General features: G+C 40.5%; 4 protein-coding genes across 11 annotated transcripts; 3 read left to right on the top strand and 1 right to left on the bottom strand.

The window, feature by feature from the left end:
- The first annotated feature begins 7,085 nt into the window (after positions 1-7,085).
- Positions 7,086-16,551, top strand: LOC306665937 (tripartite motif-containing protein 26-like). Its single transcript, XM_079147595.1, has 7 exons — positions 7,086-7,562; positions 10,487-10,582; positions 10,771-11,001; positions 11,731-11,753; positions 13,611-13,726; positions 15,168-15,200; positions 15,642-16,551. The coding sequence occupies exons 1-7, from the start codon at positions 7,122-7,124 to the stop codon at positions 16,331-16,333; spliced, it is 1,632 nt and encodes a 543-aa protein (XP_079003721.1). The 5' UTR covers positions 7,086-7,121; the 3' UTR covers positions 16,334-16,551.
- An 18,756-nt stretch (positions 16,552-35,307) lies between these two features.
- LOC306666656 (patr class I histocompatibility antigen, A-126 alpha chain-like) lies at positions 35,308-121,696 on the top strand. Of its 8 annotated transcripts, none has more exons than XM_079148877.1 (8): positions 35,308-35,461; positions 35,737-36,006; positions 36,219-36,494; positions 37,083-37,358; positions 37,485-37,598; positions 45,903-45,932; positions 46,069-46,116; positions 121,258-121,696. In XM_079148877.1, the coding sequence occupies exons 1-7, from the start codon at positions 35,389-35,391 to the stop codon at positions 46,110-46,112; spliced, it is 1,083 nt and encodes a 360-aa protein (XP_079005003.1). In that variant the 5' UTR covers positions 35,308-35,388; the 3' UTR covers positions 46,113-46,116; positions 121,258-121,696. The 8 variants fall into 8 exon arrangements, with proteins under 8 accessions (XP_079005003.1, XP_079005001.1, XP_079005002.1 ...); XM_079148875.1 differs by having other exon boundaries at positions 45,900-45,932; XM_079148876.1 differs by lacking the exon at positions 121,258-121,696 and adding an exon at positions 46,284-46,613.
- Positions 100,225-101,187, bottom strand: LOC306666711 (FUN14 domain-containing protein 2). The gene has a single exon (XM_079148941.1). It carries the CDS (start codon positions 101,096-101,098, stop codon positions 100,643-100,645), a length of 456 nt encoding a protein of 151 aa, XP_079005067.1. The 5' UTR covers positions 101,099-101,187; the 3' UTR covers positions 100,225-100,642.
- LOC306666967 (HLA class I histocompatibility antigen, alpha chain E-like) lies at positions 117,925-119,971 on the top strand (the record flags this gene model as incomplete). The annotated part of the gene is given in 5 exon segments (XM_079149221.1): positions 117,925-117,969; positions 118,462-118,543; positions 118,546-118,795; positions 119,305-119,624; positions 119,751-119,971. Coding segments are annotated over 5 exon segments (903 nt in total). The 3' UTR covers positions 119,957-119,971.
- Positions 121,697-144,179: the final 22,483 nt, after the last annotated feature.

Genomic DNA, 144,179 nt, shown 5'->3' with positions numbered 1-144,179 from the left:
CATGCCACGAGGAGGTGGGCCACTTGGGTTGTTCCTAGAAGGGTTCATCCCATCCCATTGGTCCTCTAGGGAAAATGTGGGGCAAGAATTTTAGGATTAGCTGGATGTGGTTGCTCATGCCTGTAATACCGGGGGCTCAGGAGGCTGAGGCAGGAGGATCGTGAGTTCAAAGAGAGCCTTAGCATTTAGTGAGACCCTAAGCAACTTAACGAGAGATCCTGTATTAAAAAAAAAAAAAAAAAAAAAGTTTCTAGGATACCAATGTGTATAGTTGTCTTTGAGCCAGACAACTAAGCTTTTGTGTCCTAGTAGGTCTCCAGGCTCTCCAGATTCGTGTCTGCTTGAAAATGAGGCTCGTTTCCAGATATCTACCTCATTCTATTATATGACAGCTGGAGCACAGGTCCTAGTTTTCCAGCTGTCCTCACTGCATTTCCCTGTAGCCCTCCCTTCTTTGTGTTAGGTTTGGGCAGTCCCACCAATCTGGGGTCTGACTCCAATGTCTCATGGCATATCCAAAAGTTGGGTAGATATGGCGCGAAGGGGAGCAGGAGAGAAACACGGGATTTTCAAAAGGGCAGAAGCGAATAACGATTGAGAATGGCAGGAACACTTAATAGCAGAGGCTGAACAAAACTTCTGCCACAGAATCTAACCCCACACCCTGGGTCCGGGAAGCCAGGCCCTGCCGGGGGAGGGGGGGGCGCGCAGGCGTCCCGCGTTGCCGGGCAACCGCGGGGCTCCCCTGGACCGCCCGCAGAGGCCCCTGGAGCTCCGCCATCTTGGCTTGTTGGTGTTGGCCGCGTTACTGGCCTGGTCCTCTACTGATCTGTAAAATGGGACTGCTAGCGCCTTTGCGTCCCGCCTCACAGGACCGTTGAGCATCACAACACGGTACAAGCAGCGATGACTGTAAACGCATATTAACCCGCTCATTCCCTCGGCGCTGCCAGCGTGCCTTTTCCCGAGGCGATCCGCGCGCGCCGGGCCAGAAAGCCGCTGCGCGGGGCCCAGAGCAACGGCTGCTGTTCGTGGCCTGCCGGGCGGCGGCTTCACAGAGCGGCCACACGGTGGAACCGCGGAGGCGCGGGCAGGGTTGGAGCTGTCCAGGAGGACTCTGGAGTTATCGCAGAGGCCCCCGCAGCGTGAGTGCCCGAGGTCTGTTGCTGATCGCCGGGCGCCGAGCGCGCGGGCCAAGGAGCCTGGGGGCCCGAGTGAGGGCGTGAGGTGGGCCAGGCCTGAGCGGGCGGTGGGGCGTCCCGGACAATGGGGAATGGAAGGGGCAAGACAGGGATCCCTGTGAAGCTCAGGATGTCAGCTCAAAACAAAACCTTTTCCCTGAGTTGTTGGCGAGGAAGTAAAAAAAACCAACATTCTGTAGGGCATTTTACCTTGCAAAATGATCTTCATTTACCTGATCTCATTTAATCTTTTCTGCACTCCCTCTTAGAACACAGGGATTATTAATATTATCCCCTTTAGTTGGGGTGATGTGGAGGGGGAGGGATGCTTGAGGACTGGATTAAGGCCAACTGATGTCCTAAGAACAGTCCTACTAGGGTACCTCCAGGGCCTTTCGGTGGTTTAAACATAAAGAGCCGAGGGGTCCTTTGCAGAAATCAGGTGTTGACTTCAATGCCAGTGTACAGCTCACTCCAGAAGGCCAAGACAAAAGTATAAAAGTCTATCCGAAGACACCTTCAAATCAGACACTCACCATGAGAAGTAAAACTACCAATTACAACCCCCCCCACAAAAAAAAAAAAAAAAAAAAAAAAGATCTACTAAAGTTTATTGTGGCAATGATAGAATTAGGGAAAAGGATAGCCCAGGAAACAACACCTTGAAGACCCCTTTCCTTGGTCCCCCAAACTCACGCTCATTTTGTTAGTGGTTAATCCAGAGCTGAGAGGCATATTGTGGAAAGGAACAGACTGGAGACCCAATTCTGGCTTCTACCTTGTGGCTGTTTGAATTCTCAGAATTCTGCAATCTAACTTTATTATATCTTGTAATAAATAGAGATGATGCTTATCTCTCAGGGATGTTGGAGGATGACAGTATACAAAAGGAATACATTACCAATCACAAAGATAAAAACTTTTTTCATCCCTTTATAAGTAAGGAACGTGGGGGTTATGTATCTCCCGAAAGTAATTCAGGACAGTTTTGCAAACATCTATAGACCCGGAGTGGGGAAGAAAAAAAAGGACATTCTTATTCTTAAGAACTTCAATTGAGACATATTAATACTTTTATTTTTAAAATTTTCATTAATTTGTTTCTACATATTTTATAAAATTTGTATCTATTTCCTGTTTTATGCTGTTGTACATGATACTGTTTTTTAAAATTACAATATCTAACTTTCACTTATTTTGTATATAAAAGTACAATTTTTACAATGTTGGCTCTGTGTTTAGTGGCTTTGTTGAACTTGTTTATTCTTTTTGTAGAATATTTGGAATTTTTAATATATACAGTTTATATCATTTGTAAATGAAGATTATTTCCAATCTGTATGCCTTTTATTTTTCTTGCTTTAGCAGGTTGAAAAGGAAAGGTAAGGACAGACAGACATTCTTGTCTTTTTCTTTTTCATATTCTTTCGTTGTACATGGACACAATGCCTTTATTTAATTAATTAATTAATTTAAAAAATTTTTTTAGTTGTCAATGGATTTTTATTTTATTTATATGTGGTACTGAGAATTAAACCCAATGTGTCATGCATGGTAGGCAAGTGCTCTACCACTGAGCTACAACCCCAGCCCACATATTTATTTATTTTTTATGTGGTGCTAAGGATCAAACCCAGTGTCTCACACATGCTCAGCAAGCTGAGCCACACTTTCTAACATCTGTTAATGATTTTCTCTTCAACTCAGGACTTATTTAGAACTGTCTTGTTTTAATTTCCAAATGTTTGGGGACTTTCCAAATATTTTTCTGTTATTTATTTCTAGTTTAATTCCATTATGGTATGAGAACATACCTTAATTCTTGTAAGATTGTTTAAGGTTTATTTTATGGTGCAGAATATGGTCCTTTCCTGTGACTATTCGAGTGCTTTTGAAAAGAAAGTGTATTCTGCTTTTGTTGGGCACAATATTTTGTAAATGTCACTAGGTTAAGTTAGTTGATAGTTATTGTTCAAGTCTTCATAAATTTATATTGATTTTCTATCTGATTTTTCTCAATTTTTGAGGGAAAAGAATTGAAGTCTCTGACATAATTTTGGGTTTGTCTATTTTGGATTAAATTAGCAGTTCTATCTTTTTTTTTTTTTTTTCTCCCAGTGTTGGGGATTGAACATCTGGTCTGGACTTGTGCATATTAGGCAAGCACTTTGCACTTTGTCACTGGGCTACATTCCAGTTCTATCAATTTTTTCTACATGAGTTTTGCTGCTCTGTTGTTAGTTGCATACACATTTGAAATAATGTTTTATGGGAAATTGGTCACTTTATAATATAATAGACCTTTTTATCCTTTATAAGATTTATTGCTCTGAAGATTATTTTATTAAAATAGCTACTTCAGCTTTCTTTTAGATGTACAACTTACAAGGATAAATATAAATTCTAACATCATTTTCCAATATTTTAATTGTTAGTTTATAGTATCATTATGTTTAATATGGATTCTTTGGAGATAGAATATAGTGTGGTCTTTTTTTTAAAAAAGCAATCTAACAACCTCTGTTTTCTAATAGGTGTGTTCTAATAGTTGACATTTATAATGATAATAATTAGTGCTGGCTATTAAGCCCGTAGTCTTGCGCATGCTAAGCATGTTCTTTTATCACTGAGCTACACCTCTAGTCCAAATGTAATTATTGATATTGTTGAATTTAGGCCCACCATTTTATTATTTAATCTTTATCCTCTGGTTTTTACTTTCTGTTCCCCTTTTCATGCCTTCTATTGGTTTACTTGAAAATTTTTTAGTATTTCAAGTTAATTTACCTATTGGCATTTATATTATTTTTTAATAGATGATCTCTGTGTTACAATATACATACCTAACTATTCATAGTATACTTTCAGACTTTATGATTTTAAGTAAAATGTAGAAACCCTATATCTATGTTAAATCTCATATTATACATATGAACATCATCTCAGTGATGTTATGTTGTATTTTTTTGCTTCCAACAATCCTTCATGTTAGTACAAAAAGACCTGGCAGGACACAAACCTCATGAATCATTTCAGCTGTTTATTCAGGAACAAAGTTTCACACTGGAACAGGGGATGCAGGGATGAAATGGTACCGTGGACCCACTTTCCTGGTGGAAAATGAGACACTGAACAGAAAGGGACTAGGTTTATTTATATGTTATTATTACGAAGGGTGGCCTAGTGAACATATCAGTTTCCTTGGGCACTCAGGAATTTGAACTTTTTTGGGTTGGGGGGTCTATGAGCAAGGTCTGGAGAGGATTTACTTTGGAGGAGATTAACACCTCCTAAAGACTGTTGCTTTAGGGGTGATAAAATACCTCCTCCCCATCTGCAGCCTGCAGCCACACTTGGAAAACATTTGTCTTGTGAGATGAAGGCTGTCAGTTCATGGCCTTCTTTTTCACTCTCTTTTCCCAGGCCACATTATCTTGGGGATTTTTTTTTTTTTTTTTCCTTATCTTTTACTTCATATTTTAAAGAACTTCTGAGGTATAAATAGATAATTTATGCAAAATTTTACCACTCTTGTTGTTGTTCCTTCATTCCTCAAGTTCCAGATTTCCCTTTGTTGTCTGGTTGACAGCCTGAAGAACTTCCATTAGCAGTTCTTTTATGTCAGGTTTGCTGGTGACACATTGTCTTAGTTTTTCTTCACCCGAAAATGCTTTTAGTTTACTTTTATTCCTGAAGAATATTTCTGCTGGTACACAAATCTGAATTTACATTTCTTTTTTTCTCTCCCAGCAGTTAACAGTTTTCCCATGTTTTCTGACCTCTGTGGTTTCTGATGAGAAATATGATTGAATAGAGAATAACACTTGAATAGTTTCCCCCTTGATGTAATGTTATTTTTTCCTGTCTCTTTTCAAGATTTTTTTCTTTGTTTTTGGTTTGTAGCAGCTTGGTTTTGATGTATCTCAGGTGATTTTCCTAGAAATTGTCACCTCTTTGGCATTTGCTGAGCATCTTGACATAAATCTAGGTCTTACCATGTTTGGGACAATTTCAGCCATTCTTCTTTAAATATTGTTTTCTTCACAAATTTCTTTCTCCTCTTCTGTGGTTCTAATGACATGATTTTAGACCTTTGATACAATTTCACAGGTCACTAAGTTTCTGGGTTTTCTTAATTTTATTTTATTTTTAGAAATGGGGTTTTCTGGTGCTGGGGAGATAGCTCAGTTGGTAGAGTGCTTGCCTTGCAAGCATGTGGCCCTGGGTTTGATCCCCAGTACCGCAAAAAAAAAAAAAAAAAAAAAAAAAAATGGGGTTTTCTGGTTCATTAGAATTATATGTAATAGTGGGATTTGTTGTTACATATCTGTACATGCAGGCAATATAACAATATAATTCTGCCAGTTTTGTTCCCCAGTACCTCCCCTCCCCTTTTCCCCTTCCTGTATTCTGCTCATCCCCTTTCTATTTTCATGAGATCCACTCCCGCTTCTTACCATTTTTTTCTCTGTAGCTTTTACATATAAGAAAAAAAATATGATCATTGACTTTTTTTAGTTTGGCTTATTTTGCCTAACAATGCTCTCAGATTCCCTGCAAATGCATAATTTCATTCTTCTTTTTTTTTTTATAAACTAAGAAAACTCCATTGTGTATATATAACACATTTTTTATCTACTCATTCATTGATAGACATCTAGGCTGATTACATAATTTGGTTATTGTGAATTCTCCCTCTATAATAATGGGTATGCATGTATTGCTAAAGTATGCTGACTTCATTTGTTTGGGATAAATACCAAGAAGTGGTATAATTAGGTTAGAACTTTTATTTTTTTATTGCTATTTTAAATTATTTTTCTTTCTGCTATTAAGATTGGATATTTTTTATTGCTGGTCTTCCAGTCCATTGACTCTTTCTTTCTTATCTTCATTCTACTTTTTAGGCCAGGCAATGAAATTTTTATTTCAGATACTGTATTATTTAATTCAGTGACCAGATGTAGGAGGTGGCAGTAAGAGAATGAAGTGTCTAAAATCACTTCTAGGTTTTTGGCTTGGGTAATGGGGTGGGGTTAAGTACCTACTCCTAGATAATGTGTTTGGATATGTAAATTTTAGGTGCTGTTAGTACATTCCAACAGTGATACAGTTGACCTTTGTAGTTCCCTAAAATTTGCATCCGTAGGTAGAGGTAAGAGTCAGTGATAGAGCTGTGGTGGTTTAAACCAGTGTTTTTCAAAGTGTAGGTTCCTTGTATCATGACATCCTTTTTGTGGGTTATAACATTTTTTAAAAAATAGGTTGTAATAAAAATATGAATGTATAATAAAAAGTAATATGCTATTTAGTGAAAAAAGCATTAGTATGTGTGTGCATATATGTGTGTATGTGCATATATGTGTGTATGCTAGGATGTGAATGCATTTGGTACTGTGGTGTTTAAAAAAATGAGATGGTGAGATTTCCCAGGCAGAACATGAAGAGCAGACCAATTATTGAACCTAGTGGTTTCTAATATCTAACTTTCATGTTCTCAGTTCAGTGTTTAAATACAGCCCTAAATTATGTAATTCTTATTTTTTACTATTATTTGCAGCAAATATATTTTTACTGAGCTGATCAAAGAGCTATGCACAAATTCTTTAAACTCTTTTGGAAATTTATTTTCCCCAAATCTTCTAGAATACCCCCATACAATTACATCTCTGAGCACCCTTTGTAATGTTACACCAGAGCAAGCTGCCTGATATTCACACGCATTTAATTTTGCAGGCCAGAACTTGTCCTAACTAGTGTTCTGGAAGGAGCTTTGGATTTTGAGAAAAAAGGTGGGGAACAATCTGAACATAAAAATATTTTCTCACAGTTCCTTTTTGATGTTTATTAAACCCACAGTTTCCATTTTATCTTCATGTTTTCTTAGAAAGTGATTCCCTACCTCAAGAGAGAATTCTGCAGGTCCTGAGCATAGTGATCATGGCCACCTCTTCCCCTCTGAGAAACCTGGAGGATGAGGTGCTGTGCTCCATCTGCCTTGACTACTTGAGAGAGCCAGTGACCATTGACTGTGGTCATGTCTTTTGCTATCACTGCATCATTAAGGTCTGTGAATCTTCTAGGCAGCCATTATATTGTTCTCTCTGCAAGACAGCTTTTAAGAAAGAGAATATCCGCCATGTATGGCAGATGGCCAGTTTGGTGGAGAATATCTGGAGGATGAAAGTAGATGAGGAGAGGCAACCCACAGAGGAAAGATCACCTGAGCAAAGAGCAGAGAAGCTGTGTGGGCGACATATGGAGAAGCTACATTACTACTGCAAAGATGACCAGCAGATACTGTGTGTGATGTGTCGAGAGTCCCGGGAGCACAGACACCATGCTGCTGTTCTCCTGGAGAAGGCTGCACAGCCTTATCGGGTAAGAATCTAGTTAAACACAGGCCTGTTCTTGTAGCCAAAAAAGTTCCACCATTCCTTCAAGATAAGGTCCAATTTTTAAACCACTTTATTGAGGTATGATTGACATGTGGAAAGCTGTATATATTTAACGTGTACAAATCAATGAGTTTGGGGATAAGTGTACATCGGAGAAATCATCACCAACATCAAGGCCATAGACATATTCATCGCTTCCCAAATGTTACATTCATTCCCTTTATTATTATTATTATTATTGTTTGTGTGTGTGTGCGAGTGTGTTTGGTAAGGTGACTTATCATGTGACTTGCCCATTTTGTAAATTTTAAGTATACAACACAATTTTGTTAGTTTTAGACATTATGGTATATAACAAATCTCCAGAAGTTATTTATCTTGTTATAAAACTTTGTTCCCTCTGACTTCCATTCTTCCTCCACCTGCTTCTGGCAACTACCATTCTGTTCTCTGCTTATGAGTTTGACTATTTTGGATTCCATGTACAAGTAGGACCTTGTCATATTTGTCTCTCTGTATCTGGCTTATTTTACTGGGTGTAATGTCCTCCAGGTCCATCCATGTCATCACAAATGGCAGGATTTTCTTCTTTATTAAGAATAAGTAATATTCCACTATATGTATATGGTACATTTTCTTTATCCATTCATCCATCAGATGATACTTAGGTTGATTCCATATCTTGGCTCTTATGAATAATGCCACAGAGAACATAAGAATGAAGCTATCTTGTGGAGATTATGAATATATTTCCATTGGATAAATATGCAGAAGTGGGGTAGCCAGATAATATAGTAATTTTTATTTTTATTTTTTGAGAAACATTTATACTTTTAAGAAATAATGGCTGTACCAATTTATATTCTGACCAACAAATGTATCAATATTCCCTTTCCTCCACATTCTTGCCAATACTTGTTATCTTTCTTCTTCTTTTTTAATAACAGCCTTTATAATGGGCATGATGGTCCAAATACTTTAGTATAGAAAGTTCTCAGGCCAGACAGGGTGACACACACCTCTAATCCCAGCAGCTCGGGAGGTTAAGGCAGGAGGATTGTGAGTTCAAAGCTAGCCTCAGCAATTTAGCAAGGCCCTAAGCAACTCAGTGAGACCCTGTCTCTAAATAAAATACAAAAAAGGGCTGGGGATGTAGATCAGTGGCTGAGTGCCCCTGGGTTTAATGCCTAGTACCAAAAAAAAAAAAAAAAAAAAAGTTCTTGGGGATTGAACCAAAGAGTGCTTAACCACTAAGGTACATTCCCAACCCTTTTTATTTTATTGTTTTTGAGACAGGGTCTTGCTAAGTTACTTAGGGCCTCACTAAATTGCTGAGGCTGGCTTTGAACTTGTGATCCTCCTGCCTCAGGATCCTGAGTCACTGGGATTACAGGCATGTGCCACCTGGTGGTGACTCCATTCTTGAATTTGTATCATAAAACTGGTTGTTTCTGTCTTGGTCTGCTCTGTTGTGCTATAACAAAATACTATAGACTAGGTAATTTATAATGAGCAGAAGTTTATTGGCTATTGGTTTGAAAGCTGGGAAGTTCAAGATAAAGGTACCAGCGTATAGTGTGGGCCTTCTTGCTGCATTAAAACACCATGAAGGCATCAGCATCACAAAGGGGAGCGGGGGTGGGCAGATCAAACTCACCTTTTTATGAGGAACTTATTCCAGTGATAGCAAACCCATTTACATAAAAAAATGGCATCAATTCATTCACGAGGGAAGAACCCTTAAAACCAATCACCTCTTGGTGTGATGGTACTATCTCTTGGCATGAAGTACCTCTTGGCATGAAGTACTATCTCTCCACACTGTTACAGGATTAAGTTTCCAACACATGAACTTTGGGGAAACATTCACACATACCAGTTTACACAGCTTTTATAATAATAAGTCTATCCCAATGCCTGAATGTATTGGTTTTTGAGCCATTTGTTTCAGGTCTCAATCAACAATATAGATTATCAGCATGTAATCATCTTCAGCATGTAATCATCTTAAAAATATTTTTGAAGATAGTGTTTTTTAGTGTAAATATCCTGTATAAGTTTTTGCTCAGAATTTAATCTCAGGGAAAATATTTTTACTGACAGACTAGCATGTTTTCTCTTGCCTGTTAAAGAAAAATGAAGCAACTCATTGTTTTCCTTTTCTCCTTGGCTCACAGGAGAACCAATTTAATCATTAAAAACAATTTAATCATTCTTTACATAATTTGGACTTAGGATATGATATAGTTTCAATATGGTTTAAGTTTTCCCCCCAAGGGTTCATGTGTTGGGAGCTTGGACCTCAAGTGTGGCAATGTTGGGAGGTGGTAGACTTTTAAGATGTCTGGTGGTTTGATCTCTCACACATGTGCTGCTGCCATTGTGATACTATCACCATGAGGTCCTTATCAGAGCTGGGCTAATGCCAGTGCTATGCAATTGAACCTTCAGAATTGTGAGCTAAATAAATCTCTTTTTTAAATAAAGAAATCCAGCCTTTCATATTTGTTATGGTAATAGAAAATGGGCTAAAACAGCATATATACTTTCCTTTACTTTTTGTATTTATTTTCCTCTTTTTTCATATTATTAATGGATTTTTATTTGAATCATCTGCATTTTGGTGGGAAAGAACCTTCTAAATATGAATAAAAACTGTAATATAAGTCTTGATAGTTATTGTAATGATAATATATTATTCCTTTATTTCACTTTTAAGAAACTGCTTATGATTGTAGTATATAAGGTCAAATGCAGTCTGATTTTACTATGGAATCACTTTGCATCTCCCTTTTATTTTTAGGTCATTTTCATTTTTTTTTTTTGAGGTACTGGGGATTGAACCCAGGGCCTTGCAAGATGTCATTTCCATCTTCATCTTGAGATTATTCATGTTTATTTCCATAGGGTAAAATTCTAAATCATCTGAAGATTCTGAAGGGAGACAGGGATAGAATTCAGAATTTTCAGTCTACGGGACAAGATGAGATTCAGGACCTGCTTGTAAGAGAATACACAGAAGAAGAATGTTCAGTGGGAGAGGGGTGTTTGTGATTTGGGAGGGGATGAATGGGGGTGGGTAATTGAAGGGATTTCTGTTCTGAATTCATCCCCAGAAAATCTCACACATGGTTCTAGTGTTCTCTGACCTCCCAGAAGAAATCATCACTCTCTTTCTGCATTTACTGTAGACAAAATTCCAGGGCCACAGGCAAGATATTATAACAGTGTTTGAACAGGGCCATCAGTTCTTGAGAGAAAGGGAGCAGTTCCTGTTGGACTTGCTGGTGGGGCTAGAGCAAGAGCTCACAGAAGGGAGGAGCAGCCATATCACTAAAGGCTCTGAGGAGATGGTCCGGCTTGGGACTCTGATTTCTGAGTTAGAGAAGAAGGTTCGGCAGCCAGCACTGGAACTTTTGCAGGTGAGAGACCAACTAAATTGCAGATAAATCCTTTTGACACAAACTGCAGTGTGGCCACTGTGTTAGCAAGAGATTTGGAGCAGGAGTAAGGAGAGCCAAGGGTTTATTCTAATTTACCGAGTCTTTAATAAGTCAACCAGCCAGACAATAGGTTTAAAACCCAAAATTGCAGGAGACTGTACTGTTCCCTTTTCTTGTAAGGGGTGGGGATGGATTGGTTGGCTATAGAGAAATGAATGTGATAACAAACATGGTGTATGTGTGGGAGGTTGGTGCAGGTGCTGAGGAAGATATGAATAGGGAGATAGATAAGAAAACATAAGGGGACAGAATGAGGGAGCTACCTTTCTGGAGGAGTCAGTTTAAGTGAAAAAGAAGTTGAAGGGAAGAAGAGGCAGGTAAGATGGGACCAAATGAACAGAGGTCTTCCAAGGCAGGCTGAGATTTCAGTTTTAACCTGATAGATAATAGTATTCTTATTATCTCTCTGTAAATCGAAAAAAGTTTCCTGGTGGGAAGAATGTAGAACTTAAAAGGGAGGAAAGGATGGACAAGTATGTATCCCTATGAACTGCTTCTGCAATGGAGAGCAGAACAGTTTCAAGCCCATCAGATTTACTCCCTATGTGGTCCTGCTGTGAACATGCTCCCCAGGGATCCCACAGGGACTGTTGATGGCACCTGAGAACATTCTTTCCGTGACAGTGTCTGTGTTCTTTTCCTTTCCAGGACACAAGTGATATAATAAGCAGGTAAGTGCTTCTTATTTTAAAACCACTTTGTTTTCTCTTCTTTTAATTTATGAAGATTTTACAAGGGCTAGAGGAGGATCTTTCAGAAGGAAGAGAAATTCTGGTAGCAAAAGTTGAAATGTATTGCTTGAGACCGGGGAGGCAGTTCTAGAAAAATTATTGTCATGGAACATGTTAAGATGGTAATGGGCTGAGGGAGATATAAAATGGGAGGAGATTATAGAAGAATATTAGAGTATATTTAGAATCCACCTCTGTTTCTAAAACTTAGTTTCCTTTTTTTCTTTAATTCTTCCCTGGTTCTCAGTTGCAACTTCTGGCTGCAGTTTTCTCCATATTCTGTAGAGCACATTTCACCATCAGATCATCCTCCATGCTTGGTTGTGATGGTTTCCTGTGCTCTGACTGACTGTAGGAAGAGGACACTCCTATGGGTCACAGGGATGATGACTCTCTGGCATTAGGTCTGCAGAAATGTCTGTTAAAAACAACATTAGGGCTGGGGATGTAGCTCGGTGGTAGAATGTTTGCCTGGTAAGTTTGAAGCCCTGAGTTCAATCCCTGCCAAAATCAAAACAACAAGGACAACAAAGAAAATTTTGACAACTTTCACAGTTACCCATGATACACAGAAGCCTTGGACAGAGATTAAAAGTCATGCATTTTGATAATGTGCAGCTCATCTCCAGAGTCATCCTGGACAATTTGCATATACTGAGCATGTACTGTGGGCCAGCCATTAAGTAGAAAGGAGGGTAATGAGACAGGTTACAAGATCCTGGTGGGGAAACTAAACAGACATATTAAAGAAAAATAATTATGAAAGAAAGCAGGGTGACAAAAAGTAGGTGTACTTCTTGCCTTAAAGTGTGCTGTTTGCTATTAGTAAACTTTCCTACTTTCTGTATTTTTTATGTGCAGTGTAAAATTTGGTTTTGTTTCTTTTCTTTCTTCTTTTTGTTGCTGTACTGGGAACTGATCCCAGGGGGCACTGTACTACTGAGCTACTTTTAGTTTTTAACTTTTTTTTTTAATTTTAAGAAAGAGTATGACTAAGTTCCCCATGCTGGCCTCAAACTTGTGACCTCCTTCCTCAGCCTCCTGAAGTATTGGGATTGGGTATGCATCACCATACCCAACTTCATTTTACATTTTGATGTTTTTTTCTGTATGATCTTTAAGGAGAGTTATGTTTTAATTGTGGATTATAATCCTTAGGTAATGTAAATTATCTTTTGTTGTCTTATTTAATATTTTTCTGCCTTGAATTCAATCCTATCTAATAATAAGATCAAAACCTCAGATTTCTTTTATTTTGTAGTTAATATATATCTTTTTCCAGCTTTATCTTAATTTTAATGGTTGAGGGTTTTTGATTGTTTGTTTGTTTGTTTGTTTTGGTTTTGGCCATTCTGAGGATCTAACCCAGGGCCTTGTGCATGAGATGCAGGCACTTAACCACTGAGCTACATCTCCAGCCACTTTTTTTTTCAATTAGAAACTTTAAAATTTTTTAAAATTCAAATCTGAACCTTAATTTTCTTTATCAGGTGTATATCCTCAAGTAATTTCTTTAGAAGTGTAATGTTGGTAGCATGTTTTAAAGAGTTCCAATGTAGAAAATGGCTCTTTCCTTTTTTAACAAAACCCATAAATGATATATTGATGGGTAGAGAATGCTTGGGCTGTGGCCCTATCTTCAGAACTCTCTAAATTTTATCCTTTGGCTCGCAAGTTGGGACTGACCCCTTGGAGTGTTCACTAATTGTACTGTTACTGGTATGCCTTTTTATGTGGTGACAGGGGCCATATGTGTCTTTCTTCCAGTGGTTTCCACTGTGATTTTACTTTCTCCAGGTACCCCAGGAAGAAGTTCTGGATTGAAAAACCCATAAGTCCTGCAATCAAAAAGCGGGCAGAAGAATTTTCTGATAAAATTCTTTCCTTAGAGAAAGGACTGAGAGGATTCCATGGTAAAGGAATGGGTGAAGGAAGGGGCTCTGTGCCTAGAAACCTTTTTCTTGATATGTTTCCTTGGGTTTTGATTCTGGCCTTAGCTTGTTAGCATTCCTTGCTCTTGTAGAGGTCACTCATACCAGACAGGGGTATTGGAGTGGGAATTTAGTCCAAACCAGGGAGTCTTTGTTCATGACAGTCAAAAAATGTTACCTAGGCTAAGGTAGAATGATCATAAATGGGTCCTGGAGTTGATTAAAAATAATGACATCTAAAAAAGGCGAAATATTGAGAGGCAAGGAAAATGGTGTGACGGTTCCTTAAAAAAAAAAAAAAAAAAAAAGAAAAGAAAAGAAAAAAGAATTGCCATATGATCCATTAATCCCACTTTTGGATAAATATCCAAGAAGTGAAAGCAGGTTCACAAATAGATATTTGCATATCCATGTTCATATTCATAATAACAAAGAAGTGGAGTGACCCAAGTGTTAATCAGTGGAGGAGTAGATGAGGAAAATGTGTGTATACATACTTTGGAATATTATTAAACCACATGGGAAGAGATTCAGACACATGGATGAAACTTGAGGTCATTTTGTTAATTGGAAAAATCAGTCACATAAAGGACAAATACTGTATAATTACACTTATATGAGGTATCTAACACAGTCAAATTCATAGAAACAAAGTGGAATGGTTGTTGCCAGGAGGTGGTGGGGAGAGGACAATGAAAAGTTGTTATTTAATAGGTATAGACAGAGTTTCAGTTTTGCAAGATGGGAAAGTTCTAGAAAGTGGTTGCATGACAATGTAAATATACTTAACACTACTGAACCATACATTTACAAATGATAAAGATGATACATTTTACATCATATGTCTTTTACCACAATTAGAAATTTAAAAAAATTAAAAACAGATTGGCCTTTGTATATAGCCACAAGGCATTTTAAAAATAAAAACTGTAAATAAGTAGAACACTAGACTTGAGGGAAGGGAACAGGAAAAGACAGGAGGGAAGGGAAAGGGGACGTCCTGGGGACTGAACTAGAGCAACTTATATTCCATGCTTGCATAATTATACCAAAATTAACCCTGATATTACGTGTAACTAAAGAGAACTAATAAAGAAATTAACATTGGGAGAATGAATCTCACAGTTACATTTGATAGTAGAGAAAAGAGTGATTAAGGTCTCAGAGTTGAGGACCTTGTTAAACAGTAGAAAATATGGCCCAAGCACATTTTAGTGAAGCACCAGGTACTATAGGCAGATGTTGGGATGGGCACTTGAAAGAGCCACTTTTGAGGAGACGACTCTGGGTAAGTTCTCCCCATTTTAATTTAAGTTCTTATGGTTCCCTGTCACCTTTTAAAGTGGTATTAGCTAACAATAATAGAATTTGACCTAGAAAGAGGTGATGTCAGAATCGCTTACTATCTTTTCGTTCATTCCAGGAAAATTGTTGCGAGATCTGGAATATAAAACAAGTGAGTAGTTGGAAAGGATGATTTTTAAATTTTTGCTTCAAACAAAGTGAACTTTCTGACCCAAAATTGCAGTTTCCCTGTGAAGTTCTATTCCTTGTGGTTCACCTCTTTAAATACAAAGGTCTTTATGGTGGCTGATCTACCTAAATTCTTTACCTGACTTCCCAAATTTCAGACCCACACACTTTTGAAGAAAGATAATGATCCCTCTCCTCTTCTCCTCTCAGGTCTAATCACACTGCCTGTGTGCCCTTGGCTTTTCTCTTCACATTCCCTGCACCATCTAGATAGGGGAGCTAATGGTAGTAAGAGCACAAAGTCTGAGGCATTCTCTGCCCTGATCCCCAAAGGAGGCCATGTCAGAAGGGATCCAGAGCATGTGGGAAAGATCTCCTTCAATATCTTTCATGATGCCATACCCGTCTCCCCTTGTTCCCACAGTGAGGATCATCCTGAATTCTCAGACAGCCAATGGCTACCTCTCAGTGTCTCCAAATGGGAAAAGTATGATATTCACTGGCTTGTGGATGAACAAATATCAACATGGTCAGCGATTTGATCCTGAACCTGGTGTGCTGGGCAGTAAGGGCTTCACATGGGGTAAAGTGTACTGGGAAGTGAAAGTAGATAGGATCTGGTGGGGAGCAGAGGAGGAAGAAGAAGCAATGAAATACAGAGGTGGAGCCAGAGAGGTGTCTGGGAGCAGCTATCTTGGTGGGTTCATAGGTATCACTGATGGATACAGTTCTCCTGGATATAGAAATGAGAGTGAAGAGGTGGAGGAAGAATGGTCTCAGGAAAATGGAATATGGCCCAAATTCTGCCTAGTGGGGGTGGCAAGAGAGTCAGTGGTGAGAAGAGGGTTTCTGGCCTTCACCCCTGAAGAGGGATTTTGGACTCTACAGCTGTCTTCAGCAGGGGTCTACATATGTACTAGCTCTGAGCCTTTCCAGATATTGTCCTACTGTCCAAGGCAGATTGGCATTGCCTTGGATTATGATGGAGGGAAAGTCATCTTTACCAATGCTAGAACCCAAGAGTTTATCTATGAATTCTCATTTTCCTTCACTGGGAGGATTTTTCCTTTCCTGTGGCTTAACTGCATGAGATCTAGACTCACACTGAGACCCTGAGAGGAAACCTCCAGGGCATAGTCCTTGGTGTTTTCATTTATCCCTTTTCCTCCACATCATTGCCAACTTCCTACCTTGGCTAGACTGACCTGGATTTCTGAATCCTTTAGCTGACTGAAGCAGTATGGTAACATCAGGAGTCTCCTGCCCTCTCTGCTTTTTTTCTAAAAAGGATTGTATTTACTTAAAAGTATTTATTAAAGTGTATGCTATTATTAATCATTTTCTTTCATTGTCTTTGATTTAATCCTTATCATTGTCTGCCACTGAGGAAATGTATGTAACAAATGCCTGTGTCATGGGATTGCAACCTTTGCCATTAATGATAATTGATTACAATGTCCATATGGGTTTCTAAAGGACCTTTCCTATCTCATTATTTTTTCTGCCAGTTTTCTAAGCAGCTGGGAAAACTGTAAATATTTTGATGCAAATCATACCCGATTGGGCATTTCATCTTTGTACATTGTGAGGTGTATGTACTAGTGGAAATTTGTTAATGTATGTGTAGTCTTTTTCAATTTTTACAAAAAAAGGAGGAGGGAACCATGTGAAGTTCAATATACCTGAGTTTCTGGAAATCACTGTCTTGGAGTATGTCTTATGTTAGCTGGGTTTTGAGATGGTAGAAATAAGTATTTATCTTAATGATAAATTAATAGTTTTAGCTGAAAGCAGAAAACAAATCTGTATAATTTTAGCAGAAAAAAAATCAATTAAACCATATTGTGGCAAGTAGAGTGCAAAGAGGTGGGGATACCTGTGTCTACCCATTTACAAATTCTGGATTTGCTATTGTGTTTCCACAAAAGCCTGCATACTAGTCAGTGACAGAGCTGCAGTGAGAGGAAGGAGGAGGTGAATGAGTCATCAGAACTTGTGCAAGGTTCTTGGGATGGTCACAATGTAAATAGAACACAGCACACATGAGTACCATCTAATATTCATCTATGGAAGAAATGGGGGGTGTCTTAGTCTGTTTTATGTTTCTATAACAAAAGAGCTGAGACCAGATGATTAATAAACAATAGAAGTTCACTTGGCTCATGGTTCTGGAGGCTTGGAAGTCTAAGAGCATGGTGCTGGCATCTGCTCAACATCTGGGAAGGGCCTCCTTGCTGCATTATCACAAGGCTGAGGATATATCACATGGCAAGACAGAGCAACCATGCTAGTTTGTGTCTCTCTTTCTCTTCTTATAAAGCCATTAATACTAAGATAGGGAAATTAGCTCTGATAATCAAGCTGTATAGGAATGTTTCATTGAAAAATAAGACCAAAAAATACAAAATTTCTGTATGCTATGGCTACATTCATAAATATAAGAAAGTAGAAGTGGATTGTTGACACTGTATGCTCAAACTCTTGATGTAGCAGAGTCAAAGCAATTTACAATTAGGGTTTTTTCATTTTAACAGATAGCCAAAAATTTTCACTAGTATATTCTCTTACACCTCAGTTCAATGTTTAACTTGCAGGGCCCAAGGAAACAGATTTTATGAGTTAAAGATGCAAAATATGTTCCAAAGATTTTGGTTAGAGATAAATGTGAAACAAAATGTGAGTAAGTAGTTACAAAAGAACAGGGTTGGAATTTAGCAAGATGTGGAAACAGACAATGGAAGTAGAGAGCAGCAATAACCAGACACCAGTGTTGGCATTTTGATCTTGTACTTTCCAGCCTCCAGAACTGTAAGAAATAAATTACATAATCTGGCTTTTTAAATGCTGCTTAAATAGACTAAGACATGGTTAAGAAAATAAAAATGTAAGACATAGAAAGAAAAAAAAGTATACGAATAGGGAAAAGCCCAGTATATATAAGGAATGCTTACAACTAAATAATGAGACAGACAGTGCGGTATAAAAGATTTGAAAAACAGTTAACAAATGAAGATATGCATCACTGATAAGTGTTCACTAGGAGTAGTCATCAAAGAAATGCAAATTAAAACCACAGTGACCTAGCACCACACATCAACTAGAATGGATAACATTAAAAACATGTAAGATAATACCACATCTTAACAGGATGTGGAGCAATTGGAAATGTCATGAACTGCTGCTAGAAAGGAAAAAAAAAAAAAAAAAAAACCATGTCACAACTCATGTGTAAAACAGTATCTCAATTGCTGACATAAACTACCTTATGGCCTAATAATCCCACACTCAGGCATTTGTCCAAAGGGTGGGAAAACATGTCTAGACAGACAGACTTACACTTAAATGTTCATAGTGGTTTTATTTATAATTGACCCAAATTGGAAAAAGCCCACATATTAATCATTTTTTCAGTAGGTAAACCAATGGGTAAAGTAGGATTTCAGCAATACTCAGCAACAAAAAATGAATGAAATATTAATACATACAACACATAGGATGAGCTTTGAAATCAGTATGCTATACAAGACTGCATACTATGGGATTGCACGTATGTGAAGTTCTAGAACATTCAAAATTACAGGAGACAAGTGGTCACCTAGGGCTAGGAATAGAGGAGAAAATCAAATACAAATAAGCTTGAGGAAACTTTTGAAGAAAAGGGTCAGAGAAGAGCCCATCTGGCTTGTGCTGGTGGCTGTGATTCCAAACAATTACCAGTATTTAATTTTACACCTAAAATTAGCAAATTTATGTGAATAAATAAAAGGGGGAAGAAGGCAAAATGAATGCATATTTACATAAAAACAATAGAATTCAATGCTAGCAGTTGTGCATTACAGGTAATTTGAAGCAAAGTTCTTCAGAACATAGTTTCCTGTATTTTACTGGATATAGATCAGTGTTACCTTAAGATCTGTGGAAACTTAAAATTGCAGGTTTTAATTATTTTGACAAAAATAAGAAACAAATGCAAGGAAGTATGCCTAAAAAGCCAGGAGAGGAATAATTAAAAATAAAAAAGTTTACTTGAAACAAAGGAGGGTAGGAAGGGAAAAGCAAGAATGAAGAAAAGATGAAATACTTTAAAAATAAATAGTATAATAGTAAACTAAAAACTATATAAGTAAACAGATTAGCTACAAATGGATAAAAATTCCAATCAAAGGACTGGAATTATCAGTTGGACAAAAATCAAGACAGATCACATGAGACTGATAATAGAAACACTTTAAATACAAAAATAAAACTTCAACTCAAAAGTTTGAAGATGGATAAAAATGTCATATAAGTAGAAAGCATAAAAAACTAAATGTGTGTATTACCATGAAGCAAAATAGACTTCAAGACAAGGAGTATTGTTATAGGCAAAGTGGAACCTTACGTAATGAAAATAAGTATCACAAAAGACATAAGTAATAAATATAGAAATAACTAATTACAGAACTCCAAAGTAGATGAAGTATAAATTAGGAGATTGGAAAAAGAAATGGACACCAAAAATCACAATATTTGATGATCAATACTTGCTTCCCATTAATAGAATAAGTACAAGAAAATAAAGATATAGAACTCTTATGCACTTTGTGAACAAATTTGATCCAACTAACATTCATTGAATACCATATTCAACAAGGACAAAATAGACATCTTTTTCCTAAGTGCAGATGAAACATTCATGAAGACCAGCCATCTCCTAGCCCTAAGACGTCTTAATAAGTTGAAAAGATTGAACTCATTGACTATATTCTCTGTCTACATGACATTGAATTAGAAATTCATAACATTAAAATACCTGGAAAACCTCCAAACATCAGGAAATTAATCAAGGTACTTAAAAATTCATGGGATGAAGAAGAAGAAGGGAAATAATTAGGGACATTAAAATTTTTAACTTAATAAAATATAATCAAAGTATGAAGCATGCTACAAACTTTCTTTATAATGTTTAATGAATAAAACTTTTATAAACAACTTCTGCCAACAAATCAGTTTGATAACTGCTATAGTTTGGCTTAACTGTCCCACAGATTTCCATGTGTTAAATTCTTAGTTCCTGCTGGGCACTATAGAGAGGTAGTGGAATCTTTAGAGTTGGGACCTAGTGGGAGGTCTTGAAGTCATCTAGGAATGCTTGGAAGGAGACAGTTGAACTCTGGCCCATTTGTCCTATTTTTTGCTTCCTGGCTATGAGGTAAGCAGCTGTTCTCCACCACATATTTCCCACGATGTGCTGCCACAGACCCGAAGCCACAGGCCAACAGATCATGGACTAAAACTTCCAAACTATGAGCCAAAATAAAACTTACCTCTAATCGATTATCTTAGACATTTTGTTATAGTAACGGAAAGCTAACTAAACCAATGAATGATATGACATAGATAAATTCCTTAAAAACAGAAATCCTTGAAATGAAGGAAATAATAAACCAAGTTAAAAACTCCATAGAAAGCATAACCAATAGGATAGAACACCTGGAAGACAGAACCTCAGATATTGAAGACAAAATATTTAATCTTGAAAACAAAGTTGACCAAACAGAGAAGATGGTAAGAAATCATGAACAGAATCTACACGAATAATGGGATATCACGAAAAGGCCAAATTTAAGAATTATTGGGATTGAGGAAGGCTTCGAGAAACAAACCAAAGGAATGAACAATCCATTCAATGAAATAATATCAGAAAATTTCCCAAATCTGAAGAATGAAATGGAAAACCAAGTACAAGAGGCTTATAGGACTCCAAATATACAAAATTACAACAGACCCACACCAAGGCACACTATTATGAAAATACCTAACATACGAAATAAAGACAGAATTTTAAAGGCCGTGAGAGGAAAGAATCAAATTACATTCAGGGGAAACCAATAAGAATATCAGCAGATTTTTCAATCCAGACCCTAAAAGCTAGAAGGGCCTGGAACAACATTTACCAAGCCCTGAAAGAAAACGGATGCTCACCAAGAATCTTATACCCAGCAAAACTTACTTTCAGATTTGATGATGAAATAAGATCCTTCCATGATAAATAAAAGCTAAAGGAATTTACAAAAAGAAAGCCGGCATTACAGAACATTCTCAGCAAAATATTCCATGAGGAAGAGATGAAAAACAATGATGCAAATCAACAACGGGAGGAACTAGCCTAAAGGAATAGCCAAATAAAGGAAAAACCAAATCATGTCAAAAAACAAAAATGAGTCAAATGACTGGGAATATAAATCATATCACAATAATAACCCTGAATGTTAATGGCCTGAACTCATCAATCAAAAGACATAGACTGGCAGATTGGATTAAAAAGAAAAATCCAACAATATGCTACCTGCAAGAGACTCATCTCAGAGAAAGAGATACCCATAGACTAAAGGCGAAAGGATGGGAAAAAACATACCATGCACACGGACACAGCAAAAAAGCTGGAGTATCCATCCTCATTTCAGATAATGTGGACTTCAAGCCAAAACTAGTCAGAAGGGATAAAGAAGGACATTACATACTGCTTAAGGGAAGCATAAATCAGCAAGACATAACAATCATAAATATCTATGCCCCAAACATTGGCTCATCCATGTACATCAAACAAATCCTTCTCAATTCCAGAAATCAAATAGACCACAACACAATAATACTAGGCGATTTTAACACACCTCTCTCACCACTGGATAGATCTTCCAAACAAAAATTGAATAAAGAAACCATAGATCTCAATAACACAATCAACAATTTAGACTTAACTGACATATATAGAATATACCATCCAACAAAGAATGAATACACTTTCTTCTCAGCAGCACATGGATCCTTCTCTAAAATAGACCATATTTTATGCCACAAAGCTACTGTTAGCAAAATCAAGAAGATAGAGATACTACCTTGTACTCTATCAGATCATAATGGATTGAAATTAGAAATAAATGACAGAATAAAAAACAGAAACTTCTCCAATACCTGGAGATTAAATAATACACTATTATATGATGAATGGATAACAGAAGACTTCAGGAGGGAAATTTAAAAATTCTTAGAAGTAAACGAGAACAAAGACACATCATATCAAAATCTCTGGGACACTATGAAAGCAGTACTTAGAGGAAGATTTATTTCATGGGGCGCATCCAACAAAAGAAGTAGAAATCAACAAATAAACGACTTAACACTACAGCTCAAAGCCCTAGAAAAAGAAGAGCAGACCAACACCAAAAGTAGTAGAAGATAGGAAATAGTTAAAATCAGAGCCAAAATCAACGAAATTGAAACAAAAGAAACAATCGGAAAAATTAACAAAATAAATAGCTGGTTCTTTGAAAAAATAAACAAAATTGATAAACCCTTAGCCACACTAACAAAGAGAAAGAGGGAGAAAACTCAAATTACTAAAATTCGGAATGAACAAGGAAATATCACAACAGACACGAGTGAAATACAAAACATAATTAGAAGCTATTTTGAAAATCTATACTCCAACAAAACAGAAAACCTCGAAGACATCAACAAGTTTCTAGAGACATATGAACTACCTAAACTGAACAAGGAGGACATACACAACTTAAATAAATCAATTTCAAGCAATGAAATAGAAGAGGTCATCACAAGCCTACCAACAAAGAAAAGTCTGGGACCAGATGGGTTCTCAGCTGAGTTCTACAAAACCTTTAAAGAAGAGCTCATTCCAATACTCCTCAAAATATTCCATGAAATAGAAGAGGAGGGAACCCTCCCAAATTCATTCTATGAAGCCAATATCACCCTGATACCTAAACCAGAGAGAGACATATCGAGGAAAGAAAATTTCAGACCAATATCCTTAATGAACATCGACTCAAGAATTCTCAACAAAAATTTTAGCAAATCGCATACAAAAATATATTAAAAAGATAGTGCACCACGATCAAGTGAGTTTTATCCCAGGGATGCAAGGTTGGTTCAACATCAGGAAATCAATAAACGTAATTCACCATATTAATAGACTTAAAGTCAAGAATCACATGATTATTTCAATAGATGCAGAAAAAGCATTTGATAAAATACAGCATCCCTTCATGCTCAAAACACTAGAAAAAATTGGGGTAGTGGGAACATTCCTTAATATTGTAAAGGCCATCTACGCTAAGCCCATGGCCAATATCATTCTAAATGGTGAAAAACTGAAAGCATTCTCCCTAAAAACTGGAACAAGGCAGGGATGCCCTCTTTCACCACTTCTATTCAACATCGTTCTTGAGACTCTGGCCAGAGCAATTAGACAAACCAAAGAAATTAAAGGGATACAAATTGGATAAGAAGAACTCAAACTATCCCTGTTCGCTGATGACATGATTATATATTTAGAGGAACCTGGAAATTCCACCAGAAAACTCTTAGAACTCATAAGTGAATTCAGTAAAGTAGCAGGTTACAAGATCAATGCTCATAAATCCAATGCATTTTTATACATAAGTGATGAATCTTCAGAAAGAGAAATTAGGAAAACAACCCCATTCACAATAGCATTGAAAAAAATAAAATAATTGGGAATCAATCTAACAAAAGAAGTGAAAGACCTCTACAATGAGAACTACAGAACACTAAAGGAAGAAATTAAAGAAAACCTTAGAAGATGGAAAGATCTCCCATGTTCTTGAATAGGCAGAATTAATATTGTCAAAATGGCCATACTACCGAAAGTGCTATACAGATTCAATGCAATTCCAATTAAAATCCCAATGATGTACCTTATAGAAATAGAGCAAGCAATTATGAAATTCATCTGGAAGAATAAAAAACCCAGAATACTAAAGCAATCCTCAGTAGAAAGAGCGAAGCAGGGGGTATCGCAATACCAGATCTTCAACTCTATTACAAAGCAATAGTAACAAAAACAGCATGGTATTGGTACCAAAATAGGTGGATCAATGGTACAGAATAGAGGACACGGACACAAACCCAAATAAATACAATTTTCTCATACTAGACAAAGGGGCCAAAAATGTGCAATGGAGAAAAGATAGCCTCTTCAACAAATGGTGCTGGGAAAACTGGAAAACCATATGCAACAGAATGAAATTAAGCCCCTATCTCTCACCCTGCACAAAACTCAACTCAAAATGGATCAAGGACCTTGGAATCAGACCAGAGACCCTGCAGATTATAGAAGAAAAAGTAGGTCCAAACCTTTAACTTGTTGGCTTAGGATCAGACTTCCTTAACAGGACTCCCATAGCACAAGAAATAAAAGCAAGAATCAACAACTGGGATAGATTCAAACTAAAAAGCTTTCTCTCAGCAAAGGAAACTATCAGTAATGTGAAGAGAGAGCCTACAGAGTGGGAGAATCTTTGCCACTCATACTTCAGATAGAGCGCTAATTTCCAGAATCTATAAAGAACTCAAAAACTCTACACCAAGAATACAAATAATCCAATCAACAAATGGGCTAAGGAAATGAACAGACACTTCACCGAAGAAGATCTACAAGCAATCAACAGATATATGAAAAAATGTTCAAGAACTCTAGTAATAAGAGAAATGCAAATCAAAACTACCCTAAGATTCCATCTCACCCCAATTAGAATGGCGATTATCAAGAACACAAGCAACAACAGGTGTTGGCGAGGATGTGGGGAGAAAGGTACACTCATACATTGCTGGTGGGGTTGCAAATTAGTGCAGCCACTCTGGAAGGCAGTATGGAGATTCCTCAGAAAGCTTGGAATGGAACCACCGTTTGACCCAGCTATCCCACTCCTTGGCCTATACCCAAAGGACTTAAAATCTGCATACTACAGAGATACAGCCACATCAATGTTCATAGCTGCTCAATTCACCATAACCAGATTGTGGAACCAACCTAGATGCCCTTCAGTTGATGAATGGATAAAGAAACTGTGGCATATATATACAATGGAATATTACTCCACCATGAAGAATGATAAATAATGGCATTTGCAGGCAAATGGATGAAATTGGAGAATATCATGCTAAGTGAGATAAGCCAATCTCAAAAAACTTAAGGACTGATGATCTCACTGATAAGCGGATGAGGACATATAATGGGGAGTAGGAGGGGTTAGCGTTAAGGTTAGGGTTAGGTTTAGGGTTAGGGATAAGGAGGGTGGTAAGAATGGAGGAAGGAAGGACTGTATAGAGGGAAAAGAGGAGTGGGAGAGGTGGGGGGATGGGAAAAAATAGCAGAATGAATCAAACAACATTGCCCTATGTAAATTTATGATTACACAAATGGTATGCCTTGACTCCATGTACAAATAAGAAACAACATATATCTCATTTGTTTACAAAAAAAAAAAAAAAAAAGCCAATCTGAGGGAAAGAAAATACTGAACTCCAATCTGTTATAACCTTCCACATAGGAAAAGGGAATACTCTACTCTAGCCCTTTTAGCAACCTTCTGCCACCTAAAGGAATAGATTGAAAAAAAAAATAATGACTGTGGCTTTCACAAGGACTTTTCACTTTAAAAATTTTTTTTTGATCTATCCCTTTATGTGGAAGCAATATTTGAAGCAATAGTTTCTGAGAATGACCCCAAATTAATGTCAAACACTAAACCAGAAAACTCATAGAACACCTAGCAGAATAAATACAGGGAAAAATCTATTGCTATGTAAATTATATTCAAACTCTGGAAAATCAAAGATAAAGGAAACCTACTGAAAGAAACCAGTACATATAGAGGAGCAAACAGACTTATGAATGACTTCTTTTCAGAAAACATGTAGGCAAGAAAATAGTGAAATAAAATATTTATGCATTGAAAGAAAAATACCACCTAGACTTCTGTACTCTGACATTGTCCCCAAAAATTCAAGGAAAAAACACACTTTTGCTGATAAATAAAAATTGAGGGAATTGTTGCCAGTAGAGCTCCTATAAGAAAGGTTTAAAAAATTCTTTAGAGAATAGGGAATTTGTACAGATCAGAAAGCCAGATGTATATGAAGAAAGGAAGAGCATTAAAAGAAAAGTAAGTCAAAGTAAAAATTATTTGGGGGGGTGGTTCAGGAGATTGAACACAGAGCCTCCTTACACATTCTAAGTATGTGCTCTATCACTGAGCTGCACCCTGTGATGGGTGGACATATTTGACTCCTTGGAAATGTTATAGGCCAGGCTATGGAGACAATGACTAAACAGACTCCATTTTACCCTAAGACTCCACGTAATGTATGAAATGCTTCTCCCGAGGGAACACCCCACCTCTGTACCCATCAACATTTGCTTAGCATAGCATGTTTGGCAACACAAAATGGCAATTCTTATATAATGTAAAATTGTTTTGGCTTTGATTCCTATTTTTCTTAGACAATGTACCATGTCAACAGTGATTGTCTAAATGTTAGTAACCATCCTTTAACTTGTATCCACACAAGGTCATTTTGACCCACTTTCCCTTCTGCTTATGATTTTAGATCTCATGTTAGTTTGTAGTTTCGAATCATAGCAACTGACACTTATGATTGATGTACTGACTTATGGTATAAAAACCGCTGCAACCCTATGACTGGAGCTGTTCTCCCAATAGCATTTTGGGCATTGTGTGAGACAGTCAGCTGGTCGGCTAATAAAGACTCAAATTTGGACTTCTCAGTGGTATCGGTCCATTCTTAAGTTGCGCCCTATAACACACCCCCAGTCCTTAATTTACTGCTACATGATCTAGCAAAAAAGAGTCCGTTCAGGGCTGGGGTTGTAGCTCACTGGTAGACCACTTCCTAGCACATGGGAGGCACTGGGTTCAATCCTCAGCACCACGCAAAAAAATAAATAAATAAGAAATAAAGGTATAAAAACATTCCAGTTCATTCAAATTACAATTCGCTATAGTAATGACTGTAAAACATGACCTGCCAGAATTTCACAAGAAGAAGTAGACAATTTGAATAGAATGGTATTTCTAAAAAATGAATCAATACTTGATCCAAAACAGAAAACGTCAGGCCCAGTTGAATTCACTTATGAACTTTGCAAACATTTAGGTCCTCCTTATCATTTATAGTAAAATGTGAGAGGGCTGGTGGTCTTATTTTTTTTCCAGAAAGAAAAACTTTATTGGGATGGCCTAGAGCCATGGCTAGGATATTATAAAGATGCACAACTAGAACTGCATATCCAAGCTGATGGAAAGGAACTCAAGGTATCAAATGGGAGAGGATCATCTTTTCAACAAATGGAGGTGAACAAAGAGACATAGAGAAGAACAAACACCATGTACAAAAACACTTGGAAATGAATCACAGACCTGAACATGAAAGATATATTGTTAAGCTTCTAAAATAGTGCTAGCCAATAAAAGTATAATTTGTACAACAAAATGTGAGCCAGAGATGCAATCTTAAGTTTCCTGGCTCATGTTTTAAAAATGAAAAGTAATGCATGAAATTAGTACCTAATGAAACTTAGTACCTTCAAAATATAATATTGCATGAAACCAATAAAAAGAGTGTTGACAAGATGTTGTGTGTTGTTTTCATTGTTACCCTTTCTCATTATTTCTGTTTGGAGAGTCTGAGGCCAGAAAGATCTCTATTTCAGGTCCTACCAGGTGGTGACTTCCCTCCAGCTTCAAGGACTCTGGCATTTTCTAGACATGGCAGGTTCACTTACACCTCAAACCCTGGAGACACAAGAAGAGCACAAAGGTGGACGTGGAGTGGGACCCCACCTCAGCTTGCTCCCTCCGCTCCCAACCTTCCTCCAAATATCAGTACTTCAGTCTCCACAAACATCAAGACTTCAGGAAGCCTTCAGGAAGCACAATGGAGAAGCCATCCTGCAATGACTAATCTTCAGCCCAGAATTACGTATGGGAAGTCCTTCCTGAAGTCTGCCCACTCCATTCCTGCTGTAATCTCTTGTTCCCTAGTACAGTCCAGAATGTTCGGGCAGTGATCAAATGTCACCTCTTGGTAAATCCCACTCTAAGGATAATAATTAAAATAATTAAAAATTATAAAATATCCCTTATCTTTACTTGGTTCCTTTTGTCTAAATCACTCTACTTTCTGACATTCCTATCCCTTACTGCAGTCACCTCATTATTTATTAAGTCCCCCATCTGAACGTAAGGTCCCTGAGGACAATGGATTTTGCCTGGCTTTGGTTTGATGTATTCCAAGTGCCACACATGTAACAGAAAAACACTTGTTAAGGAGTCAATAAATCCAAGGACCAGATCTCCTTAAAGTTCACTCCAGGACAGGAAACGCAGGTGGTTTTCTTGTATGTGACTGGGGATCCTCTTTGTGCATGTGTGTATGGCAGGGGCTACTTATGGCTTTATTCCCACCTGGAAGCCCTCATTCAGCAAGACCTACAGCATCCTCCACACTCCAAACAGCACCAAACTCTGGACTAGGAAAGAATTCTGTCCTCTAACTGAGTTCACAACCTCCTGGAGTAATGAGGGGGGACCTGCAGGGTGCTCCCAGTAGCCTAAGCTCCTGAATTCACTGCTGAATTGTAGCCCAGTATCAACCAGGTCTTCAGCTACTGCCACATCTATTCTTTTTTTTTCTTTTATTCATTGTACACAAATGGAGTACAACTATCATTTCTCTGGTTGTATAGGAAGCAGAGTCATACTATTTGTGTATTCATACATGTACACACGGTAATGCCGTTTGTCTCATTCTATTATCTTTCCTTCCCCTGCCCCCTCCCTGCCCTTCATTTTCGTCTACACAATCCATCCTTCTTCCATTCTTCCCTAACCTCCCCCCTCCCCTGTTGCGTATCATCAACCACTTATCAGAGAAATCATTGGCCTTTGGTTTTTGTGCATCCATTCTTGATCCTCTAAGAACTTTGTCTCCCTGGCTGCCGGCTGTGTAGCTCACTGGACCCTGTCAGGAACTGGTCTCACACATCTTTCCTTCTGGAGTTATTTTTTAAATGACATCCTTTGTTTCCCCTGCGTATTCTCTGGGTTAGTACACTTGATGTTATTGCTGTTGTTGTTTTTCTATGAATTACTCATTTATTTATTAAGTTGTTTTGTTTTAGTTACCAGGGATTAAACCAGGGTTATTTAACCATTGAGCCATATCCCCAGCCCATTTATTTTATTTTATTTTTTTTTTAATTTTGAACCAAGTTCTCACTAAGTTGCTTAGGGTCTCCATAAATTGCTGAAGTTGACTTTGAACCTGCTATCTTCTTAGGACTGCCTCCCAGAGTTGCTGGAATTACAGTCGTGTACCACCACACCCGCTGTTCATTAGAATTAAAAACAATTTATAGAAAACCACGTGACCCTGCTCCCTTGTTGCTTTGCATTCCATTGCTGATGACTAATTACCACCTACCACTAGGTTTGGAAAAATTGGGCCTAGTAAAGGCGTCCCTTGATCCTGGGAGCAGCAGCAAGAACAAGTCTCAGGGATTTGGTGGCACATGGTCCATCCAGGAAATTGAGGGTATGCGTTGTATTTGTAGGGTTCATCCGTGACCTGGCTACTTGCCTTTAAGCATGGAGACCTGGATACTCCCTGGGACGAGTCCACTCTCGATCGACTGGGAGAAAACATATTTCATCTTGTTTTTTCAGTAAGAGTCGGAAATCCCGAATCTGACATGGGATGAAAGCGCCAACTTGTGCGCAGAGTCCTGTACATTTCTTGCAAGCCTAGGGAGACTCCCAAGTGAGCACAGGAAATAGTTCAGGTCTTCTGTGCTCAGCCACGTGGCCACACGAGGGCGCCCGCCCTCTGAGGCTGCCAGGGAAACTCTGGAGAGAACCAGGCTGTGGAAGGACTAGGGCAGAGATGGCTGATCTAGAGAGAGTGCGTCGATTGGGGTGAAGATGCTTCTGAGTTGTCTTTAAGGGCACAGGAGTTAGAGGACGCTCCTACAGGGAATCCTGACGACTTTCAAATCTCTCCAAAAGCCCTTTCTCCAGTTTCTGGATAGTAACCTGGAAAACCAAAAGAAGAGTGTCTGTTTATCTATCTATCTATCTATCTATCTATCTATCTATCTATCTATCTATCTATCTATCTATCTATCTATCTATTTTGACACGTATGGGCACTGAATTTTGTTGAAGGATTTTTCTTCACATACTGAGATGATTATGTGATGTTTGTTTTTAATTTTACTTACGTGATATATAGATTTTCATATACTGAGCCAAACTTGAATCTCTGGATGGAACCCACTTGGTGGATAATCTTCTTAATCTGTGTTTTTTATTTCATATCTTTAATAATGCAGTTGTCTATCTTCTGATGTAGACATTAAACCAAAAAATTACAAAATAATTTTTAAAACTATTAGTTATATCATTACAAAAACCTTCAAGTGTATTAATTTTTCATTGTAGGCACAGAGGAAGGAAAAATGGATGGAAACACTGCAAAAACCTTAATTTTTGATTTCAGTTTAATGTGTTTTTCAAAGTCGATTGCTAATATTTTATTAAGGATTTTTACATCTGTGTTCATCATCCTTGATCTGTTTTATCTTCTTTGGTAGCAGGGTGATACTGGCTTCATAGAATGAGAATTTCTTGCCATTAGGTGATGCACGAATCTAATGTATATTTGACATAGAAAAATTATAAAGTGCTTCCAAGGATAAATAACAAGTTTAAAATAATCCGTACACCCAGACCAGAAAAATCTGCCACATTTCCTTCTAGTCTCTTATCCTCCTCCTCCTCCACCTCCTCCTCCAGCCTGAATGCTGCTCGTCTCTCTTTCTCTCCCTCTCTTTCCCTCAGATGATGAACACAGGCTTCAGTGGCCCCAGCACTGCCCTCTCCAAATGCCATTTCCCAGGTCAGCTGGCCCTCTGGCCTCCTGAGGGGACAACTTCTCACTTTCTCCTCCTTTCTCACACCCCAGTATTACTTCCCCACTCCTCACTCCTAGAAGACAAAAGCCTTTCTCTTTTCACTTGGAAAAAATAGTAGGACTCAGGTAAGAACTGCATCACAATCCCATCACAGTCCCCACACCTGACCCTGTTGTCTCCTCTATCTTCCCACCAGTGATGATGGATGGGCTGTTGCTGTCTGAGGCCACCTCTGCACTTGGGAACAGGACTGACCCCTCCCTCCCCTGCATCACCACCTTCCACTCTGCACTCACTCACTCCTCACTAATCATACTGCAGTATCTCCCACTAAAACAAACCTAACTAACCTCAGTATATAAAACAAAATCCATCCTTAAAAATTGACCACCTGATCCTGTATGTCCCTCCATTACTGCCCCGTTTCTCTGATACACCTTACAGACTGAATCTGAGTCCTTTCTCTCATGTCCTTTTACTCATTGAATTCTCGTGTTTCTCGTGGAATCACAGCAGCATTTGAAAGAACAGTTACTTCCACAAGACGTGGTAAAAAGACAAATGACCCTAATCTTCCATTCAGTCCCGTTTCCTGATTTCCAGGGGTAGACTGCTTTACTTCTTTTGTCTGATGCTTTTACTGTTACCTCTGTGCCCCTGAGTAGAACACTAATAGGGCACCTTATTCATTTTTAGTGGACAGCTTCCATTCACACAGCCCTGTCCTCTCAACAGTCATTTTTTAATTTCGATAAATGTAGTTTACATTATACTGACTTTGCAAATGTTCTTCACAACTAGACTTGCAACTTTCATTACTGTTTCCTTGAACTAATTTTTAACTTCCCTACGGTTAATAAAATGTTGTTCCTTCATTTGTTTAGTTTCCACTGTACTCATTTTGGAACTTTCCCCAATTCTCCCCCAGGGTCTCTGTTATGGTTTGAATGTGTGCCTCAAAGTTCACGTAATATAAACTTGATCTTCAATGTGGTGGTGTGGGGAATGGGGCCTAATGGGAGGTGGGTGAGTCTTGAGGGTCCTGCTCTCATAAATTGATCAGTACTGTTATCTTGGGAATGGGTTGGACCTTCCTGGCTCTCTTGCCCTTACACCTTCTACTACTTGAGGAAACAGTAGGAGGGCCCTAGCCAGATGCCAGTTCCCTGATCTTGGACTTCCCAACCTTAATAAAGGTGAGAAAATACATATATGTTCTTCATAATTTACTCAACATGTGGTGTTAGAGCAGCCAAACAGACTAAGCCAGTCTCCACAGTATATTCAAGCGTAGCCAGGTCCCACCAACTTGGTCTTTGTAAAGACCCCTTGTCCTAGAGCTCCCAGTCCTGCCAGACCTGGACTGGGTGCCCTCACACCTGGAGTGAGGCTGACTCCCTCCTCTCCTTCACCTCCTGGGGCAACGCTTGGCCTCCTGTTTTGTGCTGGCTCCCCTCTTACCTACATCCCATGTGTCCCCTTTTCTTGGTTTTCTCCATTTTTGTTTCTCACTTCATTTAGCCATATCCTATAGGAACACAGAACAGAAAATATTGAAAAGCTAAACATCTGAAAGGTCTTTAGAACACCCTAGCTCTGAGTCCAACTTTAACTTTGTACAGAATTCTGTGTTGAAAATATTTTCTCTTGGAATGCAGGTGATATTGCTTCAACATTTTCTAGCTTCCAGAGCTGTTCTTCCTGCCTCTTGAAAGTTTAGGGTCTCTTCTATCTACTTTCTGAAATTTCATTCCATTGTATCTTGGCATAGATGTTTTCATTTGTTTTGGAGCAATGCAAATGTAATTTTGGGGAGTGACTGTAAATGCTGAGAATACTTCTTGAGATTTTAAAATCATTCCTTACTCTCAATTATTCTGAAATTCATTTTGTTCAGTTGTTGGAGACCCTGTATTGATAGCCTTGTGCTCTTACAGTTCTTCGGTCTTCCTTACCATTTCTTTTACACTTACACTACTTCTTTTCTGGTTCTATTTTAATTGCCCAAATCATCTATAGGATTGTTCATTTCTGTGACCAGTTCTTAATTTCTAAGAACTTCTTTTTGTTTTCTTTCTGCGTATAATTGTGCATGATTCCACTACGTGTTCACGAATGCCATGACTTTCAACGTGTTTCAGCAGTTATTGAGAGTAGTGGCAGTGAATCAAGCCAAGAAGTGGGGACCAGTTGGGTCTCTCCACAGTTTACTCAGAAGTGCAGCTCTCCAGGCGAGATCTGTGGAACCCTTGGAGGTGTTCCGACTGCTGCACCAGATCTGTATGACCAAAAATATTTTTATGATATTATTAAAACATTATTACCCTAAATTAAAGCTTTCAAAGTGGAAACTATGTTACCAAACAGCAATAGTAATCATTATATCCTTGAGCACCTTTTAACTGCTGAAAGGAAAACATTCAAGTTCACTTAAACATGTTCTGGGTTGCAGTGTTAAAAGTCATTAACTTTATTAAATGGCCGTTTCATAATCCACATTATAAAAACACTTATTTGATAGAATGGGAAGACACATAAGCACTGCCGTTACATTGGAAGGTAGGGTGTCTGTGTCAACAAAAGCCATGTGGTGAGTTGTACCAGTCCCATTTTTTGGAATACCATTCCTGCTTTAAAGAATGAAGGACAGAGAAACTATTCTTTAGATTTCGATATTTGGACAGCATTCTAAAAAATGAACTGAGTCTGTCCCTTTGAGATAATCCACAGACAGCAATATTTTCAATGATAAAATGTATGCTCTTAAGAGAGTATCAGATTCTGGGAGAACCTGCATCCACCACTATCAACCTGACAGACCCCCAAGTACCTACCACACTTCCTGGTGAAATCTGTGAAAATGTGAACATACGACCTGCTGATTAAATATGTTAACAATAGAAGGTCTATATAACTTGGGCAAACAGTGCATGGCTTTAAAAAATATCATGCATTAGCACAAGATTCATTCAATATGCAAGACACATCCACAGATTTAATACAACAGAATATGAACTATTCAATGATAATATTTCAGAGTCCACATGGCAAAGAACCTTTCTAAGAAGCTAACACTCTGTCAACTTAGTGTAGTATCAAAGATGAATAGCCACAGCTGTTGAAAGTGCTATAAAAACATTCTTATTAGATCTTTCCCTGAGGTTGCATTTTTTTGTTCTAACCAAAGTCACAGGTTAAATGCAGAAGATATGAATAGCTTGCATTCTCCAATGACAAATGAAAAGGACTTTCAAAATTGTAAAAAGTAAAATGATCCAATCTACCAATTAAATCTTTTGATTTTGGAAAAGAGTTATTTCTCTTTGAAACTACTGTTTCTGTCAACATGTAATTAGTTATTAATACTCAGAAGGAATAAAATATCTTTAAAATGGAATTAATTTTTAATATAGCAAATATTGATAGACATAATCCACATAAACATGATTACCTCTGGAGTGCACCCTACTTTCTTAGAGACTATAAAGATCCTGAAGCAAACTAGATGCCCTTCAACAGACAAATGGATTTTAAAAATGTGGTATATGTATAGGATGGAATATTACTCAGCTTTGAAAAAGAATGAAACTACAGGATGGAATATTACTCAGCCTTAAAAAATGAAGTTGTGGCACTTGCGGGTAAATGGATGGAGCTGGAGGATAACATGCTAAGCTAAATAAGCCAATCCCAAAAAACCGAAAGTCAAATGTTTTCTCTGATATGCGATGCTAATTCACAATGGGGGAGGGGCTAGGGAAGAATAGAGTTACTGTAGATTAGGCTGAGGTGATGAGGAAGGGGAGGAGGTATAGGGGGAGCAAGGAGATAGAATGAATCACACATTATTACCTTATTACCTAGGTACCTATACGACTGGTGGGATTCTATATCATGGATACCCAGAAGAATGAGAAATTATACTGCATTATATATGGCGTATGAGTGTGCATTCTACTGTCATGTTAACGAATCACAACAAATAAAAGTTTAATTACAAAAAAAAAGATCCTTCAACAAAAACGTTTCAAACTGCTGATTCGCACCCTGAGGCAGGAATCAAGGGACAGTGGTACAAAGAAGGATCAGTACACAGGAGGGTTCAGGGCAAAGTCCCAGCCTGGGCGTGGCTCTCAGGGTCCGGCGCGGTGTCCCGGGTGTGGACGCAGAGCGCTGGGGATTCCCGATCTCGCTGCAGTTTCACTTCTCCTTCTCCCAACCTGGCGCAGGTCCTTCTGCCTGGACACTCCTGACGCCGCCCCGGGTCTCACTCCCATTGCGTGTCCTGCTCCCAGAGCAGCCAATCAGCGTCGCCGCGGCTCGGGTTTAAAGTCCCCGCCCCGCGGCCGGGACGCAGAATCTCCGGAGCTGCAGGATGGGGGTGATGGCGCCCCGAACGCTGCTCCTGCTGCTCTCGGGGGCCCTGGCGCTGACCGAGACCTGGGCGGGTGAGTGCGGGGTGGGAGGGAAGCGCCTCTGCGCGGGAGGAGCGCGGGGACCGTCCCCTGAGCCTCAGGACCCGGGAAGCCGCGTCCCGCCGCCCCCGGGACAGACCCTCCCAGCGAGGCGCGGCCGGTCCTGAGCCTCCGCTCCCCCCGAGTCCTGCCGCCCGCGTCCCGCCGCCCCTCAGCGTGCTGAGCCCCCTCCTCTCCTCCTGCGTCCTCACCCCGGGACCTGGTCGGGGTCGGAGGAGGGTCGCGGTCTCAGCGGCTCCCGCCCCCAGGCTCCCACTCCATGTGGTATTTCGACACCTCCGTGTCGCGGCCGGGCCGCGGGGAGCCCCGCCACATCGAAGTGGGCTACGTGGACGACACGCAGTTCGTGCGCTTCGACAGCGACGCCGCGACGCCCAGGATGGAGCCGCGGGCGCCCTGGATCGAGCAGCAGGGGCCCGAGTATTGGGAATGGAACACACAGAATGCCAAGGGCAACGCGCAGAATGACCGAGTGAGCTTCAACAACCTGCGCGGCTACTACAACCAGAGCGAGGGCGGTGAGTGACCCGGCCTGTCGGAGGTCGCGACCCCCGTGTCCCTCAGGGACGGTCGTCAGGGACCCCGGCCGAGCTTCACCCGAGGCTGAGGGGCCCGCGGGGACCCTCGACCCAGAAAGCGCCTGCGGGGACGGTGACCGGTTTCGTTTTCAGTTTAGGGACAAACCCGGGGCGGGCGGGGCGGGGACGCGGCTGACCGCGGGCGGGGACAGGCTCTCACACCATCCAGAGGATGTATGGCTGCGACGTGGGGCCGGACGGACGCCTCCTCCGCGGGTACATGCAGTACGCCTACGATGGCGCGGATTACATCGCCCTGAACGAGGACCTGCGCTCCTGGACCGCGGCGGACTTGGCGGCTCAGATCACCCAGCGCAAGTGGGAGGCGGCCGGTGCCGCGGAGGGTCACAGGGCCTACCTGGAGGGCACCTGTGTGGAGTGGCTCGCCAGATACCTGGAGAACGGGAAGGAGACGCTGCAGCGCGCGGGTATGAGCCGCTGCGACACCCTCTGACCTCCTGTAGATCTTTCTGTCAGCTTCCCACAGTGAGGGGAGGAGAGTGGCACCCACGCTGGACACCGCCCTGCTCCTCTCCAGAGGGAGGCGGGTGGGCCTGGATTCCCAGGTGTGTCCTAGAGGAACTGAAGGCCGCTTTCTCTCAGGACAAGTGAGGGATGCATTCTCTCTCCCTGGCTGGTGGGAAAGAGTAATAACTGACCACAGTTCCCTGGCGGCAGTCTTGGCATCAAGGACAGACTATCAGGTCCACTCCAGCCTAGTGTCTCTGGAGGTCTGACTCCAGCTTTTCCACGTGTCTCAGCCTCTACCCAAAGGGAATCTGAAGTCCCTCTCAGGGACCTGAAACCTCTTCCACTAGCTTGTCTCAACCTGATTCTAGTATTTTCCAATAAATAGATGATGCCGGAAGCCTCGGTCCCAGCTTGTGTCTAGGTTTTGTGCTTCCTCCCGAACCCCGATCACGTTGTCCATTCTCAGAATGGTCATGTGACGGCTACTTCAGTGGCTCATGAGAGGTAATGCCAAAATGTCTGAATTTCTGTGTTCTTTCTCTCAGACCCCCCAAAGACACAGGTGACTCACCACACTAGCCCTGAAGGACACGTCACTCTGAGGTGCTGGGCCCTGGGCTTCTACCCTAAGGAGATCACCCTGATATGGCAACGAGATGGGGAGGACCTGACCCAGGACATGGAACTTGTGGAGACCAGGCCTGCAGGGGATGGAAACTTCCAGAAATGGGCAGCTGTGGAGGTGCCTGCTGGAGACGAGCAGAGATACACGTGCCATGTGCATCATGAGGGGCTGCCTGAGCCCCTGGCCCTGAGATGGGGTAAGGAGGGGTGAGGGCACAGAGCCTGTTGTCAGGAGAGCAGGAGGCTTTCTGGAGACCCTCAGCAGGGTATGGACTGAGAGCTGGGGGTCAGGGCTCCTCACCTCACTCCCCTTCCCTTCTCAGAGCCACCCCCTCAGCCCACCATCCCCATTGTGGGCATTGTTGCTGGAGTGGTTCTCCTTGCTGTCACTGGAGCTGTGGTCGCTTTTGTCTTGTGGAAGAAGAAGAAAAACACAGGTAGGAAAAGTGCAGGGTCTGAATTTTTGTCCCACTGGTGGTTTCAGGTACCTGGTAGAAGTGAGCCCTGCCTAGTTAATGGGAAGTGACATCTACACTGTTTGTAAATCACATAGACATTAAAGGACAAATAAAACCTCTTGATTTTGTGGTTATGGGGACCTATTTCCCAGCATTTAGAGGCCAGAGGGGAATTTCCCTGCTGAAGACAAATGACCAGGAGAACAATTTCTCCATTCCTTCTGGTCTACTTTCTTCTTCTTCTTCTTTTTTTTTTTAAAATTTATTTTTATTGTAAACAAATGGGATACATGTTGTATCAGTTTGTATATAGAGTAACAGCATACCATTTGCATATTCATACGTTTACATAGAGTAATGATGTTTGATTAATTCCATTATTTTTCCCTTCCCCCCACCCTTCCCACCCCTATTTTCCCTCTATACAGTCCTTCCTTCCTTCATTCTTGCCCCCCTCCCTAACCCTAACTCTAACCCTAACACTAACCCTTCCCTCCCCCCATTATGTGTCGTCATACACTTATTAGCGATATCATTCGTCTTTTGGCTTTTTGAGATTGGCTTATCTCACTTAGCATGATATTCTCCAGTTTCATCCATTTGCCTGCAAATGCCATAATTTTATCATTCTTTATGGCTGAGTAATATTCCATTGTATATATATACCACAGTTTCTTTATCCACTCATCAATTGAAGGACATCTAGGTTGGTTCCAGAGTCTGGCTATTGTGAATTGAGCAGCTATGAACATTGATGTGGCTGTATCTCTGTAGTATGCTGATTTTAAGTCCTTTGGGTATAGGCCAAGGAGTGGGATAGCTGGGTCAAATGGAGGGTCCATTCCAAGTTTTCTAAGGAATCTCTACACTGCTTTCCTAGTGGCAGCACTAATTTGCAGCCCCACCAGCAATGTATGAGTGTACCTTTCTCCCCACATCCTCGCCAACACCTGTTGTTGCTTGTATTCTTGATAATCACCATTCTAATTGGGGTGAGATGGAATCTTAGTGTAGTTTTGATTAGCATTTCTCTTATTACTAAAGTTGGTGAACATTTTTTCATATGTTTGTTGATTGCGTGTAGATCTTCTTCTGTGAAGTGTCTGTTCATATCCTTAGCCCATTTGTTGATTGGGTTATTTGTACTCTTGGTGTAGAGTTTTTTGAGTTCTTTATATATTCTGGAAATTAGTGCTCTATCTGAAATATGAGTGGCAAAGATATTCTCCCACTCTGTAGGCTCTCTCTTCACATTGCTGATAGTTTCCTTTGCTGAGAGAAAGCTTTATAGTTTGAATCTATCCCAGTTGTTGATTCTTGCTTTTATTTCTTGTGCTCTGGGAGTCCTGTTAAGGAAGTCTGATCCTAAGCCAACAAGGTGAAGATTTGGACCTACTTTTTCTTCTATAAGATGCAGGGTCTCTGGTCTGATTTCAAGGTCCTTGATCTATTGTGAGGTGAGTTTTGTGCAGGGTGAGAGATAGGGGTTTAGTTTCATTCTGTTGCATATGATTTTCCAGTTTTCCAGCACCATTTGTTGAAAAGGCTATCTTTTCTCCATTGCATATTTTTGGCCCCTTTGTCTAGTATGAGAAAATTGTATTTTTTTTATATTATTTTTTAATTTTATTGTAAACAAATGGGATACATGTTGTTTCTCTGTACATGGCGTAAAGGCATACCATTTGTGTAATCATAAATTTACATAGAGCAATGTTGTTTGATTCATTCTGTTATTTTTTCCCTTCCCCCCACCCCTCCCACCCCTCTTTTCCCTCTATACAGTGCTTCCTTCCTCCATACTTGCCCCCCTCCCTAACCCTAACACTAACCCTTCTCTCCCCCCCATTATGTGTCATCATCCACTTATTAGCGATATCATTCGTCCTTTGGCTTTTTGAGATTGGCTTATTTCACTTAACATGATATTCTCCAATTTCATCCATTTGCCTGCAAATGCCATAATTTTATCATGCTTTATGGCTGAGTAATATTCCATTGTATATATATACCACAGTTTCTTTATCCACTCATCAATTGAAGGGCATCTAGGTTGGTTCCAGAGTCTGGCTATTGTGAATTGAGCAGCTATGAACATAGATGTGGCTGTATCTCTGTAGTATGCTGATTTTAAGTCCTTTGGGTATAGGCCAAGGAGTGGGATAGCTGGGTCAAATGGAGGGTCCATTCCAAGTTTTCTAAGGAATCTCCACACTGCTTTCCAGAGTGGCTGCACTAATTTGCAGCCCCACCAGCAATGTATGAGTGTACCTTTCTCCCCACATCCTCGCCAACACCTGTTGTTGCTTGTGTTCTTGATAATCGCCATTCTAATTGGGGTGAGATGGAATCTTAGGGTAGTTTTGATTTGCCTTTCTCTTATTACTAGAGATGTTGAACATTTTTCCATATGTTTGTTGATTGCTTGTAGATCTTCTTCGGTGAAGTGTCTATTCATTTTCTTAGCCCATTTGTCGACTGGATTATTTGAATTCTTGGAGTAGAGTTTTTTGTGTTCTTTATAGATTCTGGAGATTAGTGCTCTATCTGAAGTATGAGTGGCAAAGATATTCTCCCACTCTGTAGGTTCTTTCTTCACATTACTGATAGTTTCCTTTGCTGAGAGAAAGCTTTTTAGTTTGAATCTATCCCAGTTGTTGATTCTTGCTTTTATTTCTTGTGCTATGGGAGTCCTGTTAAGGAAGTCTGGTCCTAAGCTGACATGTTGAAGATCTGGACCTACTTTTTCTTCTATAATCTGCAGGGTCTCTGGTCTGATTCCGAGGTCCTTAATCCATTTTGAGTTTAGTTTCGTGCATGGTGAGAGATATGGGTTTAGTTTCATTCTGTTGCATATGGATTTCCAATTCTCCCAGCACCATTTGTCGAAGAGACTATCTTTTCTCCATTGCATATTTTTGGCCCCTTTGTCTAGTATGAGAAAATTGTATTTATTTGGGTTTGTGTCCATGTCCTCTATTCTGTACCATTGATCTACCTGTCTATTTTGGTGCCAATACCATGCTGTTTTTGTTACTATTGCTTTGTAGTATAGTTGACGTTCTGGTATTGCGATACCCCTGTTTTATTCTTCCTCCTAAGGATTGCTTTAGTTATTCTGGATTTCTTATTCTTCCAGATGAATTTCATAATTGCTTGCTCTATTTCTGTAAGATACGTCATTGGGATTTTAATTGGAATTGCATTGAATCTGTATAGCACTTTTGGTAGTATGGCCATTTTGACAATATTAATTCTGCCTATTCAAGAACATGGGAGATCTTTCCATTTTCTAAGGTCTTCCTTAATTTCTTTCTTCAATGTTTTGTAGTTTTCATTGTAGAGATTTTTACCTCTTTGGTTGGATTGATGCCCAAGTATTTTTTTTTTTTTTTGAGGCTATTGTAAATGGAGTTGTTTTCCTCATTTCCCTTTGAGCTGTTTCGTCACTTGCATATAAAAATGCTTTAAATTTATGCGTGTTGATTGTATAGCCTGCTATTTTGCTGAATTCATTGATGAGGTCTAGAAGTTTTCTGGAGGAGGTTTTTGGATCCCTCGAATATAGAATCATGTCATCCGCCAATAGTGACAGCTTAAGTTCCTCTTTTCCTATTTGTATCCCTTTAATTTCCTTAGTCTGCCTAATTGCTCTGGCTAGAGGACAATGTTGAATAGAAGTGTGAAAGAGGACATCCCTGTCTTGTTCCCGTTTTTAAAGGGAATGGTTTCAGTTTTTCTCCATTAAGAATGATGTTGGCCATGGGCTTAGCATAAATAGCCTTTACAATGTTCAGGTATGTTCCTACTATCCCTATTTTTTCTAGTGTTTTGAGCATGAAGGGGTGTTGTATTTTGTCAAACGCTTTTTCTGCGTCAATTGAAATAACCGTATGATTCTTATCCTTAAGTCTGTTGACATGATGGATTACGTTTATTGATTTACGCATGTTGAACCATCCTTGCATTCCAGGAATGAACCCCACTTGATAGTGGTGCACAATTTTCTTAATATGTTTTTGGATACCGTTTGCCAATATTTTGTTAAGGATCTTTGCATCTATATTCATCAAGGATATTGGTCTATAATTTTCTTTCCTTCATGTGTCTTTTCCTGGTTTGTGTATGAGGGTGATATTAGCTTCATAGAATGAATTCGGTAGGGTACCCTCCTTTTCTATTTCCTGGAATACTTTGAGAAGTATTGGAATGAGTTCTTCTTTGAAGGTCTTGTAGAACTCGGCTGAGAATCCGTCTGGTCCTGGGCTTTTCTTGGATGGTAGATTTTTAATAGTTTCTTCTATTTCATTGCTTGATATTGATCTGTTTAAATCGTGTATGTCCTCCTGGTTCAGTTTGGGAGGAGCATATGTCTCTAGAAATTTGTCAATGTCTTCGGTAGTTTCTATTTTGTTGGAATACAGATTTTCAAAGTAGCTTCTCATTATGTTCTGTATCTCAGTGGTGTCTATTGTGATATTTCCTTTTGCATCATGTATTTTAGTAATTTGAGTGTTCTCTCTCCTCTTTGTTAGTGTGGCTAAGGGTTTGTCTATTTTGTTTGCTTTTTCAAATAACCAACTTTTTGTTTTGTCAATTTTTTGAATTGTTTCTTTTGTTTCAATTTCATTGATTTCAGCTCTGATTTTAATTATTTCCTGTCTTCTACTACTTTTGCTGTTATTCTGTTCTTCTTTTTCTAGGGCTTTGAGCTGTAATGTTAGGTCATTTAGTTGTTGACTTTTCATTCTTCTCTGGAATGCGCTCCATACAATGAATTTTCCTCTTAGTATTGCTTTCATAGTGTCCCATAGATTTTGATATGTTGTATCATCGTTCTCATTGACCTCTAAGAATTTTTTAATCTCCTCCCTGAAGTTTTTTGTTATCCATGTTTCATTCAATAGCATATTATTTAGTCTCCAGGTGTTTGAGTAATTTCCCTTTTTTATTTTGTCATTGATTTCTACTCTCAGTCCATTATGATCTGATAGAACACAAGGCAGTATCTCTATTTTTTTTTTTGCATTTCCTAAGGGCTGCTTTGTGGCATAACACATGGTCTATTTTCGAGAAGGTTCCATGTGTTGCTGAGAAGAAAGTGTATCCGCTCGTTGATGGATGGAATATTCTATATATGTCTATTAAGTCTAGGTCATTGTGTTATTGAGTTCAATGATTTCTTTGGTTGAATTTTGTTTGGAAGATCTATCTAGTGGTGACAGCGGTGCATTAAAGTCACCCAGAATTATTGTGTTGTGGTCTATGTGATTCTTGAAATTGAGAAGGATTCGTTTGATGTACAGGGATGCACCATTGTTTGGGGCACAAATATTTACTATCGTTATGTCTTCCTGATTTATGGTTCCCTTAAGCAGTATGAAATGTCCTTCTTTATCCCTTCTGACTAACTTTGGCTTGAAGTCCACTTTATCTGATATAAGGGTGAAAACCCCCGCTTTTTTATTGAGTCCATGTGCATGGTAGGTTTTTTCCCATCCTTTCACCTTTAGTCTGTGGATGTCTTTTTCTATAAGATGAGTCTCTTGCACCAGCATATTGTTGGGTCTTTCTTTTTAATCCATTCTGCCAGTCTATGTCTTTTGATTGATGAGGATAGGCCATTAACGTTCAGTGTTATTATTGAGGAATGATTTGTATTCCCAGTCATTTGGCTTATTTTTGGTTTTTAACTTGGCTTGGTTTCTCCTTTGAGTGGTTTTTCTCTAAGGTAGTTCCTCCATTTGCTGACCTCCATGTTGTTTTTCATTTCCTCCTCATGGAATATTTTGTTGAGAACATTCTGTAGTGCAGGCTTTCTATTTGTAAATTCTTTTAACTTTTGTTTATCATGGAAGGATTTTATTTCATCTTCAAATCTGAAGGTTAATTTTGCTGGGTATAGGATTCTTGGTTGGCAACCATGTTCTTTCAGAGCTTGAAATATGTTGTTCCAGGCCCTTCTAGCTTTTAGAGTCTGGGTTGAGAAGTCGGCTGCTATCCGTATTGGTCTCCCCCTATATGTAATCTGAATGCTTTACTCTTGTGGACTTCAAAATCCTACCTTTATTTTGAATTTTCATTATAGGCATTTTCATTATAATGTGTCTTGGTGTGGATCTGTTGTGATTCTGTGCATTTGGTGTTCTGTAAGCCTCTTGCATTTTTTTTTCCATTTCATTCTTCAGGTTTGGGAAATTTTCTGATATTATCATTGAATAGGTTGTTCATTCCTCTGGTTTGTATCTCTATGCCTTCCTCAATCCCAATAATTCTTAAATTTGGTCTTTTCATGATGTCCCATAGTTCGTGGAGATTCTGTTCATGATTTCTTACCATCTTCTCTGTTTGGGTGACTTTATTTTCAAGATTAAATATTTTGTCTTCATTGTCTGAGGTTCTGTCTTCCAAGTGGTCTAGTCTTTTGGTGATGCTTTCCATTGAGTTTTTTATTTGGTTTATTGTGTCCTTCATTTTAAGGATTTCCGTTTTTTGAGAATCTCTATCTCTTTGTTGAAATGATCTTTTGCTTCCTGCAGGTGCTCTGTCAGCTTATTGGTATCATCATTCATTGCCTGCATTTGCTCTCTTATCTCATCCTTTGCTTCGCGAATCATCTTAATCACGTATAATCTGAAGTCCTTTCTGACATTTCTTCTAACATACTGTCATTGGATTCTATTACTATAGAATCTAGATTTGTTTGGATCATTTTCTTCCCTTGTTTTTTCATGTTGTTCATGTATCTTCCCCTCTAGCAGTGCAGATCTGGGGTATTGCAGATTTCCCCCTATAGGCTTATAGTGGCCCTATGGGTTTCCAAAACCCTTTCTTTAAGGGGAGATCAATATTAGCAGTGCCCAAATCAGACACTATGCAATCGTAGACCAAATAGTCCCTATGGGGACAATAACAAAATTGTCTTAATAAACAAAATGAGTTCAAATGAGTTCTTTGGTAAAACAAACAGGTTTGCATTAAGGTCTGCAGTTTCTAATGGAGGACAAAAGGATGCAGAGTGATGTAGAATGTGGCTGTTAATGGGATAAGAAAAGAATATACAGAAGTTCTAGAAAATAAAAAGGGTGAGAGTGTAATCAAAAGAAGTAGGATGTTAGCATGCAAAAAAGGGAGAAAGAGATTCTGAGGGAACAGGTAAAGAAAAGGAAAAGAGAGCCATAAAAGTAAAGAAATAAAAACTTAAATTTTTTTAAAAAGGAGAAAAAAGAAAATCTACAGTATAACAGTCATATAGTAATGAAACCTCCCAGTGTTCAGTAGCCTTATGCATGAGAGGTACCTGACAATGAGCTTCAAGCCTCCAGCAGGCAACGCAGGATGGGATTTGCCCCACCCAAAGATCGGAGCTAAGGCTTCCAGGATTATCCAAGATGGCCACTCTGGCTTCGAAATGTGTTGGCAAACGGGGAACTGCAGCTCAGGGGTGGACATGGTCAATTGGAGGTCCTGGAGATGGGATGCAGGTGGTCCGGCAGGGGTCCTGGAGGTCCGGTGTGTTTGGTATGGTTGTGGGATCCTGGAGGCCAGGTGCAATCAGTCAGTCTGGAGTCCCGGTGATAGGGCGCAGTCAGTTGGTCTGGGGGTCCTGGCGGCAGGGAGCAGTCAGTAGATGTGTGGGTCCTAGAGGCAGGGAGTGATCGGTTGGGCTGAGGAATCCTGGAGACGGGGCTCAGTCAGTCCGGCCAGAGGTCCTACGGGACCTGGCTGATGTCTCAAAATGGCAGCAGCCACGTGTAATCAAACTGGAGGTACTGTAACAGTGAACTTCCAAGCAGCAGCAGTCAGCTGATGCTCCACTGGGGGTTGGCGATCGTTTGCTGACTGTTGTCGGACGATCGGGAGGTGAACCTGGAGCGTTGGGTGATGGATAGGAGTAAGGCAGGTGATGGACAGGTGAGAGGCAGGCAAATGGCGGATGATAGGTGCCTGACAGTGAGCAATGTGCTCTCAAAAAAGGCGTCAATATGCTGGCAGACTGCAGGTCATCACAGCAGACAAATGGGTAGACATCAGGGGATCCATAAGCAGCAAAAACTGCCTCACTGAGAAACAGATATCCTCTGCTTGAAACTGGTGTTATGACAAGGAACGCAGCCTCCCTCTAGTCCACCATCTTGGATCTCATACTTTCTTCTTGTCTCCTGACCCTTCCCTACATCTGCAGCACAGTTGTGGATACTTTCCCAGTGTCCAGCACTAGGAGGTAGCTCTAAGACCCATTTCCAACCTGTTCCCTCACAGGATTCTTTCTTCCCACAGGAGTAAAAAAAGGGACCTATGCACCAGCTGCCTGTAAGTATGAAGAACAGTGATCCCTGAAGCCCAGGAGATCGTGTGGTGGGGAGCCATGGGGAGCTGACCCATCCCATGATTCTCCATTGCCCACATCTCCTGTGGACTCTGACCAGGTTCTGTTTGTTCTGCTCAGGTAATGACAGTGCCCAGGGCTCTGATGTGTCTCTGACTGCTTAAAAAGGTGAGACCCTGGAGGGTCTGAAGAGGGAGAGGGGCTGGGGTAGGGGGAGACTCCTGGGTTACAGGGACTCTCAGGGATTTTTGACATTTTGAGTGTTCAATGGGTTGTTCATGGTGTCTCCATTACAATGAGTGATCTGAATTTGTTCATAACACTTTCATTTACAGTTGAGACAGCTGCCTTCTGTGGGGCTGAGCACCACAGAAATGATTCAGTTCTCTTCCTGCTCCCCACTGTGACTTCAAGAGATCCTGACTTCTCTGTGCAGCTGGTATCTAACTGTGTCTATGTGCCTGTGTTCCTGTCACCATCAAGTGAGGAAAGGGAGAGAGGAGCACATCCCTGACCACCAAGACCCCTCCCCACACTGTCTGCTGTCTTCCTCAATCAGCTTTCCTCTGTAGCAGATGTGAGGCTGGATGTCTTCAGTCCTGATTTAGCTTTATGTTGCCCTGGGCTGTAGCTTCTTTCTTCCCTATTGAAAAACAGAATCTGGATATTGATTTGTATTTCAAATTTGTGCCATAAAGTGTGGTTGATGGTTAATTAAATGAAAAGAGGACTCCTAAAATTTCTGAGAGAAAATAAAACCTGAAACCTTCCAGGATCTGTGTGTTTGCTGTGCTGTGTCTGCTGCGGGTGGAGACTGGAGAAGGATGAAAAGAGCTGAGGGTGGACAAGGTGGTACCCAGTCTGTGCTCAGTGCATCCTGGGCCTTGATGTGGTCACTCCTCAGCTGCATTTCTTCCCTGCTCCTTAGTCCTTGCCCTTCAGTTGAACATCATCCCACCAGAACCTGTGATGACGGTGACTCGAGCATCACCAGGCTGGTCCTGCCTCCAGCACCACGGGCAGGGAGGGCATCATGCCAGTGGGCAGCATAGCTGAGACCTGAGTCTGATCTTCTGCTCCATCTCTTTTTGTTTCTCAGTTTCTATAGAGAATTATCCCTTTTCTGGTTATTAAGAAAGAGTCCTCATCCTCCTCTGGGTGTCTCTCAACTTTGACAGCAGCAGGAGTCCTTTTACCTGTCATTGTCCCACAAAACCAAGGGCAGTTTCCTGGATTGTATTTTATATTATTCCTGCAATATTTTTAAGTGAACCAGATTATGGGAATAGCAGAGAGGAAGGATCTCATGATTTCTCATCTTAGATTAAATCCTCTTGGTGTTCCCTATTCTCTATTCCACAACTTCACTGTCCTTAACAACAATAATCCTAGAACTTGCTCCATTACAGATTCTTGGATAGAGAAAACAGAGTCTAAGAAAGTTTTTTGTTTAGTTGGAAAATATGACCTATCAGTCAAGGACCATCTTTTCTGAAGATTGAAATGTGCTTGGGTGCTGGGGAGCACAGGGGGGCTGGTGTGCAGGGAGGGAGGGCAGCACTGGTGAGAAAAGCCCAGATGACTCTGACCTCAGTGTGAGAAGCGCTCGTGCTGCAGATGCCACAGCAGCAGTTGATCTGAGGCTCCTTTAATAAAGTCAGTGTCTCTAGAAGAGGGAGGAGCTGACACATGCTTTCCACTCTCATTTCTTGAGAACTGAATAGGTGACACACAGTTTGCACCTAGGATACATCAGGGAACTGAAAACAAACCAAGAGTGCCACACTTGTGGAGCCTGTGTTCTGTAGGAAAGAGAGAAGACACACTGTAAGCTCAGTAAATAAGGACAGTGCTCACATCAGGTGGTAAGTATTGGAGGGCAGGTGTCAGAGTGGGTGTGTGGGGACAGGGAAGATAGCTGTTTACTAGGGTGGTCGGCATAGAACTTATTAGCAAGGTGACCTTTAAGGATGGATTTGAAGGTCATGAAGGAATTTATCAGGATGTGTGGAGGAAGAACTTTTTAAATTATTTATTTATTTATTTTGATTTATTATACACAAATGGGGTACAACTCTTGTTTCTCTGGTTGTACACAAAATAGAGTCACACCATTTGTGTGATCATACGTGTACATAGGGTAATGATGTTCATCTCATTCTGTTATTTTTCCTTCCCCCACCCCTCTTTTTCTTCTATACAATCCATCCTTCTTCCATTCTTGCCTCCTTCCTATCCCCCATTATGTATCAATATCTGTTTTTCAGACAGATCATTTGGTCTTTGTTTTTTTGGCTTATCTCACTTAGCATGATATTCTCCAACTGCATCTATTTGCTTGCAAATGTCATAATTTTATTCTTCTTTATGGCTGAGTAATATTCCATTGTGTATGTTGCTGCCTGCAGCAACAACCCGGAGACTGAAAATCGGAGACAGACTGGGAATGAGCAGTATCTTTATTTTCCGAAGTTACTTCCTCTCCTTCACCAGGAAGGAGGGTCCTATCTACCATCAAATAGCCAATCATCCTAGAATATCCCACTCGGTGATCAGAGCATGAGCACAGGCACTGTATAAGAAAGAATAGGGAGCCTGAGTTGTCCAAGAGTAGGGAAGGAAACCTGACCAATCAGAGTAGAGATTACGTATAAACCCACACTACTAAGGCCATACCTGCACGACCTCTTGGCTTTTTGCCAGCCGTCATCTTAGAACTACTCCTCATATGACTCTCTCACATGTGTATATATACCACAGTCTTTTTATCCATTCATTAATTGAAGGGCATCTAGGTTGGTTCCACAATCTGGCTATTGTGAATTGAGCAGCTATGAACATTGATGTGGCTGTATCTCTGTAGTACACTGATTTTAAGTCCTTTGGGTATAGGCCAAGGAGTGGGATAGCTGGGTCCAATGGTGGTTCCATGAGGAAGATATTTCTACTTAGGAAGAAGCTGCCCTGCAATGCACCAGGGCAGGATCCTGTGTGTGTTCTGCTGAGCTAAGAACAGAATTGAGATTGGAGGACTAGCAAGACAGTCCTGCAGGGACGAGTCTCTCCTTTGGTGGAGAGATTGGTCGCTTCACCTGGAGTATGAGAAAGAGGAAGAAATAGAGGACCAAAAATTTGTGACACTGTAATCAGAAAGACAAGTGATGCACCAAAGAAGAAGGGAAGATTGTCAGGGGCAGGTGTGAGGACAGGACTTTGCAGGCGCTCAGTGGAGATGCTAAGCTGAGTTGTTCAAACTGCTATACTAAAAGCTAATGATAAAACTGCTCTCAGAAGACCCAAGGGTTTGATGCTTGACTGGTGTTAGTCTGGGCAAGGTGTGGCAGAGGTATCCTTGCTCACTCTCACTTCCTGTATGTGTCTTGTTATGGGTTGGAAACAAACATTTCACACTCCAGTGCTAGTGCACTTAGCATCATTTGAGTAGCCTTGCTCTAGACAGAACAGTGTTCCAGCCTCTGCCCGGTGTCAGATTAACAGCAGGCAAAAAATCAGGTAATGGTGATTCCATTTTTACTAACATGAGTTTAAGGTTGTCTCTTCCCTTAAAATCAGCTAGAAGGAAGACATAAAATGGAAGAAGCATTCAAAAGTAGAGAAGTACAGTAACAATTCTTTAGTTCAAACTATAAATGTGGGCAAAAATTCATGGAGAAATATTACTCTTATTCCAAGGCATTTCCCCAAACTGGGAAAATATTAGCTTTGACTTTTTAGACTCAAGGTATATTACTGTGTTAGATTCTTGTCAGAATAACCAAATACCTGAGATAATTCACTTATAAAGAGGAAAGGTTTATGATGGCTCATGGCTTTGGAGGGTGAAGTCCATGAAGTCCTGCCACTTCACACCTGTAGTGAGACAGCACATCGTGTTGGGAGCACTGGACAGACCAAAACCACTCACCTCCTCACCAGGAGCAATGGAGAAGAAGAAGGGAGTGGTGTCCAGCAATGTCCTTCAAGGGCACACCTCCTAATGTTCTAAGGACTTCCTACCAGGTCACAACTCTCAAATATTTCACCACTTCCCCGTAGCACCACCCAGGGACCACGCCTCTAGCACATGGTCTTTGGGAACACTGAGTGTTCAATCACAACAAGCACGTAGGTGATGATAGGAAGTATCATAAAAGACATCCTGGCTTTCTGTTAAATCTGGAAAACAAAATATGTTTATCCTCTGAGCAAGAAGTGAAAATCTTTTTTTTTCCCCATGCCAAATTGGTCTAAGATACTTATGGTGAAGAAAATAATAAAAACAAAAAAAAAATATCAAGAAACACAACTGTTTTTGAGAAATTTCTAATCCCTACCCTGTACTCCTAGAGGTTTGTTGCCTGAGTTGTCTTTACCACTTTGGGCCAAGCTATGATCCTTTATTTTGTTTTATAAATGTCCTGGGTTGGTAGTGACTCAAAATTTGAAGGAGGGAACAACAATTTCTATAGGAATCCATAGTTATCCAATGTGTGAGATAATTTACACAGTTTATTTCAAAAGGAAATGAGAAGCTAGGAGCACATGTGTGTAAGTACAAGTGGAAAACGACAACAGGGTTGAAAATCAGTAGAAATGAAATGATAACAGAAGGAGGTTCATAAGTGTTAAGAAAGAAAATGTTATATACCCTCACCAGTGTTATCTACAAAGAAATACATGACAACCTTCAAGATGCCTGTGGAAGTACAAAACTAACCACAACCTAGCTGTTTTTCAAAGACCCCTTATTTAGTTATGAGAGAGTAAAATCATAATAGTTATTTTAATAATTCAGTTCACTGACTTCTGCTTTGAGCCATAATGGAGTCAGAAACATTAGAAATTCATAAAAACATATGAAAAGACAGAAAGACATTCAGACATTGGCCAAGTATGACAGAGACTGCAATCACTACGAGAAAAGGAATGAAAGAGGTGAGACCTGCAGTTGTTCATCTTCCTTCCTGGATGCAGTTCTCAGAAAACAGTGCAGGGAGGAGGAGCCCTACACAGCCCAGAAGCCTCAAGGAGTTGAGGGCACAGAGATACGTATTTGGAGAGGCCACAACAGCAGAGTATGCAAGATGACGGCAGATAGAGAAGGCTGCAGAAAATAACAGCACTGCAGGTCTGGAGGGCACCTCTTACGCCCTCAGTTCATCAGCACACATGTAAGAACACCACGCAAGGACAGGAAAAGATAGTCCAAAAACACCAGAGGGAACAATGGTACCTAGGGATACACAGAGTGAGAGAAAGTGTGTTCCCACTGGAAACAGAAAGCTGGAAAAACTAATAGTTTGCTGGATATTGGAGACAGTATGCAGAAGGCTCTGTGACATTATCAGTGCATAACGTGTGGCATCAAACAAAAATTACCCAGTATGCAATGAAAACAAGAAAATGCAGCACACGAAGAGCAGAGAAAAACAATCCAGGGAACTTAACATTAAGACAGTTATTGTAAATGAATTTCTCATGCTCAGAAGGTTACATAAGAGGCAAAAGATAGACTAAAAACATCAGTCATGGTAATCCAAACTTGTAATTTTTGCTACTCAGGAGGCTGAGACAGGAGGATTCCAAGTTCAAGTGCAGCCTGGGAAACTTAGCAAGACCCCGTCTCCAAATAAAATAAGAAGATCTAGGTGTATAGTGTTTACCTAGCACACACAGAACCCTGAATTTGATCCCTAGTATCAAAAAAATAGATAAATAGATCAGTGAGGGTACATAAAAGATCACAATAATATTTGGAAAGATGAAAGTGTCCGAGATGTGAAGTGAGATTAATGGTAGACCCTGCATTGGAGAATAGAAACCAGTGAGTTTGAAAACAAAGAAAGAAAACCTTTTCAAAATTACACAAAGCAACACTTAGCAATTTATTGTTGGGTTTATGACATATTCTGATATGTACTTATAGATAACAACACACAAAACACACACAAACCAGGAAATTCAACTATAAAGAATTTCCATATCTTGGTGAAATTAAGTTAATATAAATCTGAAGTAGTTTCTTATAAACTTCTAGGAGCTAATGAAATAGCTCATTTTGGATAGTGCTTGCCTAGCATGCCTGAAGGCCACAGTTCGAATTTCCTGCCTCTCAGGGAGGAAAAAAACAAAAACAAAAACAAAAAACAAAAAACAGAAACAAAACTTTTTGGGCTAGGGATATAATTCAGTTGGTAGAGCGCTTAGCGGGCATGCGCAAGGCCCTGGGTTCAATCCCCAGCACCAAAAAAAAAAAAAAGAAAGAAAGAAAGAAAAAAAATTCTAGAGTAAACACTAATAAAAATGTAGTGAAAAATTTTTAGAACATTAACTGAGGTAATTTCTATTACAGTAGAAAATCAGGGCTGCCACTCCCATCACAGGCCACCACTCCATCAGAGTGCACAGACCTGAGGACAAGCCCGCCTCCACTAGGACTCAGAGTGGGGCACCCCACTGTGGTTTATGTAGGCCAGGCTGTTGCTGCCTGGAGCCTGGGGTCAGGGCTGCCCAGCTGAGCCCTCCTGGTGTCTGGTTTCACAGGATCACAGCTGAGAGACATTTGCTTCAAGAGGAATTGTACCATGTGTCTGTCTGACCCATATCTAATTTAAATAACATGTAGAGGAGACTATGGACAAAACACATTAGAAATGATGCTGGATTGGGTTGAGATTGGGAGGGTATTGGGTAGATGAATGTTCTGCATGCAGCAAGGGTCTGGGGGAGGACAGAGTGCTTGTACAACCTCACCCCCACCCATAGGAAAATGCTTCTGTTGAAGTTCTAGTTGCAATGTAACTGTGTTTGGAGTTAGGGTGTTTAAGAGATAATTGGGGAAAAACTTTTGAGTTTGAGTCCATCCCATTTATTGATTCTTGCTTTGATTTCTTGTGCTTTGGGAGACTTATTGAGGAAGTCTGATCCTAAATCAACATGATGAAGATTTGGGCCTACTTTGTCTTCTATTTAGTGCAGGGTCTCTGGTCTAATTCCTATGTCTTTGATCCATTTTGAGTTGAGTTTTGTGCAGGGTGAGAGGTAGAGGTTTAATTTCATTCTACTGCATATGGATTTCCAGTTTTGCCAGCACCATTTGTTGAACAGGCTATCTTTTCTCCAATGTTTTTGGCTCCTTTGTCTAGTATGAGGTGACAGTATTTATGTATATTGTCTCTGTGTCTTCTATTCTGTACCATTGGTCTGCCTGTCTATTTTGGTGCCAATACCATGCTGTTTTTGTTACTATTGTTCTGTAATATAGTTTAATGTCTGGTATTGTGATACCTCCTGTTTCACTTTTTTAATTCAGGATTGTTTTGGCTATTTGAGGTCTCTTGTTCTTCCAAATGAAGTTCATGATTGCTTTCTATATTTCTATGAGGAATGTCATTGGGATTTTAATTGGAATTGCATTGAATCTGTATAGTGCCTTTGGTAGAATGGCCATTTTGACAATGTTAATTCTGCCTATCCAAGAACATGGGAGATCTTTCCATCTTCTAAGGTTTTCTTCAATTTCTTTCTTTAATGTTCTGTAGTTTTCATTGTAGAGGTCTTTCACCTCTTTGTTAGATTAATTCCCAAGTATTTTATTAGTTTTGAGGCTACTGTGAATGGAGTGGTTTTCCTAATTTCTCTTTCTGAGGATTCATTGCAATCAAGAATGTGAAGACAGAGCCTACAGTGTGAGAAAATCTTTTCCACACGCACTTCAGAAAGAGCACTTATGTCCGAAATTTATAACGAACTTATAAAACTTTACACCAAAAATACAAAGAACCCAATCAATAAATGGGCCAAGGAACTGGACAGACATTTTACAGAAGAAGACACACAGACAATTAATAAATATATGAAAAAGTGTTCAACATCTCTAGTAGAGAAATGCAAATTAAAACAACTCTAAGATTTCATCTCGCTCCAATTAGAATGGCTTTTATCAAGAACACAAACAATAATAGATGTTGGCGTGGATGTGGGGAAAAAGGCACACTTTTTACATTGCTGGTGAAGTTGCAAATTGGTGTAGCCACTCTGGAAAGCAGTATGGAGTATCCTAAGAAAACTTGGAATGGACCCACCTTTTGACCCAGTCATCCCACTCCTCGTTTTATACCCAAAGGACCTAAAATCAGCAGACTACGGTAACACAGCACATCAATGTTTATAGCAGCTCAGTTCACAATAGCTAGATTGTGAAATCAACCTAGATGCCCTTCAACAGATGAATGGATAAAGAAACTCTGGTATATATACACAATGGAATACTATTCAGCCATAAAGAAGAATAATATTATGGCATTTGCAAATAAATGGATGAACTTGGAGAATATCATGCTAAGTGAACGAAGCCAATCCCCAAAAACAGGCCAAATGTTTATCAGGCCAAATGTTTTCCCTGATAATTGGAGGATGATATATAATGGGGGTGGGGGTGGGGAATGAGAGAATAATGAGGGGACTTTAGAATATGTAGAAGAAAATGAGAGGGAGGAGGGTATGAAAAATGGTGTAATGAGACAGACATCATTACCCTATGTTCATGTATGATTACACAAATGGTATGAATCTACCTTGTGTACAACCATAGAAACGAAATGATGTACCCCATTTGTGTACAATGAATCAAAATGCAGTCTGTAAAAAATCAAAAGCTAAATAAAAAAAGAGATAATTGGGGCTAAATATGATTATTAGAGTGAGGACAAGGGAAAGAAAGAAGGAAAGAAGGAAGGAAGGAAGGAAGGAAGGAAGGAAGGAAGGAAGGAAGGAAGGAAGAAGGAAGGAAGGAAGGAAGGAAGGAAGGAAGGAAGGAAGGAAGGAAGGAAACAGTGCAGCCCCAAACCAATAAAACTGTTGCCCCAAAAGACAAAAAACAGAGATCTTACTCCTCCTTCTCCTTCTTTCTTCCTTCTCTTTCTCACTCTCTCCATTAACCCATGCAAAAATGGCCAGGATGTTACCAAGCAGCACAGTATCCCACTCTGGGAAGAGGAGGTTAGTACTCAGTTGTTATTGGGCAGCTGTAACATTGCCTGGGAGGAAGGAAGCCAGGCCATAGGCTCTCTGCTCCAGGAAGCTTTGAAATCGAATTGGTAGGAAAATGGGTTTTATTTAAAGCCAACTTTGAAGAAAGATGGAAGAAACTTAATTGTTTCAAATGTTCCATCTCCAAAATAACTGAAGATTTACAGTATATGTAAAGAAGAGACAGAAAAGTGACATGTGCAGGAAATGTCCTTATGCAGACTTGGTGATCCTGCAGATAGACAGGCCTGAGTGGGCATCTCTGCTCCATCTGCTGTGGAGATTGCCAGGGTGGGGGATCTGGGCTTCAGCCTCCTTCTCTCAGCAGAAGAAATGTATTCCCAATTCCGGGAGGGAGTGTCCTCCAAACTTATTCTGACTCAAAATTGAAGGTGTTTTAGGCAGCTTTGAATCTCAGTGACCAAAAGGAGTCTGACAAGAACAACATGAAGGAAGAGAAGTTTATTTGTGTTTTGGGTTTTCAGAGGTATCAGTGCCTAGACAGACACCTCCATGGTCTGGGCCTGAGGTGAGACAGAACATCAGGGCAGAAGGGTGTGGAGGAAGAGCAGCTCAGGACATGGCAATACAGAAGGAGAGAGAGAGAGAGAGACAGAGAGAGAGAGAGAGAGAGAGAGAGAGAGAGAGAGAGAGAGAGAGAGAGAGAGAGAGAAAGGAGGGCACGCATTCCACTCACCAGGAACAGAACAGAACTATACCCCCTAAATACAGGCACCCCCAGTGACCTACCTCCTGCAGTCACACTGAACTTGCCTACAATCCCCACCCAGTGAACCCCTCTCAGTGGATCAATCCACTTATTAGGTTACACCTCTCCTGATCTCATCATTTCACCCACTGATGTTCTTGCATTGCCTCACACAGAACTTTTGGGGGACACCTCATATCTAAACCATAGCAGTAGGAAAATAGGTTTTACTCAGTGCTAGCTTTGAAGAAACTTTGATGAAAATAATTGTTTCAATAGTTCCACATCAGAAAAGCCCTGGGACAAGGAAAGCTTTGAAAAGTGGGAGGGGTACACCAGGAAGAAGGGCAGAAATTTCACAGGATTTCCCTCGTTAGGAGACATTGTGGCCCAAAGAAAGTTCACAGGTTTTGCATATTTCTGAGCCCTTGGAGCCTTCTCCTCATACAAAGGAGCCAGGACTTCCTGGGGCCGGCATGTACGCCTCACCACTGTATATTAGACTTGTCAGGGTTCAGCTAGCTCTTCTCTTCAGTTCACAGGGTGACATGTCGTGAACTGAATATGGAGAACTGCACTTACATCAGTTCATTCAAGGAGACTCCTCAGTACCTGGACCTGATTCAGATGATGACACTCTGGAGTTACACCAGTTAGGTGATGAAAACGAGTCTTTTGGAAGTGTTGAATAGAAAGCAATTTATGGTGCACGTGAAAGGAATATGAATAATTTGAGGTCAGAAGGATGTCTGTGGTGGTTTTGAACTGATCACAAGTTCCTTGATACTCAAGAAGAGAAACTAGTTTCCCTTCCCCATGAACATGCTGGGCTTACAAAATTCACGTCTGGTGAAGAGACAAACCAGAATCAATAGTGTGCAGCCCCAGAGAGAAAGGCACTGGGGTCTCCTGCTTGCTCTGGTCTCTCTTGCATCATTCACTCTTAGCGAAGTCATCTTCAACTGGACAGTCACCTAAAGGGAGGCCACAATGGCCAGGAACTGAGGGCTGTGAACAAGAGCTACAGGAATGACCTGTGAATGGGATATTTCTATGTCAATCAGACTTCCAGGTCTGGCCTTGAAGATTGCCTATAGGAAAGTGGTAAGAAAATAAACCCTGCTAATTTTAAGCTGCTTCATTTTGTAGGAATGGTTACAAATAAGTAATTAACAAATGTACAGGCAATGACTATGTAATCAAGGACTTTTTTCTCTTCACAAACAAAAAAAGGTGTCCAGAAGAAATTGGAGTGTTTTATACAAATTGGTAGAGAAAGACTGCCAAATGACTTTCTATCCACTGAAACTGTCCTTCAAAAGTGACCCCTTGAATGATTTAATCTGCTTTTTGAATCCCATTTTAATTTTCTTGTTACCTTTAGTTTTTGCACTATTTTCATAAGGATTACACTGGTCATCTTAACTTTTTAGTCTGCCTCCACTTAACCTTGTCTTAGTTCACATAAACATAGAAATCTTTGGACTTCTAAACCGTTCCTATTGTAATGTTATAGGTATTATATTTAATATGTCTACTCAGGATTCAGAGTCCCCAGGAAAAACCTCTATCTGTATTTATTAAGAAAATGCAAAATGTCAAAGAGAGCCAGGTGTGGTGTGGCACATCTGTAAGTCCAGCCTCTCAGGGGGCTCAGAGTCAGGAGGATTGCAAGTTCAAACCCAGCCTCAGCAACTTAGCAAGTCCCTAAGCAATAGTGAGACACTGTCTCAAAATAAAATATAAAAAGGGATGGGGATGTGGTTCAGTGGCTAAGCACCCTTGGGTTCAATCCCTGGCACCAAAAAAATAAAAAAAATAAAATGAGAGAGAGAGAGAGAGAGAGAGAGAGAGCGAGAGAGAGAGAGAGAGAGAGAGAGAGAGAGAGAGAGAGAGAGAGAGAGTCTTTTGCATTGAGTCAGACATTTGACATTTGCTCTTGCTTTTTGTAGGAGTCTGTGTTTTCCACTGGCACTGTTTGCTTTCAAACAATGTACAAAATGATGGGATTCATTGTGGTGTATTTATATATGTATACAGAAAAAAGATGTCAGATTCATTCCACTGTCTTTCATTTTCCTTTCCTATTCCCCCTCCCTTACCTTTATTCCCCCTTGTCTAATCTTCTGAACTTCTATTCCTTATTCTGTTCTTGAATGGGGATGTAAACAGTAGAAAATACTAACTTTAAGAAGGAAAAAAAAGCAAATCCTGACATTTAGGAGCTACTCTGACACTTAGAGCTAGGCCTCAGAGGTCTTAGGGGATGTCCTGGTGCTCACAGTGAGGCCAGGCTAGTCCCTGTTGGACAAAAGGCGGATGAAGAAGCAATGTCAGACAAGCTCATTCTACAACAACACAAAGAGAGGTTAAAACAAGAGTGATACATACCTTTTGCCAAGCACATGCAAAAACAAGACACTAACCATCCTCCTGTGTTGGTGAATCTGAGTGACAGCAGCTTCTTCACCAATTACAGCTTTATCCTGTTTTGGTCTTTACTTATTATGACCAAGATTTACTGAGACACTCCATCCTGCAATTGCTCCTGCTTCTTGACAACACCCAATCTGCAGTGAACATCCAACCTACACCACTTGCTTAGCTGTCCCCATGCCATCCATCCAAAACCCCAGGCCTAAATCTTACCTTTTCAAGCACCTTTGTACTAAGACAGCCTATGTTTTTCTTATGAAGATAATTTTAACAGGCTTCCATCTAGGAGTCACAGTGTATCATTCTGGGTGGAAAATTGAATATTAAGAACACACTAGAAGTATGCTTTAAGAAATAGTAAATATGGACTGGACATAGCTATTTATAATCATATTAATGAAAAAAATTAAAATTAAATTGTTTAGCGGCTAGCCACATTTAAGGGCTTCCTGGCCACATGAACTAGTGGATACCTTATTGGAAGTTGCACAGATAGAACAATGTCATCACCACAGAGTATTCTACCAAGCAGTACTACTGCCACCTGGCTTCGGAATCTCCTCAGATTGGGGGATGGAGATCCTGAGGCCTGTAAGTCACTCCCTGCTGAAGGAGGGGCTCCTGGTCCCTACCTTGAAGGGTAAGTGCTGGGTCTGCAGGGAAAAGACCTCTGCTGGGTAGAAGCTTGGGGACAGCTCCACTGAGCCACAAGACCCAGGTGATGTGGAATCTACAACCCTGGCACAGGCCTTCTGCCCCCCTTGGCCACTCAGTGTCCTTACCTCTTGCCTACCTCTCACCTCCTATTTTTATGCTCCTCCCAACCAACTTTAGTCCAGCCCTTCATCTATCTCCGTTCTCCCTTTTCTGTCTCACAAGCCCCACACTCTACCTCCACTCCCTTTGGCCCCAGTGACCTGGAACCCAGGGTCCTGTGCAGGCACATGGGTTGTGCCAATTCTCAGCCTCTGTGGGTCCCTACGGTTTCACTTCCTGACATATTTACACACAGCTGTGTCCCCATCCTGGTGCCTGGAGCCCTGCTTCCTTCCAGTCCACTATGTGGACTACCTGCAAATCCTATGCTTCCACAGCCTCACCCTGAGTCTCAAGATGGAGCTGTGGAAGCAGTGTATGGAGCCTTAGGTTCTGGAGGATTGGGACGAGGAGACACTGGGCATCCCAGACTGTGCAGAGTCTTGCTTCATAGACCTGAGCAATCTGCATGGCTACTACTGGACTAGTGCATGGAACTGGGGAAGGATCCCCCATGGACGAATCCCAATGACCAGAACTCTGGCTCTTTACGTGACCACCCAGACTTTTCATGACCCCACCAGCTCCCTATCTCCTCCATCTGGCGAGAGGGTAAGAGACTGTGGGCATTGGCTTCCATTTCATAGACCCTGGGCCCAGGAAGAGGGAGTAGTTCTGAAAAATCACTGCACTCTGTGATCTGGAGAGGTGAGGCTGACAGCAGAGTGTGACAAGAGGGCTTTGGTGACTTCACAGTCATGTCCAGCATCTCACACATCCCAGAGGATGTCTAGCTGTGAAGTGGGTACTGACAGGCACCTTCTCGACAGGTACCATCACAACACCTAGGATCATGGGGATTTCCTCAGCCTGATGGAGGACTTGAGCTCCTGATCCACAGCAGACAAGGTGGCTCAGGTCACCAGGCACCTAGTGGGAAGCTGCCCAGAGGCTGAACTCACCAGGGCCTACCTGGAGAACATGGGCATGGATGTTCCAGAGTGGGCAGCTGTGGTGCTCCCTCTGGAGAGGAGCAGACATACATATGCCTTGTGTGATATCATGAGCTGCCTGAGCCCCTCACCCTAAGACAGGGTAAGGAGGGATGAGGGCACAGGGCCTGTTGTTAAGGGAAGCTGGAGCACCGTCAGCAGCTCTGATCTTGGGGGTCAAGGTCCCTCACCTTGCTTTCCTTACCAAGAGCCACCTCCTTAGCCCACTACCCCACTGTGAGCATCATTGCTGTCCTGGCTCTCCTTGGAGCTGGGCTGGCTATTCTGAGGTGGAGGAGGAAGAACACAGATAGGGAAGGGTGGGGCAGGGGTTCTGAGCTCTGGCACGTGGGGTCAGGCCCAGGTAGAAGCTTGCCCTCCTCCTTATTGGGAAACGCCATCTACACACATGTGCTTACCCAGCCTGGGGCCATGTCTAAACTTGCTGTGTTATACAGTGTCTGGGAAGTAAAGGACAGATTGATGACACTGACAGCCAGAGTGATGGGACCTGACTCCCAGCAGTCAGAGGCCCGAGGGGAAGGTCCCAGCTGAGGACAAATCTCCAGGAGGCAGTATGTCCCAACCCCTGCACATTTCTCTCCTCGTGTTTTCTGTTTCTTTTGGGGATCTGAAGTCCCAGTTCTGTAAACTTCCCTGGGTTTCAGAATTTCTGGTTCCTCTAGGCCCTCCTGGCCCTGCCTCCTCCCTGGCTTCTCTCAAGTTGTTTTCTTCTCACAAATGGAAAAAGAGGGAGCTGTGTTCAGGCTACATGGAAGTGTGATACAGTTGATCCTGTTACTTGTGGGTTAATTACACAGGATCTCTTGGGGGAGCTCACCCACCCCATAATTTCTCCTTTAGTCACATCTCCTGTGAACTCTGCCCAGTTCCTCTTTTGTCCTATCCCAGAAAGTGGCAGTGGTACCAATGTCTCTCATGGCTTGTGTGAGTTCTTGGAGGTTCTGAAGGGGCAAGTGTGTGAGGCAAAAGGAGCACAAGTGGGCCATGGGGCCTCTGGTATGGATCTGATGTGTGATGGGCTATTCCTCTTACAGAGACTGATCTGAATTCATTCATGATCATTTCATTTATACTGTGAAATATATTATACTGTGAGACAGCTGCCCTGTGTGGAACCAGGCAACACAGGTTTCTGAAGTCTCTCCACCCCTACTGTGAAATGAAGAGCTCCTGGATTCTTTTGCAACTGGTGTGTGTGTGTGTGTGTGTGTGTGTGTGTGTGTCTATCTGTCCCAGAGCAAGAAGACCCACTCCCCACACTGACCTCTGCCCTTTTCCCCTGTCAACCTTTCTGTTCCAGCAGAGGTGTGGCTGGGTCGTCTCCATCCTTGTCTCATCTTCGTGGCGCACTGAGCTGCAGCTTCTTACTTCTGTACTGAAAATAAGAGTCTTGTCATGAGATGTGGTTGATGGGCTAATTAAAGCAGAGGAAGACTCCTAACAGTTGAGAGGGGATTCAAAACCTGAGAACTTTCCAGACCTATGTGTGCTTTCTGTGCTGCCTTTGTTGTAGGTGGGGACAGATGATGTCTGTGAGGAGCTGAGTGGACGAGTTGTGCCCAGCTGGTGTTCAGTCCATCGTGGGCTTTGAGTCTGTCCCCAGAGGGTCCTCTTCCATCCTGGTTTGTCCTCGTCCCTCAGTAGAACCGTATCCCACCACGCCTGTGAACACAGGCACGTTGACATTGTCTGGACCTTGCCCAGTCTCCAGGACCTTGGGCAGCAAGAGATTACTGTGGTTGTGTCAGCACAGGATCAGGCCTGGCTCTGGCTCTTAGCTGCCAACTTTCCTGTGTTGAGTTTTTGTTTCTTTGTTTCTGCGGGAGGATATTTCCTGTTGTTCTTTTGGTGAGTCCTGGTGTCACCCCCCCTCTGGATGTCTCCTGCCTGTGACTGTAACATTGTCCCCACACAGCTGAGGGCAGCCCCTGTGCACACGGATCTCTGTGATATCAAGAGGTGAATTTTCACTGGCCAGGTGTTGGCCTCCTTCCAGGGATGTTTCCTGGGTTGTATTTCCCATCTTTTCCCTAATCTTTTTTTAAATGAATAAGATTGTGGGAATAGCAGAGAGGAAGCATGTCATGATTTCTCCTCTTAGATTCCAGCGAGGTTTGCATCTGCTCTGCTCCCCTAATGCCCCTCCCTACCCTTGTCCTGGTAGTCTTGGTGATGGGTCCTATCCAAACTTATGGATTCATAAAGCAGAGTCTAATAGAGATTTTTATTTGGTTGAAAACAGGACCCAGGAGCCCAGGTATGGGAGGACAAGCATCATTGGATAGAAAAATCCAGGTTGCCCTGACTTCAGTGTGAGAGGACCTTGTGTTGCAGCTGCCATGGAGCAGTCTTTGGTCTGAGGTCCCATTAATAAATGTGCTGTTTGTAGATTGTGGAGGTGTGGACAGTGAACTTTCATTCCACTCATATTTGTTTTCTTTTTTCTTTTTTGTGGTTGAGTGCTTTGTTTCTGATTTACAAAGAATATAAACCATTGTTCTTTGACACAACCAAATTTTTTATATTACTATGTTAAGATCTTATTTTAGGACAGCTTATAACTTTTCCCCTTTTATAAAATTTTTATTTTTACAGAATGCATTTTTTTTGTTTTGGCCTTGCATTTATATGAACTCAGATTTAGCATTAGAACATGATCAGAGATTTTTTTTTTTAATTTTAAAGATTCAGGTTTAACTTTATTTGGGTCTTTCTTTCTTTCTTTTTTTTTATTGTAAACAAATGGGATATATGTTGTTTCTCTGTTTGTACATGGCGTAAAGGCATACCATTTGTGTAATCATAAATTTACATAGAGTAATGTTGTTTGATTCATTCTGTTATTTTTTCCCTTCCCCCCACCCCTCCCACCCCTCTTTACCCTCTATACAGTACTTTCTTCCTCCATACTTGCCCCCCTCCCTAACCCTAACTCTAACCCTAACATTAACCCTTCCCTCCCCCTCATTGTGTGTCATCCTCCACTTATTAGTGATATCATTCGTCCTTTGGCTTTTTGAGATTGGCTTATCTAACTTAGCATGATATTCTCCAATTTCATCCATTTGTCTGCAAATGCCATAATTTTATCATTCTTTATGGCTGAGTAATATTCCATTGTATATATATACCACTGTTTCTTTATCCACTCATCAATTGAAGGACATCTAGGTTGGTTCCAGAGTCTGGCTATTGTGAATTGAGCAGCTACGAACATTGATGTGGCTGTATCTCTGTAGTATGCTGATTTTAAGTCCTTTGGGTATAGGCCAAGGAGTGGGATAGCTGGGTCAAATGGAGGGTCCATTCCAAGTTTTCTAAGGAATCTCCACACTGCTTTCCAGAGTGGCTGCACTAATTTGCAGCCCCACCAGCAATGTATGAGTGTACCTTTCTCCCCACATCCTCGCCAACACCTGTTGCTTGTATTTTTGATAATCGCCATTCTAATTGGGGTGAGATGGAATCTTAGGGTGGTTTTGATTTGCATTTCTCTTATTACTAGAGATATTGAACATTTTTTCATATGTTTATTGATTGCTTGTAGATCTTCTTCTGTGAAGTGTCTGTTCATTTCCTTAGCCCATTTGTCGATTGGATTATTTGTATTGTTGGTGTAGAGTTTTTTGTGTTCTTTATAGATTCTGGAGATTAGTGCTCTATCTGAAGTATGATTGGCAAAGATATTCTCCCACTCTGTAGGCTCTTTCTTCACATTACTGATAGTTTCCTTTGCTGAGAGAAAGCTTTTTAGTTTGAATCTATCCCAGTTATTGATTCTTGCTTTTATTTCTTGTGCTATGAGAGTCCTGTTGAGGAAGTCTGGTCCTAGGCCGACATGTTGAAGATCGGGACCTACTTTTTCTTCTATAATCTGCAGAGTCTCTGGTCTGATTCCAAGGTCCTTGATCCATTTTGAGTTGAGTTTTGTGCAGGGTGAGAGATATGGGTTTAGTTTCATTCTGTTGCATATGGATTTCCAATTCTCCCAGCACCATTTGTTGAAGAGGCTATCTTTTCTCCATTGCATATTTTTGGCGCCTTTGTCTAGTATTAGAAAGTTGTATTTATTTGGGTTTGTGTCCGTGTCCTCTATTTGTACCATTGATCTACTTGTCTATTTTGGTACCAGTACCATGCCGTCTTTGTTACTATTGCTTTGTAATAAAGTTGAAGTTCGGGTATTGCGATACCCCCTGCTTCATTTTTTCTGCGAAGGATTGCTTTAGCTATTGTGGGTTTCTTATTCTTCCAGATGAATTTCATGATTGCTTGCTCTATTTCTGTAAGGTACGTCATTGGGATTTTAATTGGGATTGCATTGAATCTGTATAGCACTTTAGGTAGTATGCCCATTTTGACAATATTAATTCGGCCTATCCAAGAACATGGGAGATCTTTCCATCTTCTAAGGTTTTCTTTAATATCTTTCTTTAGTGTTCTGTAGTTCTCATTGTAGAGGTCTTTCACCTCTTTTGTGAGATTGATTCCCAAGTATTTTATTTTTTTCGATGCTATAGTGAATGGGGTAGTTTTCATAATTTCTCTTTCTGAGGATTCATCACTTATGTATAAAAATGCATTGGATTTATGAGCATTGATCTTGTAACCTGCCACTTTACTGAATTCACTTATGAGTTCTAAGAGTTTTCTGGTGGAATTTCCTGGTTCCTCTAAGTATATAGTCATATCATCCGCAAATAGGGATAGTTTGAGTTCTTCTTTTCCTATTCGTATTCCTTTAATTTCCTTGGTCTGTCTAATTGCTCTGGCTAGAGTCTCAAGAATGATATTGAATAGGAGTGGTGAAAGAGGGCATCCCTGTCTTGTTCCAGTTTTTAGGGGGAATGCTTTCAGTTTTTCACCGTTTAGAATGATATTAGCCATGGGCTTAGCATAAATGGCCTTTACAATGTTAAGGAATGTTCCCACTATCCCTATTTTTTCTAGTGTTTTGAGCATGAAGGGGTGCTGTATTTTATCAAATGCTTTTTCTGCATCTATTGAAATAATCATGTGATTCTTGACTTTAAGTCTATTGATATGGTGAATTACATTTATTGATTTCCGGATGTTGAACCAACCTTGCATCCCTGGGATAAAACCCACTTGATCGTGGTGCACTATCTTTTTAATATATTTTTGTATGCGATTTGCTAAAATTTTATTGAGAATTTTTGCGTCAATGTTCATTAATGATATCGGTCTGAAATTTTCTTTCCTCGATTTGTCTCTGTCTGGCTTGGGTATCAGGGTAATATTGGTTTCATAGAATGAGTTTGGGAGGGTACCCTCCTCTTCTATTTCATGGAATACTTTGAGAAGTATTGGAATGAGCTCTTCTTTAAAGGTTTTGTAGAACTCGGCTGAGAACCCATCTGGTCCTGGACTTTTCTTTGTTCGTAGGCTTTTGATGACCTCTTCTACTTCATTACTTGAAATTGTTCTATTTAAATTGTGTATGTCCTCCTCGTTCAATTTAGGCAATTCATATGTCTCTAGAAACCTGTTGATGTCTTCGAAATTTTCTATTTTGTTGGAATATAGATTTTCAAAATAGCTTCTAATTATGTTTTGTATTTCAGTCGTGTCTGTTGTGATATTTCCTTGTTCATTCCGAATTTTAGTGATTTGGGTTTTCTCTCGTCTTCTCTTTGTTAGAGTGGCTAAGGGTTTATCAATTTTGTTTATTTTTTCAAAGAACCAACTATTTATTTTGTCAATTTTTTGTATTGTTTCTTTTGTTTCAATTTCATTGATTTCAGCTCTGAGTTTAACTATTTCCTGTCTTCTACTACTTTTGGTGTTGGTCTGTTCTTCTTTTTCTAGGGCTTTGAGCTGTAGTGTTAGGTTGTTTATTTGTTGATTTTTACTTCTTTTATTGAATGCGCTCCATGAAATAAATTTTCCTCTAAGTACTGCTTTCATAGTGTCCCAAAGATTTTGATATGATGTTTCTTTGTTCTCATTTACCTCTAAGAATTTTTTAATTTCCTTCCTAATATCTTCTGTTATCCATTCATCATGTAATAGCATATTGTTTAATCTCCAGGTGTTGGAGTAGCTTCTGTTTTTACTCTTTCATTTATTTCTAACTTCAATCCATTATGATCTGATAGAATACAAGGTAGTGTCTCTATCTTCTTGTATTTGCTTACATTAGCTTTGTGGCATAATATATGGTCTATTTTAGAGAAGGATCCATGTGCTGCTGAGAAGAAAGTGTATTCGCTCTTGGTTGGATGGTATATTCTATAAATGTCCGTTAAGTCTAAAATATTGATTGTGTTGTTGAGATCTATGGTTTCTTTGTTCAATTTTTGTTTGGAAGATCTGTCCAGTGGTGAGAGAGGTGTGTTAAAATCACCTAGTATTATTGTGTTATGGTCTATTTGGTTTCTGAAATTGAGAAGGATTTGTTTGACATACATGGATGAGCCACTGTTTGGGGCATAGATGTTTATGATTGTTATGTCTTGCTGATTTATGGTTCCCTTAAGCAGTATGTAATGTCCTTCTTTATCCCTTCTGACTAGTTTTGACTTGAAGTCCACATTATCTGAAATGAGGATGGATACGCCAGCTTTTTTGCTGAGTCCATGTGCATGGTATGTTTTCCCCCATCCTTTCACCTTTAGTCTATGGGTATCTCTTTCTACGAGGTGAGTCTCTTGCAGGCAACATATTGTTGGATCTTTCTTTTTGATCCAATCTGCCAGTCTATGTCTTTTGATTGATGAGTTCAGGCCATTAATATTCAGGGTTATTATTGAGATATGATTAGTATTCCCGGTCATTTGGTTCATTTTATTTATTTATTTATTTATTTATTTTGAGACGACTTGGTTCTTCCTTTATTTGACAATTCCTTTAGGATAGTTCCTCCCATTGCTGATTTGTTTCTTTGTTTTTCATCTCTTCCTCGTGGAATATTTTGCTGAGAATGTTCTGTAATCCTGGCTTTCTTTTTGTAAATTCTTTTAGCTTTTGTTTATCATGGAAGGATTTTATTTCCTCATCAAATTTGAAGGTAAGTTTTGCTGGGTATAAGATTCTTGGTTGGCATCCATTTTCTTTCAGGGCTTGAAAAATGTTGTTCCAGGCCCTTCTAGCTTTTAGGGTCTGGATTGAAAAATCTGCTGATATCCGTATTGGTTTCCCCCTGAATGTAATTTGATTCCTCTCTCTTGCGCCCTTTAAAATTCTGTCTTTATTTTGTATATTAGTTATTTTCATTATAATGTGCCTTGGTGTGGGTCTGTTGTAATTTTGTATATTTGGAGTCTTATAAGCCTCTTGTACTCGATCTTCCATTTCATTCTTCAGATTTGGGAAATTTTCTGATAGTATTTCATTGAATAGATTATTCATTCCTTTGGTCTGTTTCTCTAAGCCTTACTCAATCCCAATAATTCTTAAATTTGGCCTTTTCATGATATCCCATAGTTCTTGGAGATTCTGTTCATGATTTCTTACCATCTTCTCTGTTTGTTCAACTTTGTTTTCAAGGTTAAATATTTTATCTTCAATATCTGATGTTCTGTCTTCCAGGTGTTCTATTCTATTGGTTATGCTTTCTATGGAGTTCTTAATTTGGTTTATTGTTTCCTTCATTTCAAGGATTTCTGTTTGGTTTTTTTTCAATATCTCTAACTCTTTATTGAAATGATCTTTTGCTTCCTGTATTTGCTCTTTTAACTGTCGATTGGTGCGATCATTCAGTGCCTGCATTTGCTCTTGCATCTCGTCATTTGCTTCCCTGATCATTTTAATTATGTACATTCTGAACTCCCTTTCTGTCATTTCTTCTGCCATGCTGTCATTGGGTTTCATTGATGTACCATCTAGATTTGTTTGCAGCATTTTCTTTCCTTGTTTTCTCATATTGTTCAGGTATCAGTTGACCGCTGTGATATTGCAGATTTCCTCTATCGTCTTATAATATCCCTGAAGCTTTCTAGTATATCCTCTCTTAGCCTTCAGTAGCCTGAAGTCTTGGAAGAAGTTGATAATGCGGTGCTCCACAAGGAAGCTGACTCCCTAGGGGAGGTGGCCTTCCGGTGGGGTATATTCCCTGCTAGTGGGCAGAGGTACCTTCACTTGCTGATGAATGGTCATCCAAAGGGGAAGTAGGATGTGGGCTGATGCACGGCCAGTTTGGGTCTGTGTCTCTGATTTTACAGTCCTTTTGGGAGAACCTCACCCGACAGGGAGGACTCACCCAGTGGGGAGGTCTCGCTGGTCGGTTTCCCTCCCAGAGGTTCTGTTCAATTCACAACTACCGCCTGGGCTGGACAGCCTTCTTCTGCAATGTTTCCAGGGACCCGGACCTACCTCCTGGGCCTGGAAGCCTCGCCCTTCGCAGATGAATCTCCTTAGGCTGCCTCTCCTCAGAGAAGCTGGCTGCAGACCTGGAGCCTTCGCTCCGCCCCTCAGTTTGTCTGTGGGGCTCTTCCACCAAGAAGCCGCCTAGGCCCTGGGACCCTGCTCTGCACTTTTTGCCTGGCTATGCGGCCCCTCTTCTGAGCAGGCACCTGGAGCCCCTTACAATCGCTTCGAGTCCCAGTGACCTGCCACATGCCTTTTCCTCCGGCAGCCACCTGGTGTTCCCTGCGGTCGCTCTAAGTCCAAGTGACCCACCACGCACCTCCTTCTCCACCAGGCAGTCACCCAGAGATCTGGTGCGTTCGTCACAAGTCCCAGGAGCTCACTGTGCACCTTCTTGTCCCGACTGCCACCCGTAGCCCTGGTGCAGTCACTTCGAGCCCAAGCACCCCGCTGCGCTCCTCCTCCTTCTCCAAACAACCCCCCTGTGTTCAGGAGCGGATGCTCTGGGACTAAACCACTCACCACGCTGTTCCACCGGATAACCGCCCAGAGCCCTGGCACAGCTGCTCCAATTCCAAGTGACGTGCCGAGCCCGTATTTCTCCTTCTCCTCTGGGCAGCCCCCTGTGTTCAGGGGTGGTCGCTTTCAGTCCAAACAGCTCACCAAGCACCTTCTCCTTTGGGCAGCCTCCCAGAGCCCAGGTCGGTTGTGCCGAGTCCAAGCGCTGTGCCGAGCAGCCTCCTTTTCGATGCTCCCAGTTGTCCGCGTTCACTGCTCCAGCGGGGGGAGGGGTGTCTCGCCGGCAGCTCTACTTCACAAAGTTCCCTGCGTTCGGGGACTACTGCTCCATCTGGGACGTCTGCCCAATGGGAGACACTCACCCGGCTGCTTTGAGTTGGTCCCAAGTCTCTCAATATCTCCTCTTCTTGAGTCCTGAGTCCTGGAGCAACACGAAACGCAGCCACCCTCTAGTCCGCCATCTTGAATCCATCTACAGACTGCATTTTGATTCATTGCACACAAATGAGGTACTACATTTTATTCCTATGGTTGTACATAATGTAAATTCACACCATTCATGTAATCATACGTGTACATAGGGTAATAATGTCTGTCTCAGTCTACTATCTTTCCTTCCCACACTCACTCCTGCCATGTTTTCCTCTACACAATCCAAAGTTCCTTCATTCTTTTCTTGCCCTTCCCACAAACCCACCTTGTTATGTATCATCATTCACTTATCAGAGAAAACATTTGGCCTTTGGTTTTTTGGGATAGGCTTATTTCACTTAGCATAATCGTCTCCAATCCATCCATTTACCAGCAAATGCCATAATTTTATTTTCCTTTATGGCTGAGTAATATTCCATTGTGTATATATACCACAGTTTCTTTATCCATTCATCAAGTAAAGGGCATGGAGGTTGGTTCCACAATGTAACTAGTGTGAATAGAATAGCTATGAACATTGATGTGGCTGCTTTACTGTAGCATGCTGATTTTAAGTCCTTTGGTTGTAGGCCAAGGAGTGGGATAGCTGGGTCAAGTGGTGGTTCCATTCCAAGTTTTCTTAGGAATTTCCATTCTGCTTTCCACAGTGGCTGCACCAATTTTCAACTCTACCAGCAATATATGAGTGTACCTTTTTCGCCACATCCATGCCAACACTTATTATTGCTTGTGTTCTTGATAATAGCCATTCTAATTAGAGTTAGATGAAATCTTAGGGTGGTTTTAATTTGCATTTATCTAATTACTAAAGATGATGAGCACTTTATCATATATTTTGTTGATCACCTGTATATCTTCTTCTGTGAAGTGTCTGCCTAGTTCTTAGTCCATTTATTGATTGGGTTCTTTGTATTTTTGGTGTAAAATTTTGTAAGTTCTTTACAAATTTTGAAGACCAGTGCTCTGTCTGAAGTGTGTGTGTAAAGATTTTATCCCATTCTGTAGGTTCTTTTCATATTATTGATTGTTTCCTTCACTGAGAAAAAGCTTTTTAGTTTGAATCCATCCCATTTATTGATTCTTACTTTTATTTCTTGTGCTTGGGGATCTTGTTAAGGACCTAGTCCTAACAAGACTAGTCTTAAGCCAACGTGATGAAGATTTGGGCCTACTTTTTCTTCTATTTGGTGAAGGGTCTCAGGTCTAACTCCTAGGTCCGTGATACATTTTGAGTTGAGTTTAGTACAGGGTGAGAGAAAGGGGTTTAATTTCATTTTACTGCATATGGATTTCCAGTTTTGCCAGCACCAGTTTTGAAGAGGCTATCTTTTCTCCATTGTATATTCTTGGCACCTTTGTCTAGTATGAGATAAGTGTATTTATGTGGGTTTGTCTCTGTGTCTTCTATTCTGTACCATTGGTCTACCATCTATTTTGGTCCTAATACTATGCCGTTTTTGTTACTATTGCTCTGTAGTAGAGTTTAAGGTCTGGTATGGCTGCATCACTCTTCCTGCCCAGGTTTGATTTGGATATTCTGGGTCTTTTGTTTTCCAGATGAATTTCATGATTGCTTTCTCTATTTCTATGAGGAATGCCATTGGGATTTTAATTGGAATTGCATTAAATCTGTATAGTGCCTTTGGAAGTATGGCCATTTTGACTATTAATTCTGCCTATCCAGGAGCATGGGTGATCTCTCTCCCCTGTTCTTGAATAGGCAGAATTAATATTATCAAAATGGCCATACTTCCACTGATATTTTTTGAGTACTTGGTACATGATGAATAATTTTTGCATTTAGAACCTATCTTGGAACTTAAAACAGTACAATTTCTATTTTTTTGGAGTGCGACTTTTACTAGGAACAGGTCGATGATATACCCAATGCAGAGTAAGGGAAGAGTTCATGTTAGGAGGTGGTCAGTGTTACAGGGAATGTGATCCAGTGTGCTGTTGTGTGGGGACAGGGAAGATGACGTTTTCACGAGGGTCAGTGTGGGCCTGTTGGGAAGTGGACAGATTTGAAGAACATGAGGAAATCTGTCATGAGGATTCTGGGGAATTGTTCCCCAGGCAGGGGAAACTGTCAGTGCTGGGGAAAGCCCATACCTCTGCATTCTGGAGAGCAAGGAGGCCTGGGTGACTGCAGCAGTCATCAGGAGGAGTTACCAATACAGACAGAAGATGTGGACCTGAGGTTTGTTGGTAGGACTCTTACCGTGAGTGAGGCAGTCTAGAGGAAGGACAGACGGGGCACAAATTCTGCCTTCAAGGACTCACTGTGGCTGCTCTGCTGAGAACAGTATGGAGAGGATGGGGCAGGTGAGGAGTTGGATAAATGTGTAGAGAACCAGCGAGTCCTCCAGGATGGACATGTTTGGTCACTTCACCTGGGTATGAGCAGTAAAACCTAGAAGGGACTGGATTCTACACACATATTGAAGATGAACTTGAGTAGCAATTGTGCTACTCAGATAGGTGGGAATGGCTGAGGATAACTGAATGCATCTCAAAGGCTCAGGGATCAAGATGTTGTGCTGAGCTGTGCAGGTGAGGTAGTCATTTGGCAGTGGGACAGATGACTGTGGGAACTCTTAGGAAAAACTTCTGTATTATAGAAATAGAAGTGGGAATTGTCACCATTTAAATGACAGTTAAAGCCTTGTGTCCTGATGAGGTCATCAAGGGAGAGATTGTCTGCAGAGAGAAATGGAACAAGCACTCAACCCTGGAGTTCCAGTGCAAGTAGCCCGATCAGACACCAAGCCCAGAGCAGACGGCACGATTCTGACACCACATCTAGAAGCTCATAGACCAGAAGTCAGACTTTCCTGTGCACTGGAATCACCTGAATGTCGTGTCAACTGGCAGACGGTGTAGAGTAGAGCAGAAGATTCCATATTTAAGACAAGGTGGTGCTGATGCTGCTGGTCTGGTGATCACACTTCTTACTGCTCTGGTAAGAAGGTAGAGTAGGATTCCCAGACTGTCACTGGTGGCTTGTTTAATGTTTTTTCAACAAGTAGTCCTTGGTCTTGGGCACCAGACTGAGACTGCAGGTCTGGGAAGAGGTCAGCACTACAAAATAGCAGTCATGTTACTACGACAAGTAGAAACTGCTGAGGCCAGGGTGTTCAGGTTGGGAGGGGTCTTATCTCTATAATTAAATATGATATTGTCCATGGAAAGGAAATGGAGGATAGATTTAGTCAATTATCACACCCATGCTGGGAGGTAAGTGTCATTTTCTTTCCCCTGGGGTACAGGCAGATGGGAGATTTCAGGAAGCTACTCTTGGCTTAGACTAATACAAGCCTTCAGATGCGGCTTTCTGAAACCTCTCCCCAAACCTGTATTATTAGTCATTTCTTGGAGCCAATGATGGAGTGCTAGTTTTTCTGATTTGAACATAAAGGAATTTACATATGTGATTTGAGGGCCTGATTTCATTTGGGGGAAAGTCAGAGAACCAGGCAGACACACAGCCAGAAACACAATCCACAATCCATCCTTCAGCTGGGAACCACTGACCCTGGTGCTAGACTCAGATGACACTGAGACCTGAGACTGAACACTGGACACTGCAGCAGGGACCATTGTCGTTGCTGCTCATGGAATCTGGGAATCACTGTTGCTACTCATGCCACCTTTGTAATTCATTGTGCACAGTCCTGGCTGCTCTGTGTCAGTGCTTCCTGGTCATGGTCTGGTAGGTGACATGTGGTCATCTTACCTGTAGAACTGAAGCCCAATATAATAGTCGAATACAGTAATGTTGGAAAAAGCAAATTTTCCTCTTTTGGGGAAGGAATTTATGTCTACCTCCTATCAAAAGTCTGTAAAAGTGGAATTTCCTACAGCAGGAATAGAGTTCAAGTGCTGGGGCAGAGGGTTGGAGGATGGAATCACTACTATCAGTTCCTGGGATGGTGAACTGAGGGAACTTGATGTAGTACATATCAGCACCTGAGTTGCACTGACTAAGTTCTAAATAACATCTATCAAATTATTCCTCTGAAATGCCAATTTGGGGTCCACCTTTTTTCTCCAATTTATACTCTTGGATATTGGAATGACCACATGGAATAGTAAACTGATTATTTCATTGATTTTTGTTGCCATCTTTGTCTCTTGCTAGGATTAAAATACTCAGATCAGTAAGACAAATAAGGATCATGATCTGATATTAATGTTAAGTTTTATATTTTGTTGTACATGCACATAAGGAGAGTGTCCATAACTTTCATCAGTTATTTTTTCTTGACTGCCACAAAGTCTTAAACATCCCTCTGGTGTAGTTGCTTTGCTACCCAAACTGGTGTACTGACAGCTGATGTGCACACTGTTCCTAGCAGATCCAAGGACTTGACATATGTGCACAACTTTGCTTGACTGTTACCCATGTGGACAGGATAAGGTAAAAGGTTATTAGCTTATTCTCACCATTTCTTCATGTACCTTTTGTGGCCTGATAATAAAGAGCATTATAATGAGCAAAGTATATTCTAAGCATTATAATGAGCAAAGTATATTCTAAGTCACCTGGAAGAGGGGCAGGGCACTTTGGCTGATTTCATAGGTTTCTTGTGGTTTACATTGGAAGGCCTTATCTGAAACAACAACTGCAACAAAAACAACAGAATCAAAAACAAAAAAACAGGGCTGGGGATAGAGTTCAGTGTGTAGAGTGCTTGTCTTGCATGCACAAGGCCCTGGGTTCAAACCCCAGCACCACAAAAACCAAAACAAACAAAACAAAACCAAAACAAAAATATGACTGGGTGACATGAATAGTCATTTAAAGGGGCAGCAGTATCTTCCCAGCAAGCACAGGTGGTGCCTAAAAGAGCCTCCCTAGCAGCTGTCACCATGACAGAGCAACAAAAATCAGCTATATTCTCACATCTTCCTACATGACAATTCAGAAAAATACATGTAAACATGGACAGGTATTCAGATTGCACAACAAGCACTCCAGAGACTGCAATCTCTGAGACAAAGGGAATGAAGGAGGTGAGGCCAGCCATTGTCCATCTCATTATGTGCAGATTTTCCAGGACACAGTGCAGTGGAGAGGAACCCTGCACAGTCCAGCTGTCTCAGTGAGTTGAAGTTGGAGAGTTGTGAATTTGGAGAGTGCAGGGGAGCCAGAATATGCAAAATGAAGGCAGCTAGAAAAGGTTGCTAACAAGAAAAGCAATGGAGGTCTGCAGAAAGCTCCCCTGGGTCTTGAGCTCATCAGAAAATGCAACTTAGAAAATTACCCAAGGAGAGGGAAAGAATGATCCCAAATGCCTAGAGGGAACCCGGTACTGAGGTATACACAGGGCCAATGACATTGTCTACTTCCACTAGCATGATTTTAAAGGCTCATAGTTTTCTGGGCATTTGATAGAACACTCAGAAGGGTCTCATGTCTTTGGTGGTGAATAATTACCCTGGACAAAACAGCTTCTGGTTTTAGCTAAGAATTATTAACAGAGAGTGAGAGTGATGAGACAGGTCTTGAATGACTTTATTTGCTGAAAAATGTTTGTGGAATGCGAAAATATTTGGCACCTAAGTTGTTTAGGTCAGAATGTCTGCCATCAAATAAAGAGTCACCAATAATATAATGAGAACAAGAAAATGTAATTCAGGAGACAGAGAAAAGCATCAATCAGAACTAATTTAGAACTACCACTAAGTTTAAAACGAGAGAATGATGTTAACACAATGTTAATGTATGGCATATATTCAATAAGTTTCAAAAGTGACAGGAAGAAACATAACAAATCAAGATGAAACTTCCAATGAAAGAGTGACTGAGATAAAGACCCTGCTGGATATAAGATGGGATTAATAGTAGCTCCTCTAGTGTAGAAAAGATCAATGTCTTTGAAGGCATATAAGAATTTTTCATCCCAGGGATACTGGGTTGGTTCAACATAGCAAAAACAATAAATGTAATTTATCATATAAATAGATTTAAAAACAAGTGATATGATAATGTCAATAGATGCAGGAAAAGCATTTGACAAAATAAAGCACTGCTTCATGTTCAAAACACTAGAACTAGGGACAGTAGGAAAATACCTCAACATCATAAAAGCTATATATGCTAAACCCAAGGCCAGTGTAATTCTAAGTGGGAAAAATTGAAAGCACTCCCTCTAAAAATTGGCACAAGGGTGCCCTCTTTTACCACTTTTATTCAACATTGTCCTTGAAACTCTAGCCAGAGCAATTAGACAGAAGAAAGAAATTAAAGGTATACAAATATGTAAAGAAGAAATCAATTTATCACTATTTGCTGATGACTTGATTCTATATTTAGAAAATCAAAAAAATTCCACCAGAAAACTTGTAGAACTCATAAGTGAATTTAGCATAGTCTCAAGATATAAAAGCAATACCCATAAATTAAACACATTTCTATACGCCAGTAATGAATCCACTGAAAAAGAAATAAAGACAACTACCCGATTCCAACACCCTAAAAAAAATACTTGGGAATCAATGTAACAAAAGAGGTGAAAGACCTCTACAATGAAAACTACAGAACACTAAAGGAATAATTGGAGCAGATCTTAGAAGATGGAAAGACCTCCCATGCTCATGGATAGGCAGAAATAATATTGTCAAAATGGCCATACTACCAAAAGCATTATACAAATTTAATGCAATTCCTATTAAAATCTCAGTGGTGTTCTTCATAGAACTAGAAAAAACAATCATGAAATTCGTTTGGAAAAATAAGAGACCCAGAATAGCCAAAGCAATCCTTAGCAAGAAAAGTGAGGCAGGTGGCATCACAATACCAGACCTCAAACTATAATACAGAGCTATTGTAATAAAAACAGCATGGTGTTGGCACCAAAACAGACAGGTAGACCAATGGTACAGAGCAGAAGACACAGACAAACCCACATAAATACAGGTATCTCATACTAGACAAAGGGGCCAAAAACATTCAGTGGAGAAAAGATAGCCTATTCAAAGAATTGTTCTCAGAAAAATTGAAAGCCACATGTAACAAAATCAAACTAAACCTTTATCTCTCACCCTGCACAAAACTCAACTCAAAGTGGGTCAAAGACTTAGACACTAGAACAGACACTCTGCAACTACTAGAAGAAATGTAGACCCAAATCTTCACCATGTCAGGCTTGGATCTGACTTCCTTGACAAGACCCCTTAAAACCCAAGCAGTTAAATCAAGAATCAATAAGTGGGATGGACTCAAACAAAAAAGCTCCTCAACAAGAAAAAAAAAATCAGTAATATGAAGAGGGTGCCTACGGATTGGGAGAAAACTTTTACCATCTGCCCCTCAAATAAAGCATTAATCTCTAGGATACATGAAGAACTCAAAAAAATTAACACCAAAAACCAAATAATCCAATCAATAAATAGACTAAGGAACTGAACAGACACTTCATAGAAGAAGATATACAATCAGTCAACAAATACATGAAAAAATGTTCAACAATTAGAGAAAAGCAAATCAAAACTACACTAAGATTTCATCTCACTCCAATCAGAATGGCAATTATCAAGAATACAAACAACAATAAATGTTAGTGAGGATGTGGAGAAAAGGTACACTTGTACCTTGCTGGTGGGAATGCAAAATGATGCAACCATTATGGAAAGATGTATGGAAATTCCTCAGTAAATGTGGAATGAAACCACCATTTGACCCAGTTATCCCACTCCTCAGTTTATACCCAAAGGACTTAAAATCAGCATACAACAGTGATACAGCCTCATCAATTTTTATAGCAGTTTGACTAACAATTTCTAAACTATGGAACCAACCTAGATGAACTTCGATAGATGAATGGATAAAGAAAATGTGATACACACACACACACACACACACACACACACACATATATGCATACTGGAATACTACTCAGCTTTAAAGAATGAAATCATGGCATTTTCTGTAATATATGATGAAGTTGGAGAATATCATGCTAAGTGAAAAATCAGTCAACCCCCCCCAAAAACAAAGGAGGAATGTTTTCTCTGATTTGCAGATGTTAAGTATCCATGAGGGGGTAGGGTAGAATAGAGTTACATTTTATTAGGTAGAGGGGAGTGAAGGGAGGGGATGGGGTATAGGGGCAGGAAGGTTACTAGGTTGAAACAGATATTAATTCCTCATGTACACATATGACTTCATGACCAGTGTGATCCTACAACATGTACAACCAGGAAAATGAGAAATTATACTTCATTTTTGTATGACCTGAAAAACAATCTTTTCCTACTTATATAGAGATATAATTTTTACAACATGTTAAGTATCCACCATATTCAGATAGGATATATTTAACAATAATCACAGAAAAAGCAAGAAGAGAAAACAGAAGTATAGAGGTAGCATTCCTTTACTCCCATATAGTCGTTTCCCAAGTGATTTCTAGTAAGACCAGATGTATCTGGTAAGTCTTACCAGTAACCATTAAGAAACCTCTAGGGAAAAACTATTATGGAAATTAGTGTACTTTAAAATGTCCACTTGATACATGCAGAATAAATAAAGGAAGAAAGAAGGGACAAAAATATGAGTCACATAAATATAAGAATAAAATGACTGAATAATTCATCTGAATAAATATTAACAATTTCTTTACTCCTTTCTTTTCATGTTTGTGTGCTTGGTTAGAAAACTAAAAATCTGTCCTTTCAGCATATTTCAAGTGAACAATGGAATATTATTCACTCTAGTCACCATGGTATATATTCATAGATTACGTCTTCAGTACTGTTTCATTTTGCATATCTTAAAACTAGTTTTCTTCCACCAGTACCCTGCCCCACACCAGATTCTACATATGGGTGAGATCATGTCATCTTTTTGTACTTATTTTATTTAGTATAATGTCCTCCTGATTCATCTGTTATTACCCATGAGAAGATTTCTCTTTTAAAAAGACTGAATAAATATTTTGTTACAGTTTGTTCCATAATTGAACACCCACAAAAGCAATTGTCAAAAGACATTATCAATTGCAATGGGGTGCTCCCATAACAAAACTTCAAAAGTAGAAGTAGATTTGGAACTGGGTCAGATTTGGTATAGGGGCAGGAAGGTTCAAAGTACACTTTGAAGACATTTTGAGGGGATTCTTTAGGGGAATTAGTTTAGGAGAAACACTGCCACTTTTCAGTGTAAGGGACAGAGACCAATAGAATAAAGAGAGACCCATAGAGCCCTTGAGTTCTATCAGCAAGAAGCAGTGAAGAAATTTTGACACTGCAACCCAGGCTGTCTTTCATCGAAAAAAACCAGTGCATCACCAAGAGTGTAAAAGAGATTTCAGTTTAGAGAACCAGAAACTATTCTCAGGAGGAAATAACAATAAGACCTAATCAAGGAACCTCTACCATTTACCTAGCTGCATCTGAACAATGCCACAGACTTGGGGTTCCTTCATGCCTCTCACCTGCCCTCAATTTGAATGTCCTTAGTGATTTTCTATTCCCCACCATTGCATATTGTGTATGTTCGGGAGCAGAGGGTGAATTTCATGACCTCTTTGTGAAGAGCTGCACTCACATCAGTTCACTCAAGGAGCCTCATTCGTACCTGGGCCTGATTCAGGTGATGAGAGTCTGGACTTTCCACTGAGAATGTGATGGAATGGGATTTTGGGAGGCTTTGGGCAAAAGCCTACATACGATACATATGAAAGGAATATAAAAAGCTTGTGGTCAGAAGGATGACTGTAGTGGCTTTCAAAAACCGAATACAAATTACTTGATATCAAGGGGACGAGATAATTCTCCTTCTCATTAATGAGGCTGGACTTACTAAACTCACCTCCAGTAGAGGAGATATACCAGAAGTGAGAGTTATGTGTTGACATACAGAAAGAACTGGAATTCCCTGCCTGCCCTGCTCACTCTTGGATCAATTGTTCCTGGGTAAGCACCTGCCTTGTTAGTGGCTAATCCTCTAACGAGATTCCCATAAGGTCAGGAACTGAGGTCTCTTGCCACAAGCTATAAGTATGAGTTGTGAAGGAGAGGTCCTTCCCTGCCAATCAGGCCTTCTGGTTCTGGCCGATATCTTACTTGCAATTTTATGAGATACCCAGAGGTAGACACACCTAGCTAGGTCAATTCTTGAACATTATCTAAAATGTCAAGGGCTCAGTTGGCCCTTGGCTCAGTCGGTAGAGTGCTTACCCTACCAGCACAAGTCCCTGAGTTCAATCCCCAGCACCGCAAAAAAGAAAAAAAAAAAAAAAAAAAAAAGGAACAAACCAATGAATCCTTGTAAGTTTAAGTTGCTATGTTTTGGAGTGATTTGTTACAAATCAAAATCTGTAACAACTGCACATAAAACTACAATATGCCCAAGAGCATAATCTTGTTAGAAACAATGGAGTCCACACAAAATTGGAGGGATATACCTCAATAACTAATAGAAAAAGGCTGCCAAATAAGAGCCATTTACCCCAAAATACTGTCTTTCAAATAAAAATGACTTCTTAAATTATTTCAATTGTTTTTAGAAACCCATTTTCATTTTCTTATTAGCATTTTTAATATTATGTTCATAACAGTTTTACTTCAGACTACAGTACTCATCATAACATTTCAGTCTAATTCGTCAAGAATGTATTAGTTCACATAAACATGGAAATTTTGCAACTGCTCAAATTTCCCTCAGTTATAGACTTATATTTAATATCTAAATGCATATTTCAATGTCCATAAGAAATTAATATGGTTTCAGTTTATTACAGTCGAAATAGTTTCTTATGGTAAAAGGGTGAAAAAGCCAAATAGTCTTTTGCCTTTAGCCAGACATGCGCCACATTTGATGGTCTTCACCTTTTCTGAATATGTGAGTTTCATTTGGCATCATTTGCCTTCAAATTGAAGAATTTATTTGCAAATTTCATTTAGTAAGGATCTACTGGGAACTGATTCTTTTACTTTTGTCTTATCTCAAATGTGTTTACTTTCTTTTCATTCTTCTTTTTTTTTAATGCATGTTATTCTACCTCTCCAGGGGCATTAGCATTTAAGCAGAGTAGGAAGGAGGAGTGCACGATGTCTTGATATGGTGTCTGCGGACTAATTTACAAAATTCAGGAGAGAAGAGGCTAGAGATGGGATGATAATGAGTTTACTTTTACATCTATTGATTTTGAGGTGTCTATAAGACATTTAGGCTGAGATATTCAGCAGATGGTTGGATATGAGCTTGAAGGTCTAAACAATGGTCTGAGATTGTAATATGGAAATTATTACATCAAGTATTATAGTTTGCATCTGATCTCCCGCACTTAGGCATCTTTTTTCGAGCCTGAACTCAACTGTCAATATAAATGCATTTGGTGTCTGAAGAGCACACGACAATAAAAGAAACTCATGTTCTTTCTTCTGTTGCAGAATTCTACAGGCCTCCTTCAGTCCTCCATGCATGATCTGTGTACCACCACCCCAGGCCAGGAGCTGCCCATTGACCTGCACCTGGCCTCCCGCGTGTACCACACTGCCAACAAGAAGGGCCACAGTAACCTACTTGAATTTTTTGGGTCATGTTTCTTAGATGATCACTTCATAGATACAGAAAAAGATAGGTAAGAGTTCCTTGGTAATTTTGTTTTAAACAAGATTTAAATTGTCAAGAACATGCTGCCTTTGAGGTTTAGATTTTAAAGGTATGATTCTGTTTTTGGACAATAGAGAGGAGCCATTTTTGCTCTTTCTGGTGGCTTCCCCAGTACATACACAGACTAAGTCAGTATCTCCATGTCTTGATAATATTAACAAGAACCATGCCTGTCTTAGTCCACTGTGTTGCTGACAGAATATAACAGATCGGGTAGTTTATAAAGAAAATACATTTATTTCTCATTGTTCTGGATACTTAGTTCTGGTGAGGGTGTGTTGAGACATGGTTCTGGCAAGGGCCTTCTTACCACATCATTCTAAGGTGGAAGAGTGAAGGGCAAAAGACTAAGAGTGAGAGAGTTGGTAGTAGGGGATGGGGGAAGAGGGACTGAACTCATCCTTTTTACATCAGGAACCACTCCTGGGATAACTAACACACTTCTACAACAATGGCATTAATCTACTCATAAGGGCAGAGCCCTCATGATCTAATTACCTCTTAAAGGCCCCATCTCTTAACACTGTTGCATTGAGAATTAAGTTCCCAGCACATGAATTCTGGAAGACACATCTAAACCACAGCAGTATCCTAACATGAGGTAACTTTAGTAGTCTAGTTCCCAAAAGGTGTTACACATAATCATCTCATTTGTTCCTTCTCCTCCTCCTCCTCCTCCTCCTTCAATTTTTGTACTGGGAATTGAATCCAGGGCCCTCTATCACTGAGCTACATCTTTAGCCCTTTTAAACGTATTCTTTTGAGACAGGGTCTTGCTAAATTGCAGAGACTGACCTTCAACTTGTAATCCTCCTGTCTCAGCCTCCCCACTAGCTGGGATTACAGTTGTCTACCACCATACCTGGCTTTATTTATTTATTTTTTTGATACCAGGGATTGAACCCAGGGGTGCTTAATCACTTGACCTCATTTATTCTTTTTTTTTTATTGTAAACAAATGGGATACATGTTGTTTTTCTATTTGTACATGGAGTCAAGGCATACCATTTGTGTAATCATAAATTTACATAGGGTAATGTTGTTTGATTCATTCTGTTATTTTTTCCCTCCCCCCTCACCCCTCCCACCCCTCTTCTCCTTTTATACAGTCCTTCCTTCCTCCATTCTTACCACCGTCCTTAACCCTAATCCTAAACCTAACCCTAATCCTAATGCTAACCCCTCGCATCCCCCATTATATGTCCTCATCCACTTATCAGTGAGATCATTCGTCCTTTAGTTTTTTGAGATTGGCTTATCTCACTGAGCATGATATTCTCCAGTTTCATCCATTTGCCTGCAAATGTCATAATTTTATCATTCTTTATGGTGGAGTAATATTCCATTGTATATATATGCCACTGTTTCTTTATCCACTCATCAATTGAAGGGCATCTAGGTTGGTTCCACAATCTGGCTATGGTGAATTGAGCAGCAATGAACATTGATGTGGCTGTATCTCTGTAGTATGCTGATTTTAAGTCCTTTGGGTATAGACCAAGGAGTCAGATAGCTGGGTCAAATGGTGGTTCCATTCCAAGCTTTTTGAGGAATCTCCATACTGCTTTCCAGAGTGGCTGCACTAGTTTGCAACCCCACCAGCAATGTATGAGTGTACCTTTTTCCCCACATCCTCGCCAACACCTATTGTTGCTTGTGTTCTTGATAATCACCATTCTAATTGGGGTGAGATGAAATCTTAGGGTAGTTTTGATTTGCATTTCCCTTATAACTAGAGATGTTGAACATTTTTTTCATACATCTGTTGATTGCTTGTAGATCTTCTTCTGTGAAGTGTCTGTTCATTTCCTTAGCCCATTTGTTGATTGGATTATTTGTATTCTTGGTGTAGAGTTTTTTGAGTTCTTTATAGATTCTGGAATTTAGCGCTCTATCTGAAGTATGAGTGGCAAAGATATTCTCCCACTCTGTAGGCTCTCTCTTCACATTACTGATAGTTTCCTTTGCTGAGAGAAAGCTTTTTAGTTTGAATCTATCCCAGTTGTTGATTCTTGCTTTTATTTCTTGGTCTATGGGAGTCCTGTTAAGGAAGTCTGATCCTAAGCCAACAAGTTGAAGGTTTGGACCTACTTTTTCTTCTATAAGATGCAGGGTCTCTGGTCTGATTCCGAGATCCTTGATCCATTTTGAGTTGAGTTTTGTGCAGGGTGAGAGATAGGGGTTTAATTTCATTCTGTTGCATATGGTTTTCCAGTTTTCCCAGCAACATTTGTTGAAGAGGCTATCTTCTCTCCATTGCATATTTTTGGCTCCTTTGTCTAATATGAGAAAATTGTATTTATTTGGGTTTGTGTCCATGTCCTCTATTCTGTACCATTGATCTACCTGTCTATTTTGGTACCAATACCATGCTGTTTTTGTTACTATTGTTTTGTAATAGAGTTGAAGATCTGGTATTGCGATACCCCCTGCTTTGCTCCTTCTACTGAGGATTGCTTTAGCTATTCTGAGTTTTTTATTCTTCCAGATAAATTTCATGATTGCTTGCTCTATTTCTGTAAGGTACACCATTGGGATTTTAATTGGAATTGCATTGAATCTGTATAGCACTTTAGGTAGTATGGCCATTCTTTTTATTCTTGAAGAACACTTTTTGTTGACATATGTTTATGGATTGACTTTTTTGTTCATTCAGAGTTTTAAAGTTTTGTCCCACTTTCTGTTTGCTCTTCTCACATCTTCTTCCAAAACGAGTCAAAGGCAATACAAGAAAGAGAGCAACAACTCAAATCCATCAGGAACTTAGATTCAAAAATCTACACCAAATGCTAGGAAATCAAATGCAAAAGATTTGTACATCTATTCACATTGGTTTTATCACATCATGGGAAACTGAGGTTGTTCTAACATTTGGAAAACTAAAAGGCTTTATGTTCATTACAAGGGACCCAGAAAATACATTAGTCTGCATTAACATTATTCCACAATAAAATCTCTAGCATTTTAAGAATTAAAAGGAACTTCCTTGAAGATGTGTAGGACAGCAAATTCCTCCTACAAACAGTTGTCTAAGGGATGAAAGGCTCAATATTTTCTTCCTGGGATCCGCAACCTAGCAAACATACCTGATCTCACCATTTTTTATTTAACTTTATTCTGGATGTCCTAGTTAATTCAAGAGTCAAATAAAATAAGATAAAATCTTAAAATCAAAAAGGAAGAAATAATACTATCCTTATTTGCAGGAAACATGCACATTTATATTGAAAATGCTAAGAAACTCCCAAAATTACTAGAATTAATAACTCAATTTAGCAAGTCCACAATACAAAAGCTTAATATGTCAAAATAAAAACCAATTTTATTCTAATAATCTTGTAATACTCAATTAGAACACCAATTTTTTCTACCCTACATTTACAAAAGCATCAAATATACTTAATGAAATTCAGTATTCTGGATTGTATTCTGGTACAAAAAAAAAACCACTGCTTTAAAAAATCTGATGAACTATGAATATATTCTACACTTTAATGAGACAAAATAATGATAGGTTCTTAATTAAGACAAATATACAATATCATGGATGATATTAGCAGCAAAGAAACCTGGGTGAAGTGTAAAAGGTAATTTGGTGTACTATCTTTGCACCTCCCTGTAAATCTAGAGTGAATTCTAAAGCATAAATTTAAGAGTAAAATAGAATACTGAGATATGAATATAATTTCAAATGATACAAGTCATTTATTCTAAATTATGCAATGTTGCAAAGGAAATAAAAGAAGACAAAGGAAGGAAGGAATATACTGTGCTTAAGGATTGGAAAACTCAGTATTGTTAAGATGATGATCCCGAAATATTCAATAGATTTAATAGAATAGAAAGAAAATTCTTATTTTTTAATTGCATGTTACTTTAAAATGTCATAGGGAAAGGGATTTAGCCATGAGTGTTAGTTGGCTGCTCATTACTGTGACAAATTGCCTGCTATAAAACAGTCTAAAAGGAGGAAAACTTTATTTTGACTCATGATTTCAGAGGTTTCTGTTCACAGCTGATTGGCTCCATTGCTTCTGGGCCTGTGGTGAGGCAGAAAGTCATGCTGGGAGTTTGTGGTGGATGAAATGCCCACCTCCTGTCAGTCAGAAGGCAAAGAGAGAAAGAAGAAAGGAGCCAGTGTGCCAATATCCACTTCAACATCACACCTGCAATGGACCAACTGCCCTTCACAAAGCCTCACCTCCTAAAGGTTCCTCCTCATCTCAACAGAGCCACAAGACAAGCAAAGACAAGGACTCTTGTTCCGTCCAGTGGAACCGGCGTGGAGAAAGGAGACACCACCAATCTTTAGTTTGACGAGATTTATTGTGTCCTCCCTGTTTTTCTGTCTCCTTTGTTCTCTCTCTATCTTCCTTCTACTTTTCTCTCCCTCTCTCCTCCCCCAGGCTCCTAGCTTATTAGCCAATTATAGCAAAGCTTTCTCTCATGCAAGAGAGCATGCAGAGGAATGCCAGCACAACACTATATAAATCACAAGCTGTCCACACGCGGCATGATATTAGATAGCCAATCCTTGAGCCTAGCGTTAACACGTCACAAGTCTCCAAGGAACTAGTAAGCAAGCAGCTTTTTTGGGTACTTCCTTATTTTGGTAGGCAGTGCGCCTTGGCTCACTGCCAGGCGCCATCTTGTCCAAGATGACCCTCATCTTGTCCAGGCTCCCCCTTTTTGTTTTAAAACAGAAAAGGACAGTGACTGTGTCTGTCTTAGGTGCCAGGGTCAGACCTTATCCTTACCCATCATTGGGAGTCAAAGAGCTGTTGGCATGCTTTGATCTCTGTCTTAGGTTGGTATAAAGTCCACCCTGTGATCACCCGTCCATGACTACCAGCCCTGTAATTGGGAGAGCCAGATCTTCAGATCAGAGCCTTGGTCCATGGCCATAAGGGCTTGCCGTACCACTAAGGCTTGCTGTCTTTGACGACTCCTTAGAGACAACAGATATCTGAGCAGCAACAATAATAGCAAGAACAACAACCCCATCATAGCAAAACTTTCCATCCATTGTTTACCAAATTGTAACGCTGACTGTAAGAAACTAATGGCTTCTGGCATACCCGGGACCTTGACCTGAGTACTATTTACCACAAATATAGAATTTCTTAATAGGGTAGTCAAATTAGTAAACTCTTTAGTCCATGTCCCATTAAGCATGCTTCCAAGCTGTTTGGACAGATTTGCAGCAGCAGTAATATTAGAATAGGGTATAGGGGTAACACATAGTGCTTGGGCATGCACTAGACAGCCTGTCTGTGTGATAGCAGTCAACATGTCCACTTGTTCTTGTAGTAAGTCCACTCTTTGGTTTAGAATCTGGATTCCCATGGTGAGATGTGCACTGATGTTTTCCTGGGCTGTCAATACTTCGGCAGTGGCTTGTGACAGATTGTTGAGTGCATGAGCAGTAGGAATAGTAGCTCCTAGGGCAAGTCCAGCAGCAGTGGCAGCAGCTGCAGCAGCCGCTGCTGCAACAGCGATGGCTATAATAGCTGAGATACCAAAATCTCTTTTTGCTCTCACAGGTAGAAAATTCCACTCACTATGATTTAAGGTTACTGGGATTGGAATAAATGTAGGAATCCTGGCAGTTGCAGCCAGAGGAAGTAATGAAGCATCCCAACAACTAGATACATAATACTCTTGGTTAGCACAGTTAAGGACCTCAGTATCATTATCATTGTTATTAGTAATGTTAATATTAAACTTAGAACTGTTAGACAGAATGAACACAAACAGAGATGTGGCACATACAGGAGTAGGGGGAAAGATTGATAAAAGGAAGTGAAATTGGCCTTGCACCCTGTCTAACTATAAGCAGGGGTATCGACTCCCTTTATATAGGCTTGCTTTAGACTGCACCTTATTGAATGAGAGAAAGATTGCCTCCCTGTATCATGGTGGTTTCTGAGGTGGCTAACCAGAGGAAACAAAGATTACCTCTTAACTTGAAGTTTAGACTAGTATTAAGTGGCTTACAGTGGAATCAGCAGGTAGGTAATGGCTACCTAGAAGTTCTGTACTAGGAAATAATTGAGGGAAAACTTGTGCGTCATGAGTAATAAGCAAGGGAATAGGCCATACGGATAGCAGTCCTCAGCTTGTATCCCCAAAAGTTTTAGGAAGAGCTAACAACAGCAGGCTTACCACCACCACCATCATTTTGTGTTTTGGTGCCATTTTCTTTCCTATGGATAGTTCTTACCAAGCACTCTGGGGCCCAGATAGGTGGTTGTTAGTCCTGAGGAAAAACACAAACAGATCCTCTCCCCCAAATTAATACTGGGTCAGGTCCTTTCCAGGACCCAGTCAAGATGTCTTTCCACATTGCTTGTGGATGGCCACCAGACTTTCCAGTAAGACCCATAGCATCCAAATTTTAAAAATTGAGGGTGAATAAAGCAAGGTTAAGTCTGTTCTTGGGAGGGACTAATGCCCCTATTTCCCCTTTTTGTTTAGTTAAGCAGACTTTTAATGTTTGATTAGCCCTTTCCACGATAGCTTGTCCTTGTGGATTGTAGGGCAATCCTGTAGAATGATAGATATTAAACTTTGAGCAAAACTGTTGAAATGAAGAAGTATATGCAGGCCCATTGTCTGTTTCAAATGATTTTGGCCTTCCCATAGTAGCAAAGGCTTGAAGGCAATGACTGATTACATCTTTTGTCTTTTCCCCTGTATGGGCGGTAGCAAATATATATCCTGAGTAGGTATCTACAGTTACAGGTACAAATCTTAAAGTACCAAATTCAGGGATATGGGTGACATCCATCTGCCATAGATGATTTGGAAGGAGTCCTCTAGGATTGACTCTAAAATGAGGAAGAGATAAATGAGGCGCACAGGCAGGACACTGTTCTACTATATTTCTGGCTTGTTCTTTTGTATTGTTATATTTTATTTTGAGAATAGTAGCATTGACATGAAAATCTTTATGGAAATTAATTGCTTCTTGTACAATATTAAACACATGCGGATCTCGAGTAGCAGAGTCCGCAGTAGAATTTCCTTGAGCTAAAAGCCCAGGTAAGCCTGAATGTGCTCTGATATGGCCTATATATAAAGGTTCTTTGTGAGTCCACAGAAGAGTTTGTATTTGATAAAAGCATTGTTGTAAGGTAGATTGAGGACTAATAGGTCCAGCTGTCTCAAGCCGTGGTACAAGCTGGGCAATATAGAGACTGTCAGTATAAATATTTAAAGGTTCCTCAGGAAATGTTTGTAAGGCAGATATTATTGCTTCTAGTTCAGTTTTTTGAGCAGACTTATGAGAAGTAATAAGAGTCTGCACTTTATCAGAAACTACTGTAGCTGCACCGGAGGAGGAGCCATCTGTAAAGATTGTTTTTGCTGCTGGGATAGGTCGAGCCTTAACAATCTGAGGGAAAATACAGGATGTCTTTTGAAGAAGCTGACAATAGGTGAACGTGGCAAGTGATTATCAAATGTGGCCATGGTGGAACAATAGACAACTGCCCAATCTTCATTATTGTTAACCAGTATTTCAATCTGTTTTGCCGTGTATGGGACAATAACTGTCTGAGGATGAACTCCAAAAACTCGAAGGGCCGTCTTAAGTCCTAATGCAACTAGATTTGCCACCATCACAGGATATAGGGAAACAACATTTTTGGGGGACACTGGCAAATGGATCCATATCAGGAGTCCAGTTTGCCACAATAGACCCGTAGGAGTATATTCAGAATCTAACACTATGAGGCTAAAAGGCAAGGATAGATCAACTCTATCACTATGAAAGCTAAAGCTTGTTCTACTAACCTCAAGGCTTTTCTACCTTCAGGAGTTAAATTTCTGGGGGATGTAGGGTCTGAATCTCCTTGGAGAATATCAAACAGAGGCTTAAGTTGACCAGTGGTGATTCCCAAATTTGGCGTTATCCAATTTATATCACCTAATAATTTTTGGAAATCATTTAAAGTCTTAAGCTTTTCTGTGGTTAATTGAATTTTTTGTGGCCTAACACAGGTATCTAATATTTGATGCCCTAGAAAGGTAATAGGGCCGTGGGTTTGCACCTTTTCCGGGGCCACATGTAATCCCCATTTTTGTAGGGTTTTAATAATATTGTCAAATACCCTTAATAAAGTCTCCTCTTCCCTATGAGCCAAAAGAAAATAATCCATATAATGGAGACAATAAAGTTCTTTATAATTCTGTCTAATCTGTGATATAGCCTGGCCAACATATATTTGACACATAGTGGGACTATTTGCCATTCCCTGGGGAAGGACCACCCATTGGTATCTAGTATTAGGCCCTTCATTATTTAAAGAAGGAATGTAAAAGGCAAATCGAAGGCTATCGTCGGGATGCACAGGGATGGGAAAGAAACAATCTTTTATGTCTATAGAGATGATATGACAATGTTTTGGAATAGCAGCTAATGAGGTGAGACCCAGTTGCACCAGGCCCATAATCTGCATACTGGAATTTATGGCTCTCAGATCTTGTAAGAGTTGCCATTTCCCAGACTTCTTTTTTACGACAAAAATGGGTGTATTCCAAGAGGAAGTGGAAGGAATGATATGGTTTTCCTTTAATTGTTGACTAACTGTTTCCTGGGCCACCTCTATTTTCTCTTTAGAAAGGGGCCACTGGGGGACGCAGATGGGATTATTGGATTTTCATGTTATCTTTAATGGTTCAGTGGCCCCTCCGGAAAACCCAGTCCCTTAGTCCCTGTTTGTCCTTCGGCTTGAATGGGTCAGGTAACACCTTGTAAATTTTTGCCTAGTCCTTTTCCAGTCTTCCAGCATTAGATTTAGTCCCGATACTGATTCCAATATACTAATTGTAAAAGGGGCCTGTGGACCGTATGTAGCTACTGCTTCCTTAAATTTTTTTTACTGTTTTGCAATCTAGAGGTTGGTGGAGTCTCTGTCTATTTTGGTCCTCTAGCTCAGGGAAGAATTGTGGGACTGCTGGGGTTTCCTTAATGGGGGCATTTTCTCCCCACGGTGAAAACCCACCTGATATATAGCATGAGCTAACTTCTCACAAGGGTACCTTGGGGGATATAGGGGGCAGGCTGCTTTGGGGGGGAGCTGCTGCCTCCAGGAAGGGACTAGTGTTCCTTCCTGACATAACTGGTGGGGGTGACCGTGTCCCTGATGCTCTTTCTAATTCCTCCCCAGTAAGCCCCTCCTCCTCTTCTTCCTCTTTATGAGAAGTTACACTTAGTTGTTCCTTTATCTCTTCCAAACACATATTTCTTTCTCCTACTAAAGTTTTTATTCTGCCTTTCTCAGATGTTAGATATTCCTTAATGAGCTGCCACATGGGAAATGTTCCTCTAGGTAGTGGGTATTGCTTTTCTGCTTTGATAAGATCCTCTTTATGGTGTTCCCATTCTGGAATATTTAGGACTCCCTCTTCCGAAAACCAAGGACTAACCTTGTCCAGCGTGGTTACCTATGTTATTACAGTAGATCATTTTACGGCAGTCCCATTAGCCTTAAGCACATCTTATATGATTTCTATCATTTGATTTTTTGACACTTGTGACCCCATTCTGGAGCTTTGTGACCCCTCCACCGGGGTTATGTGACCCCTCCGCCAGGGTTATGTGACCCCTTCCCCGGGGTTATGTGACCTCCCCCCTATGCACTCTGGCCAGAGATTCCTGGGAGGTTATCCTACAGTTTTCCTATCGCTTACCTTAAGTTACTTAGTTTTCCTATAGCTTACCTTAAATTACTTAGTTTTCCTGTAGCTTACCTTAAGTTACTTACCTGGGAGGATGCAGAAGGAGAAAGAAGTTCCCCATATGGGCCACCGCTTGTTCCATCCAGCGGAACCAGCGCAGAGAAAGGAGACACCATCAATCTTTAGTTTGATGAGATTTATTGTGTCCTCCCTGTTTTTCTGTCTCCTTTTTTCTCTCTCTATCTTCCTTCTACTTTTCTCTCCCTCTCTCCTCCCCCAGGCTCCTAGCTTATTAGCCAATTATAGCAAAGCTTTCTCTCACACAGGAGAGCATGCAGAGGAATGCCAGCACAACACTATATAAATCACAAGCTGTCCACGTGTGGCATGATATTAGATAGCCAATCCTTGAGCCTGGCTTTAACATGTCACAAGTCTCCAAGGAACTAGTAAGCAAGCAGCCTTTTTGGGTACTTCCTTATTTTGGTAGCCAGTGCGCCTTGGCTCACTGCCAGGCACCATCTTGTCCAAGACAGCCCTCAACAGGCTCTGGAAAACACTCACAATCCAGCCTAAACACTTTGAAAGATGGAAGACTTAAAATATTTATATCAAGACCTATTGCAAAACTACAGTCATCAAAACATGACCCATCATTGATCTAAAAGTATACCAAAAGATTATTTTAACAGATTACAGTGTAGTTAAGGGACCACACTTTTACCAATTGTTTTTTGACAAAGGTGCCACGATAATTCAATGGAGAAAAGATAGGGCTTTCAACACATGTCCTGGAACACCTGGATATCCATAAAAAAAAAGAAAATAAAGATCCATCATACCAAACATTATGAGTGAGGGTCAAATTACAAAATAAACCTAAATGTAATAAAACTATTGAAGGTGTTTTGAAAACATGGGAGAAACTTCTTTTAGTGGAGTGAGCAAAAATTTTTAACTACATTAAATATAAAAAAAACTATAAATCAAATACGTGATTAAATGACTTTATCAGGGTTAAACATACCTTTCAATGAACATGAGAAAAAATAAAACTGAAAACCACAGGAAGGGAGAGAAATGTTCCAAGACATACATTGAACAGGAGGCCAATATCCACAACAGATGGAGGATATTTTCAACTCACCAGCGAGACAGACGACCCTTTATTCCACCAAGGTGAGAAACAGTTCAGAGGAGACTCTACACAAGTCACTAATAAGTACTTGAAAAGATGCTCACCATCACCAGTCAACCAAGAAATATGAATTAAAACAACAAGTTACCACCTCACATCCAACTGGAATGAATAACATTTAATACACTTGTCAAAACAACACATGGTAAGAAGACGTGCATCAGGTGGAAATCTCATGCATTGCTGCAAGAAAAGTAAAAGCATAGCCCCCTTTGTAAAACAGTACCACGATCCCTGATATCATTAAATATATACTACCTTGTGACCCAACAATCCCATTCTTAGGCATTTATCCAAAAAAAGACACATGTCTAAATAGTGGTTTGATTTATATATTTATGTTTATACCAGGCCCAAAGTGGTAATAACCCATGTCCTTATCAAATTTTCAGTAGATAAACCAAAGGACAAACTAGGTTTTATTAATAATAACACAAATAGAACATTAATATGCACAAAATATGAATGAAGCTTAAAAATCTTTTGCTTTACAAGACTACATACTACATGATTAGGTGTATATGAAATTCTAAATATTTGAAATCACTATCAGAAGAGATCAGTGGTCAACCTGGGCTGGGGGTGGGGGACAGAATCAAATCTCAAAAGGGTAGGAGGAAGCTTTTAGGGCCAGGGTGTGTAAGAGAACCTCATGGTGATGGTGAAAGGACATGATTCCAAATAATCACTGGTATTCATGTAAATTTACTTCCAAGTTAGTGAATTGAATTTCACTTAATTATCTTAACAAGCAAAAAATGAAAAAAAAAAAAGACAAAATAAATTCACTTTCCAAAAATAAAATTGTCAGGATCCATGCTAGCACTTCCTCACCAAGAGTAATTGAAATAAATTTCTTCACCTGCAAGTAAAGGATGCTAAATGGTAACACACTTACACAGAAAGAAATAACAATAGAAATACAACATATATGATTTTGAGTAAATGTTTTACATTGTTTGCATTGCCTTTTCCAGATATTATTTTTTTTTTTGAGAATCTAAGGTTAAAAAGTCCTTCATTTTACATCCTGCCAGGTGGCGACAGTCCTGTACATCCAGGACACTGGGATTTGCTGAACACATCAGACTCACACCTCAAACTCTGGGTGCAGGAGAGGAAGAGCACAGAGATGGAAGTTGGGGTGGGACCCCACCTCAGCTTGCTGCTTCCTCTCCCGCCCTACCTCCACACACCAGGAACTTCACCCCTCCCTAAACTCTAGGACCCCAGGAAGTCTCCATGAGGCACAAATGGGAAGCAGTCATGAGATCTATGAACTCAGACGTCCAGAATCACAGACAGGAAGTGCTCCCTGAAGTCCTCTCCCCCTATTGACACGCAGCTTGAAGAGTTCCCCAGAAGAGCCTGGCATGTGAAGAGCGGCCTTAGTAAGTGAGGCAGTAAGTGAGGCAGTCAGGAACGATCATGGTGGGACCAAAGAGGGGATGTGAAATAAACCCCTGGCTGCAGTAAATTATCATCCTCTGTCACATGGCATGTTGCTTCTCTACAGTTCTGCCAACTGATCCATTGTGAGACACTGATAAAAACCACAGAAGCAAAATGTTTGCATAAAGTGAAATTGTTACTGGTCAAAAGTCTATAGAAACCCTGTAGTTTCACATGTTCTTTTTTTAACAGAAAGCTAAATTCACTAATTTGGGCACTCACAGAGCTGGTCAATGCATGATTACTTTCCCACTAGTTTGCTATGGATAACACATCTAAAGTAGGGATTGTGATAATGGTTGCCTAGGTTCTTTTCAGGATCTTCAAAACCACTTTTCTGGAAAAACTCCAGTTCTTCTCTTGAGCCTGAAAACGTTCAACTGGTGACAGGGATGAGATGAAAGGCCAGGATGTTTGTCCTCAGACTGTGTCTGTCCTCACTGCTGCCTTAACTTTGGGTCAGTCTACTCAGCTCTGCTTGTAGAAATGACTGCCCATTAGTGCTGGGATGGGTTTTCGTCTCCTGATACTTGTGCTTTCTCGCAGCAATTGCAGTCCCAACACCAAAGGTCCTCAACCCTATCAGAAGGCCTAGAGAGAGCCACAAGACCATGGCACAAGATAATGACACCAGCCACAGAGTACAAGATGACCATGGCCACCTGGTGCTCTGCATCTCATGCAAGAACAAATATATTTTGGGATGGTGCCCTGGCCTGAGTAAACTACCAGACTGTAGCCCACCCCAGCAAATCCATGAGAGTGTCCTCTCTTTTCTCAGAGAACAGCTGGTCCCTCCATCCATGATGCCTGTCTTCAGTTGAAGCCCCAGTTGAAAACTTGCCTCCCTACCTCTGCTCATGTGACTTGATTTTGCGTCTGTCCCCAATGAGTCAAAAGTTCCCATCTCCACTCTCATAATTACAGGGCTCCCTGACCCTCCTCCTTTAGAACTGAGCTGATGTGTCACCACTCAGTAAAGTCTATACTGAGGATTATTAAGAAAATTACAACCATCTCCCTTATCTTCCCTGCCTTCTAATTTTCTCTAAATCATCCTCTTGTCCAACACTCCTATTTTTCACTTAAGATACATTGTTACATGACATTCGTGTCTTCTATTTGTGAAGATATGATCCACCATGGCAGCAGTTTTTGCCACTGTGTGGTTTGATGTATCTTGGGTACCTGGACCAGTGCCAGGCTCATAATAGATACTCAAACACTTGAGAAGGATGAATAAACCAAGGACCAGGACTCCCTAAAGCTGACTCTGAAATAGGAAAGTAGGAAAATCCCTGGATGTGGCTGGGGTCCTCTTTGTGCATGCATGTGCAGGTGACTACTTGTTACCTAATCCCAGGCTAGGAGCCCATCACTCTAAAGTCCCACAGCACCCTCCCCATCTGGATCCAGCACAAAGCCCATGGCCAAGAGAGCAATGCCAATCACTAGTCAGGACCACAGCCTCCTGGAGTCAAGAGGAGGAGTCCCAACCAGGTGTCAGGATGTGAGCAGTGGAGTCCTCCTCATCCCAGACCTCAGTGCTTCCCATCTCACAGCTGTGCCCCAGCTGCAGCCTGTGGAGCCATCAGGATATTCCCTGGGAAACAAGACCCCTTGTGATGGTTAATGTCAATTGTCAGCTTGAAATGATTTAGAGGTGCCTAAGTTTAAGGGGCTCTGGGTGTCTGAGTGAAGATGTTTCTAGGAATCATTGGCATGTTTGACAGTGAACTGAAGTGGAGAGCCACCCTAAACATGGGTAGCACCTTGCAATAGGTTGGAGGCTTGCAAAAGGTGGATATATGTAATGGTGAGTTCACTGGGTGTATTCATATATACGCATCAAAAGGTTATGTCAGATGCTTTCCACCATCTTTCCAATTCCTAGTCCCTCTCCTGTCCCTTCATTGTGGCTTGTCTAATACTCTTAACTTCTATAATTCCCACCCCCCTCTGATTGTGGTTAGCTTTCAAATATCAGAGAAAATATTTGAACTTTGGTTTTTTGGAGGGTTTGACTTATTTCACTTAGCATGATAGTCTCCAGATTAATCCATTTATCAGCACATGTCATAGAGTCATTCTTCTTATGACTGTGTAATATTCCATTGTGAATATATACCAACATTTCTTTATATATTCATCTGTTGATGGGCATCTAGGTTGATTCCATTGCTTGGTTGTTGTGAATGTGCAGGTGTAAACATTGATGTGGCTACTTCACTGTAGTATGCTAATTTTAAATCCTTTAGACATGTGTCAGGGAGTGAGATAACTGGGTCAAAAGGTGCTTCCATTCCTAGTTTTTGAGGAATCTCCATACTGCTTTCCAAAGTGGTCGCACTAATTTGAGGTCCCACCAACTATGAGTGAGAGTCCCCTCTTCCCCACATCCTCCCCAACATTTACTGTTACTTGTATTCTTCATAATTGCTATTCTAGTTTTAGTTCAGAGTAGTTTTAAATTGCATTTCTCTCATTGCTAGATATGTTGAACATTTTTTCATGTATTTGTTGACCAGTGAATGGGTTATTGATTGCTGCCTGAGGACATCAGACTCCAGCTCCTTCACTTTTCCAAAGCAGACTCTGCCAACTGACTCTCCAAGGAGACTCCTGGCCTTTGGTACTGGACTGGGGTACATCACGGATCATTTTGTTCTGAGATTCCATCTTTTTCAACTGACTAGCTACTAGTTCTTCCAGCTTTCTAGGCTGTAGACAACCTTTGTGGAACTATCAGGATTCTGATTCTATAAGACAATCTAATACATCCCTTTTTGAATATTATACACACACAACACACACACACACACACACACACACACACACACACACACATATGGTACTTGTCCTCTAGGGAATCCTAACTAATATGACTCCCAAACTCTGGAACCACATGGCAGAGATCAAAATAAGGTTACAGGTTATGAGGTTACAAGGTTACAAGGGTATGAGGGGTGAGAAAAGTAGGCAACGGGTCTTGTCTAAGTACTATGTAGGTCCCAAACGGAAGAGAAGAGACAGGATGCCTGTGCCCTGGATTCTCAGAGCTGTGGTGGGGCACCCTCCATGCTCAGAGAGGGTACGTGATTAACACCTTGGACATGAGTGTACCCTTGGTATTCAGGGATATGGAGATTGGAAGTCTGGATATTGGAAGAATGGGGAATTGGAGAGGGACCAAATATGGGTTCCAGGGAATGGGCTGGGCAGATATCTGGGTTCATATCCATCACAGGTCTGGATGGCTGTAGACCAATTTCTTCAGTTCCTGCCACTTCCACTCTGGAATCTCCAGGGACACTGTTTCTGTGGTGCCAGGTTCCTACTGGCGTTCTTGTTGACCTAAGATATCCAGAAAGCCAAGGCTTGATGCATGTTGCCTGGGGCTGGGCTTGGAAAGGGCCATGACATTGTAGCACATTGAGTGGGACTCTGGGAACCCCAGAATGAGGGACCAGGCTGGACACTTCATCATGTGGTACAGTTGTTGCTCTTTTCTCCCTTACTTGATTTAGTATTAGGAGGCCCTGGCTGTGTAAGAGGGGGAATCCCCAAAACTGATTCCCCTCTCATCTTCTTTTCCCATTTCTCCCATGTGTGTGTTTGAATTATGCCTGTAAATACAGAACACAGCCTAAGTTGTACTATAGCCTACAGATGAATGGCAGAGCTAATAACTGTGTAAGTACCACCCTGGTGATAACCAGAGACCACCTCCTGCACCCAGTCAGAAGCTCCAGATCCTGTCCCCAAACAGAACCCATCCCTCACACACAAGAGTTCACTAGACTGGCCCTTTCCATGGTCCTTTGAGGTCTAATTCCTACTCATCTCTCTTTGGCCTTCATTCTTTTGATATCATAATTTCCTCCCTGTCTTCACCTCTTCAGGGAGCTCCCTCATCCTCCTTGGCCAACATTTATGGACTTCTTTCATTCCTGCTCATCCCAGTGTTGAAAAATCCTGGTTTCATTCCCTGAATGGTGCTCCTTTATCCAGGAGCAGCAGCAGGAACAAGTGTCAGTGACTAGATGGCTCCTGGTGTCATGTAGGAGACCAAGGACACTCACTATTTGTGGTCCAGCAGCATCCTGGAAACCAGAGTCCAGGATCACTCAATGGGGAGGAAGTGTACTCCATCTTGTGTGTTGAGTAAGAGTTGGGACTCAGGAAACTAACGCAGTATGAAGTGGAACACATGTAAAGCAGCTGGGAGCTCAGGCAGATCAGGGGTTTTCCCAGGGAAGGATGGAAAAGTGAGCTCAGGTCTTCTGTGCTCTGCCCTGGAGACACACGGGGGCATCACTGCACTGCCTGGGGAAGCTGCCTGAGCAGCCTTGGAGTGGACTAGGCTGCGGAAGGAGTCGGGCAGAGATGACTGATAGGTTGCAATAATGTGGGAGGAGGATGCTTCTGAGCTCTCCTGGGCTGCCCAGAAGGTAGAGGAGGTTCCCACAAGGAATCTTGCAGGCTCCTCAATTCTTCCTACAACTCTTTTCTCTGGTTTCTTGATAATAGCCTGGAAAACTGAAAGTTGAGCAGATCGATTATTTTCTTCTACAAACTATTTCTTTCCCAAAGGCAGTTTTTTAAACCTAGACTTTAGCCAGGCATGGTGGGTCATGTCTATAATACCAGTTACTGGGGAGACTGTGACTGGAGAGTCCAAGCCCAATCTGGGAAGGTTAGCAAGACCCTGTCTCAAAGTAAATCCAACGATATGACCAGGGATGTAGCTCAGTGGTAGAGTGTCGCTGCCTGTAATCCTCTATACTGCCAAAATAAATCTCAATAAATAAATAAAATACACTTGATTCTCTTATACTTCTTTAGTTGTACAGAAAGGTAAATGTAGTACAGAGTTCCAGTAGATGGCACATTGTTTCCCCTACTGTTAAATCTTATGTTAGAGCATATATTTAGCAGCATGTTCTGTTTGGATTTCATTCGTTTTTATTGATGCCCCTTTTCTGTTCCAGCATGTTGTCCAGGATACCACACTGCATTTAGCTGTAATCCTGTGTACTTAAGTTTCCTCTGCTTGTGACAGTTGCTCAGATTGCCCTTTCTTCTGGTGATCTCAGCATTGTTGAAACTGCCGCTCATATATATTTTGCAGAATGATTCTTGATTTGAGTTTGGTTGGCTGGGCTGTGGGTTTGGGGAGACCACAGAGATGAAGTGCCCCTCAGCACAGCCTGTCCAGGGTGTGTGTGCGCTGCCCTCTTGACTCTTCCCCATGCTCTGAACCTTCTTCACCTGGCCAAGGTGGAGCTTCCAGACCTCTCCCTGTGATGCTCCTTTGGTTAGCTGTAGACATTGCGGTACATAACAAATCTCCAGAAGTTATTTATCTTCTTATAAATCTTTGTTCCCTTTGACTTTACATCCTTCCCATTTCTTCCTCAACCCAGCCCCTGGTAACTACCATTCCACTCTCTGCTAATGAGATTGACTATCTTAGATTCTACATAGAAGTGGGGCCTTGAGATATTTGTCTTTCTATATCTGGCTCATTTAACTGAGTGTAATGTCCTCCAGGTCCATCCATGTTATGATAAATGGCAGGATTTTCTTCTGTACTAAGGCTAATAATATTCCATTGTATGTATATGATCCCTTTTCTTTATCCATCCATCAGTACACACTTAGGTTGATTCCATATCTTTGTTCTTGTGAATAATTCCACAAAGAACCTGGGAATGAAGATATCTCTTGGAGATTATGCTTTTCCTTCCCTTGGATACATATGCAGAAATGGGGTGTCCAGATCATATAGTCATTTCATTTATATATTTTTAAGAATCATCCATACTTTTTAAAAATAATGACTGTCCCAATTTATATTCCAGCCAACAATGTATAAAGATTCCCTTTTTTCCACATTCTTGCCAATATTGTTATCTTTTTTTAAATAACAGTCCCTTTAATGGATATGATGATCATAAGGCTTTGGTATGGAAAGTTCTTGGTGACTTCATTCTTGAATTTAGATAATAAAACTGGTTGTTTCTCTCTTGGTCTGCTTCGTGCTGCTATAACAGAACAGCATAAACTGGGTAATTTATAATAAATTGAAGTTCATAGGCTCAGGGTTTTGGAGGCTGAGTAGTCCAAGATCCAGGTACCAGCATCTAGTGTGGGCCTTCTTACTGCATTAAAACACCATGAAGGCATCAGTTTCTCAAGGGGGAGAAGGGGTGGGCAGACCAAATTCACCCTTTTACTGGGAACTCATTCCAGTGATAGCAAACCCACTCCCATAGTAATGGCATTAATCCATTCATGACAGCAGAGTCCTCAAGATCTAATCACTCTTAAAATACCTGTTGCAGGGATTAAGTTTCTGACACAAACATTGGGGAACACATCCACACATATCAGTTTCCACAGCCTTTATAATAGTAAGTCTATCCCAATGCCTGGGTGTGTTGGGTTTTGAGGCATTTGCATAGGTCCCAATCAGCAATATAGAATACCAGCCCTCTGAAGTATATAGCTTCACACTGTATGTTCTTCAGCATCAAGGATTGTAGAAATATTTTTTTTTCGATCCTCTAAAAGGCTCCTTTTATTTTTTTATTGGAGCATTATAGTTATGCATCGTAGTTAGGTTCTTCTCAACAAATTCATACACTCTTGGAATTGGATTTCAGTTCATGTTCCCTGCCTTTTCCCTGTCCACTTCCCTTGCCCCATTCTCTGTCCTTTATTCTGTTGATCTTCCTTTTCCTTATCTAATTTTGATTGGTTCTTTCTACTTATACAGAGAGGCTAAATTCTCTGTGGTATATTTATATATGTACTCAGCATGACAATATTAATTCTGCCTATTCAATTCCTCTTCATTCCCAACCCTCCCCTCTCCCTCTCAATCTTCTTCTATTCTACTGATCATTTCTATGCCTTTGTGATATCCAATTCTCCCTTCCTTCTCTCCTTTATTTTGCTCTAGCTTCTACATAAGAGAAAACTTTGGCCCTAGATTTTCCAAGACTGACTTAATTCACTTAGTGTGATATTCTCCATTTCCATCAATTCACCAGCAAATGCCAGAATTTCATTCTTCTTTTTTTTTTTTTTTTTCATGCTTAAAGGCAAATGTATTCAGTTCTTCCCATACAGCACATAAGGTAACTATCTGCTCCTTTTCCAAATCAAGTGTGGGACAACCTTTGAGGATCCATTCATGGCGAACGATCTTGCAGTGTGTTCTGGTAAGTATTTTATGAGGAAAAGGATTATTTCTGCTGACCTACAGATTGACAAGTGGGGAGTGTACTGGGAGGAGAGCTAATGTCTAATGTCTCTTCCATCACCATCAAGCTCACAGCAGGCAGAGCCTGTATTAACTTGTACCAACAGATGCCTATAGAAGCCATTTAGATTTGCCACAACAGGGAGGAAGGCATGGGAGAAGAGGAGAGACTTGATGTCCTATGACGGAGTGTAGAGGCTGCTGACTGGAAAAAATCAGAACAATGGAAGTGAAGTTGTCCTTAGGATGCCATGCCAAGCAGAAAGCCTCCAAAAAATCCTCCAGTCACTAGAACATTCTTCTTCACAAATGACACAACCTCCTCAGCTTTACTCTTGACCTCAGTTGGTATCTGGTTGCTTTTACCAATCTTCAGCTGTTCTTTGGCTTTTTTCATGTCCTTTTCTACTCGCTGCCAATCAACTTCAATGTACCCAGTATGGTTTGCAAGCTGAAGAAGAAAAAATCCACCTCCCACAGCTGTTGCAGCCAATTTTCCAACCTTCTGGAAGATGAAACCAGTGCACCACCCAGGGACACCTCCAATTAATAGTTGGGTTGCCACACTATACTTTTCATCTGAAGGCCCAGATTCCTGCCCAAACAATTTGCGCCACCATGGTTGCTTTTTAGCAAATTCTGCAAGGTCCAGTGACTCAAAATTTCCTTCAAAGCTACCTTGACTGGACGCAGCCATTTCTGGGAGCACTTCTCGCGAGGCCGCTCGCAGAGGATCGGCGCGGCAGGACACGGAGTACCGCGCTGTTGTCGTGGTTAGCAAGTTTCCGGCACCCAGAATTTCATTCTTCTTTATGGCTGAGTAAAACTCAATTGTGTATATATAGCACAATTTCTTAATCCATTCACCTATTGACAGACATCTGGGCTGATTCCATAATTTTTTAAAATTGTAAACAAATGGGATACATGCCGTTTCTCTGTTTGTACATGAAGTAAAGGCATACCATTTGTGTAATCATACTTTTACATAGGGTAATTGTGTTTGATTAATTCTGTTATTTTTTCCTTCCCCTCGACCCCTCCCACCCCTCTTTTCCCTCTATAAGTCCCTCCTTACTTCATTCTTGCCCCCCTCCAACCCCCCATTAGGTGTCATCATCCATTTGTCAGCAAGATCATTCGTCCTTTGGTTTTTTGAGATTGGCTTATGTCACTTAGCATGATATTCTCCAATTTCATCCATTTGCCTGCAAATGCCATAATTTTATTATTCTTCATGGCTGAGTAATATTCCATTGTGTGTGTGTGTGTGTGTGTGTGTGTGTGTGTGTGTGTATATATATATATATATATATATATATATATATATATATATGCCACAGTTTTTTTATCCATTCATCAATTGAGGGACATCTAGGTTAGTTCCACAATCTGGCTATTGTGAATTGAGCAGCTATGAACATTGATGTGACTGCATCTCTGTAGAATGCAGATAGTGTTTCCTGTACAAAATCTCTGGTATCATTTCAACCACGATTTTTCGTATACAGATAGGCACAAGTTTTACCTAGCATATTCTATTACATGTCATATCTTTTTCAACTTATAGGGCACAAGGGAACAGATTTTCTGAGGTAAACATGTAAAATATGTTCCAATGATTTTGGTTAGAAATACATGTGAAACAAAATACAAATAAGTAGATAAAAAGGAAAGGGTCAGAATTTAGCAAAACAAGAGTGAAACAGAGATAGAAACAGAAAATGGAAGCAGAGCACAGCCCTAACCAGACACCAATAGCTGGCATTTTGATCTTGAACTTTGTAGCATCCAGAATTGTAAGAAATAAATCATTTTAAAATAAATTACCCAGTCTGGGTTTTTCTTTAATCTGTACAAACAGACAAAGATGTGGTTAAGGAAATAAAACTGCAAGACATAAAAAGAGAAATATATATGTATAGGGAAATACCCAGAATATATAAAGAATGCTTACAACTAAATGAGACAGACTATGCTTTATAAATGATTTGAAATAGAGTTCACAAAAGAAGATATACCAGTCATGATAAGTGCATGAAAGATGCTCACCAGCAGTAGTCATGGAAGAAATGCAAATTAAAATGACAATGACTTGCCACCACACAACTAAAATGGATAACATTAAAAACAATGAAGATAATACCACATCTTCAAAGGATATGGAGCAATTGGAAATATCATATGCTGCTGCTGAAAAGGAAATAATGTCAAAAGTCATTTGTAATTCATTATTTTAATTCCTGACATAACATTTACCTTATGACCTAATAATCCCACAGTTGGGCCTTTGTCCAAAGGGTGGGAAAGCATGTCTACACAGACAGACTTATACTTAAATGTTCATAGTCAGTTTTTTTATAATTGACACAAACTGGAAAGAATCCCTATTTATCAACCTCTCAGTAGTAAACCAATGTGTAAACCAGGACTTCAGTAATACTCAGGAAAAAAATGAATGAAATAGTACTACATACAACACACCGGATGAGCCTTGATATCATTATGCAGTACAGGAGTGCATACTATGGGATTGCGCATATGAAAACTTCTAGAACATTCCAAATTACAGCCAGAAAGGAGGGAGTGGTCACCTAGGGCTAGGAGTAGAGCAGAAAATCAAATACAAACAGACTTGAGGAAACTTTTTAGGGAAAAGTTGGGTAAGAGCACATCCGGCTTATGGTGATGCCTGTGTTTCTAAAAATTAAATGATATTTAGCTGCTAAAATTAGCAAATTTTAAGTGAATAAGTAAAAGGAGAGAAAAAGGCAAAATAAAGGCATATTTAGGCAAAAGCATATAGAATTCAATGGTAGCAGTCCTGCACTATGTGTAATTTGAAGCAAAGCCTTTCCTGTGTTTAACTGGAAGTAGATCAATGTTACATTGAGTAGATTGTGGAACATTAAAGATGCAGGTTTTAATTAATAAAACAAAAATAAGAAATGAATACAAACAAATACGCCTACAGTAGAGAAATTAAAACCATAAGAACATTAAAAAATCTACTTGAAGCAAAGGAGGGTTGGAAGAGAAGAGCAAGAATAAAGAAAAGATGAGATACTTTAGAAAACTAGTAAACTAAAATAAAACTATGTAAATAATCATATTAAACACAAATGAACTAAAATATCAATCAAAAGTCTGACACTTTCATATAGATAAATATCAAGACAAATCATAAGATACCAATAATAGATACAATTTAAATGCAAAAATAAAACCCCCGCTCAAAAGTTGAAAGAAAGATAAAAAGGTTAAGTAAGTAGAAAGCATAAAAAACTGAATGTTTGTATTGCTGTAAAGCAAGAGTATTCAAGACAAGGAGTATTGTCTGAGACAAAGAGAAACCTACAATGATAATAAGCAAGTACTACAAAAAGACATGACTAATAAGTATACAAATAACTAATTACAGAACTCCAAGGTAGATGAAGTATAAATTAGTAGATTGGGAAAAGAAATAGACAACCAATTCACAATATTTGATGATCAATACTTGTCTCCCATTAATAGAATATGTACAAGCAAACAAAGATATAGAATACTTACCCACGTGTGAACCAATTTGATTCAACTAACAATTTTTGAATACTGTATTCACCAAGAAAATAAATAGACATTTTTTCCAAGTGCAAATGGAAAATTTACCAAGACCAGCCATCTCCTAGTCCTAAGATAAGTCTCAATAATTTGAAAACATTTGAACAAATTGAATGATTATTTGTCTACTTGACATGGAATTAGAAATTCACAACATTAAAGTATCTGGAAAATCTTAAAACATCAGGAAATCAGTCAAGATACTTAAAAATTTATGGGTTAAAGAATAAATTATAAGGGAAATTAAAATTTTTAATTTTATTTAATATAATCAATGTATGAAGGATGCTGTAGACAGTAATTAGAAGAAACTTTATAATGTTTAATGAATAATAACACATTTATTAGAACAACTTCTGCCAATAAATCAGTGTGATAACTGCTCTACTTTGGCTTAACTATCCCACAGATTTCCATGTGTTAAATGCTTATATCCTCCTGGGCAAAATATAAAGGTGGTGGAATCTTTAGAGTTGGGACCTAATGGGAGGACTTGAAGTCATCTAGGTGTGCCCTTGAAGGAGACATGAGGATCCTGGCCCCTTCATCCTTCATGTCCCTTTGTGATTACATTGCGAGTAGCTTTGCTCCACCGGATATTTACCATGATGTGCTGCCACAGGCACAAAGCCATAGACCAACACATCATAGATTGAAACTTTCAAACTGTGTGCCAAAATAAACCTTACCTCTTATAAAGTTGATTATCTTAGGCATTTTGTTACAGTACCAGAAAGCTAAGTCAAATTCCTTTCAAGACATACATCAAACTGAATCAAAAAAGAATAGGGAAATGAATATTTCTGCATGAATTAAGGAAATTACATTCATAATTTGAAAATATTCCACAAGGAAAACCATAGGATGTGAATGTCAAATGACTTTGCAGATAAATTCTATAAACTGTTCAAGAATTAACACTGATTCTACATAAATTCTACAATAAAGCACAGCAAAGATAATAATAATTCCAAATAATTTTAGAAATTTAAATAAACTGAAAAAATAGCTCCTTAGATCTGATGGAGAAGGGAGAACACAGAAGAAACTGCTTGGATAAAACAGACAGGTGGACAGAGAGAATCACAACTTAGCCAGCACAGAAACTGAATGCGCCCAGAAACCACTCCGGATGCGGGAACTCACACAAGAGATTTTATTAAGTGGACAGGCAGATTGTCTGCCCGCAAGGTGAGAGATGTGAGAGAGAGAAAAAAAGAGAGAGAGAGCAAGAGTGAGTGAGAAAGAGTGAGAATGAAGAGGAGAGAGAGAGAGAGAGAGAGAGAATGGCAGTGGAGCTATTTCTTAAGTAGTGGAATTTTGTGGGCTAAGAACAACGGATCAATGGCTGACTAGGAATTTCACAGGCTAACAATCTGGACCAGTGTAGGAATAGGAAATTTTCAGGCTAGCAATCTGGGTTGTAAAATGGTGTGGGGTGGGGCAGAATACTGGCAGCAGCAAAATGGCAGATCTGATGGCAATAGAAACTATGAAGGAACCAGTGCTGGGTGGGAAAACCTGAACTGTCACTAACACACTGCAGGAGACTCAATACATACAAATATAAGACACAAAAATTTTCAGATGACCTTATAACCTCATCTACATATATGACTGCATGACTGATGTGATCTTCCAATATGTTTAAACAGAAAAGTCAGAGATTACACTCCATTTATGTATGATCTATCCAAATGTGGAAATGCATTCTACTGTCATGTACAACTAATTAGAACAAATAAAATATTAATTAAAATTTTTTTTTTCAAGGGAATGCAATCATAGCAGGGGTGAGGGTGGAGGAGCTCAGAGTTTTGCTAGTTTCACCTCCAGGTTCTCATAGTAATGATGGGGAGAAAAATCTCCAGCTTCCTCAGCAGAAGCGGGAGAGTGGTCATTTTGAAATATGCTAGAGCATCCTGTTCTTAATAAGGGCTGCCCTCAAGAAAAAATTATTTATCAAAGGAAAGCCAATCTGAGGGAAAGGAAATACTGAACTCTAATCTGTTATAGCCTTCCACATAGGAGGAGGGAATACTCTAGCCCCTTTTGAGCAACTTTCCACCACCTAATGGGATAGAGAGAAAAAATAATAAGGACTGTGGCTTTCACAAGGACTTTTCACATTTTAAATTTCTTTCTATCTATCCCTTTAGATGGAGACAATATTTCAAGAAATAATATCTGAGAATGACCCCAAATACATTTCAGACACCAAACCACTAAACCAGAAAGCTCGTAGAATACCTAGCAGGATAAATACAGGGAAAAATCTATTGCTAGGTAAATTATATTCAAACTCTGGAAAATTAAAGGAAAACAATTGAAAGAAGCCAGTATATATAGAGGAGCAAACATGAACTTATGAATGACTTCTTGTCAGAAAACATGTAAGCAAGAAGATAGTGAAATGAAATATTTATGCGTTGAAAGAAAAATACCACCTACACTTCGGTACTCTGTGAGGCTGTCCCTCAAAATTCAAGGAAAAACAGATTTTCACAGATAAATAAAAATTGAGGGAATTACTGCCAGTAGATCTCCTATAAGAAATATTTTTAAAAGTTTTTAGAGAATGGGGAATTGGTATAGATCAGAGAGTCAGATGTACATTAAGAAAGGAAGAGCATTAGAAAAAGGGTAAGTAAAAGTAAGAACTATTGCAGTGGGGTTTCTGGGGATTGAACACAGAGCCTTAAACATGCAAAGCATGTACCCTCCCACTGAGCTGCACCCTAGTCCTTAATTTACTACTACATGATCTCCAAAAATCAGTGGGCTGGGCTTGTAGCTCACTTGTAGAGTGATTCCCTAGCACATGTGAGGCATGGGTTCAATTTTCAGCACCACATAAAAATAAATAAATAAGAACTAAAGGTATAAACACGAGCCTGTTCAAAATACAATTTGCCATAGTAATGATGACTGAAAAACACCACCTGCCAGAACTTCACAAGAAGAAGTAAGCAATCTGAATAGAATGGCATTTTTTAATGTATCAAAAATTAATACAAAACAGAAAGCACCAGGCCCGGTTGAATTCACTTAGAAACTTTACAAACATTAGGTTCTCCTTACTCCTTATAGTAAAATGTGACAGGGTTGGTTGTCTTATTTTAAGCAAAAAGAAACCAGAATCAGAATTTAAAAATTCTCAGTCTATTCATATTGCAAGAAATGAGAAAGTTTGTACTGAAGAGAATACTTAGGAATGTGACTGCACAACCATTTGTTAAGAAGATTAGTATGTGTGTGAAACAAATTCAACCAGACATCTCAGCAGAGCCAGGAGTAGCAGTAAGGCTGATTGCATTTTACATTAAAAGGGTGATGTCCCTGCCCGAGTTTAACAGGTGAGGAATCCACCACTCAGGACTTGCGGGTACCCAGTAGGGCTATGCAGTAGAATGCGGGGGAGAAGGCTTCCATGCAGGGGCCTAAGGGCCAGGGCCTTTGGTGAGGTCACTATTCCAGTGGGTGTGGAGGACACAGTGTCAAACCAAAGAGAATTACTTTTGATTCTTGAGATCTAATTTGTCTTGCTAAATTTGGGATATCTTATGCTTAGCACTCTGTTGTACTTTGGAAATATATAACCTGTCTGGTTTAGGGGCATGTGCTGACAGATCTGTCTCCATGAGAATGTCATAGCTCAGACTCTAAGGAAAATGACTAAACAGACTCCATTTTGCTCTGAGATTCCATGTTATGTAGGAAATAATCTTCTCCCATGGGAACACCCTGCCTCTGTACCCATCATCAGTTACTTAGTGTGACATGTTAAACAATACAGAATGACAATTCCTATGTAAAGAAAAATAGCTCTCTTTTGATTCCTATTGCTACTAAACAGTGTACCATGTGAACAGTGATTGTGTGGATGTTAGTAACCATTCTTTAGTTTGTACCTAGGTAAGGGTCATTTTAACCCACTTCCCCCTCTGTTGATGATCTCATGATGTTAATGTGTAATTTTGAATCATAGCAACAGACTCTTATGAATAATGTAATTTGTGGTATAAGAACCCCTACAACCGTATGGTCAGGGTTGTTCTCCCAATAGCCATTTTTTGGGACATTGTGTGAGACAGTCAGCCGGCCAGCTTAATAAAGACTCTCAAATTTGGACTTCTCAATGATGATTAGTCTGTTCTTAAGTTGCGCCCCATAACAGGCACAGCAAGAGAATGTTGCCTCAGGATGAATTGTACTTTGGGTGTCTGTCATATCTGCTGTAGATAACATTTAGATTTGACTTTGGACTTTACATTTTTGAAGTGATGCTGAAGAGTTAAGATTGTTAGGACCACTGGGGCGGAAGGAATGTATTTTGCATGTTGCAAGGACATGAATTTTAGGGGGCCAAGTGCAGAATACTATGACAGAAATGGATTCCTTCACCCCAAATTGGTATGTTAACACCCTAAACTCCAACATGACTGTGTTTGGAAATAATGTCTTAGGAAGTAATTCAGGATAAATGAGATTATAAGGACAGAGTCCTAATCCAAGAGTTCTGCTGAACTTATTTTTAAGAGGAATAGATCTCTTCTTTCTACTCATGTACTTAGGAAGGGCAATGTTTTATAGTCTGAGACAAAATATCTGAAAAACTAAACAACTTAAAAGGAGGAAGAGTTTTTCGGGCTCATGGTGTCAGAGGTTTCAGTCCATGGTCACTTTTTTCCATCCTTGTGGGCCTGTGGTAAGGCATGCCGGGCATGTGGTAGAAAAAGCTGCTCAGTTTTATGGGGCCAGGTAGCAAAGAGAGAGAAAGGAGCAGGAACAAAATATACTTTTTCAAGGGCATGTTTTCAATGACCTATTTCCTCTGAGTAGGCCCTGCTGCCTAAAGCTTCCACCCTCCTCCAATAGCCCTTTAACTTTTGAATCCATGAATGAATTAACACACTCAGAGCTGAGAGGCCTCAGAATTCAATCACCACCCAAAGGACCCATCTCTGAACCCTTTTGTGCTGGAGACCAAACCTTCTACACATGAGATTTTTGGGGACATTTAAGATCCAAACTATAAAGTCATGTGAGGATATAGGGAAAAGCAGTTATCTGCAAGCCAAGAAAAGCCCTCTTCAAAAACTCAATGAACCAGAATTTTGACCTTAGATTTTTCAGTTTCTGGAACTGTGAGAAAACAATTTTCTCTTGCTTAAGTCACTTAGTCTGTGTTGTTACCATTTTTTTTTTTTTTTTAATTTCAGCCCAAGCAAACCAAGACAGATTTTGGTACCAGGAATGGAGTTCTGCTGTAACAAATACCAAAAATGTAGAAGAGGCTTTGGGTCAAGATTGGAAGAGATTTGAGGTGCATGCTAGAAAAGCTAACATTTCATTGAAGAGACTGTTGGAGAAGGTGTTTAAAGCAATTCTGGTGACAGCCTAGGGAATAAAAGAATAGCTATAGATACAATGTCTATGATTCTAGAGAACATGCATGTTATTATGACCTAATGTTGGTGGAAATATGGCTGTTCAAGGTCATTCTGATAAGATCTCTGTTAACGGAAGGTAGAACAGAAGTGATCTGTATGTTATGTGTGCCTTTGTTACAAGCCAGGAAGAGAAGCTTTACCTGGAACTAAATCACCTGGAAGCTGAATCTGGAACATAGAGGCCCCAGAACTGTAAGATAATAAATTTTTGTTGTTTAAACCACCCAGTCAAAGGTATTTTATTATGGCAACCCATGCTGAATAAGATACACATTATTCACAAGTGCTTATTCACTATTTGTTTTGCATAGTGTTATACAAAATTATAGTATGAGAGATGTGTCATCAGGTAGTTCAGAATAGTGTGAAATGAGAATGACTTGGGAAGTATTTTCAAAGGAAGAAGAAATTGGACAAAGCCTGAGTGGAATATATATATGAAAAATAAATGCATAACCATTTTGTAGTGGCTCAGACCCATGAAACAGATTTGGGATCATGGCAAGTGGAACATATGAGGCATGGTTGGATAGTAGACATTCTTTATTCAGAGGCAACAACAACCTCCAGCTGGCCCCAAGCTCCAGCTTTGGCCCCCAACCAGATCCATGTAGACCCCCTGAGCCAATTTCATAGGCCTGTTACTCATATGCAGGCCAGACAAAGATGAAACATTGTCAACAGGTTACATAAGTGGGTGCATGCTCACATGCAAATGTTTATGACCTTGACAACATACTGAATCATGGTGCATGACCTTGGCTGCATACTAAAACATAGCTGGCCAGAAGCCTTGGCAAGGGAATCTAGCTGTAGCCATATTTGTTCTTCCCTAAAATAATCTCACTAATTAATAGAGCAATACATATTTACACAACAGTAACAGATTTTTCACTGATGTGCTGGAACAAAGATGAAAACATCAGCAGCCTTCAATGTTGGAGATCAAGTGGGGAAATAGCCACTCACACATACAATTGTTGACTTTGTAAATTGGTTCAATTCAGCCAGAGAGCAACCTGAGATTGACTTATAATTATGTAAGTAATATACAAATAATCTAAGGAATCCTTGGCATCACATCTCTTTTTCTAGGAAGTATTCTCTGAAAGGCTCTCATGAATCTGCACATACACTATGTACACATTAGAAGTCGTAGGTAACCTAAGTGGCTCCATATCTTTTAAGGAAATGAAAGCTGTGGTTAAAACCTTCCCACTCCAGATCTGTTGGTGATTGGATAAACCCAATGAGGTAAATCCATACTGTGGAAAAAGGAATTAAATACTGATATGTGATACAACCTGTGTTAAGGTCAAAACATTATCACAGGGCTAGATGTGGCTCAGTGGTAAATGCTGGCCTAGAATTGTGCAAGACCCTGGGTTCAATCCCCAGCACTGTGCAGGTGCAGGTGGACACACACACGCGCACACACACACACACACACGTTATGCTAAGTGAAAGAAGTCAAATAGACCAAATAGTATGTACTTCCTTTTACAAGAAATGTCCCAGAAAACAAATCTATAGAATTCAAAACCAGATTAGTGTTTGCCTAGCCCTGGGAGTGGGGACAGTATAAATGGGCATGTGGAATTTCCTATGGTAATGTAATTATTCTCTATTTATATTGTCATGCTGATTGCATAAATCTGTATATTTATTTAAAATTTAAATTGTTAACATATGAAAGTAAGAAACTTTGGACTAACATTACTCATGAATCCTTGATAAAGTGTCAGCAAATGAAATCCAAAATATTATGATGAATGTTTTAAAAGTCAATCCTAATTTATTGTGTTAATGGGATAAGGGAGAATAACCACAGGATCGTCTCCTCAAACAAAAAGCACTATAAAAATTCAAAACCTAACCTTGAACAAATCTTTTAGCAAACCAGGAGTAAAAAGCAACTTCTTCAATCTTATAAATGGCATCTCTGTAAAAATCTACATCTAACAATGCTTTATGCTGAAAGCATAAACAGTGCTTTATGATGAAAGTGCTTTTACTTAAGATATTGCATTAATCGGTTTTGCATTGCAGTGGCAAAATACCTGATATCATACAATTTATTTGAGGATAGGTTTATTTCAAAGGTGTCAGTCCATAGTTACTTGGCTCTGTTTCTTTGGGCCTGAGGCGCATACTACATGAGCAGGACCCTGTGGCAGAGGAGGTTCCTTCACCTCATGATGCTGGGAAGCAAAGAGAAAGAGGAGGGGTCTGAGTTCCCAATGTCTTCTCCAAAACACACCCCTAATAAACTAGCTTCCTTTCAGTCGGTCCCACCTACTAAAGGTTCCATCACCTCCCATTGGACTGGTAACCAAGCCTTTGGCATATTGGGCCTTTAGGGGACATTCAGGATCCAAACCATAACTTGTAGGCAAGTATGTTGACTCTCAGTTCTTCTGTTACACATTGTAACCCAACATCTTAGCCAGCATATTGGGGCATAGACTTAGGTACAGATTCCACATCCTGGCAGGTGAAAGAAGATGCAAGATGCAGTAGGGATAATAGTTATTAAGAGGTGGCAAAAGTCGTTATCTACATTTCAGCTCCAGCTTCAGCTCCCAGCCAGTTCCATTTACCCCACTGCCACTTCCATTTATCTCCTTGAGTCTTCTGCATAGGGTTTTCTTTTATATGCAGGCCAGACAAAGAGGGCACACTGACAACAGATAACATCAGTGGGCACAGGCTCACATGCAAATGTTTTTGACCCTTGAGCACATAGACTGAATCAGAGTGTTTATTACCTTAACTACACACTGAAAACATAGTCTACCAGAAGTCTCAGTAAGGGAGCCTAACTACAGTCATTTGGGGCTTGCCCTACAATGGAATATAAATTGAAAAGATTATAATTCAATTTATAGATTTTGATGTACCTTGATTTGCAAGTACCATGATGGTGTTCATAGAAAATCCTAGGGCAAAGAAATTTCCTAGAAATAACAGATGAATTTACAACACTTCCAAGTACATAGTCAATTGTATTTCCATGCATCAGCCACATAGTATTAGGAAACTAACAATAATTAAATTGCACTTAATAGCATTGAAATAAACTATTTAGGTACCCATTCTGAAAGTCTAGGTAAATGTTTTAGTCAGTTTTTTTGATGCTGACTAAAGGACCTGACAAGAAAAAAAAACGTTTCTTTTGGGGCTCATGGCTTCAGAGTGGTGACCTCATAGGACATCATGGCAGAAGGGTGTGGCAGAGGAAATCAGCTCAGGACATCACAGGAAGCAGAGAGAGAGAGAGAGAGAGAGAGAGAGAGAGAGAGAGAGAGAGAGAGAGATCTGCCCCACAAGGACTAAATATAAACCCCATAACACCCACAGGACCCCACCTCCTCCATCCACACCCTACCAGCCTATAGTTACCACTCTTTCAATCCCCATGAGGGATTTAATTCATTCATTAGATTAAGACTGTCATAACCCAATCATTTTACTTTTAAACCTTCTTACATTTTATCATATATGAGCTATTGGGGGACACCTAATATCTAAAACATAACAGGAATATTTTGCACTAAAATCTATAAACCATCATCAAGAGAAAGAAATAAAATACTAAGTAGAAATACTATAGTCAAGGACTAGAATATTTGTATCAACAAAGTATCAGTTCTCTCAAAATTAATCTATCAATTAAATGCAATTCCATCTGAAATCAAACAGGCAATTTTTTTGGACACTGACAATCTGAATTCTATAATTAGTGTGGAAAGAAAAATAATATTGAATCTTTAAAAATATGTTTACTTGCAAGATGCATATTGTCAGATTTCAAGATTTGCTACTTCATTCAAGTAGTAGAAATGAAGAGGTCCTGGCACAGGATCGTCTACATGGCTAGTTCAGAATAAAGATGCACAACTAGAACTGCACTTCTGTGCCAATGGAAAGGGATACAAAAATTCCAATAGGGACAGGATCATCTTTTCAAAAAAGGAGGTGAACAATGAGACACAGAGAAGAACAAACACCATGTACAAAAACAATTGAAAATAAACCTGAACATAAATGATAACATGGTTAAGTTTCTAAACAGTGCTGGCCAATAAAAGTGTAATTGGAACCACAAATGTGAGCCATAGATGCAATCTTAAGTTTCCTAATACATTCTTGAAAAGGAAAAGTAATAGATGAAATTAGTACTTATTAAACTTAGTACTTTTGAAATACAATTTCTGCATGAAACCAATAAAAAGAGAATTGATAAGATGTTGTTCATTGTTCCCATACTTCCCTTTTCTCATTTTTTCTGTTTGGATGATCTGAGGGCCAGAAAGACCTCTATTTTAGGTCCTGTCAGGTGGTGACTTTCTCCAGCTTCAAGGACTCAGACATTTGCGAACATGGCAGATCCACTTATGCCTCAAACCCTGCAGGGAAGAGAAGAGCACAGAGATGGGGTTGGAGGGGAACCCCACATCAGCTTGCTCCCTCCACTCCCAACCTTCCTCCAAATATCAGAACTTCAGTCTCCCCAAACTTTAGGACTTCTGGAAGCCTTCATGAGGCACAAAGGAGAATCCATCCTGCATCCACTCATCTACAGCCCAGAATCACAGATGGGAAGTCCTTCCTGAAGTCTGCTCACTCCTATTATTGCTGCAATCTGTTGTTCCATAGAACAGCCCAGAATGCTCAGGCTGTGATCAAATGTCACCTTTCAGTAAATCCCACTCTAAGGATAATAATAAAAATAATTAAATTACAGTCATCTCCCTTATCCTTGGTTCCTTTTGTCTAAATCACTCCACTTTCTGACACTCCTATCCTTTATCACAGTCACCTCATTACTTACTAAGTCCCGCATCTGAATGTTAGCTCCCTGAGCACCGTGGATTTTGCCTGGCTCTGGTTTGATGTATCGTAAGTGCCAGGCACATAACAGATAAACACTTGTTAAAAGTCAATAAATCCAAGGACCAAATCTCTTTGAAGTTCAGTCTAGGAGGGGAAAGGCAGATAGTTTTCTTGAATGTGATTGTGGTTCCTCCTTGTGCATGTGTGCATGGCAAGAGATACATATAGCCTTATTCCCACCTGGAACCCCTCATTCAGCAAGACCTACAGCATCCTCCACACTCCAGACAGAGCACCAAACTTTTGAGTAGGAAAGAATTCTGTCCACTAACTGAGTTCACAACCTCCTGGAGTAATGAGGGGGGTCCTGGCCAGGGGCAGGATGCTCCCAGTAGCCCAAGCTCCTGAATTCACTGCTGCTCCCATCTCACAGTCCTGCCCTGCTGCAGACTATGGATCCCTCAGGAGCCTCTCCGGACTACAACCCCAAAACTCTGGGCCCACATATCAAGATAAATTCATTTTGATCCCTCAAATTGACCCTCCAAGAACCTTGTCTTCCTGGCTGTCTGCTGTGTAGCCAGCACCCTGCCCACTGCCCCACATTCCAGCAGTGGCTCCTACTGAATTAAGACAGTGAGGTAGCCAAGGCTTCTTGCAGGATACCTGGGGATAGGCTTGACATTGTAGCACAGTAAGTGGGACCCCAGGAACCCTGGAATCAGGGGCCAGGGCTGGACACTTCACCATGAGGCATAGGCCTTCCACTTCCCTCTTCTCCTTGAATCCACCTGCCACCCCAGCATTAGTGAGTGTGGTTCTGGAAGAGGGGGATCCCCTTCGTCAATTCTCCTCTTCACCTGCTTCTTTTCACACTTCTTCCCTGTGTGTGTTTGAGTTACACGATCCATGTAACACAGAAGTGTTCAAAACATCCTATGGCCTATTGAGGAATGACAGCTAATACCTGTGGAATTACATCCTAGTGAAAACTGGAGGCCCCCTCCAGCACCCCAGCCAGAAGACCCTGAGCCTCTCCCCCAGCAGACCCTAGCCCCTCACAGGCGTTCACTAGGCTGACCCTTCCCGTGACTTCTTTGTTTGTTAGTTTGCTTCCACCTCCTCCCTCTTTGCCCTCCGCTTCCTTAATGTCCTACTTTTCTCCTCACTTTTACATCTTCAGGAGGCTCTCTTGCCTCCCTTTAGTGGCTCCTCTTACTCCTGCCCCATCACTGTCACAGGTAAACAGGGAGCTGATGCTCCAGGCCTTGATTCTTGTGCCACTTGAAGGAAATTTAGAGTCACACATGACAAGCCAAGCAAGAGAATTTTCTTATAAGTGAAAATAAGGCTCAAGCAAAGAACGCTTTCAAGAGAGGAAGGGAGTTATCATCTCTCAGCAGAGAATGAGAAAGGAAACTCGACACTACTTCCAAATTTACTAATTTGATATTTGCCAGGAGAACTGGGGTCCACCTTCTGCAATCTTCACCAGTCTCGTACTAACTCCTCTTTCGCCTCGAGCTGGGTAGTTTTTGACCTGAGTTGGTCCTTTCAGTAATTGTCATGGTGACCAATCCACTCAGGGGGACTTCATCCACAAGTCAATCCTGTCTTAATATGGGTGCTGGTGTTCACAACCAGGTAAATTTTACCTTAGTGCACCTGTGCTACTAACGTCCCTTCTGATATATATTGAGAAACCTATGGCTATAAATCTAACTTTAAGTGATCTCACAGGACCCTGTCAGGGGTTAACCCCATAGATCTTTCCTTCTGTAGTTATTTCTTAATAGCTTCCTTGTTTCCCACTGTTTACTCTCAGGGTTAGCATGCCTTTTGTTGTTTTGTTATGTTTTTATTTATTAGGTTTTTGTTCTGTTTTCTTCTTGTTACCAGGGATTAAACCCATGGGCACTTAACCAACTGAGCCATATCTCCAGTCCATTTTTATCTTTTATTTTGAGCCAAGTTCTCACTAAATTGCTCAGGGTCTCCATAAATTGCTGAAGCTGGTTTTGAACTTGCTATCTTCATGAGTTGCTGGGATTACAGGCATGTACCACCACACAGGCTGTTCATTAGTATTAAACACAGTCTAAAGAAAATCACGTGCACCTGGTACCTTGGTATTTGCATTCCACTGCTTATGACTAATTATCACCTACCACTAGGGTTGGAAAAATCTGGCCCAGTAAAGGCGCCCATTGATCCTGGGAGCTGCAGCAAGAGCAGGTCTCAGGGATTCAGTGGTGCAAGCCTCCATCCAGGAAATTGAGGGTATGAATTGTGTTTATAGGGTTCATCTGTGACCTGGGTCTTGCTTTTATTGCATGAAGACCTGGATGCTCCCTGGGACAAGAGTCCACTCTCGATCAACTGGGAGGAAACATATTTCATCTTGGTTTTTGAGTGAGTTGGAAATCCTGAATCAGAGCCCTGTACAGTTGTTGCAAGCCTAGGGAGACCCAGGACTCCCAAGTGAGCACGGGATATAGGAGTTGAGGTCTTCAGTGTTCAGCCACGTGGCCACACGGGGGCGCTGCAGCGCTGCGGTCCAAGGCTTCCATAGCAGCTCTGGAATGCACCAGGCTGTGGAAGGACTAGGGCAGAGATGGACTAGGGCTGATCTAGAAAAGCTGTGTTGTTGAGTTGTCTTTAAGGGCACAGGAGTTAGAGGACGCTCCTACAAGGAGTCCTGCCAACTCTTCCAATCTCTCCAAAAGCCCTTTCTCCAGTTTATGGATAATAACCTGGAACATTGAAAGAAGATTATCTGTGTATATACACACACACACAAATAATACACACACATATGTATTTTATATATATATATATATGTTGTTTAGATTATACTGACTATGCAAATGTTCTTCACAACTAGACTTGAAGCTTTCATTACTTTGTTTCCTTGAACTGATTTTCAACTTCCCTGCAATTAATAAAATTGTTGTCTCTTCATTTGCTTGGTTTCTGTTTTACTCATTACTGGAACTTTCCTGAACTCTCCCCCAGGGTCTCTGCTATGATTTGAATGTGTGCCTCAAAGTTCATGTATTACAAACTTGATCTTCAATGTAGTGGTGTGGGAAATGGGACCAAACGGGAGGTGGGTGAATCTTGAGGGTCCGGCTTTCATAAATAAATCAGTTCTGTTATCTTGGGGGTGGGTTGGACCTTCCTGGCTCTCTTGCCCTTACACCTTCTACCACTTGAGGAAATAGCAGGAGGGCCCTAGCCAGATGCTAGTGCCATGATCTTGGACTTCCCAACCTTAATAATGGTGAGAAAACAAATACCTGTTCTTCATAATTTACTCAACATGTGGTGTTAGAGCAGCCAAACAGACTAAGACTGTCTCCATGAGTACATTCAAGCGTAGCCAGGTCCCACCAACTTGGTCTTTGTGAAGACCCCTGTCCTAGAGCTCCCAGTCCTGCCAGACCTGGACTGGGTGCCTTCACACCTGGAGTGAGGCTGACTCCCTCGTCTCTTTCACCTCCTGGGGGAACACTTGGCATCCCTCTTTTGTGCTGGCTCCCCTCTTACCTACGTTTTACATATCCCCTTTTCTTGGTTTTCTCCATATTTTTGTTTCTCACCTCATTTAGCCATATCCTCTAGGAACATGGAACAGAAAACACTTAAACATCAAGCATCTAAAATATCTTTCGTACACCCTAGCTCTTGTTCCAACTGTAACTTAGTACAGAATTGCTGTTGAAAATATTGTCACTTGGAATGCACGTGATATTGCTTCAACATTTTCTAGCTTCCAAGGTTGTTTTTCCTGCCTATTAAATGTTCAGTCTCTTCTCTATTTTCTGAATTTTCATTGCAATGTATCTTGGCAGGGGTCTGTTTTCATATTTGGGGGAGGGCAATTCAAATGTAATTTTGGGGAGAACTGTAAATGCTGAGAATATTTCCTGAGATTTTAAAATCTTTCCTTACTCTCTATTATTCTGGAATTCATATTGTTCAGTTGTTGGAAACCCTTTATTGATCGCCTTGTGCTCTTACAGTTCTTCTGTCTTCCTTACTATTCCTTTTCCAACAATATTAGTTCTTTTCTGTACTATTTTAATGGCCCAAATCGTTGGTGGGTACCCTCGACCCAGAGAGCGCCCGCGGTGACTGTGACCATGTTTCGTTCTCAGTTTAGGGACAAACCCGCGGGGTGGGCGGGGCGGGGACAGGCTCTCACACCATCCAGATGATGTATGGCTGCGACATGGGACCAGACGGACCCTCCTCCGCGGGTACGAGCAGTTCGCCTACGATGGCTCGGATTACCTCGCCCTGAACAATGACCTGCGCTCCTGGACCGCGGCGGACATGGCGCCCCCAGTGCAAGTGGGAGGCGTCCAGTGTCTTGGAGGAAGACAGGGCCTACCTGGAGGGCACCTGTGTGGAGTGGCTCCCCAGATACCTGGAGAACGGGAAGGAGATGCTGAAATGCGCGGGTATGAGCCGCTGCTGACACCCTCTGACCGCCTGTAGATCTTTCTGTCAGCTTCCCACAGTGAGGGGAGGAGAGTGGCACCCACGCTGGACACCGCCCTGCTCCTCTCCAGAGGGAGGCCGGTGGGCCTGGATTCCCAGGTGTGTCCTAGAGGAACTGAAGGCCGCTTTCTCTCAGGACAACTGAGGGATGCAGTCTCTCCCTGGCTGGTGGGAAAGAAGGAATAACTGACCACAGTTCCCTGGTGGCAGTTTTGGCATCAAGGACAGACTATCAGGTCCACTCCAGCCTAGTGTCTCTGGAGGTCTGACTCCAGCTTTTCCACGTGTCTCAGCCTCTACCCAAAGGGAATCTGAAGTCCCTCTCAGGGACCTGAAACCTCTTCCACTAGCTTGTCTCAACCTGATTCTAGTATTTTCCAATAAATAGATGGTGCCGGAAGTCTCAGTCCCAGCTTGTGTCTAGGTTTTGTGCTTCCTCCCGAACCCCGATCACGTTGTCCATTCTCAGAATGGTCATGTGACGGCTGCTTCAGTGGCCCAGAGAGGTAATGCCAAAATGTCTGAATTTCTGTGTTCTTTCTCTCAGACCCCCCAAAACACAGGTGACTCACCACACTAACCCTGAAGGAGACGTCACTCTGAGGTGCTGGGCCCTGGGCTTCTACCCTAAGGAGATCACCCTGATATGGCAACGAGATGGGGAGGACCTGACCCAGGACATGGAACTTGTGGAGACCAGGCCTGCAGGGGATGGAAACTTCCAGAAATGGGCAGCTGTGGTGGTGCCTGCTGGAGAGGAGCAGAGACACACGTGCCATGTGCATCATGAGGGGCTGCCTGAGCCCCTGGCCCTGAGATGGGGTAAGGAGGGGTGAGGGCACAGAGCCTGTTGTCAGGAGAGCAGGAGGCTTTCTGGAGACCCTCAGCAGGGTATGGACTGAGAGCTGGGGATCAGGGCCCCTCACCTCACTCCCCTTCCTCTCCCAGAGCCACCCCCTCAGCCCACCATCCCCAAGGTGGGAATTGTTGCTGGCCTGCTTCTCCTTGGAGCTGTTGTCACTGGAGCTGTGGTCACTTTTGTCTTGTGGAAGAAGAAAAACACAGGTAGGAAAAGTGCAGGGTCTGAATTTTTGTCCCACAGGTGGTTTCAGGTACCTGGTAGAAGTGTGCCCTGCCTTGTTAATGGGAAGTGACATCTACACTGTTTACTCTTTGTAAATCACATAGGCATTAAAGGACATAAAACCTCTTGATTTTTAGGTTATGGGGACCTGATTCCCAGCATTTACAGGCCAGAGGGGAATTTCCCTGCTGAGGACAGATCACCAGGAGAACAACTGGTTTCATCCCTACATATCTACTTTCTTCTTGTCTCCTCATCCTTCCCTATATCTGCAACACAGTTTCCAGTGTCCAGCACTAGGAGGAAGCTCCAAGACCTGTTTCCAACCTGTTCTCTCATAGGATACTTTATTCCCACAGGTGTGAATAATGGGACTTAAACACCAGCTGCCTCTAATATGAAGAACCGTCATCCCTGGGACCCAGGGGACGGGAAGCCATGGGGAGCTTACCCATCCCATGATTCTTCCATTACCCACATCTCCTGTGGGCTCCGACCAGGTTCTGGTTTTTTTTTTTTTTTTCTTTTTTTCTTTCTTTCTTTATTTTTTTTTATTTATTTATTTTTTATTTTTTATAAATTTACATAGAGTAATGTTGTTTGATTCATTCTGTTATTTTTTCCCTTCCCCCCACCCCTCCCACCCCTCTTTACCCTCTATACAGTACTTCCTTCCTCCATACTTGCCCCCCTCCCTAACCCTAACTCTAACCCTAACACTAACCCTTCCCTCCCCCCCATTATGTGTCATCCTCCACTTATTAGCGATATCATTCGTCCTTTGGCTTTTTGAGATTGGCTTATCTCACTTAGCATGATATTCTCCAATTTCATCCATTTGCCTGCAAATGCCATAATTTTATCATTCTTTATGGCTGAGTAATGTTCCATTGTATATATATACCACAGTTTCTTTATCCATTCATCAATTGAAGGGCATCTAGGTTGGTTCCACAGTCTGGCTATTGTGAATTGAGCAGCTATGAACATTGATGTGGCTGTATCTCTGTAGTATGCTGATTTTAAGTCCTTTGGGTATAGGCCAAGGAGTGGGATAGCTGGGTCAAATGGAGGGTCCATTCCAAGTTTTCTAAGGAATCTCCACACTGCTTTCCAGAGTGGCTGCACTCAGGTTCTGGTTTTGTTCTGCCTAGGCAGAGACAGTGCCCAGGGCTCTGATGTGTCTCTGACTGCTTAAAAAGATGGGACCCTGGAGGGTCTGAAGAGGGAGAGGGGTTGGAGTACTGGGAGACTCCTGGGTTACAGGGACTCTCATGGGGATTTTTGACATTTTGAGTGTTTAGTGGGTTGTTCAGAGTGTCTTCCTTAGAATGAGTGATCCGAATTTGTTCATAACACTTTCTTTTACAGTTGAGACAGCAGCCTTCTGTGGGACTGACTAATACAGGATTTTTTTAGTTCTCTTCCTGCTCCCTACTGAGAATTCAGAGGTCCCTACTTTTCTTTGTGCAGCTGGCATCTATCTGTGTCTATGAGTCTGTGTTCCTGTCACCATCATGTGAGGAAAGGGAGAGAGGAGCACATCCCTGACCACCAAGACCCCTCCCCAAGTCTGTTCACTTCCTCAATCAGCTTTCCTCTGTAGCAGATGTGAGGCTGGATGTCTTCAGTCCTGATTTAGCTTTATGTTGCCCTGGGATGTAGTTTCTTTCTTCCCTATTGAAAAACAGAATCTGGATCTTGATTTATATTTCACATTTGTGCCCTAAAGTGTGGTTGATGGGTTAATTAAAGGAAAAGAGGACTCCTAAAATTTCTGAGAGAAAATAAAACCTGAAACCTTCCAGAATCCACGTTTGCTGTGCTGCATCTGCTGCAGGTGGGGACTGTAGAGGGATGAAAAGAACCGAGGGTGGACGTGGTGGCACCCAGTCTGTGCTCAATCCATCCTGGGCTTTTATGTGGTCATCCTCAGCTGCATTCTCTTCCCTGCTCCTTAGACATAGTCCCTTCAGTTGAACATCATCCCTCCAAGATGTGTGATGAAGGGACTCAGGCATCAGCAGGAGTGGTCCTGGGACCATGGGCAGGGAGGGCATCATGCCACTGGGTTAGCACAGATGAGACCTGAGACTGACCTTCATCATTTTTGGTTTCTCAGTTTCTATAGAGAAAATTATCTCTTTTCTGGTTATTAAGTAAGATTTCTGGTATCATTCTCCTCTGGGTGTCTCATCTTTGACAGCAACAGGAGTCACTTTTCCTGTCATTCCACAAAAATCAAGGGCAGTTCCATGGATTGTATTTTCTATCATTCCTGCAATATTTTTAAGGGAGCCAGATTATGGAAATAGTAGAGAGGGGGCTCTCTTGATTTCTCATCTTAGATAAATTTCTCTTAGGGTTCCATCTTCTCTATGTCACAGCTTCACTGTCCTTAACAATACTAATCCTAGGACTTACTACGTTGAAAATTCTTGGATAGACAAAACAGCATAATAGAAGTTTCTGTTTAGTTGGAAAGTATGACCCATTTGTTAAGAACCATCTTTTCTCAAGATCAAAATGTGCTTGGGTGCTGTGGAGGGCAGGAGGGCTGGTGTGCAGGGAGGAGGGCAGCACTTCTAAGAAAAGCCCAGATGGCTCTGACCCCTGTGTGAGGAGCCCTTGTGCTGCAGATGCTACAGCAGCAGTTGGTCTGAGGCTCCTTTAATTAATGGTAATGTCTCTAGAAGAGGGAGGGGCTGACACTGATCATTCTTTCAGCTCTTCTTTGTTGAGACTGAATAGGTGACACCCAGTTTGCATCTAGGATACATCAGGGAACTGAAAACAAACCAAAAATCTCACTTTTGTGGGACCCATGTTCTATAGGAAAGAAAAAGTAGATACACTCTAAATAAAGTATATAAGGACAGCATTCATGTTAGGTGGTTAAGTGTTGCAGGGCAGGTGTCAGAATGGGTGATTGGGGATAGGGAAGATTACTGTAAAACCATCAGCATAGAACGTATTAGCAAGGAGACATTTAAGGATGGATTTGAAGATCATGAAGGAATTTTTCAGATTTTTCAGGATGTTTAGAGGAAGATCTTTCTAGGCAGGAGGAAGCTGCCCTGAAAATGCAAGACAGCAGGATCCTGTGTTGTGTTCTAGGGAGAGGGAGGATCTGGAATATCCTCAGCAGAGTCAGAGAGGAGCTCAGGGGCAGGCCAGCCACAAGATCTGGAGGTTGATGGGAGGAATCTTGCATTGAGTGAGGCAGTTTTGAGTAAAGCAGTCATGGTGCATCTTTTGAAAGCATCACACTAACTGCTGAGCTAAGAACAGAATTGAGATGGGAGTACTAGCAAGGCAGCATGGAAACCATAAGGAACTAGTCTCTCCTATGGTGGACATGTTGGTCACTTCACCTGGAGTATGAGCAGGGGAAATAGTGGAAGTGTTTGATGCTGCACACATTTTGAAGATGGACTTTACAGCACTTCCTATTGAACTTCACTGCAGTATGAGAAAGAGGAAGTAAGAGAGGACCAAAAATTTGTGACACTATAATCAGAAAGATAATGGAAGAAGAGAAGATTGACAGGTGCAAGTGTGAGGACAGGACTTTGCAGACACTCAGTGGAGGTGCTGAGCTGAGTTGTTCAAACTTGCTATACAAGAGCTGATGATCAATCTGCTCTCAGTAGACCCAAGGACTTGATGTAAATATGCCTCTTTTGCTTGACTGATGTTAGTCCGGGACACGGAGGGGGGGCAGTAAAGGTGAACTGGCTCACTCTCACTTTCTGTATGTGCCTTGTTGTTTGGTAACAAACTTTTCAGAGTCCAGTGTTAGGGCACTTAGTACACATTTGAGTAGCATTGCTCTAGACAGGACAGTGTTCCAGCCTCTGCCTGGTGTCAGATTAACAGCAGGAAGGAATCAGTTCATAGTTCATGGTGATTCCATTTTTAGTAAAATGAGTGTAAGTTTGCCTCTTTCCCTAAAATCATCTAGAAGGAATACATAAAACAGAAGAAGCCTCCAAAAGTAGAAAAGTAAAATAACAATTCTTTAGCTTAAATTAAGTATAAATGTGTGCAAATTAAATTAAATTTAGTATAAATGTGTGCAAAAATTCATGAAAAAAAATTACTTATTCCAAGGTATTTGCCCAAACTGGAAAAATAGTATCTTTGATTTTTTTAGACTCAAGGTCTATTACTGTGTTAAGTTCTTGTCAGAATCACCAAATACCTGAGATAATTCACTTATAAAGAGGAAAGATTCATTATGGTTCACGGTTTTAGATTGGGAAGTCCATGAAGTCCTGCCATTTTATACCTGTAGTAAGGCAGCACGTCCTGTTGGGAGCACTGGGCAGAACAAAACCACTCACCTTCTTACCAGGAGCAATGGAGAAGAAGGGATTGGTGTCCAACAATGTCCTTCAAGGGCACAGTCCCCAATGTTCTAAGGACCTCCCACTAGGCCACAACTCTCAAGGATTTCACCATTTCCCTGTAGCACCACCCAGGGACAACGTGGGAACACTCGACATTCAATCATAACAAGCATACAGGTGATCATCCTCAGAGATGCTTTGAATAAGAAGTATAATAGGATACATTCTGGCTATCTGTTAAATCTGGAAAAAAAATTATATCCTCTGAGGAAGAAGTGAAATCATTTTCTCTTCCCATGCCAAATTATTCTTAGTAAATTTCCTGTTTGTGAGCAGGAGAAGAAGAGGAGGAAGAACAAGAGGAGGAGGAGGAGGAGGAGGAGGAAGAAGAAGAAGAAGAAGAAGAAGAAGAAGAACAACAACAACAACAACAACAACAACAACAACTATTTTTGAGAATTTTCTATTCATCACCCCGGACTCTTACAGGTTTATCCCAAATTGCCTTTACCATTTTGGGCCAAAACTATGAGCCTTTATTTTGTTTTATAAATATCCTGGGTTGGTTTTGACACAAAAATTGAAGGGGGTATAAAAATTTCTATAGGAATTCATATTTATCCAATGCATCAAATAACTTATATAATTCATTTCAAAAGGAAACAAGAAGTGAGGAGCACAAATGTGTAAGTGCAAGTGAAAAACCACGACAGGATCAAAACTCAGTATAAACAAGAGATAGTTGGAAAGAGGTTCATGAGTGAATTACAAAACAAAACCTTACATACAATAACCAGTATTATGTGCAAAGAAATAAATGACAACCTTCAAAATGCCTGTGGAAGTACAAAACTAACCACAACCTAGCTGTTTTCAAAGACACCAAATTCGGTTATTAGAAAGTTAAATTGTAATAGTTATTCTAAAAATTCCATTCACTAACTTCTGCTCTAAGCCATAATGGACTAAGTAACACAAGAAATTCATTAAAAATATGAAAAGATAGAAAGACATTCAGACATCGAGTAAGTATGACAGAGACTACAATCTCTAAGAGAAAAGGAATGAAAGAGGTGAGGCCTGCAGTTGTCCATCTTCCTTCCTGGATGTAGTTCCCAGAACACAGTGCAGGGAGGAGGAGCCCTACACAGCCCAGAAAGCTCAGGGAGTTGAGGGCACCGAGTTATGTGGATATTTGGAGAGGCCACAACAGCAGAGTATGCAAGATGAAGGCAGATAGAGAAGGCTGCAGAAAATAACAGCACTGCAGTTCTAGAGGGCACCTCTCACACCCTCAGTTCATCAATACACACATAAGAACACCATGCAAGGACAGGAAAAGATAGTCCAAAAGCACCAGAGGGAACAATGTATCTAGGGATACACAGGGAAGAAAAAGTTTCTGTTCCACTGGAAACAGAAAACTGGAAAGCTAATAGTTTGCTGGACATTGGAGACAGTATGCAGAAGGGTCTGTGACATTATTAATGAATAACATGTAGCATCAAACAAAAAATTATCAAGTATTCCATGAAAACAAGAAAATGCAACACGCAGAGAGCAGAGAAAAACAATTCAGGGAATTTAACATTAAGACAGTTATTGTAAATCAATTCCTCAAGCTCAGAAGGTTACATAAGAGGCAAAAATAGTAAGTCATGGTAGCTCAAGTTTGGAATTCCAGCTACTCAGGAGGCCGAGGCATGAGGATTGCAAGTTCAAGCACAGCCTGGGAAACTTAGCAAGACCCTGTCTCAAAATAAAATAAAAAGGTTTAGGTATACAGTGCTTACCTAGCACACACATGGCCCTGAGTTTGATCCCTAGTATCATAAAAATAGATAAATAAATCATTGAGGGTACATAAAAGATCAGAATAAATTTTGCAAAGATGAAAGGGCCTGACATGTGAAGTGAAATTATGGTACATCCTGCACTGCAGAATAAAAATCAGTGAGTTTGAAAACAAAGAAAGAAAATCTTTTCAAAATTACACAAAGCAATACTCGTAATATACTGCAGGGCTTATAACATATTCAGATATATACTTACAGATAACAACACAAAAAGAAAGGAAATACAACTATCAAGAATTTCCATATCTTGCTGAAATTAAATTAATATAAATCTGAAGAAGTTTCATAGAAAATTCCAGAGCAAACACCAATAAAAATATAGTGAAAAATTTTAAGGGAATTAACAAAGGGAATTTTCATTACAATACAAAATCAGGGCTGCCACTCCCACCACAGGCCACCACTCCATCAGAGTGCACAGGCCTGAGGAGAAGCCTCCAACTAGTAGGAGACCCTACTGTAGGTTCAATAGGCCAGGCTGTTGCTTCCTGGAGCCTGGGAGTCAGAGCTTCAAAGATGAGCCCTCCTGGTGTCTGATTTCACAGGATCACAGCTGGAGAGATATTTGCTTCAAGATGAATTGTACAATGTGTCTGTCTCACCCATATCTAATTTAAGTAAGATTTAGTTGAGACTATGGATGTAAAACATTAGAAATTGTGTGCTGGATTGAGTTAAGATCGGGAGGGTAATGGATAGATGAATGTCTTGCATGCAAGAAGGGTCTGAGTGAGAACCCAGCGCTTGTACAAGTCCCCACTCCCACCCAGGGAAGTTCATTTTTTGAAGTTCTAATCCCAATGTAACTGTGTTTGGAGACAGTTTATTTAAGAGATAATTGAGGCTAAATATAGTTATAAAAGTGGAGAAAAGGGATGGAAAGTAGGAGGGAAGGAAGGAAGGAATGGAGGAAGGAAGGAAGGAAGGAAGGAAGGAAGGAAGGAAGGAAGGAAGGGAGGGAGGGAGGAAGGAAGGGAGGGAGGGAGGGAGGGAGGGAGGGAACAGTGCAGCCCCAAACCAATAAAACTGTTGCCTCATGAGATAAGAAAAAGAGATCTTACTCCTCCTTCTCCTTCTTTCTTCCGTCTCTTTCTCACTCTCTCCATTAACCCACACAAAAATGCCAGGATGTTACCAAGCAGCACAGTATCCCACTCTGGGAAGAAGAGGTTAGGACTCAGTTGTTATTGGGCAGCTGTAACATTGCCTGGGAGGAAGCAAGCCAGGCCATAAGGTTTTCTACTCCAGGAAGTTTTGAAATCAAATTGGTAGTAAAATATTTTTATTTAAAGCCAACTTTGAAGAAAGATGGAAGAAACTTAATTGTTTCAATAATTCCATCTCCAAAATGACTAAAAATTCACAGAATTTATAAAGGAGAGGCAGAGAAGTGACATGGACAAGAAACATACTTATGCAGACTTGGTGATCCTGCAGATAGACAGGCCTGAGTGGGCATCTCTGCTCCCATCTACGGTGGAGATTGCCAGGGTGGGGGATCTGGCCTCCAACTTTTTTCTCTCAGCAGAAGAAATATATTCCCAATTCAGGGAGGGAATGTCCTCCAAACTTGATCTGATTCAAAATTGGTGTTTTAGGCAGCTTTGAGTCACAGTGACCAAAAGAAGACTGACAAGAACAACATGAACGAGGAAAAGTTCATTTGTGTTTTGGGGTTTCAGTGGTATCAGTGCCTAGACAGCCACCTGCATGGTTTGGGTCTAAGGTGATACAGACCATCAGGGCAGAAGGGTGTGGAGGAGAAGAGCAGCTCAGGACATGGCAATTTGGAAGCAGAGAGTGAGAGCTGAACTCACTGGGGACAAAATATATCCTTCTGGGGTCCAGCCCTAGCAGGGTTCCAGGGTCCTAGGTGGATGGGAGGCGTCGGCACGGTGGAGACACAGCACACAGAGACACCAAGTGTTCTGAGGCTGAATCTGTCTTTATTTTTTCTGCCAGCCTTTTTATAGATATTTTTCTTTAGTAAAGATTATATCATGTTTGATTAGTTTAAAATAAGAAAAACTTTCAAAAGTACAATCTATGCCTCTTCTCAAAGTACACATTCTCTCTGTATGACAACCCAGACCAAAACAACCTTATTTCCCACCTAGATTAAAACAACCTCATCTCCCAGCTAAACTGAGGGCACCATGATCTGCCAGCCTTCAACCTTCAGAACAAACGCATCACTAGATCTTCTGAGAAACCACCCCCACCATGAACTCCAGTGTTTAACAGTGAAAAGTTTTTACTATTATTAAAGGGCAAAGAAATCAACTTATAATTAATATTTAGTCTATTCTAATTTCATATAATGGTGGACTATAATCATTCTGATTCTCAAAAAATTAGACTAAAGTAGGAGAAGCACAAATTATATTTATGACTAACCTTAATGTTTTTATTATGTAAAGTATCTCTAGAATCAACTACTGAAACTAGGAAAGCAACAAAGTTTAAACACCGCATCCAAGCTCAGAGGAATGTCTCTTTATCTATTATACCAAGGCAATCACAGTCTCCTTTAAACTTGAGCACAGCTACAATTGTTTATTTTCATATATTTTATCTATGTATTACTGCTAAATTTTTATGGTGCACTATTTTGTGTCCCAATACAGTAAGACCTTCCCAATGTTCTTTCAATAAATTTCTAAATGATATATTCATTATTAATATTAAAAAGCAACTACACCTGGAGACATGCCATGCCTATGGTCCTCAAGAGGGAGGACAATCAACAGAACCATGTCAAGTGTTGAGTCCTCTATTCCAACAGTCTGTGTCCAGTGTCGGAGTGGCAGGAAATAGATGCAGCATTTAGGTGCAGGCACCCCCAGTGACATAGCTCCTCCACACACACCCTACTTGTCTACAGTTACCACCTGGTTCATTCCTCTCAGTGGATCAATCCACTTATTAGGTTACAACTCTCATCATCTAATCATTTCACCTATGGATGTTTTTGCATTGCCTAACATGGGACCTTTTGGGGGACACCCCATATCTAAACCATAAAGTAGGAAATTAGGTTTTATTCCTAGCTAGCTTTGAAGAAACATGGATGACATATAATTGTTTCAGTAAAGCCCTGGGACAGGGAAAGCTTTGAAAATTGGGAGAGATACATTAGGAAGAAGGACCAAAATTTCACAGGTTTTACCTGCTTAGGAGTAATTGTAGCCCAAATACACTTTACGGGTTCTTCCTATTTCTGCATTCATGGAGTCTTCTCCTCATAGCAAAGGAGCCAGGACTTCATGTGGCCATCATCTGTGCCTCAAAACTTTATATTAGGCTTGTTAGTGTTCAGATAACCCTTTTCATTAGTTCACTGGGTGAGCTTTTGTGAACTGTATGTGGAGAGCTCAGTTACATCAGTTCATTCAAGGAGACTCATCTGTAGTTGGAGCTGATTCAGATGACGAGACTCTGGAATTTACACTGGTTAGGTGATGGGATGATTCTTTTGGAAGTCTTGAGTGGAAAGCAGTTTATTGTGCATGTGGAAGGGATATGAATAATTTGAGGTCAGAAGGATGACTGTGGTGGTTTTGAACTGATCACAAGTTCCTTGATACTCAAGAGGAGAAACTGGTTCCCCTCCCCATGAACATGGCTGGACTTACGAAATTCTCCTGTGGTAAAGAGACAAAGCAGAAAGGCACGGGGTCTCCTGCTTGCTCTGGTTTCTCTTGCATCATTCACTCTTATCTAAGCCATCTTCAAGTGGACAGTCATCTAAGGGAGTCCCCAGTGGCCAGGAACTGAGGGTCGTGGCCAAGAGCTACAGGAATGAGCTGTGAATGAGGTCCTTTTCTGCCAATCAGCCTTCCAGTTTGGCCTTGTACTGTGCCCATAGGAAAGGAACAGGATAATAAATAAACTCTGGTAATATTAAGCTGCTCCCTTTTGGAGTGGTTGTGACAAATCAGCAAATATAAATGTACAGGGATTAACTATGTGATCAAGCACTTTCTTCTCTTCAGAAACAAGAAAAAGCACCCAGAAGAAATTGGAGTTATTTATATAGATATTTGGTATAAAAAGACTGCCAAATGACTTTTTATCTACTGAGTCCATCCTTCAAAAGTGTCCTCTTGAATGATTTCAATTGTTTTTAGAATCCCATTTTAATTTTCTTCCTAACTTAATTTTTGTCACTATTTTCATAAGGGTTTCCTTAAGATTACAATGCTCATCTTAACTAATCTGTCTACCTCCTATTACCATTGTCTTAGTTTGCATAAATATGGAAATCTTTAGACTTCTAAACTTTTCTCATTGTTATCGGTATTATATTTAGTATATCTATTCAAAGTTCAAAGTCCCCAAGTTAAAGCTCTATTCGTATTTGTTAAGTAAGTGTAAGAAAGCAAAACATGGTGGTGCAAACCTGTTAATCTAGGGTCCCAGGAGGCTGAGGCAAGAAGATTTCAAGTTCAAAGCCAGCCTCAACAATTATCAAGGCCCTATGCAACTTAACAAAAACTGTTTCAAGATAAAATATAAAGAAGGACTGGAGATGTGGTTCAGTGTTTAAGCACTACACTTTGTTTTAAATCCCACTACCAAAAAATAAAAGGTCAGAGAGAGAGAGAGAGAGAGAGGGAGAGAGTTACTTTTTTGCATTGAGCCATACGTTTGCCATTTCTGATGCTCCTACCTTCTGAGTTTTCTACTGGTATTGTTTGCTTTCAAAGTGGAGAATTCCTTTACCATTACATCCAGTGCAGATCAATAGGCAATGATATGCTTTACAATTCATTGGAACATTTGTTTATTTTCTCTTCATACTTGAAGGACACTTTTGCTAGATATATACTTAAAGTTTGACTATGTTTTACTCAGAGACTTAAAGGTGTTCCCTCACTTTCTTGTTCTATGGTCTCTGCTAAGTCATCAGGCAGAAAAGGAGTTTCCAGATAACAAGAAGCAGGAAAAGTAACTGGGTAGGCCCAAAACTTTTGATGTTAACAGCTACAGTAAACCTTAGGAGTCTCTCCTCTAATTAAAAGTCTGGTAGTTTGAGTGGCACAGATGTGCTGTTGACAAGATAGGCACTTGTAGCATAAAGATTGAAGTGAAAAGATATGCCATGCCAACAGTAAGCAGGCTGGGGTAGTCACCATGCTATCAGAAAAATGCATTTCAAAACAAAATGTGTTACAGGAGATAAAGAAGGACACTTCATGAGACTAAAAGGGTCAGGAGGAAGACAGCACTCAGAAATGTACATGGTCCCAAAAACACTGCCTTAGAGCACATGAGGCAGAATTGACAGAATAACACTGAGAAATACATGGCTCAAGAAAGGCAACCAGAGAGTTTCATATTCTTCTCAGTAATTTAGACTACAGCTAGAGGAAAAGAAAGCAAAGAGATAGATGGGGAACACACTAAAAGCAAACTAGACTTCTCTAACATTAACAAGATGCACACAAATATTAACAAGAGCATATACAGCATTTCAAGTGCAAATGGTATGTCTGCCAGGCTAGACCAGTTTTTGGAACCATAAAACAATTCTCAACAAATGTGAAGATACTGTATTGAGATGCTGAGGTTGGTCGCAATCGCAAGCAAGCCGGCCAAGCCAGACTGCCCAACCCCCAAGCCGAGCTTCTTTATAGGCTGGTGCAGGCATTTTGAATTATTCCTGAGGGTGTGGCCATCATCATTGGAAAGGCAGCTCCCTTCCTGAGATACCTACAGGAGACTGGAGGACCTTTGACAGGACCCATGAGTCAAGAAGAGGAGGTATTGTGAGACTCAGGACCAACTCAGAGCCACCAGGCGAGTCTCTCCCACTGGGCAGGCTCCCCGGATGGGGCAGTAGTCCCAGAACACAGGGAACTTCGGGAGTAGAGTGGCCCAGGGAGACTCCCCCGCTGGAGCCATGAGCCTGGTTAACCAGGAGCATTGCAGGGAGGGCCACACATGGAGATGCTTTGACGCAGTGTGAGGGTCCCAGGCCCAGGTGGCAGGACCAGATCACAGGGAGCTTCTCGGAGGAGGGCCACACAACAAGACACTTTGGCGCAGGGTGAGGCTCCCTGACCTAGAGGATAGCTCTGGTCCCCAGGGAACGTAGCAGAGGAGGGCCATGCAGCAAGGGAGGCCCTCGCAGGGCCAGGCTCTCCAACCCAGGCTGTAGGTCGAGACCCCTGGGAACATCGCAGAGGAGGGCTGCCCAGTCCAGGTGGTAGTTCTGGACTGAAGGGAACTTCTTGGAGGAGAGTTGCCCAGTGAAACTTCCCCACCACGTGGGTCTTCCCTGCTGGGTGGGGCTTTCTCACCAGGGCAGTAGGACCAGACACAGGCCCAGATCAGACATGCCCCAGTCTACAGTCTAGTCCCCCTTTGGCTGACCATCAGTCAACAAGTGGAGGCACCTCTGCCCACTGACAGGGAATATACCCCACCTGAATGTGACCATCCCTAGAGGGGCAGCTTCCTTGTGGAGCACCGCATTATCAAGTTCCCCCAAGAATTCAGGCTACAGAAGGCTAGAGGGTGAATTGTTGGAAATCTATAGGGATAATAGTAGTCAATAGAGGAAATCTGCAATATCTCAGAGTTTCACTACTAGAAGGATAGATACCTGAGCAGTATGAGAAAACAAGGGAAGAAAATGTCCCAAACAAACCTAGATGCTACATCAATAAAATCCAATGACAGCATGGCAGAAGAAATGTCTGAAAGGAAGTTCAGAATGTACATAAATAAAATCATCAGAGAAGCAAACAATGAGATGAAAGAGCAAATGCAGGCTTTGAATGATCACACCACCCAACAGTTAAAAGAGCAAATGCAGGAAGCAAAAGATCATTTCAAGAAAGAGAGATACTGAAAAAAAAACCAAACTGAAATCCTTGAAATGAAGGAAACAATAAACCAAATTAAAAACTCCATAGAAAGCATAACCAATAGGATAGAACATCTGGAAAACAGAACCTCAGACATTGAAGGCAAAATAATTAACCTTGAAAACAAAGTTGACCAAACAGAGAAGATGGTAAGAAATCATGAACAGAATCTACAAGAATTATGGGATATCATGAAAAGGCCAAATTTAAGAATTATTGGGATTGAGGAAGGCACAGAGAAACAAACTAAAGGAATGAACAATCTATTCAGTGAAATAATATCAAAAAATTTACCAAATCTGTTAGTATAGAATCTAGATTTGTTTGGATCATTTTCTTCCCTTGTTTTTTCATGTTGTTCATGTATCTTCCCCTCTAGCAGTGCAGATCTGGGGTATTGCAGATTTCCCCCTATAGCCTTATAGTGGCCCTATAGGTTTCCAAAACCTTTTCTTTAAGGGGAGATCAGTATTAGCAGTGCTGAATTCAGACACTGTGCAATCCTAGACCAAATAGCCCCTATGAGGACATTAACAAAATTGTCATAATAAACAGAATGAGTTCAAATATTATCTTCAGTAAAACAAACAGATTTGCAATAAGGTCTGCAGTTTCTAATGGAGAACAAAGAGGATGCAGAGGGATGTAGAATGTGACTGTTAATGGGATAAAAGAATATACAGAAGTTCTAGATTAAAGAAAGGGTGAGAGTGTAATCAAAAGAAATTGGATGTTAGCATGCAAAAAGGGAGAAAGAGACTCTGAGGGAACAGGTAAACAAAAGGAAAAGAGAGCAAGAAAAGTAAAGAAATAAAAACTTAAAATATTTCAATAGGGAGAAAAAAGAATATCTACAGTATAACAGTGATATAGTAATAAAACCTCCCAGTCTTTAGTAGCCTGACACATGAGAGGTACCTGACAATGAGCTTCAGGTCTCCAGCAGGCATCTCAGGATGGGATTTGCCCCACCTAAAGATCGAAGCTCCGGCTTCCAGGATAACCCAAGATGGCCGCTCTGACTTCCAAATGTGTTGGCAACTGGGGAGCTGCAGCTCAGGGTGTGGACGTGGTCAGCTGGAGGTCCTGGAGGGGAGGTGCGGTTGGTCAGGCAGGGGACCTGGAGGCCGCGTGTGTTTGGTGTGGTTGAGGGATCCTGGAGGCGGGGTGTAGTTGTCTGTGGTCCTGGTGATAGGGCACAGTCAGTTGGTCTGGGGGTCCTGGTGGCAGGGAGCAGTCAGTCAATGTGAGGGCCCCAGGGGCAGGGAGTGATCAGTCGGGCTGAGGTATCCTGGAGGCGGGGCTCAGTCAGTTCGGTCAGGGGTCCTGCGGGGCCTGGCTGTTGTCTCAAAATGGTGGCAGCACATGTAATCAAACCTGCAGGTACTGTGACAGAGAACTTCCAGGCAACAGCAGGCAGTTGGTGCTCCACTGGCGGTCGGTGATCAGTTTGCTGACTGTTGTCCAACGATCAGGAGGTGAACCTGGTGCGGTGGATGATGGATAGGTGTAAGGCAGGTGATGGACAGGCGAGAGGCAGGCAAATGGCAGATGATAGGTGCCTGACAGTGAGCAATCAAGTACAGATATCCTCTGCTTGAAACCAGAGTTACAGAGCAACACGAAACGCAGCCTCCCTCTTGTCTGCCATCTTGAATCCCTCGACAAATCTGAAGAATGAAATGGACAACCAGGTACAAGAGGCTTATAGGACTCTAAATATACAAAATTACAACAGACCCACACCAAGGCGCATTATAATGAAAATACCTAACATGCAAAATAAAGACAGAATTTTAAAGACTGTGAGAGAAAAGAATCAAATTACAGTTGGGGGAAACCATTACAGATATCAGCAGATTTTTCAACCCAGACGCTAAAAGCTAGAAGGGCCTGGAACAACATTTTTAAAGCTCTGAAGGAAAATGGATGCCAACCAAGAATCTTATTCTCAGCAAAACTTACCTTCAGATTTGATGATGAAATAAAATCCTTCCATGATAAACAAAAGCTAAAAGAATTCACAAAAAGAAAGCCAGGCTACAAAACATTCTCAGCAAAATATTCCATGAGGAAGAGATGAAAAACAACGATGTAAATCAGTAAAGGGAGGAACTAGTCTAAAGAAACAGACAAATAAAGGAGAAATCACATCGTGTCAAAAAACAAAAATGAGCCAAATGACCAAGAATACAAATCATATCTCAATAACAACCCTGAATGTTAATGGCCTGAACTCATCAATCAAAAGACATAGACTGGCAGATTGAATTAAAAAGAAAGATCCAATAATATGCTGCCTGCAGGATACTCAACTCATAGAAAGAGATACCCACAGACTGAAGATGAAATGATGGGAAAAAACATACCAGACACAGGGACACTGCAAAAAGCCAGAGTATCTATTTTCATATCAAATAATGTGGACTTCAAGCCAAAGTTAGAAGGGATAAAGAAGGATATTACATACTGCTTAAGGGAAGCATAAATCAGCAAGACACAACAATCATAAATATCTATGCCCTAAACAGTGGCTTATCCATGTACATCAAACAAATCCTTCCCATTCCAGAAATAAAATAGACCACAACACAATAATACTATGTGATTTTAACACACCTCTCTCCCCACTGGACAGATCCTCAAAACAAAAATTGAAAAAAGAAACCATAGATCTCAAAACACAATCAATAATTTAGACTTAACAGACATATATAGAAAGAACGAATGATATCACTAATAAGTGGAGGATGACACATAATGGGGGGGAGGGAAGGGTTAGTGTTAGGGTTAGAGTTAGGGTTAGGGAGGGGGGCAAGTATGGAGGAAGGAACTACTGTATAGAGGGTAAAGAGGGGTGGGAGGGGTGGGGGGAAGGGAAAAAATAACAGAATGAATCAAACAACATTACTCTATGTAAATTTATGATTGCACAAATGGTATGCCTTTACGCCATGTACAAACAGAGAAACAACATGTATCCCATTTGTTTACAATAAAAAAAAAGAATAAATCCAAAACAAAAAACAAAAAAAAAAAACAAAAAAGAAAAACAGACATATATAGAATACACCATCCAACAACGAGCGAATACACTTTCTTCTCAGCAGCACGTGGATCCTTCTCTAAAATAGACTATATTTTATGCCACAAAGCTAATGATAGCGAATACAAGAAGATAGAGATACTACCTTGTATTCTATCAGGTCATAGTGGAATGAAATTGGAAATAAATGGCAGAGCAAAAAACAGAAACCGCTCCAATGCCTGGAGATTAAATAATAGGCTATTATATGATGAATGGATAACAGAAGACATCAAGAAGGAAATTAAAAAATTCTTAGAAGTAAACGAGAACAAAGATACATCATATCAAAATCTCTGGGACACTATGAAAGCAGTACTTAGAGGAATATTTATTTCATGGGGCGCATTCAACAAAAGAAGTAAAAAATCAACAAATAAACAACTTAACACTACAGCTCAAAGCCCTAGAAAAAGAAGAACAGAGCAACACCAAAAGTAGTAGAAGACAGGAAATAGTTAAAATTAGAGCTGAAAATCAATGAAATTGAAACAAAAGAAACAATCAAAAAATTAACAAAATAAATAGTTGGTTCTTTGAAAAAATAAACAAAATTGATAAACCCTTAGCCACACTAACAAAGAGAAAGAGGGAGAAAACTCAAATTACTAAAATCCGGAGTGAACAAGGAAATATCACAACAGACATGAGTGAAATACAAAACATAATTAGAAGCTATTTTGAAAACCTATATTCCAACAAAACAGAAAACCTTGAAGACATCAACAAGTTTCTAGAGACATATGAATTACCTAAACTGAACAAGGAGGACATACACAACTTAAATAAATCAACTTCAAGCAATGAAACAGAAGAGGTCATTAAAGCCTACCAACAAAGAAAAGTCTGGGACCAGATGGGTTCTCAGCCAAGTTCTACAAAACCTTTAAAGAAAAGGAATAGTGGAAACATTCCTTAACATTGTTCAGGTCATCTGTGCTAAGCACATGGCCAATATCATTCTAAATGGTGAAAAACTGAAAGCATTCCCCCTAAAAACTGGAAAAAGGCAGGAATGCCCTCTTTCACCACTTCTATTCAACATTGTTCTTGAGACTCTAGCCAGAACAATTAGACAAACCAAAGAAATTAAAGGGATACGAATAGGAAAAGAAGAACTCAAACTACCCCTGTTCACTGATGACATGATTATATATTTAGAGGAACCCCGAAATTCCACCATAAAACTCTTAGAACTCATAAGTGAATTCAGTAAAGTAGGAGGTTACAAGATCAATGCTCATAAATCCAATGCATTTTTATACATAAGTGATGACTCTTCAGAAAGAGAAGTTGGGAAAACTACCCCATTCACAATAGCCTCAAAAATAAAATAAAATAATTGGGAATCAATCTCACAAAAGATGTAAAAGACCTCTACAATGAGAACTACAGAACACTAAAGAAAGAAATTAAAGAAAATCTTAGAAGATGGGAAGATCTCCCATGTTCTTGGGTAGGCAGAATTAATATTGTCAAAATGGCCATACTACCTAAAGTGTTAAACAGATTCAGTGCAATTCCAATTAAAATCCCAATGATGTACCTCACAAAAATAGAGCAAGCAATCATGAAATTCATCTGGAAGAAAAGGAAACCCAGAATAGCTAAAGCAATCCTTAGCAGAAAGAGAAGCAGGGAATATCGCAATACCAGACCTTCAACTATACTCCAAAGCAATAGCAACAACAACAGCATGGTATTGGCACCAAAATAGAAAGGTAAATCAATGGTACAGAATATAGGACAGAGAGACAAACCCAAATCAATATAGTTTTCTCATACTAGACAAATGTGCCAAAAACATGCAATGGAGAAAAGACAGCCTGTTCAACAAATGGTGCTGGGAAAACTGGAAATCCATATGCAGCAGAATGAAACTAAACCCCTTTGTCTCATCTGCACAAAACTCAACTCAAAATGGATTAAGGACCTTGGCATCAGACCAGAGGCCCTTCATCTTATAGAAGAAAACGTAGGTCCAAATCTTCAACATGTTGGCTTAGGATCAGACTTCCTTAACAGGACTCCCATAGCACAAGAAATAAAAGCAAGAATCAATAACTGTCGCCATCCAGCGGGACATAAAGACAGTACACCTCAGATTGTCATGAAGGAGCTTCTTCTTTATTTGGATCCCAACAACAACAAAAACTCCCCAAAAGCAGTCTAACCCTCAATATATAAGCAGTCTCATGCATAAGCAATTTCGATCAGATATGTCCTCCCAATCCTGTTAGAGCTCAAGCATACATGTAGCCAATTGTAACAGCTTCCTGTTTTTCTCCAGGCATACCAGGAACACCCTTTGGCTCCCTGCAGCCCACATCTCCCCCTGTTTGTTTATAAAAAGACCATGCCTGTCTTAGGTTGTCCATGACAGAGCAACATCCTTACCTGTCATCAGAAAATGAAGCTTATATCTTCATTCCCTGTCTTAGGTTGGTATGAGCTCTTCACGAATATTACCCGTCTCTGACTACCAGTCTAGCATAGCCAAACTTGGGGGGAGGTTCCCACATAACCTGCTAAATTGTAGGAGCCTTTTGGGAAGGGTGCTAAGTCAGGAGAAAAGGGTATAGTAGGTAACCCTAATGTGGAATTAGTGGTAAGAATAGGAGGATATAGATTGGAAGAGTTAGTAAGGGGCAAAGGGCAAGGCCACGCCTTTACTATCCCCCATAGGTAACGCACGGCTCCTCCATTAACTTGGTGAGGGATCATCAACAACAGCAGTTGGAGGAACTTCCACATCTTCTTGTTGTTCTTGGTTTTCTATTGAGGAAGCCTTGACCAATCTTTCAGGCACCCAAATTGGTGATTGTGCATCCTGCGAGAAAACATAAACAGATCCACATTAATACCGGATCTGGGCCTTTCCATTTTCCTGATAGAATGTCCTTCTAGAGCACTTGAGGTAATGTTTTTTATTAGGCTCTGAATGACAGTCAGCAGCCAATTGACCCTCAGAATCGAGATTTAAAAAATTTAAAATAAACAAGGCAACAGATAATTTGTCTTTTGGGGATCTGTATGATGCCCTATTCCCCCTTTTTGTTTATGAAGCATGTTTTTAAGTGTTAAATGGGCACGCTCAACAATACTTTGTCTAGTAGGATTATAGGGAATTCCTATAATTCCCTATTGACATGTTGAATACCAAAGGTGGAACAAAATTGTTTAAAGGCCTGGGACGTATATCCAGGACCATTATCTGTTTTAATTTGTTTGGGGACCCCTAGGATGGAGAAAGAATGTAAACAGTGTGTTATTACATCTTTGCTTTTTTCTCCAGCGTGAGCAGAGGCCATAATAAATCCTGAAAATGTATCTATTGGCACACGGATGAATTGTAGTTTTCCAAATTCTGAATAATGAGTTACATCCATTTGCCAAATATGATTGGACTGAAGGCCTTTTGGATTTACTCCTAACGAGGGGTTAGGAATAAGTGTAGCACATTTAGCACAAGACTTGACTATGTCCCAAGCTGTTGCCTGATAGTGTAAACGTAGAGTAGAAGCATTTATGTGAAATTTGGAATGAAAATTTTTTGCACTTTCAAGTGCATCAAAGATATGTGGGTCTCTGGTTGCCATGTCTGTTAAATCATCGTGTAAACTTAGAGGACCTGGAAAGCCAGTATGAGCCCGAACATGCCCAATAAAAAAAGGGCTTTTTCTATCCCAAATAAATTTTTGTAAAAATTGTAAATACTTAGTGATGGTGGAAGTGAGGGAGAACAGACCAGTTAATTCTAAATTTTGAATAGCATTAACCATGTATTTGCTATCAGAGAATAGGTTAAAGGGCTCATGGTGGGTTCTGAATAATTCTATAGCTACTAATAGTTCTGTTTGCTGTGCAGATAGAGTATTAAACAGCAATGTTTCTGTAACATTATTTACAGTAATAGCACCTGTACCATTTTTCGATCCATCAGTAAATATAAAGGTAGCTCCTATAATAGGTTCTTTTTGGGTGACTTTGGGGAAAATTATAGGATGTTGACTCAAAAATTGGAGAAGAGGATCAGATGGCAAATGATTGTCAAACACAGCAGAAGTACTAGTAAAGATCATAGCCCATGCATTTGAATTATTAATAAGATATTGTATCTGGTCAATAGTATAAGGAGTAGCTATTGTTGAGGGATGTGACCCAAAGGTGGAAAGGGATACTTTTAACACCCTAAGGACTAATTCTGCCACAGATTCAGTAAACAAGGATAAGACCTTGTTAGGGGCATAATTCATGTGAACCCATAGGATAGGACCCTTTTGCCAAAACACTCCTGTGGGTAACTTATTTGTGGCCAAGACAATGAATGATAAAGGCTTAGCTAGGTCAATACGATCAAGATGAACCTTTTCCATAGCTGTTTCAACAAGCTTGAGAGCTGTTTGAGCCTTAGGGGTAAGCACCTGCTTAGAAAGGGGATCAGAATCACATTTTAGAGTGTGAAACAGGGGGCCCAAACTTGAGGTGGGTAAGTGAAGGTAAGGTCTAATCCAGTTAATGTCACCTAATACTGCTCTGGCAGAGGCACAGAGGTCCAATCCTGCACTTCCTCTTGTTTGTCTAATTGGGGAGTTAAGGGGTAATGGGTCCGAGGTACGGACTGGATAGCCCCATATATTTGTGGGCCCTGAGGCCGGGGGCTCTGATTCCTGTTTTTTGGAGGTAAAGGGTTATCATCTTTGTCTCTAGTTGATTTACACTCACTTGCCCAGTGTTTCCCTTTTGTACATTGGGGACATAATTTTGGCACAGGACCCTGGGGGCAGTCTTTTTTTATGTGTCCATATTGTTTACACTGATAACACTGTTGGCCTGGGTGGGAGTTGGAATTGCCTCTAAGACCCTGTGCAAGTGCTGCAGCCATCACCTGACCTTGAATAAAAGCCTCATTAATATCCCTACAAGCCTTTAAATAGGCTCCAAGGTCTTTGTTTTTCCAAGGTCTTATTGTTTCTTTAGACCACCATTTATTTGCTTGCTCATATGCAAGCTGTTTGACTAAAGGCATAGTCTGGTCTACATCTCCAAATATATGTCCTGCTGTTGAATCAATCTGTCTACAAAATCAGCATAGGGTTCATTGTTGCCTTGAATAACCTTAGATAACCATCCTTGAAGATTGCCAGCACCTGAAAGCATTTTTCAAGCTTTAGTGGCAGCAGCACTAATTTGTTGATACACACTGGGGTGGAAATTAATCTGATTACCTTGCCCTTCATATGGTCCTTGGCCTGTCAGCATGTCTAGATTCCATTGAGGATTGCTCGCAACTGCATTATGTCAGGCAGTATCAGAACATAACTCCTGGTTTGCCATCTTCTACATAAGATACTGTCCCCCAGATAAACATGCTTTTGCTAAATTACCCCTATCAGTCAGAGTAAGATTTTGACTTGCAACATTCTCTAATAAAGAAATGGTAAATGCAACTTGTACTCCATAGGACATAACTGCCTCTTTTAACTCTTTCACTAATTTTATATCTAATATCTGATGATATCTCTGATTGTTTTGATCTTCAAATACCGGGAATATTGGGAACACTGATCGAGATTCTCCATCAGCCCACTGTCTGGGGGCCTCCCCTGTGCAGCAAGTACATGCACCCCTACAATTTGGAAAAGAGTGGTGACCTGCTTTATATGCTGGAGGCTGCGGTGCGGTAGGGGCTAAATGCCACTGAGAGAACTTCTTTTCTAGCTCTGTCTCAGATAGTTCCTGTTCTTCAGAGTCACATCCCTGTTCTGAGTCTGAACATCTACTTTCTCTTTCAGAAGCTCGACTTGATTGTTCTTCTTTTACAGTTTCTAATATCTCTTCCCCTTCTCTTAGCTGTTCTTGAAATTTTGGTTTTTTGGAAGTCAGACAGAAGTGAACTAATGTCCATATAGGCAAAGTACCAAGAGGGAGAGGCGTTAAGAGAGCCTTCCATGCAAATCTGTGAAATTTCTGATCCCTTGGTTATAATATGGCCTCTCTGATCACCACAACACAACAAACAGAAACCAAACAAGAAAAAGTAACAAAAATATTAACACAACTAACACCTTACACACATTCATTTACTACAGGACGTCCTTTGCTGTCTCTTGGGACAGCCTTCTGTTAAGTTTCCTCACTAGGGGAGCCTCCGTTAGTACCTTAAGGCCGCTGTTTCCTCGAATAGGGAAACCTGCTAGTTGACTGCTAGTTGACTGTGCTAGTGAAAAATTTTCTCCTTTATTACTTGCCTGAGTGCTCTCCGCTCCCCGTATGAGCCACCAAATGTTGCCGTCCAGTGGGACATAAAGACACGTACACCTCAGATTGTCATGAAGGAGCTTCTTCTTTATTCAGATCCCAACAACAACAAAACCCCCCTGAAATTAGTCTCACCCTCAATATATAAGCAGTCTCACGCATAAGCAATTTTGATCAGATATGTCCACCCAATCCTGTTAAAGGTCAAGCAATCACAAGCTCAAGCATACATGTAGCCAATTGTAATAGCTTCCTGGTTTTCTCCAGGCATACCAAGCACACCCTTTGGCTCCCTGCCAGCCCACAAATAACTGGGATAGATTCAAACTAAAAAGCTTTCTCTCGGCAAGGAAAACTATCAGCAATGTGAAGAGAGAGCCTACAGAGTGAGAGAAGATCTTTACCACTCATATTTCAAGATAGAGCACAAATTTCCAAACTTTATAAAGAACTCAAAAATCTTTACAACAAGAATACCAATAATCCAATCAACAAATGTGCTAAGGAAATGAACAGACACTTCACAGAAGAAGATCTACAAGCAATCAACAGGTATATGAAAAAATGTTCAACATCTCTAGTAATAAGAGAAATGCAAATCAAAACTACCCTAAGATTCCATCTCACCCCAATTAGAATGGTGATTATCAACAATACATGCAACAAAATGTGTTAGCGAGGATGTGGGGAAAAAGGTACACTCATACATTGCTGGTGGGGTTGCAAATTAGTGCAGCCACTCTGGAAAGCAGTGTGGAGATTCCAAAGAAAACTTGGAATGGACCCACCATTTGACCCAGCTATCCCACTCCTTGGCCTATACCCAAAGGACTTAAAATCAGCATACTGCAGAGATACAACCACATCAATGTTCATAGCTGCTCAATTCACAATAGCCAGACTCTGGAACCAACCTATATGCCCTTCAATTGATAAATGGATAAAGAAACTGTGGTATACATATACAATGGAACATTACTCAGCCATAAAGAATGATAAAATTATGGCATTTGCAGGCAAATGGATGAAATTGGAGAATATCATGCTATGTGACATAAGCCAATCTCAAAAAACCAAAGGATGAATGATCTCGCTGATAAGTGGATGATGACACATAATGGGGGTGGGAGGAAGGCAAGAATGGAGGAAAGAGGGACTGTATAGAGGAAAAAGAGGGGTGGGAGGGGTGCAGGGATTGAAGAAAAATAACAGAGTGAGTCAAAAACTATTATCCTATGTAAATGTATGATTACACAAATGCTATGCCTCTACTTCATGTACAAACAGAGAAACAAGATGTATCCCATTTGGTTACAATAAAAGTAAATTTAAAAAAAGATACTGTATTCATATAGAGTATATTTTGTGACAATAATAGCATTTAATTAGAAGCAAATTTCAGTAAGATAACCAGTAAGTCATAAGTATTTGGAAGTTGAACAATAAAATTCTAAATAATCATTGGATAGAAGAAAAAATTGGAAAACTTTTCAAACTGAATGCTAAGGAAATACAGTATATTAAAACATGAAGAAAATCTCAAGTTAATGTCAACCTTAAAACACCCATACCCAATGCAAGTAGAAGGAAGTAATTAAAGACAAATATGAAACAGAAAGACAATTTTTAAAATTGATGACCTCCATCTTGATTTTCTCTCTTTTAGTTTTTAAAAAATTTGTTCTTTTTAGTTATACATGACAGTAGAATATATTTTGACATATTTATACATACATGGAGTTGCTGTGACTAGCCTAACCAAACTCTTATGTCCAGTGAGTGGCGAAAGGAGATTGGAAAATAAATATTCACAGACACAGATCTTGAAGATTAAGCTATGATCAAGTGGAACTCTGCTCACTGA

The sequence above is a fragment of the Sciurus vulgaris genome, assembly GCF_902686455.1.
Source record: "Sciurus vulgaris genome assembly, chromosome: 7".
NCBI classification, from domain to species: Eukaryota; Metazoa; Chordata; class Mammalia; order Rodentia; family Sciuridae; genus Sciurus; species Sciurus vulgaris.
This window is presented reverse-complemented; position numbering and strand designations above follow the sequence as displayed.

Excerpts from the sequence above, each read along its gene's own strand:
- LOC306666656 (XM_079148875.1), top strand. The coding sequence starts at position 35,389 with ATGGGGGTGATGGCGCCCCGAACGCTGCTCCTGCTGCTCTCGGGGGCC. Across the intron at positions 36,007-36,218 it reads CTACAACCAGAGCGAGGGCG|GCTCTCACACCATCCAGAGG; the intron begins GTGAGTGACCCG and ends GGGCGGGGACAG. Across the intron at positions 37,599-45,899 it reads GAAGAAGAAGAAAAACACAG|GAGTAAAAAAAGGGACCTAT; the intron begins GTAGGAAAAGTG and ends TTCTTCCCACAG.
- LOC306665937 (XM_079147595.1), top strand. The coding sequence starts at position 7,122 with ATGGCCACCTCTTCCCCTCTGAGAAACCTGGAGGATGAGGTGCTGTGC. Across the intron at positions 7,563-10,486 it reads AGGCTGCACAGCCTTATCGG|GGTAAAATTCTAAATCATCT; the intron begins GTAAGAATCTAG and ends TTATTTCCATAG. Across the intron at positions 15,201-15,641 it reads AGATCTGGAATATAAAACAA|TGAGGATCATCCTGAATTCT; the intron begins GTGAGTAGTTGG and ends TTGTTCCCACAG.
- LOC306666711 (XM_079148941.1), bottom strand. The coding sequence starts at position 101,098 with ATGGCTGCGTCCAGTCAAGGTAGCTTTGAAGGAAATTTTGAGTCACTG.